The following is a 144,179-nucleotide window of genomic DNA, read 5'->3' as shown; positions in this document are numbered from 1 at the left end:
TGACAACTGGCTGCCATTTATAGATGGGGTTTGTACTTTTCAGACACTGTCCCAACAAGTTTATTTCACTTACTTGGCCCTTGTATAACTGTTTGAGTTTGAGAACCATGTTATACATATTTTCAACTTTTCCTAAACTCTGTAGCTAAAATGTCTTGCTTTCTACATCTCTAATTTTTCCCTTCTCCTACCAGGAAGAATTCACCAACTACCACAGTCTTCACCTCTCCCATCCCTCTATGTATTTCTGTAGCACAGGCAGAGTTAGCATAAGTGTCCTGGAAATTGGGGTATACTAATATTGTACTGTCTCACTTTTCTCATTTTTCAAATAAGGATGGCCCCATAAAAGTAGCTAATGGTATTAATTCCCACAGATAGTAATGGAGAGACTGGATTTCAAATCCAGGTTTTCTGGCTTCAAGTTTTGTTCTTTTCCTTAATAATGAGTTCCTTCTTCACCAATGTATGCTTTTTTTTGTCTTCCTCTGCAATTCAATCCAACTTAATTTAGCAAATGTTTATTGAGTAATGAACAGGTTACAGGAACTCACAACTCTCTGTCCTGGTATCAGTAAATGTTCTCATTCTGATTGTTGAGAAGTCTCACCTTTGGTTGGATACCCTGTGCATTGACAGAGGATAGACACCAGTGATAAAGCTTCTCTTTCACTAAATATTTAATGAACATATACTTTATTTAAGCACGATGCTAGATCCTAATCGTACAGTGGTAGATCAAACCAACATTTCCTTGCACTTGTGGGGGCTTAGAATATATTTGTCTTTAAATGTACCTTTTGCTTTTCTAGAAAATTACAAATTCCTGTAAAGCAAGATCTGAGTCTTACTCTCTTTGAATGGTACAATGGGCTAAATTCAGTAAGTGCTTAATTTTTGTTATTGATGTCAGATGCCCTAGATTGTCCCCAGGTGGTAGCAATGGTTTTCCTTGCCTTCTCCACTGATCTTTAAAGTTCCTCTCTGACTGCTAGCAGCTGATGGTTATAGAACCTGAGTTTCTAATCATAAAGGAAAAGTAACAGATAGGGCCAGCTTCACGGGTGCGTGACCTGAGAAGTCACACAGGGCCCTGTGCTCAGAAGAACCCTCGGTTTGATTTAATGCATAGCTGTCACTACCTTGAAGTTTGGGGGACACCACAAATTAGGTAGCTTGTCATGAGAACGGCGTTGGGGGTGGCAGTCCAAGTGTTATAATTTTAATGTCAACTTCACGAGTTTGCCAATAGACTCCTCTTCAGCATGTCTTTAGTCCCGCTCAAACACAGAAAAACAATAGGAACATAGTTTTAAAGCTACCTCCATATCTGAAATTACTTATATTCCATGGTACATAACACAGTGCTATGTCCACATGACACAATAGGTATAACCGTGGTGCTAAGGTAACAATGTCATGTTTGTTCACCTAGACTACTGGTATTCTCAGGTTCAGTTATGGCAGGGGTTCTTAATATATGGTCCATGGACCAGCAGCATCAGCATCACCTTGGAACTTGTTAGAAATGTATATCCTTGGCCCCCACCCTAACATACCGAGTCAAAAATTCTAAGGGCGAAGGCCAATCATCTGTGTTTTAACAGGCCCTCCAGGCAATTCTGGTGTATGTTAAAAATTGGGAACTGATGAGTTATGGCATTGTAAGCCCCTTGAGAGCAGAATCTATGTCTCATGCTACTCTCTGCCTCCGACAGTTTCTCAAACAGGTATAGGTTATTTAATACAGATCCATTGAAGGACAACTGAGAGATATTCGGGCTTAGAGAACTTTGCTTTAGTGATTTGTCTGAATAGTGGAGAAAACAGCAATAGTGATTCGTCCTTGGTCAACAGATTTGTTTGTCCTGCTCCTTTGAAATCAGAGCCAATAAAGTAGAAAGCTTTGGAGGCTAAAGCTTGTAACAGAAGCTTCTTTTACTTGCTCTCTCACACATACACATTTCGGAGATACTACCAGAGTCCTATTGTGGAGAGTGACCTTAGCTCATAAGGCCCCACCCTCATAATTTATAAATGGAAAAATCAAGGTCCAGGGAGTTGAACCAACTTGCCAGAGGTCACCCAAAGAATGGTTTAGTATGGTAAAAGAAAAAGAGAAAAAGGTAAAAGCCAGAATCACTTTGATGACAGTTTGGTGCCCTTCACGAGTAGGCAGTTAGTTGTGAAGGTGTGAGTAGCAGCCACCCTCTTTGCAAGTTCTATTAAGTGCACTGCCATTGAGCGTTCATTTATTCCCTGTCTCCTGTGAGGTGGTTTGATTTCAGAACACGAACATATCTCTAAAGAGACCTTCTTTACATTCTTAACCACTTTCAAATGTCCAATTTTGCCTGTGCAACCAGATGGCTCATCTCAGAAAAAGAAGGCTGTAGCTGGGCTGCATGGTTGATAACCGACTCCCATTCCCTGGGGAGAAGGTGACCCTTGCTGGTAGGTGGCCGTGCTCGGCTCTGAGCTGATGATCTCCACCCAACACCTGGTTTTCATTTGTACAGCCAAAAGCATTCCATGCTCATTAAGCATCATCTGGCCTCAATTTTTAAACTACAGGTTTAGTTTGGTTTGTTTTTGGTAAGTGGTTACAATACAGTTCACCTTTTCTATGGATGATGCCTTCTAAACCAAGCTATGGACAGCTTGTAGATTTAGATTAATATGGCTGTTATAAGAAGTTAAAAACATCAAGGATATAAATCTTGAAATTTCTTTCCCCTGCCTAAGTATGACTGCAGATGAATTTTCAACACATGTATTTAAAAGTGTTGATCATGTTTAAAGGAAATTGTGTAACAGTCTTTACCTTCACATGGTGGTCCATTTACTCCTTTTTTCTTCCCCAGTTTTGGATTTCAAGAATTCTTGGATTTTATTCAAAATTAGCTTTGAGGGATAAAGTCAATAGAGCACTTCCTTATCACTCACTTTCTCTCTCTCTCAATATTTTGCAATTGGTATTGTTTAGTTTTTTGATATCCAATAGTTCTTTATGTGGTATTTTGTCACTGCACATGGTCAATGTAGCATGCAGAGTTAAGACATTCATCTTCTTTTAAGAAGAGTCAGGAGTCTGTTGGTTCCAAGTTAAATATAATTGTAAAGTCATAAGGTATAAAAAAAGATACATAACATAAAGTTGAACAAGACTTTCCAGGGTTCTTTATGATGCATTTTTAAATGCCCATTCTCTGGCATTACACACTCATAACCATTCATATATTTGGCAGGGATATTCTAGTCCTGGTACTACACAGGAAAATTTTAATTCTAGCACATTCAATTTGTTAACATTGGGTTAGTGTCACAGGTTTGGGCCAGCACAGTGCAGCTCTCCAGCCATCTCATTACTCATTCTTTAAATTAAAGGTCAATTTGAATTGGTGGAAATGTTTACTTTTTCTTCTGAAATTAAGTGCAAACTGAATGTTCCCAGGTCCTCCTTTCTTCAGGAGAAACAGCCCTCCTATGAAAGACCAATTACATGGACTAAACCTGCTTCCCATATGACTTCAAAAGTTTGGCTCTCTCCCCATGTATTTCCAAGAAGCCTCAAGACATGCTTATATGTTTCATGGACCCATCCTACCATGGCCCTATCCCACCCTGTGGTTATGATTTAACTGTCCAATGTCATCAGCTCTAAGTTACATTCAACCAGAGTTCTTTTCTACCTCTTCACCATTGTATCCTCAACACCTAGTAACAATGCCTGGCTCATGATATATATTAGATAAATCTCTTGGATAATGGGTTGAATGAGTTAACTAGTGAATAAATGAATGAATGATACCTTGTAAACATATCTGTCATGTTGATCAACCCTTAAATTTCAAAATTTAGATTTCATATGGGAATGGGAGAAAGACAGGAAATCACCCAAATACTAACCTAAATTTCCGTTATTATTTCTAAGAAAATTCTCTAAATCAGTATTACCATTCAGTAATGATATGTTAAGCAAATTTTTTAATCAGAGTATACTCTCCAATTATCATTTTGATAATTCCTACAGTTGGCAAATAGTTTTCTTTCATTTTTATGAATTCTATGTGATATTTTGCTCACAGCTGATCTTTTAATATAGTTTCTCATGGGCAAAAGAGAAATTGTATTTTTATTTCTCAATAGGTTTATGGAAAATAATGGATAGTTGTAAGAGCTTCACAAATTGTCAATAGCGTATTTATGCTTTTGTTCCCTTTGGAAGACTGAGTTAGTGGCTAAAAGAAATAAAAGTCTCTTTTTTTTTTTTGTATCTGTCCATCTTTCCAGATCAGAAAATTTCAAACTTCCAGGTCAAAAAATAAGAAAAGACCAAGTTTTAGAAGAAGTGTTGCTATTAACAATCATCCTTTCTGCAGATGCCTCTGTCAATGGCATCAATATATTCCTCTACAGTATGAGTCAAACTCTTGAATCATTGCATATGTTTCTACTACTCTCCCCTTCTACCTTTGGCTACTGGCATTTGAAGCATTTCTTGTCTCTAGCGTATATACATATTTTCAATATTGCTTTTACTTTCAGTATTCTCCCTACCTCTCTTGGGGTGACTTTAATCCCAACAAGAAATGGAATTGCCTTCCTTTGGGAAGGATTCTGATCCTGAATGCTAGCTCTCATAAGCTCTGTTCTCTTCTACATCTACTTGTATCTTTCAGGAAAAATCCTACCTTTCTGTAGCTCACCTATCAATGACCAAAATAAAACATGCTGAGTCAGCTCACAATGCCCAAATATCTATAACCTAGAAAGAATCAGATTTTCAACAAGGCTCTGAGAAACATATTAAAACACTTGCTCAACACAGTACCATGCCCTCCGGCATCCCCACTCACACACTCAAACTCTTTTTTCTTTTTACTAAACCTTCTTGGTTTCCTACATTTGTATTATCACATAGTGCTTTCCTGTACATATTGTCACTTTTGACCACAATACAGTTCTTAAAATTGTAAAGACAGCATGCCATAGTAGTTTGGGGCACAAGCTTTGGGGTTAAACTAAGGTTTTATCTCTAGTTCCTTTGTGACTTTAAATTATTTAACCTCTCTGAGCTCAGTTTCCACATTCTAAATAAGTAAGAATAATAATGTTTACTTCATACAACTAAAAACAGGAGCTGCCTCTGCTGACCTGAGGTTCAGTTATACCTACATGTGAATTTGGTCAATAGGTACATTGAATCAAAGAGTGTGGCTTTTTCTTTCAAAAAATATATCCATTTCAGTACAAAAAGAATAGCCTGCTGCCTTTTAATGGCCATGTAATATTTCATGGTATAAATACTCCAGTTTGGTTTTGTTTGCATTTTTTGCTTTTGATGTATAACATTTCTGCTATTACAACAGTGATGCAGTGAACACTGTTATACATATTCCCTTGCATATAAGGTTTACTCATTTTAGCTTCAGTAGATACTACCAAACTTCGTTCAAGAAGGCCCTCCAAGAATGCTTTTTACCTCACCATGGACAATATGTTACATTATCAAAAGTTTTCAGGTTGTTACCAATCTTATGGGTGGAAAATTGTATCTTGTTTTAATTCTCTGACCAAGAGAGCTTAAACATCTTTTCATATGTTTATTAGCTATTTGTAGCTTCTCTTCTTTGTATTTCCTCTCCATAGCTTTCGCCCATTTTTCTTTTGGTTGTGTAGTCTTCCTTGCTTACATATAAATTTTGTTATGTAGTCTGGATACTGATCCGTTAAAAATGTTACCAATATTTTCTCCCATTCTCTTGCCTTTGATTTTGCTATGGTGAATTCTTGATATATGAAAGTTTTGTTTTGATTTAGCCAAAGGTATTATTTCCTTTATGACCTGTTCATTTTATGTCTTAAGAGAGTATTTCCCACACTTAGGTCAATATATCTTGTCCTGTATTTTCTGCTTATGGTTTTAGTTGGGATTTTTTTCATATTTGGACCTTTAATGGCTCTAGAATTTATTTTTGTGAATGTTAGAGTTAGGGATTTAACCTTTTTTTCCCAAGTGGATAGTCAGGTCTCCCAAAATCATCTAGTGACTGGCTTCTCCTTTCTTCAGAGATCTGAAATGCCATATTGATTTTGTTGTAAATTCCTTTTGATGTTTTTAAATTGTTTCTGGATTCGCTAAATGTTCTATTGATCTGTGTGTCTGTTTTTGCACCAATATCACACAGTTGAATTGTCTTTATAATATGTTTGAAAAGCAGTAGGGAAAATTAGCTTGTCCCTTTTTGTTTTTCAAAATTTTCTTTGTTTTCTTGCGCAGTCTCTCAAGATTTTTAGAATGACTTTGCCAAGTAGTATGAAATTCTTTGGGGTATTTTCATTGGGATCCTACCAATTTTATTGATTAATTTGAAGAAAATTGGCAGCTTTACAATGTTGAATCATTTCATTCATGGGCATGGTATAATAGCTCTTTTTATCAGATCTTCATTCATGTCCTTCAATAAAGTTTTATAGTTTCTTCCATAAACTCTTACAAACTTGCATGTCAAACTTCATTTGAAACTGTTTTTGAATTATATTTCAAACTGTAGTATTTGTTATTAGGAACTTTAGAGTTGTTTCTATTGTGAATGGGATCTTTTATTCTACTATATTTTCTAATTGATTATTGCTGATACATATTGCTTTTCATAGACTTAACTTGATTTTTGGCTAAAGCATTATATTCTCTTATTAGTTCTAATAGTCTGTCTATTGATTATATTGGGTTTTCTAGATAGATAATTACATTAAAGGTCCCACAAGACTGAATCAAGGAGTCAGTGGGACTGCATTCTTATCTGGAGACTTTCCTGGGAAAGAATCTGCTTCCACACTCATCAGGATGTTGGCAGAATTCATCCCTCTCAGCAGGACTGAGAGCCCTCATTTCTTGCTGACTGTCAAGTAGAGGTCACTCTCAGCTCCTAGAAGCTTCTCAGTTCCTAGAGTCTGTCCACAGTTCCTTGCCACATGGGCTTTTCCAACATGGTCACTTAGCTCCATCAAGCCTGCAGGGAGAGTCTCCAGAGTGAGTCCCCTAGCAAGACAGACTCTTGTATAATAGAAGAATCATGGGGTTGCAGCCATCCATTCGCTTTTTCCATATTCTACAGTTGCAAGTTGGCCCCAGTTCCTACCCACCCTCAGGGGAGAGATTACACAAAAGCGTGAACACCAAGAGTGAGCCACAAAAGCAAGAACCACGTAGACTCTGTCCGCCATTACAGTCTGTATATTGTATTAAATTTTTAGAATATGTTAAGATTCCCTATTTAGGCTAATACTTTAGTATTTTATAAATATATTATGTGCACTTAGAGATAATGTGTGGTTAAGCTCAAAACTCCACACACAACTGTTAGATCAAGTTGACTCAAACATTCTCTATCTTTACTTTTCTTGTTTGCTTGATGTGTGGGTTTCTTTTTTTCTTTTTCTAATTTTCTTTATTAGAGAAGTTTACAACACAATCATGCATAAGATACAAGATTCCTATACACCACCCCACCAACTACAATTTGCATTGGCGCGGAACATTTGTTACAATTGATGATAGCATTTTTTTTCTTTTTTTAATAGCAAAAATGTTACACATTGCTCAGTTAACACAAGATAATAACTACGATAACAATAAGGCTGCTGTAGTCAGTGGTTACAATGTCCCCTTATTTTTGTTCATTCTTCAATTTCGAGGGATTTGGAATGATGAACACTCTTGCTGCTTCAAGCTGAGGAGGGATGTAGATATCATGTGGGCAGAGGAATGGAATTATTTTGCTTGCCGTTGAAGACACTCTTTGCTTTTCGGGTGGGGCTGACCCATCCTTACCTTTCTGTTGGCTGTCCAGGGCAGGCCAGAGAGCTGGAGAGTGGGAGTTGGCCACCTACCTGCTGGGTTTCAGGGTTCAACCAGCAAAGGCCCAATCTGGAGGCTTTAAGCCTCTGAACAATAAACTTAAAAAGTAAATTGGAAATTATAGTTTCAAGTAAAGGGAGTAGAAGACTCATGATTAGGGCATTTAAAAGTGAATGTGACTATGTAATATTGGAGAAATAGCTTTTCATTGATTCCCAAATAGAGCCCACTGAGGGGGTGTTGATTTCATTTAACCATATGGCTTGCCAATGGTGTCTGTATGTCCCTAGGGCCCTCAGGAGCACTTTTGTTTGAAGTTTTGTTTACTGTGGTAGTTTATGAAATCTGGCTAAGACCTACAGAAGAATAACTTCCAGAATGACCTCCCAACTCTATTTGAAAACTCTTAGCCATAGAAACTCTGTTTTATGTCATTTTCCCCCCTTTTATCCAGGTCTTTCTCTGAATGCATTGCTGATTAATGCTTGGTAATAATCCCTCATCCCTGGGAGTCGTGTCCCACATAGGGGTTAAGGTAGTAAGTTTATTTGCAGAATTTGACTTATAGAGAGACCATGAGTATGGATTTTTGAGAAGTTTTATAAAAGTGTCATTATTATTGTGGGTTTACATATTTATTATTATTGCCCTTTTTTCTTGATAAATATTTTGAAGTTATGTGGTTATGTGCATACAATGGAATAGTTTATATTCATGGTGGATTACTCCTTTTATCTGAAATATCTGTCTCTCTTGACACTCTTAGTCCTTATATTCTCTTTTGTCTGATGTTAATATTACTATACTAGGTTTCTTTATTTCTTTTTCTTACAAGAAAATATGGCTATATTAATTTATTTATAATTAAATTTTGATTGCATTTATCAAAGATATTTGCATATAATTTTAGAGCAAAATAGTTCCACAAGACTTATACAAAAACTTGTAGGCCCCTTACCTTCCCCACTATACACACACAATTTTACACTTCCCAGAGACAACCTCTTTCAATTACTTATCATTAAATGGCATGCTTATAATGCTACTTCTTGATTTTTCAACTTTAGTCATAAAGATGAAAATACTTCCCTTTTCCACACACACACACATACACACACACACACACACACACCCCACTCCTGCCACTTGCATAAATCCTTATTTCCTATCCTTTCAGTATAGTTAAATCATAAGATTAGTCAGATCAATATTCAGGGTTTCCATTATTCTAACAGAGTAAATGCTACTCTGAGCTATCTATTATGCTATAAGACCTTTCCTTATTTGTATTGCTTTTGATTTTTCCTCGAGTTAATAACTGTGTTGTATTTTCATTTCTCTGCTTTCCATCTACTTACCCTAGAGTGCTTGGAAAAGTTGGAAAGGCACTGAACAAGGCTTTGTGGTAGTGAGAATGCTGGACTTAAGTCAGAAGCTGTGTACTCTGATACTATAATCACCATCTCTGTGATCTTGGGAAGACCAGATAAGTCTCTGGGCCTCCTTTTTGAAATGAGATCACAATCCAGACTGTGCCTGCTCAGAACCATCGCTAGGAGGCTGCACAGGAAGGGGCTTTCTATAGGAAAAATTTTGTGCCAACAGTGTGCCGACTCATACTGGCTCACCAAAGCCAATTATTAAACCATTGGTAGCTTGAAATCGGCCATGGTGGGAGTGTTTACACCACGGAAATTGGCAAATGCTACAAAGGTGTTTTAGTTTTTGTTGTTGTTGTTGACTTTTCAAAAATCTAGTTTATCAGCATATCACTTACTTACAAATGGAAGTGATTATTGTGATTATTTCATTGCTGTAGTCACCTTGGTGTTCCTGTGTCCTAATGTAGCATTAATCCCATTATTAAATAATAGGCCATGAGCTCCTTAAGAGCTGTGTCTTCCCACAGTGTCTAACACATTGACAGGCCTTAATTGATATTTAATTCCATATTTTTTGAATGAGTGGCACAAATATGTTTTATTAGTTGGAGACAAGTACAGCGAGAGGAGAGTTGAAGGAAGGAGCTAGGAAAGGCATACCACATGGAACACTGTTTGAGAGGTGCCCTGTGAGGTGTACTGGAAGTAGCTTTCCTTAATTGGGAGTTCTTTATGAGTCAGGCACCATTCTAGGTGCTGTGCAGATGCTATCTCATATAATCCTCATAACAACCTAGAAGGTAGGTGTCTTAGCCCCATTTCACAGATAAGAAAAAGAAGGCATCCAAAGTTAAATAATGTGCCCTTCACTGTACAGGCTGAGGCTCAAATCTGACGAATGCCAGTGTGCTTAACCATCCTTATACTGGCGGGTAGCAAACTGCAGAATCTATAGGCCTGCTGCTAAAATAAAGAGTGAAACAAGCCCATTGAAAACAAGAGTGAGGAGCAAGATGTGTAGCAAACTCAAGAGCCCAGACTCTGTCTGAAGGGGATGATAGCTTTATGTCACAGGAAACATGACCTGCTGGACATTTCGAAGAAAAGATGTGAATTGGAGTTTTAGCTCCTGAATTTCAAAAGTAGGTAACTGGTTCTAAGTAAACCTTAAAACACACACACACACACACACACACACACACACACACACACACACACGCACAAAACCTCGAGATAAAGTAAAACATCAGTAAATGGGCTGTTTGCAAACTTTGATATACTGCCTATCCCCAACATACATTTCAAGCAGCCAGGGGGCAGCATGAGGGTGTAGAGTGTGAAATGGAAGGAAGAAGGAGGAGGAAATGGGAAAAATGAAGGACAAGCCTGGTTCACTTCACAGCTTTGCCCAGAGGGCAGACTCGGCGACCTGGATGGTCAAGCTCTGGCGTTGCACAGCAAGGGGCTAACTGAGAACTGGAGGAGGCTGAGGGAAGGCCCCACGGTTGGTGCACATTCCATCTTCTCCAGGCTTCCCTGGGGAGGGCACATTCCTCATGGTCAAGTGGCAGAGATGTTGATTTAAAAGATTCTTAGAATATTCCATCCAGTACCCCAGTGGTTTTTCTTCCCTTTGAAACCCTATCCCTAGGCCACGCCTTGGATCCTGGAACCTCCATAGAAGTGAGCTGGAAGATCATCATGAATTTAGGCCCCATATAAAATTTCCTGGGGCCCAGCAAGTCCCTTCAGATCCCTCATCCATTGATTTCTTGCACAGGGAAAAGTGCTGACCACACCACCAAGTCACAAGCTAATTCCCCATTCTTCCCCATAAATTTTGGCTTCTGCAGAAAATTGGAAGATTAAATCCTGTCATATAGTGAATCTGAAGTTTTCTTTTCAATGAAGCTTTAAAACAGTTGCAAAGTTACTTACAATTAACTCTTGAAAAATATAAGTAGCTAAACAATAAGCCCATTCTTTCATAAATGTTAACTAACACCCTGAGAATAATTAAGAATAAAGGAGAGGATGAGAGACAATGAGAACTGCAAAGAGAAAGTTTCCACAGGTCCAGGTGTGAAACAACAGACACCTGATTTAGAGATTTGACTGCAAGTTGTGAAAGGAAAGACTGGACCTGGCTGTGAGCAACTGTTCTCTCTGTGGGGACCAGGTTACTCAAGCCCTTCTGGACCGGCTGCTGGAATGTATATTTTGAAAAAGCTGCTCTGCTATTTCTGATATCCTTCCCCACCAAGCCCAACTAAGGATCCCTGGGGTAGAAGAGAAGATGTCAAAAGCCATCCTGGATATACCTGAAACTGTTGAACTGCATCCCAGTAGCCTTGTTTCTGGAAGACCAGTGGATAACTGTAGCTTATATTGTGTGACTGTGTGATTGTAGAAAACCTTGTGGCTCATACTCCCTTTATCCAGTGTATGAACAGATGAGTAGAAAAATGGGTACAAAAATTAAACAAATAATAGGGGGGATGGGTTGGATGGGTGTTCATTTTTACTTTTATTTTTATTCTTATTTTTATTTTTTGGAGTAATGAAAATGTTCATAAATTTACTGTGGTGATGAATGTACAACTATCTGATTATTCTATGAACAATTGATTGTACACTTTGGATGATTTTATGGTATGTTACTATATCTCAATAAAATTACAAGGAACAAAAAAAGAAAAAAGAAAAAAAAAAAGCCATCCTGGGATAAAAGGGCTGTGGATTGGCCAAGCTAGTCACAAAGCGAAGAGTGAGCTCACTCCTGGGGAAATGGGAAAAGGTCCCTCACTGTGACTTGGTTGGGTTCTCTAATAGCCCCCGGGGGAGATGAGAAATACAGCACTTTACCAAGCAATGCTCCTATTGTTACCCTATAACACAGGGGCTCTCAGAGATGGTGCCCAGGGGCTGTAACCCCTAATTTCTTTTTAACATTCATGACTCAATAGTGCTTGCAGATAAATATCCCAGAGATATTGTGCTACTTTCTCAATGAAAAAGAATAAAGCTCTGCCCCAGAACAATATAATGCATTCCATTATGCATTTATTCTCTCCACTGTGGGCATTAAGATAAGAATGGTCCATACACTCATTTTCCTCCCAGGCCTTCTCCCATCCCACCTCCCTGCTTCAGTGCAGCCCAGACAAGAGCCAGCCCAGGCCCTGTCCCCGCTGCTGTGCTCTTCACACTCCTGTCCTAGATCCCTCAGCAACCGCACAGCTCCCCTACTCTCTGCCTTAGCTACCTGATCTTATTTACGTCTCACAACCACCTTGTGAGGCAAGGACTGTCCTCATTGTACAGATGAGGAAATTAAGGCTTCTAAAAAGTTAAAGGGTAATTTTCTAAGGTGCCAGAGCCAGAAATGCAAATCCTTGTCAAGTGGGACTTCAAAGCATTGCTCTTTCCATCACATTTCACTGGATTAGCTATACACCTAACCTTCTTCCCTTGACACATCTTTAAGTCATTCATCAAGCACACTCTTTGCTCTTTTTAACACACAATCGCACTGTCTCTCACCCCTTTCTCTTTGCTTCCACTTGCCCAGTTAGTTACCTGATAAACATTCCTCTCCTTTCTTTGCTCATTCTCCCTCAACTTGTTCTGTTTGTGAATTCTGAATGTGAAAAACTGATAATAGATGGTACCTAGCAAAAAAAAAAAAAAAAAGAACAGCACTATTCAAAGCTTCAGATGTGCCCAAATTCCTACTCCAGAATTTCCAAAGAAATATGCATCTACTTTCTCCTCCTTCTTTAATGAAATATTTTTCCCTCAGTCATCACCAGTAAAGACAGGTTTTTTAAAAATCTGTTTTTCATTAAATTGCATTGTTCTTCCATTCAGTTTGACTGTTAACAATGCTCTATTATTTTCTTATTCCAAAATTAGAATATTTCTGATATATACTACAGGCTAAGGAGAACTTCTTAGGCTGATCTGGGAACCCAACCACCAAACACAATATGGTAACTCAGGAAAATGAATTTTCAAAAACCCCATTTGTAGTTGATGATAATCTGTATAGTTTGTAGAAATGTATAGTTGAAAATATATATATATAATATTTCTAGTCTAGTCAAAGTCTGTGCAATCTCCTGTTAAAATCAGACAGCAGCCTCCTCTTTCCTGTAACATTATGTACTAAAGGGTCACTGTTTATTTTTCTTCCATGAGAGCAATTATCTAAAAGTGTTTTTTTTTAGCTCTTACCCTCTCAATTGCCTGACTGTTTAATTCATGCTCCTTCCCTTAGTTTCCTGTTCTTCCTCATTATTTCAGTGCCACTCTGTCACTGACTGGCTTGTCCACACAGCATGAAGGGAGGTACATGACATATATAATTGAGAGATGAGGTAAGATTCACAATTTCATTTCTGGTGTCCCAACTCTTATTCCTTAGTTTGGTGTCAAGGGGACTTGCTTTGGTGTACTCTAGAAACTACATTTTGTCATAAATACATTTTTATAAATGTCTTGTTTATTTATAATTTCAACATCTATTTTTTTCAGCATCTTCTGTGGTAAGGCCTGGTAGCTGCTCAAAAGTGGAGTCCTGGACAAGGGTTTAAGAAAACTGCATCTTATTCTGTTTCAACACCATTTGTGTGTTCTCAGGCAAATAATTTAATGTATCTGTTCTCAGTTTTCTCACCTGCAAAACAATTCTATAATACTCTTTAGGAATAAGACACGGTTGCTTTCCTCAAGAAGCACCTAGTGCCATGCATTTGTGTTTGTTTCAACCCATACAGCAGCTTCCCTTTATGGGAGGCTAAATGCACATAAACAAAACAGAGAACAATTCAATGCAAACTATAATAAAATACTCAAAATTGTCATATTTCTAAAAACACTGTTGAAATTCAGAAAACAAATGTCCCTATAAACTAATGTAATTGGCAATGACTTCATGGAGGAAGTGAGATTTAAGGTGAGTCCAAGGAGTATGTATAAGCTCTGACTAAAGTATGAGGAAAAGTGTTTCAGACCCAGAATGGCATGACAGAAAATGAGAAGGTAGGAAAGTAAATAGATAAATATAGATAGATAGATAGATAGATAGATGATATAGAAATATATAAACATAGATATGGACATAGATTATGTGTGTGTAGTATATCTACAGTATGTGTGCATAAGCACATAGACAAAGGGGTATTAATTACCTCTGAACAAATACCTACTGAGCACCTACTCTGATCCAGGCACTGTTCCCAGCACATGGAATACATCAGTGAACAAAACAAAGTCCTTGTCCTCGTGGGATGTTCTAGCAGGGAAGACACGTAAACAATAAACATAATACATAAATTACTTGGTAAGCCTTATTAAAGGTTTAAAAGTGGTCAGTACTGTGGAAATAAAAAGTAGAGCAGGATATGGAGGTCAGGATTAGGAATGGTGGAAGTAGAGGGGTTGAGAAGTCTTTTCAGGGTAGCCAGCATAAGCCTCATTAAGAAGGAGAGAACTGAGCAAAGACTTGAGGGAGATAGTGACGGATAAATTTGAGGAAAGTGTTCCAGGCAGAGGGAAGATAAAGCAAAGGCCTCAGTCAAGAAAATGGTTGACATTCAAGAAGAATGAAGAAGCCAGCGTGGCTGGAAGGGAGGGAGGGAGGGAGACCGTGGCCTTGAAGGCCACTGTGAGGACTTTGGAGTTTATTCTGCATGAACTGGGAATCACTGGAGGATTTGAAAAAGGAATGACTAATCTGGCAATTTTTAAAGGATCACTGTAGATGATGTGAGTAGGGTTAGAAGCCAAGAGCCCATTAGAGGTTTATTGCAACAATCCAGACAAGACATGATGGTGGTTCAGACCAAGGTGGTAGCAGTGGAAGTGGGAGAAGTGGTTTGATCCCAAATATATTTTGACAGTAGAGTCATGAAAGATAGTGAGAAACCAGAAGTCAAGCATGGTTTGGAGTATGAGGTTTGCACGTTCATTACAATCTAGACCATTTCACAGTTTGAGTACTTCTGCCTTCTCTGCTTCCACCCCATCTCTATTAGTTTCTAGGTAAGAAATGTAGGACTGAGAGGTTCTCACTGAGTTACCCAAAGTCTCTATGCTGTTAAAGGATTTAGAACCAAAACTGTTTCCATTTATAATTCATAATATAATTTTATTTTTCATTGGTTCAGTGCTAGCTACACTGTTAAATATGGACATTCCTTTATTACCCTTTTAAAAATTGTAACCCAATTCTCCCTATTTCTCTTCCTTACTTTACTTTTCTCCAAAGCCAACATCTAGCATGCTGTGTTTTACTTATATATCTTGTTCCATTAGAATGTAAGTAGTGATTTGGTCGGTTTAGTCACTGCTGTAACTCCAAGAAGAGTTCCTCGCATATAGTAGGTATTCAATAAATATGTGTTGAATGAATGCATGCATGAAGGCTAAAGGTGTGAAAGAAAGAAGGAAAGAATAAAGGAAAGGAAAGGAGGAAACTGTTTTAGAAACACATGTACATAGTGCCATTTCGAAGGGACATAGGAAATTCAAACCCTCCAACCTTGTAGTTCTCATAATCCACACACAAAACAGGTGAAATGATAGAATGAAAATGAAAAGTAATAAAACTAAATTAGATGAAAGAACTAAAAACTAAATTCAACTTTTCTAAATTCATTTTCACAAATGATATTGAATCTGAGGACTTTTTCGTTACTCCAGAAGAGTTGAAATCCTTCCAATCTCCCCTGGGTGGCAGATAAAAGCTATGGTAGTAGTTGGAAAATCTATGATATAGATTGTTTTTATGAATATTGAGCAAATAGATCCAGTGACACTGTTCTCCCTAAAAAATTGCTGAACTCTATCAACAGCAATTAGGGGCACATAATTCTGAAGATGTGCTACGTGCTTCTGTATGAATTGAAGAAGATCTGCAATTTCAGGGCACAAGGTCCTGACTCAGAAATCTGGCCTTTCCCACCCTCATTCCCCAGTAAACAAATACACTCTAGACAGGAGGCCTGGGAGTGATTTCCCGCTGCTGAATCGGTGACTCTGCTGCAACTATTCCTAGGTTTGTAACGAGGTTGAATTGTTTGAAGACCTGCCCTTGGAAACAATAAGTGAATATTTTCATTTAAATCGTATGTAATACATATATTTCAGTTTTCTGTTTACAAAACATATTTTATGTATTTTGCACATCCGGTGGGCTACGTGGAGCTCCCTTGCCCAGATAAGAAGCAAATCACTTAGTCTTGAGTCTTTTCATGGTTCCTATGCTGGGTATCTGCCATTTGCCACTCCAAATCCATTCTCCTCCCTGCTCCACCCTATCCCCCATCTCCACTCTGTGCCTGGGAGTCTGACCCCATTGCCTTCACTGAGGATTCCCAGGGCTTTTGGCTTCTCACTGGTCTCAGTCAGCGGGAGGCACTGGCAGGAGAGTAGAGGGAAGTGGAATGCAAGCCTTAGGCATTTTAGCTCCCTGCTCCCTTCTACCAGGTTGCAGGGCCTGGGCAGCATCCCTTCAGGCAAGCTACAGTTCCCTCTGGAAGCAGTGCCAGGCACCTTGTCCCACGTGGTCAGGAGGTGGTAATACTGTCAGTCGCCCTAAATACTGCTGTTGGTTTCTTTAACTCCGTCTTTTTTTTTTTTTTAGCTCTGCTCAAATCACCTGGCTTGAGTGTGCCATTTGGTTCCTGCTAGCTTACATCAATACACAGTTAATAAGGGGAAGAGCAGGACTTGAACCCAGATCTGTTAATTCTAAGTCCAGGGCTCTTTCCCTGTTTAATAGTAGAGGCTATCAGATGACAAAGCCATAAGCGTTCTAGGGGAAATCTGATTGCCCCCTTCATTTTTCACTTTAGCAAAACCCTCTCTCACTTTGAATCCCATTGATTCAACCTGTCCACCAACATTTGCTGAGAGATCATTCTGTGTCAGGCATTTTGCTGGGTGCATCCTCAAGTTGCTCAGATCAGCTGAAGTAGGTGTTGCACATCAGGGCCCTGGGAAGCCAAATCTGAGATGGAGAGCAACTTTCAGGAAGTTTATTATGGAGTTCCTGTGTTCAATACCCGTGGAAAGGCAAGAAGACAGCAGAACTTGGCACAGGAAGAAGTTAAATTGCAATGCAGTCTCAATGGAAGCCTCAGCCAACCCTGAAGAGGGTTCTGAAGCTCGGGTGAGCATTCAGATTTGAACCCACCTAGGTTTAAGGGCTGAGCCTTTACACCCTGTGTATATTAGTCATTAGATGCTGATCACCCCCGAAAGGGAACATGACCTTAAGCCAGGCAACTGTTTTCAACAAAGGCAATTCCCAAAGGGGGCTGGCAGCTAAGGGCCATCTCCAATGGCACTTCCAGAAGCCGAGGGAGTACATTCCTCATTCCTGAAGGGGGTTCAGTGCCCCTCACAGTAGGGGAAGGAGGCAATATAGATATTGTACAAAAATCTCCTCAGATCAGCCATAGAGATATTCACAAGGTATTATGGGCACTGAGAAAGGGAAGCTAATCCTGTCTTGGGATGAGATGATGCTTAACTTGAATTCTAAAGGCTAAAGAAGACATTAGCCAAACAAAGGAGGTATGGCGCGCAAGGGCACTTTGGGCAGAGAGCGTAACTTGGACAAAGGCAGAGATTGAATATGGTTTGGTGCATGATGGAATCTAAAAGAAGAAGGGTTACTGGTGCATAAAATTTGAGACTGGAAAGATAAGAAATTAAGCTGGAAAAGCAAGCAAGACCATGTCAGGGAGGCTTTGAATGTGTGTCAAACAACCCGGGCTTTAGACTATAGGCAACAGGGAGACACTGTGGAGTGAGAAGCCATCGCCGGAGGTCAGTGATGGTTCTGTCTCCTGGGAAGATGCAGCTCTGCTGAGAGAGGCCAACCTGCCTGCCCCCATCCTTGCCCCGGAGACCCTGGACAGCTCTGAGCCCTCTGTGGACCCTCTGCTGTAGTTCCTGAAGAGAAGACTCTGGGCAGGCTCCTTACACTCCAGCACTTATGTCACTTCACCCCTCTCCCGTTTTCCCCCAATAAGCTATTGTCATGCCCAAAAAAAAAAAAAAAAAGTCTTCTCCCAGAACATTGCCTTCCATTGGAGGGCTTGCAATGTCAAGGAAAGCCCTGGTCCGAGTGGATTTCAAGTCTCCCTCAGCCTGGGCCATGTCTATGCAATGAGCCCACAGCTTTTTCATCCCTTTGAGCTCCCTTTCGCTACTTTGAAGGAATGTCCTCATTGAGAAGGTATCTGCAGCCTGGAAGACTGTCACTAAATATCCCAACTCCAGAGTCAGATCTGGCTTCAGCCCTAGGGTCTGGATACGTGAAGTAGCTGAAGCTCAGAGAAACTGATCGTGCTGGAGGAAACTTCATTCAGTTCCGTGTAATTTTGTAGGCGTAAATTAGTCCACCTAAGAGGCCCAGAAGGAAGGGTTCCTGATTCTAATTCTTTTGCTCCTCTACCTCACCAACCAAGCTCAGCATATCTTTCTCTACATGATGCACAAACTGAAGCAAGATAATTTACTCTGCCTCTGAGGAATCAGAAAGCATGTTAGGACGTTACAGCAGCAACTGTCAAACACAAAAAGATCTCTCCATAAACCAGGTGTGAGAGCACAGTCCTCTGCTTGGACCAATTTAATCACAGCATCGACAGAGACGATGGAACATGTTCACACCTGACATGAATTTTGTTTCTTGATAAACAGTCCTGTCTCGTCAGGATGGCCGTGGGGGGCCTGACTCCAGACAACCAAGTCTTCTCATAAAGTCTGTTTAGACTACAGTTTGGAAATACGAAGAACATTTGATTGTGTCCTTCAATTATGGTTAACAGGCTCAATTTTAGCTATGCTGTTTGGAATTTGTTTTTCAAAACATGATTCTCGTTCCAAGTTTGACAAAGCCTCCAAGTTTGGTTTCTGGATTTAGACTATTGGAGTGTTAAGTATACGATGCTGTGAAACGAGCCTGCACACCTGGATCCTTCAGCTTTCCTGAGATATGCCCTTGGGCTCTCCTCATTGGCCACAGAAATTTAAAGATAAAATTCCATGCAGAACATTTTGCTTTCTTCCAGGGAGTAAAATGAGAACACCAAGGGGAAGGGAAAGCAGCTCTGGCAAAGAGGAGCCCTGTGAGGGTCAGTGTTGAGAACAACCTCAATTTGTCTGAGCTGTTGCTATAGACTTGAAACATACATATGGCCGTGCAGCATTTTTGGCTGATTTCCCAAAGGTATGTAGGCTCCAAATTCCTAGCTCATCTATCAAGAGCTGCAAGTTGTTTAATGTTGCTTAAGACACTTTGGGTGTTGCCAATATATTCTTCCCTTCAGGGAGTGTTTTCCCCTTGAATATTTTCATCTTGGCTTGTATGAGGCACAGACCTTGAAAAACACATCAAGTGCTTTGCTCTGTGTATCACCACTCCCTGCCTGCCCCTCTTTATTCTATACCTCACAGCACATAGAAATAAATCTTTCATTCATTCTTTCATTCACTCATCCTTTAAGGACTGTATCTATTCTAGATACTAAGCTTAGGGGGCTTAGGCAACTGGGAGAGATCAACAAGTGAATACAAAACTATAATATAAGACAATTATTGCTAAGAGATTTGGAACAAAGTACATGGGGATATTTTTCAACAATCTTGTCCTCAACTAAATTTGGATTCATGTCACTGATTTTGACTTCTTAAGACTCTTCACTGTGCCCCAAATATAAATATCTCTTTTTCAGTTCAGCCTCTTTGAAAGAAGAGCATTATTCTCTATTCTTTCTAACAGACCTGGTCTAGAAAGTGGAGGCATTCTTTACATAAAGCTCTTAATTCTTTATTCTATTATCATTCTGTTATAATTCCCATCTCATATTGGTCACTGGGAGATTTTTTACTGTCTTCTCCAAGGTGCCATGCTATTCCAGTTAGTAACTAGGAAGCACATGGGCTTTTGTGCCATGGGATTGTCATTCAAGAGGAAGAGCTAGTCCTCTCGAAGGGTCTTATGTAGAATTTTGAAGATATGAACTCAGTCACTGGCCTCCTAAGCATAGTGTTCTTTGAAAACAGGAAGGAGTGGCAGCTAAATGTTCTTTCACTTCAAATTAAATCATCTAAAAGCATCAACACAGGAATTCCGCTTCCTTATCAATTCATTTATCTCCAATACCTCTTTTGGATAAAAGAAGAAACCTCACATGTTGATTTGGATGGGTAACTATTTTACTTGCTCTCTCTTGAAGCAAAACATTATTTAGAATATGTTAGAGGAAAGAAATAGTAATGCCAACGCTTTAGAACAATTATGGAGAAACTGCCAAAAGATCTGGCATTTCTTTGTAAATGGTTGACTTCAGATAGTCTGGAGATTAATTGGTTGGAAGCCGGAATGGCCTCATCAGCTTTCAACTTGACGTCATGAAACTACTTTTCCATGCTCTTCCCTTGGTCAAACAAAGGGATCAAACAAAGGGACGCAAAGCCCTTGGTGAGCTCATATCTCTGTTCCTGTCATCGAAAGCCCTCAAGCATTTAAATGTCAGTGCCTCCCTAAAGGAACTCCAGCCAGCTGGATCAGGAAGAAGGAGAGCAAACAGTCTTATCTGCAGGACCCGAGGAACAAGCTGCTCCTTGGTCTGAACGTGAGCCCACAAATGAGCAGGCACCACGGTGCTGTCTGGCAGGAGGCCATCATTCGATCCTCTGTGGAGGACAAGAGCTCTGAAAAACTTCATTCACTCATCGTGGGTGAGCAGTTTCCTTCCAAGTGGCTGCTCACCAATGGCAGACCCAAGTACAGACAAGACTGATATCTGCCTGGCATGCTGGATCTACCTTAGGTTTTGTTGTTTTTCTTTGGAAAAAAAAAAAAAATACTCACACACAAGAGCTAAAACTCTGGGACAAATCTCAAGTAGTGGGATGAATTCTCTAAATGGAGGGGAAAAAAAAAACAAAGAAAGCAAGCCACAAGAAATATTGTAGAAAGTGACCCAGGAAGCCCTGACTTCCACATCTCCCTTTTACACACACACACACACACACACACGCGCGCGCGCGCGCGCGCACATCCCAGAAGGGCAATAATTCTCAGAGCCAGGAATTGAAGATGCTATCTCTCCAGTGTGGGAAACGCTGTAAACTCTGCCCACCAGAAGGCCATGGCTCTGTGTGCTTTCTCTCCCTTCCTGGCTGGATTCCTGGAGCCTGTCTGAAGCTAAGAGGGGGAATTTGCTTTGGTGCCATTTTATCTAGAACATTCTTGGTAAAGTGGGACCTGTATTGAGACCCCAAGGCCCCTGATTTTCACCTACTAGCATTTTTCTTCCAGGACCAGCATCATAATTTGCAGGGCCCAATACAATATGCAAATATGGGCCCCTTCCTCAAAAAAGCAGGGGGGGGATGGTTTTCTTTTCTTGCAAGGCCTGTCAAGGTGTTTTTTATTTGCTGTTTACTGTGGCCCTCCCTCAGGCGCAGGAAACTTGCTGAGTGCAGATCCTCACAGGAACCCTCCCTGTGCCCTTGCTCAGGTCCCCACTGCAGGCAGAAGACGCAGTGAAGGCGCAGGGAGTGGGTGACAGAGAATCCATCCAAGGAGGCGGCAGGAAGCAGGAGCACAAGTGAACCCAGACTCCAAACCCCTGAGCATGTTGTCTCAGTAAACGTCCCTTACAAAGCACAAATTCAAAGATAAAATTATGAAGAATTTCAAGATGGTAACCACAGCAAATTAAGCCCCAAGCAGGGGGCCCCTTCTGAGTGAGAGATCCTGTGCCACTGCACACTGGTCACCCACCCATGGAGCCAACCCTGTTTTCGTCTATTAAAGGGCATGTGGATGTAAGGGTAAATATTACAAGAGTGCCTGCAAATATGTACATTTATATAATGACACACACATATGCATGTGTGTACCTGGCTCTTCTCTGTACTGATTTCTCAGATTAGATGCTCAGATGCAAGATTACTGAGACAAAGGTATAAACATTCTGGGGGCACTTGAGGCATATTGACAGTTTACTTTGCTGATGAGTCTGGTGATTTCCAGTCCTACCAGCAAAGCCCAGCAGAACACATTGACTACATCCCCTTTGGCAATTTTGCTGACTTAATATGAAAGAAGGAAGTTATCTAATTTCATTTTCACTATATAAGTATGTCCCAATATTGCATATTAAAAATTATTCAATTTTTTGAAATTCAAGTTTTACTGGGAGTCTTGTATTTTATTTGGCAACCATCTGGCTTGCCACCTCTCTGAGTTACTATCACAGTTTCTGAAATGACAGCAGTGTGGCTTTTGAGAATGATAGAAGAGCAATTCTAGGGTGAAGCTGGCAGCAAAGACAAGGACAGACCCTGTTTCATACACAAAATGTTCACTTAATAGCAGCCAAAATGAACATCCCTCTTAAGCTTGTAGGTTGGGCCAAACGGCCCCATTGAACCCCTCCTCTCCTATGCCCTGTAAACTTTAATCAATATTTGCTGAATGAGGGCCTTCTGATCATCAGACTTTCACCATGCAAATAATGGCAATATTTCACTAGGTTGTTCTGAAAGTCAAGTGAGGCTATGTATGTAAACATTTACCATAAATGCTGTTTTGGAACTCATGTTTTTGGACATAGGAAATTATGAATGTCATTTTTCCCCAAGAACCAAAAATAAATGCTGTTAATCCAAGCCACTTTCAGTGAACATGTAAACCAGAGAGTCTAATATTTAAACAGATTAAGAAAAGAACTAATGTACTTGAAAGTGTATAAAAAAAGAATGATTTAAATTTTGAAATCAACTATAAAAATCACTGAGCATCTTCTCTTTTCAGGCAGTTATGTACAAATAAGAACAGCCCTTTACATGTTACATGTATTATTTATTTCCATTAATTATTCAGTGTCAACTTTTTAAAACTGGTACGGATATCAAAAGCAAAGACTGTTATTGAATACCATTCTTTTTTGTTCTTTTTTCCTTTTTTTTCTTACTGAAAAGCTACCAAAAACAATTACCTAGAACAAGATTATATTAAACCTCCTAGTAGCTAAGAGTAATACAGACAGTGAAAAGTTAATATGCTATATATACATGCACACACACACACATATACAGAAAGATGATAATAAAAAAATGATTCTTGCATAGACATAATTTACCAACATTTTTCAGATATTTGCTCAAGTTCTTTGCAAAAAGAGTCTTGTTTTTGAAATGTTCTCCCATCTCACAAATGGGAATTTCAGATCCTTTTCTGTTCAAAAAGAACCTGTTTCCTTTTAAAAAAGAAAATGCTTCTTAGGAAAAGTTAATTGGACAGAAGTCTCAAATATTCAAGTTGAGTTGATTGGTCAAAGCAATTTGCTCCCTGAAATTCCGTAGACGGGCAGCCCTCATTCTGATCAAGGTCAGAATACTTGAAATAAAACTCTACTGCTAGAAAGTTGGAGTTTGGAGGAAAATGATGGAGACATGAAACTGAGAGAAATATTTGAAGCTCATGGAATTGAATGTAATCTTGTGACTTCGGATAGCAGGAAGCTGAGGAGATGGGGTTTGTAAAGAAAATAATGTAAACCTCACAGATCAGAAAAATCTGAATTCTTGTCCTGTCTCCACTACCAACTTGGGTGTGGCCCTCAGCCCCTCTGAGTCTCTGTTCCTCCATCTTTAAAATAGAGACAATAATAATTGGAGATAACGTTGTGAAGATGCATGTATTTAAAGTTGATAAATGGTTATTATAAGCAATGTTCTTACAATATTTGTAAGGAAGTAGAACCTAGGTGCTCAGGAGAAAAAGGGGGATTCTGTGTGGGAAGATGTCATAGGCAGAATTCAGGAACATTATACAGTGAGATTCAGCTTGGGTGCAGAGAGAAGAAACTCAGGATGCAACAGTAGACATAGAATCCTGAAAAAGATTTGTAGTTTCAGTAAGTTCTGATGTGAACTGAGCCAGAGACCTGAAATTACTGTAAAGGCTTCCACTGTCTGTGCAGTTGTAACAGAAGTCATTGCTCATATAGCTCACCATACAAAATCTCTTTATACAATATGACAATCACATTTGTGCTCTGAGTCTGCTGTGTGGGAGAACAAAGGATGGGAGCAGTGACTTAAGAAAAGTGTAAAAGAAAAGTTATGGATTTGGAGGAAAAATCCATGATTGGATGTGGTAGGAAGATCTCCCAACAGTCAGCCAAACCAGATAGATGCATTCTGCCTGAATGATTTCATGTTTTGTGATGATTCCAAATTGGAAACTTAGCTGGCAACCAGAGGGGAAATCAAGTCAAATCCAGTCAAGTTCCAAGGTCAGCCCCACCCCTTCCCTCTGCTGTCCTGCAGGTGGTATCAGCCAGCTCTGGGGATGAATGTGGCACTAATCCCCCAAATTCCAGGAGATGCCTGTGAGGTCCTCTGAGCGGCTTTCTGGAAGTCTTTTCCTCAAACTGGTTTAAGGTGAAGCATTCCCTGCCCCTACCCCAGGTTAGGGGTTATCCCCACCATGCTAAAAATTTCCTTCAAAGATTTGCTCCTACTAGCCTCATCAACCTCCTCAGAATTCCTAGCCTTTTCTTACATAAACTTTTATTTGAGCTAATAATGGCAAACCCAGTTTTCAATTACTCACATTGCAAATCCTGCAAAAATGGTCCTATAACCTCACTCTAGATTGCAGGTGTTGGCACCTATTGCTTTTTTCTTGACTTAGGGAGCCCTAACAAAATCGAGACATCAGGAAAAATCTCAGTTAACATCCTATTTCATTAGTATTTTGAGAGAAAAACCTGAAGGAATACATACAAAATTATGCACAATCATTTTCAGTAAAGAGGGGGTGATCGCAAGGGACTTTTAGCTTCTACATGATGTATTTCTACTCAGTTCACATTTGTGTGTTTCTTATTTTTACAATAAGGGAAAAAATCATTACTATGAATGCCTCCAGGATCCTGGGAATGTTGAATTGAATATGAAGTCCTAGGGGAGGTCTGACTCTGGCTTCAAGGCCATGGTGAATCTACAGGTTCAAAAGATGACATCATCTCCTGTCCTTCTCTTCCTCCAACACTTGGTTTTGCTCATCTGAGTGGCTTCGTTCCCAGGCAGACCGTCTTCACGTGGCATCAAATGTGCCTCCCAGAAGTTCAATTTCACCTAATTTTTTGCAGCTCACAATGCCAGGAATAGGGAGAGTCTTTCATAGAATTCACATCAATCTCCCCCACCCCAAAGACTCAGTTTTCCTGCTGGGACAGGAACCAATCACTGTGTCCAGGAAGTGGGGCACTTTGATTGGCCAGCCTGGGTTATGTGGCTGCCCAACTGGCAGGTGAGAGAAGAGAAAAGATCCACTTGAGATCATCAGCCCCATCTTTACCTTTACACCTGTAAAGGGGAAGACAATGCTCCCTAAGGTGATGGGGGCAAATTTTTTTAAAAGGAAGGAAAGAAGGGAAGAATGATGGAAAGGAAAGAGGGAAAGGAGAGAGACAGAGAGAGAGGAGGGAGGGATAGAGGGAGGGAGGGAGGGGGAGGAAGGAAGGAGGGATGGAGGGAGTATACCACACCAGAGGCTGAGCATTTGCAGGGAACATTTACTGACTGCCCACTTCATGCATGATACTGAAGACTCTTGGAAATCTAGAATTTAACATTGAAAGTTTAGCTATAAGGGGCCTCAAAGATCCATGCTATGATGACATATAATAAATTCTAATGACAATAGTGTTTCCTATATCGGTGGTTCCCAAACTTTAGTGTGCATCAGAATCAACGTGGAGGGCTTGCTAAAACACAGATTACTGGACCCCACTCCTAAATCTGAGGTGAGGCCCATGTATTTACAGCTCTAGCAAATTCCCAGGGGATGCTGATGCTATAAGGAACATACTTGGAGAATCACTGCCCTACAGCCAAGGATTTCATGAAGATAAATTTTAATATATAACTAAAGTGGCTACTACTAATTTGAGTCCCTGGCTCAGCAAGAGTGGTAATTTTATTAGAGTAAGTCAATTCAACTTCTGCATCTCAATTAGTGATTCTTGAATTTAGGGCTAACCCAAGGTCTCTGGATATATTCTTCACAATTCATAAGAGTTCAGAAAACAAGTTTAACCAAGTGTCCATGGATGATAGTGAAAGTTCATGTGTGTGGCTAAAGCTAAAGCTTGAAACAAATGGGCCATGTTGCCCCATCCTTTGCAAAACAATGCAAGACTGGGCCAAGTGAAGGACACCATCAGCAAGAAGCCAGCAAAACCAGCAGGAAAGACACCAAGAGCTTTAAACTCAAGATGCTTTCATCTCCAAAATAACATGTTCGTTCTCTTTGGTTCAGCCAGTGTTTCTGGTGGAAGTGAAATTCTTCTCTGGAGTCCAAGAAAGATTTATGACTGTAAGAGAACAGATTTTACCTGGCAGTGGGTGCACGCAAGGTTGTTCTCTTTCATACAAGGCCCAATTGCTCTTTATTTTGCAGATGCTAATATGAGACACAGTTAATCACAGCACATTCCTTTTATTAGGTGAGGAGCTACATTCTTGAAACTGCGCTCAGGAAAACAATCCTTCATTTCCAGACCACCCTGAGCCGTAGGCTTAGGTTTCCGGCAGCAGTCGTACTGCCGGGCCATGTGGCAGACGTCTGCACAGCCCTTAGACATCTGCTCTTCAGCCTCAACCCCTTGGAAGTGGTTCGGAACTTCCTCTTTTCTCTTTCACTTGGCCCAGGGTTGCTCCTTCTACAAACACCATGAAGGTGTTAGTAGCACCAGAGAATTAAGACTTTATTGCCTCTTTCCCTATGGGCAAGTCTGCTGGAATAGGATGTATTCAATATACTTTATTTGAAGGCCCTAATTCAGACAAGTTAGTGAGTTTGTGAAAAACCTGAAATACAGAATTGTTAGGCTATATTCCGTTCTGTTACTTTTAAGTGAATATGTCTTGATTCTAACACTCATTTCTAAGTTGATTATTGGCAAATTAGTAGCCAATTTGCCATAGAAACATTGTGGTTAGACTCTGAGCCAACCCCCAGATGTCTCCTTAACTCATTTTGTGCCTGAAGTATAGCACTAGGCAAATAGTACCAAGAAATATCATCAACAGCTACAACTTGGCTTTTGAAATAAAAACATCCCAAGTTCCCACTCAGAACTTCAGAAGGCGGTTGCCGAGACTCCCCTTCGTTACTTTCTGTTGCAGCCGCAGCAGTCAGCTCCCAGGCGGTGAGATGGGGGTCCCAGAAAACAAACAGGGGATTCTAAGAGGAGATTTCTGAGGGACGAGAGCAGCAGAAGTCTAGGTCCATATTTCACATGATGGACCCAGTCCTTGCTGAGTGACGATGGTAATGAAAATGGGGAGTGGGAAAACAGGAGGAAAAGAAGGCCCCTTGCAGAAAAAGACAGCAAGCAGGGAAATGAGCCTCTGGCTTGGCCTCCAATTCACAAAAATAAAGTAAGTGGTCCACATGGTGACCATAGCTGGACAAAAGCACGTTGCTACCAAGATTCTTAGAGGACCTGCTTCACCAAACAAATAAAATTATTTATAATTGGCCCATTAATGTGAAGCATGAATGCTTCCATTAGGCTGGAAAATCATTCATTCCCTTAAGTCTTTTAGCACCTACTTATCTACCCACCCCCAGACCCCATTACCAGAACTCACCCAGCTATTATTTACTGAGTACTGACTCTGTGCCAAGACCAACCTTATTAACATGCTTTTTTTTTTTTTTTTTTTTTTTTTTTTTTGCATAACCTGCAAACCATTTACTGTGTATCATAAACAAACTTATTCAAGGTACTCTTTCCCACGTAGTGCCTTCTGGGACCCTCTTTCTCTCCTCATTTGCTCTTTCTCTTACATCTCTGAGATTAGATTTCCTCCACTTGACCGGTCCCTTTAAAGGCCCCTATGGGCACTGCTCATTCTAGAATCTCTCTTTTAGTCCTGACCCCAGGGCCTAGCTAGATGCAATCTCCATTCTCCCGGGACGAAGAAGCAGGCATTAGTCAGCCTGGCTGTGAAACGGCATAAATGAAACCGGCTGCCTTTTCTGTCTGAGTTCTATTTTCCAGACTCTTGTGGAAATTGTTTCTTTTTCCTTTCTTTCTTTTCCTTCCTTCCATTTTTCTCCTTACACTCTTTCCTTTTCTTTCTCTTTCATTCTTTCTTCTTTCCTTTTGGCATCTAACTGTGAAACTCTTGCTTTCTGCTAAGCAGTTTGGAAGACCAGGGGCAGGGGCAGGGAGGAGCATAGCATATGCAGTGCTCAACCCACACAGAGTAGCGATGCACATATTAGGCTGCACATGATGAAAACTGGAATCCAAAGTAGCATTCCCAAAAGAACTCTACTCAGGAGAGACTTGTACAGGCATTCCGGTAAGGCTCCAGCCTCTTAGGCTTTGTTTACATTTCATAGCTTTTACTAAATTTTCTTCGACTGTGTCTCCAAACAGTCTTCTCTGGTCCGTAAACCATTTGCAGTGGAATTTGGATTATATTTTGCTCTGATTCCTGTAGCTTTACGAGAAGCTGAGAAGGGCCAATCATTTCTAAGCAAAGCTCTCGGTTTAAAAAAATCATGTTTGCCATTACCCTGACAGCGTTGTCAGCCTCCCTCCTTCTGATAATCGGGGTGGTCTGTATCTTCCTGAAATAACGGTTACTGGGACTCTGCTTACTACTTTAAGTTTCATTGCTTCTTTATAGGCATTTATTAAATGATGAGCAAGTCAGTTCTAACAGCCTGGGGCCAAATGGGAGAGAAATGCTGACATTTGTTATTCCCAGCCTTCTCTACCTCTGAAAGTAAAAATCTGTCATCCTAAAATGTGAGATAACAGATAAGGCGTTATCAACATTTCACTAGAAGGTGACTTCTTCCAGTATATTGTGTTTAGTTTGGGCCAAAGTAATGGGGAATTTCAGGGAGAGACCATCGTGGATATCTTCTGATGCTCTTAAACTGTATCACTGAGGCAGCCACTTGTTTCCACGGGTCTGAGCAATCTGAGAGGTCAGCAGAATTGCTCACTGGCCCACTGCTTCCTGGAGTTTCCCTTTTAAAATATGAGGATGTAATCAGGAGGCAGCCTGACCCATATAGACCACCTGGAACAGTCAACTTTGCATTTAGGAGAGGCACTGGCTCTGCCTTCACCTTTCCTGGAATCTGAACACACAAAGGCAGGCTCCACTTTAAAGCCACCTTGGAGAAACAGTCTTTCTCCCCGGGAGACTAGCCAAGTAAAAGAACATTTTGTTAATCATTACTCATTATCAGTGTAGCCAAGGAATTGTGGGCTTATTTTTTGCATCTGGGTGGGCACAGACTCAGGGCAAATTTCATCACATAAACAACCAGTTTACAATTCTGGGTGGGGTTCCTGGGTCAGAAACTCTCAAGTCTGGCATTCTGAACTTCCAGTGGGGGATGTTTCACCTTGAGTCATCTGGACTGAAATTTTACAGGGTAAAATGGAGTTCTCCATGCATCTTCTCAGAGCTCAGGAGGCTTTGTGGCAAACGCTTGTTTCTACAGGTCTGTCATTTTAATGCACATTTACTCTAAAATGAAATAATCATTTAAAACACTTCTGTGCATTCTTCTGTCAACTAGTGGCCTTGATTCAAGGGTTCAGCTTGCCTTGGGACCGGGTAATGCTTTGCAATACCAGCAGTGGCTCTGGCTTTTCTTCTTCAAGACTGCTTATTCAAACAGTGATCTTATTTAATTTAAACAAGCCATATTGGTACTTCTGTCTTCTGCAAATGGAAAAGTCCAGAGGGAAATAACCTTCTCTCCCGTGGATGGCAGAGATGCATTATTGTGGACTCTAATCCTCAAAGGTGCTTGGAAACCCTGAGTCAGGCTGGTCCCTTGGGAAATCTCAGGCAAAAATCATTTGCTTAGCTAGGCAGGAAGAAATTGTTAGTATTTCATTTTGTTTCATTTCCTGAGAGGATTTGAAAAAACTGAGATGTTTCAGTTCCTCTACTGTGAGACATTGAAAAAATCAAAATATTCTGCTTAGAACCCACCACAGTGCAAGCTGAACTAGCCAAGACTATACTTCCTCCATTTCTAAGAAAAAGCAAATACATTCAGGTCAAAATCAAATTGTACTTTTCTAGAGGATCAAAGACAGTATTTTTCAAATTTCTGTTTTTAATAAAACCCACAGCAAGAAGTATATTTTACATCATAACACACACACACACACACACACACATACATACATATAAATATTTTTCCAAAATATGTTTTGAGAAACATTACTTGCTCTTACTAAATGCCATGAACTCTGTTAATTTTATCTGTACTATTCCATTCTCTGCCATCCCATTCTATTTTATTCTGTTCTATTTCATTCTTTTCAAAATGCTAGTTGTGACCCATAATATTGATTTTCCAATCTACCACCCACACTGTGAAAAACACTCTCAGAGGGGAGAGAGTTCAGAAGTTAATCCTCCTCAAGAATCCTCTAGATCCTCCCACCCTTGTTGGAGATGCCCCAAATTTCCCACTGAGGATGTCATTGCTTTGGCTAAAAATGTTATCTCTAATTAAAATGTAAATGAACCCTGAATGGGTAACAGGTTAGACCTGGTCCACCATTCATGCCTTTAAATTGAATATGCTACATCGCATCACATACATCACAGTGGAGAAAGGAGGTGAGGTTGGAGAAGGGAAGGGGTGCGAGTGAGAACAGTACAGTTCTGAGGAAGGAGTGGGTAAAGTCGTTCTTCTTAGGAGGATAGGGCACCTCTGTGATCCTAGACCTTTGCCCTCCTGCCAAGTGTGGTTAGAGGGAAGACAGGATGAAGGCTTCCTCACCATGCCCTGGGCTCCCTGGCCAGCCCCTGGCCGATACCTTCACTCTCGCACATAGTGTGGGGTAGGAATAGAAAGCGCAGTGTAGAAATGAAAGAGTCAGAGCCAGAGCACCTCGAGGCCTACAGGAGGCCTCCATAAGGCAGGGGAGCAACCAGGGAGCTGGTTCCCACCTCCTTCCATGTGCCACACTGTTTCTCCCTCTAGGAATGCTCTTCCCAAACCTCTCTGCCTTGCTCACCTTTTCCATAAGAAGTTCCCAACTATACCAGCCCTTCTCTGACCTCCAGGAGCACTTTCTGCCAATGCCACCCCTTTGTCCTTTCAAAGCAACCTGTACAAACATCCAAAGGAACACCCCCACATGCAAAACATCATCACCCCTTGATCATCATCAGTTCCTGGGAGGTCATAGGGTCATCTCTAGTGTCCAGCACAGAGACCATATCCCCTTGCTCATTCATAAATTCTTTCACTCATTTAACAAATATGAATGTAGTGCTAGCACCAGTTAGGCCCTCTGCCAGGTGTAGGAAATACAGTGATGAACAATACAGACATGGCCCTTGTTCTTTGGGAACTTATTGTCTATTTACTAATGAAGAGTTATTTTCTGAATGGATGATGTGATGAAGGAGTGAGTAAATGAATCCCATACTGCCATATATTGTTATCGCACAGCTTCATAATACAGGCAGCTTTCATTAGGAGAAAGCCCTTATGTTAAATCAAAGTCTATTTCCCTGAAGCCTCTATACATTAATCCAGAAAGAATAGAAGCAGCTGAAGATAGCTTCTATGTCTGCAGACATTCTCCTCTCCAGTCTAAATGCCCCCAATTCCTTCAGGGGCTCCTCAAAATAGCAACATCAGCAATAATACGGATTGGTTGCTTTTCTCATATCTTCCGTTTGGATCTATAATCTCCTCCAAGAGTGACATACAAAAGGAAAATCCGGCCTCCAGATATGGTAACTGCTACACTCTAAACTTTATATGTCCACAGATGCAGCCTCCTGTCATATTAACTTCTCTGAAAACTGGATCCTACCACTGACTTAATAGTAACAATGTTGACCACAGACTTATACTTGGACTTTATGGAGTTATTTACCCAAAAACTCCTTTTAGTACTTGAAATTTTGAACTGGTCTCTTCGTCTCCTGCACTAAGCATATTTAAATGGATATTTTGAGAACTGCGATTTTTTACGTGATTCTGTCTCCTTGAATACAGGAGAGCCCTTACCGGGTTTCCTATTCTACCAAAGATTTTTTCTGGTTGTATCTTAAACAGGCAACCTCTCTTAAGTCTTAGAAGCAAAAGTCATAATAGGTGAGACTAGAAGGGTTGCAGTCGTACCTTGTGCAGAAGGATGTTCTAGGATGAGAGACACCAAAACTGCCACTCAAAGAGAAGCTAAGCCCAGAAAGGAGAGAGTCCCAGGCCTTATGTGTCCCTTGCCCCATTTATCCCTGAAACCCAGCATCCTCCCTTCCCTTCCTACAGTCTGGTTTTTCTTGGATTCTATGAACCAATAAATTCCTTTTTTGCCCTTTGCCTAATTCCAGTTAGGTTCCTATAAATTGCAACCAAAAAAATTCCTGACTAATCCAACCCCTAATTTTTTCTTCCTGAGTGCTACTGTGCTGTTCCTGAACCAAATATTTGCATCCTATACTTACATGTTGTTCAACTCAAAGGCTATTTAATAGCATTTTGTTTTATTTGATTCATCATTCTAGTGTAGCTGGTCACAAAGTTGCACATACTGCTGTCAGTTGTGCTAAGAAAATGTGGCTTTTGTAAATTTTTGGTAACAGAGGTAGTCATCTTCATAAGGTCCTGCTGGGTAGGAAGAAAAAAAATTTTTCCAATAATGGTGTTTCATCCAAAAAAGACTTCTAAGCTGGATGAAATGGACTCAGTTTCTTTTGAGTAAATTTTCAGTCCTTTGGAGCAATCCAGCTCCTGTTCTCCAGGATGTCAATTAGGTAAAGGTAGCAATCATGAAACTTCAGGATGATGGAAAGGGGGCTCCAAATCTAAGTGACATCCTCTGGTCCTCACTGGTCTGTACCATGGGGTGACTTGATGGGCCCATCCCTGGCCTGGCATCCTTGAGAAGTGGCTGTCCCTATGTGAGCCCTAGGAGAATCATACGGGCATCCACAGTTGAAATCAGTGGCCCCAGCTCTGCCTCTGTTCACAAAGCCAACATATGCTGTGAATCTTTCCAAGCCCTCTCAGCATCTCCATGTGCCCTTCCTGAGGCATGTGAGCATTTCACAAACAGATGAGGGGAGGCCGGGAATGGTGCCTAGGATCAATCTCTCAAGCCACCTACATGTTAGTGATGCAACATGTTGGAAATTATGGGTGCCCAGCTAATTGTGGGGCCAATCCCAGAAGTCTACAGCTTTCCTCAAATTAAACATAAGGAAACTAGCCCATAGTCCCAATATAACTGGGCTTCCATATACTTATCTGGATGTCTCTGTAGTCCTTGAACTTTGGGCCTTAAACAAGGCCCCAAAAGACCCTTGCATCTGACCTCCAGACCTTTCTCCTTCCCATAGTCCACTGGGACTGCAAGGCATTAGCTTCTCTTCCTTCCTTGGTAAGAGAGGCTTCTCTGCCACCATGCTAGAGTTCCCTCTGACCTGTCACTTATTAAAATGCAATAACCAGAAGTGTCATTGGGAGCTAAAGAAGTTTAGAAAATCTATTCTCGCTCACCAAGCCCCTCCCTCCCTTTTTTTTCTTCCAAAATATTGTCAGTCTGTGAACTTAAAATTGCTTTTGTCTTTGCATTCCTGCTGCAATAATGCTAATTTTTCCCAGGGTAAATGGATGCCTCTGGCCAAATAGAAGGAGGTCACTTAAAAGAAATTTCAAATGTGAAATGCATTTCAATGGATATAAAAATATTGTCCCCATTACATTAGTATAGAGATAAAATTGGAAACTTTTTACTAACACTCTGAATTCATTTACCCATAAATTCTAAAAACTTGTCTTTTGTATCTTCATGGGATCATTGATATTAACGATAAAAATGTTGGACAAGATAGAAGATAGAGCTCTGAGGCACACCACTAGAAACTTGTTTGCAAGCTGACAATGATCCACAGTGAAAGTATTGCTTGCCTGAAATTTACTTCTATATTAGCCCAAGAAAATCACTTGTTTAGGGTTGTGGTGAGCAGATCCTAAGGCAACCCTTGGTGATCTGTGCGTTCTGGCATTCATGCCGTTCAACAATCCTCTCCTCTTTAGTGTAGACAGGTCTTGAGATGTGCTTCTAACCAACAGAATATAGCAAAGGCAATGGGATGTCTCTCCCATGATTATGCTGTTATCTAAAACTCTGTCTTGCCAGAGACTTCCTCCTTTGCTGACTTTGAAGAAGTAAGCAGTCATGTCAGGAGGCCCACCTAGCAAGGAGGTGAGAGTGGTCCCTAGAAGCAGAGGACAGGCTCCAGACAACATCCAGAAAGAAGCTGGGGCCCTCAGTCTAACAGCCACAAGGGAATGAATTCTGCCAACAACCTGAGTCAGGTCGGAAGGAAATTCTCCTCCAGTTGTGCCTTCAGAAGAGAACACAGTCTGGCTGGTACCTTGATTTTTGCAACATGGTGAAATCCTAGGGCAGAGAACCCAGATAAGCCTTGCCCAGACTCTTGACCCACAGAAATTGCAAGAAAGTAAATGCATGCTGTTTTAAGCCACTAAATTTGTGGCATTTTGTTACATAGCAGAGAAAACTAACATGGGGTGACACAGTAGAGGAACAAATTGTACGGACATGTGCCTTGGTTCTGACCCCCGCTTCAGATTATATTGCCTCCTTGGGCAGCTGGCTGAATCAGTGCTCAAAAGACCTGGGATCTATGGCAAGTCCCATTAAGTATTTTCATGGCCAGCAATTCCTTTCCCTTCTCTGTGCCTCAGTTTTCTCGTCTGTGAAATGAAGAATTTTTACTGTGTGAACTCTAAGGTACCTCTCAGGTAAAAGATTTTATGTTGTATGGTCCAAAAAGAGGGAGATACTCTTAAAATGTATTTTAACTGAGGTGAAGCAGAAAGGAATGAAGTTTGGAAGTAATGGAAGAGAAATGAGTAAGTGTTGAAGGCTAAAAGGAAATTCAGCCGTGACTAGAAAGTAAAAACGACAAAAAGACCCCATATACTGAGCATCCCATAGCAGTCAGTGAAATGAAATGACCCAAAGCCACTAAAGACAGATGATGCTAGCACATCCAGCCACATGGGCAAGAGGACCTTTAGCAATTTCCAGCTTGGTTTTATGAGCATCATTCTGAAGACCTCTTATGTTTTCTTGTTGTTGTTGATGTTGTTGTTGTTGTTTTTAAACCTAGCTCAAGTCTTTTCCAATAACTTACACTCAGCCCAGCTCTGAGAAACTTAGCATGGAAATCCTCTTCATATTCTCCATCCCTAATAACAGACATTGCTCAATATTAGACCACTGTCTTGACTTCTGGTTAGATGGAAGAGCAGAGCCAATGTTCTTAGAAGTAAACCAAAGCATCAAATTCATGTGAAATAGTTATATGGGTCTCCATTTTCTAATGCTACATAAAGAAAGGCTTTGAATAGTGCTGGATTCTGGGAAGAACCACGGAGAGTGTTTTCTAAGATTTCAAAGTTGATGGGGACTATAACTGAGAACATAAAGACCATCATAAGCTCAATGTTGGAAAAAGAGAAGTGTTCTTTTCAGTGTGAAAAAAAAATAAATCTGCTCATTTGAGCCTTAGAATGAATCTACTCTTACAAGTCTAATCCATGAATAAACTAAGAAACAGAACTTTGCTGAAAAAATTCCTCATGGATTTACAAGTTGCTATAAGTCCCTAAGGAGTAGGGTTTGAGCTATAAAGTTGCCTGAAGTACACAGGTCTTTACAGTGTAGTGAGAATTTGGGAACTGACATCTTTCCACAACAAAGACACTACTGATACCAAAAACCAGACCTATCAGGCTTTCTGTCCCCTGTGTTTTAAATGGTACTTAGTATGGGTTTAAGAGTAACTTAATGGTTGCTGGCTTAAGAAAGAAGGTATTTTGAGGGACTGTTAAAATATGTGAAAACAGACGAGTCCAACTGAAATTCTTAAATTCAGAACCTGAAATCATTGAATTTAAAATATGTTTTGTGTTAAATTTACAATTTAAAAATTCTTAATTATTCAGAAACATATAGGCAAAACCAGAAAACGTGCACATAATGCATTTATTCCTCTTGGCAAATGAAATACCAGTGTCAAAGTGTCTAGCAAATAGAAGGTGTCAATAAATGTAGCTTTCATTTCATTTTCCATTCTGTGCTTTATTCAATCACTCCCTAGGAATAATGGACCAATTCTTTGCCAGCTCTTTGATTTTGTAATTAACTCAGCTGAATGTTAGATGTGTTGATCAGATCAATTAGAAACACTGTCTAAAAACTGAACTATAGGGGCAGGGCAAGATGGCAGACTGGTGAGCTGTATGTTTTAGTTACTCCTCCAGGAAAGTAGGTAAAAAGCCAGGAACTGCGTGGACTGGACACCACAGAGCAATCTGTCTTTGGGCATACTTCATACAACACTCATGAAAACGTGGAACTGCTGAGATCAGCGAAATCTGTAAGTTTTTGCGGCCAGGGGACCCGCGCCCCTCCCTGCCAGGCTCAGTCCCGGGGGAGGAGGGGCTGTCAGCTCCAGGAAGGAGAAGGGAGAATTGCAGTGGCTGCTCTTATCGGAAACTCATTCTACTGATTCAAACTCCAACCATAGATAGACTGAGGCCAGACACCAGAGACTCTGAGAGCAGCCAGCCCAGCAAAGAGGAGACGGGCATAGAAGGAAAACAACACGAGAAGCTCCAAAGTAAAAGCAGAGGATTTTTGGAGTTCTGGTGAACACAGAAAGGGGAAGGGCAGAGATCAGGCCTTGAGGCGCATATGCAAATCCCGAAGCAAGGCTGATCTCTCTGCCCTGTGCACGTTTCCTTAATGGCCCTGGTTGCTTTGTCTATTAGCATTTCAATAACCCATTAGATCTCTGAGGAGGGCCGTTTTTTTTTTTTTTTTTTTTTTTTTTTTAATCCTTTTTGCTTTTTCTAAAACAATTACTCTAAGAAGCTCAATACAGAAAGCTTCAAAGAATTGAAATTTGGGCACGTCAAGTCAAGAGCAGAACTAAGAGAGCTCTGAGACAAAAGGCAATAATCCAGTGGCTGAGAAAATTCACTAAACAACACAACTTCCCAAGAAAAGGGGGGTGTCCGCTCACAGCCACCATCCTGGTGGACAGGAAACACTCCTGCCCATCGCCAGCCCCATAGCCCAGAGCTGCCCCAGACAACCCAGTGTGACGGAAGTGCTTCAAATAACAGGCACACACCACAAAACTGGGCGTGGACATTAGCCTTCCCTGCAACCTCAGCTGAATGTCCCAGAGCTGGGAAGGGGGAGCAGTGTGAATTAACAGAGCCCCATTCAGCCATCATTTGAGCAGACTGGGAGCCTCCCAACACAGCCCAGCAGCCCAGAACTGCCCTGGGGGGACGGCACTCACCTGTGACATAGCACAGTCATCCCTCAACAGAGGACCCGGGGTGCACAGCCTGGAAGAGGGGCCCACTTGCAAGTCTCAGGAGCCATACGCCAATACCAAAGACTTGTGGGTCAGTGGCAGAGACAAACTGTGGCAGGACTGAACTGAAGGATTAGACTATTGCAGTAGCTTTAAAACTCTAGGATCATCAGGGAGATTTGATTGTTAGGGCCACACCCCCTCCCCGACTGCCCAGAAACACGCCCCACATACAGGGCAGGCAACACCAACTACACACGCAAGCTTGGGACACCAATTGGGCCCCACAAGACTCACTCCCCCACTCACCAAAAAGGCTAAGCAGGGGAGATCTGGCTTGTGGAGAACAGGTGGCTCGTGGACGCCACCTGCTGGTTAGTTAGAGAAAGTGTACTCCACGAAGCTGTAGATCTGATAAATTAGAGATAAAGACTTCAACTGGTCTACAAACCCTAAAAGAACCCTATCAAGGTCAGCAAATGCCACGAGGCCAAAAACAACAGAAAATTATAAAGCATATGAAAAAACCAGACGATATGGATAACCCAAGCCCAAGCACCCAAATCAAAAGACCAGAAGAGACACACCTAGAGCAGCTACTCAAAGAACTAAAGATGAACAATGAGACCATAGTACGGGATATGAAGGAAATCAAGAAGACCCTAGAAGAGCATAAAGAAGACATTGCAAGACTAAATAAAAAAATGGATGATCTTATGGAAATTAAAGAAACTGTTGACCAAATTAAAAACATTCTGGACACTCATAGTACAAGACTAGAGGAAGTTGAACAACGAATCAGTGACCTGGAAGATGACAGAATGGAAAATGAAAGCATAAAAGAAAGAATGGGGAAAAAAATTGAAAAACTCGAAATGGACCTCAGGGATATGATAGATAATATGAAACGTCCGAATATAAGACTCATTGGTGTCCCAGAAGGGGAAGAAAAGGGTAAAGGTCTACGAAGAGTATTCAAAGAAATTGTTGGGGAAAACTTCCCAAATCTTCTAAACAACATAAATACACAAATCATAAATGCTCAGCGAACTCCAAATAGAATAAATCCAAAAAAACCCACTCCGAGACATATACTGATCACACTGTCAAACATAGAAGAGAAGGAGCAAGTTCTGAAAGCAGCAAGAGAAAAGCAATTCACCACATACAAAGGAAACAGCATAAGACTAAGTAGTGACTACTCAGCAGCCACCATGGAGGCGAGAAGGCAGTGGCACGATATATTTAAAATTCTGAGAGAGAGGAATTTCCAGCCAAGAATACTTTATCCAGCAAAGCTCTCCTTCAAATTTGAGGGAGAGCTTAAATTTTTCACAGACAAAGAAATGCTGAGAGAATTTGCTAACAAGAGACCTGCCCTACTGGAGATACTAAAGGGAGCCCTACAGACAGAGAAACAAAGACAGGACAGAGAGACTTGGAGAAAGGTTCAGTACTAAAGAGATTCGGTATGGGTACAATAAAGGATATTAATAGAGAGAGGGAAAAATATGGCAAACATAAACCAAAGGATAAGATGGCCGATTCAAGAAATGCCTTCACGGTTTTAACGTTGAATGTAAATGGATTAAACTCCCCAATTAAAAGATATAGATTCGCAGAATGGATCAAAAAAAATGAACCATCAATATGTTGCATACAAGAGACTCATCTTACACACAGGGACACAAAGAAACTGAAAGTGAAAGGATGGAAAAAAATATTTCATGCAAGCTACAGCCAAAAGAAAGCAGGTGTAGCAATATTAATCTCAGATAAAATAGACTTCAAATGCAGGGATGTTTTGAGAGACAAAGAAGGCCACTACATACTAATAAAAGGGGCAATTCAGCAAGAAGAAATAACAATCGTAAATGTCTATGCACCCAATCAAGGTGCCACAAAATACATGAGAGAAACATTGGCAAAACTAAAGGAAGCAATTGATGTTTCCACAATAATTGTGGGAGACTTCAACACATCACTCTCTCCTATAGATAGATCAACCAGACAGAAGACCAATAAGGAAATTGAAAACCTAAACAATCTGATAAATGAATTAGATTTAACAGACATCTACAGGACATTACATCCCAAATCACCAGGATACACATACTTTTCTAGTGCTCACGGAACTTTCTCCAGAATAGATCATATGCTGGGACATAAAACAAGCCTCAATAAATTTAAAAAGATTGAAATTATTCAAAGCACATTCTCTGACCACAATGGAATACAATTAGAAGTCAATAACCATCAGAGACTTAGAAAATTCACAAATACCTGGAGGTTAAACAACACACTCCTAAACAATCAGTGGGTTAAAGAAGAAATAGCAAGAGAAATTGCTAAATATATAGAGACGAATGAAAATGAGAACACAACATACCAAAACCTATGGGATGCAGCAAAAGCAGTGCTAAGGGGGAAATTTATAGCACTAAACGCATATATTAAAAAGGAAGAAAGAGCCAAAATCAAAGAACTAATGGATCAACTGAAGAAGCTAGAAAATGAACAGCAAACCAATCCTAAACCAAGTAGAAGAAAAGAAATAACAAGGATTAAAGCAGAAATAAATGACATAGAGAACAAAAAAACAATAGAAAGGATAAATATCACCAAAAGTTGGTTCTTTGAGAAGATCAACAAGATTGACAAGCCCCTAGCTAGACTGACAAAATCAAAAAGAGAGAAGACCCATATAAACAAAATAATGAATGAAAAAGGTGACATAACTGCAGATCCTGAAGAAATTAAAAAAATTATAAGAGGATATTATGAACAACTGTATGGCAACAAACTGGATAATGTAGAAGAAATGGACAATTTCCTGGAAACATATGAACAACCTAGACTGACCAGAGAAGAAATAGAAGACCTCAACCAACCCATCACAAGCAAAGAGATCCAATCAGTCATCAAAAATCTTCCCACAAATAAATGCCCAGGGCCAGATGGCTTCACAGGGGAATTCTACCAAACTTTCCAGAAAGAACTGACACCAATCTTACTCAAACTCTTTCAAAACATTGAAAAAAATGGAACACTACCTAACTCATTTTATGAAGCTAACATCAATCTAATACCAAAACCAGGCAAAGATGCTACAAAAAAGGAAAACTACCGGCCAATCTCCCTAATGAATATAGATGCAAAAATCCTCAACAAAATACTTGCAAATCGAATCCAAAGACACATTAAAAAAATCATACACCATGACCAAGTGGGGTTCATTCCAGGCATGCAAGGATGGTTCAACATCAGAAAAACAATCAATGTATTACAACACATTAAAAACTCGAAAGGGAAAAATCAATTGATCATCTCAATAGATGCTGAAAAAGCATTTGACAAAATCCAACATCCCTTTTTGATAAAAACACTTCAAAAGGTAGGAATTGAAGGAAACTTCCTCAACATGATAAAGAGCATATATGAAAAACCCACAGCCAGCATAGTACTCAATGGTGAGAGACTGAAAGCCTTCCCTCTAAGATCAGGAACAAGACAAGGATGCCCGCTGTCACCACTGTTATTCAACATTGTGCTGGAAGTGCTAGCCAGGGCAATCCGGCAAGACAAAGAAATAAAAGGCATCCAAATTGGAAAAGAAGAAGTAAAACTGTCATTGTTTGCAGATGATATGATCTTATATCTAGAAAACCCTGAGAAATCAACGATACACCTACTAGAGCTAATAAACAAATTTAGCAAAGTAGCGGGATACAAGATTAATGCACATAAGTCAGTAATGTTCCTATATGCTAGAAATGAACAAAATGAAGAGACACTCAAGAAAAAGATACCATTTTCAATAGCAACTAAAAAAATCAAGTACCTAGGAATAAACTTAACCAAAGATGTAAAAGACCTATACAAAGAAAACTACATAACTCTACTAAAAGAAATAGAAGGGGACCTTAAAAGATGGAAAAATATTCCATGTTCATGGATAGGAAGGCTAAATGTCATTAAGATGTCAATTCTACCCAAACTCATCTACAGATTCAATGCAATCCCAATCAAAATTCCAACAACCTACTTTGCAGACTTGGAAAAGCTAGTTATCAAATTTATTTGGAAAGGGAAGATGCCTCGAATTGCTAAAGACACTCTAAAAAAGAAAAACGAAGTGGGAGGACTTACACTCCCTGACTTTGAAGCTTATTATAAAGCCACAGTTGCCAAAACAGCATGGTACTGGCACAAAGATAGACATATAGATCAATGGAATCGAATTGAGAATTCAGAGATAGACCCTCAGATCTATGGCCGACTGATCTTTGATAAGGCCCCCAAAGTCACCGAACTGAGCCATAATGGTCTTTTCAACAAATGGGGCTGGGAGAGTTGGATATCCATATCCAAAAGAATGAAAGAGGACCCCTACCTCACCCCCTACACAAAAATTAACTCAAAATGGACCAAAGATCTCAATATAAAAGAAAGTACCATAAAACTCCTAGAAGATAATGTAGGAAAACATCTTCAAGACCTTGTATTAGGAGGCCACTTCCTAGACTTTACACCCAAAGCACAAGCAACAAAAGAGAAAATAGATAAATGGGAACTCCTCAAGCTTAGAAGTTTCTGCACCTCAAAGGAATTTCTCAAAAAGGTAAAGAGGCAGCCAACTCAATGGGAAAAAATTTTTGGAAACCATGTATCTGACAAAAGACTGATATCTTGCATATACAAAGAAATCCTACAACTCAATGACAATAGTACAGACAGCCCAATTATAAAATGGGCAAAAGATATGAAAAGACAGTTCTCTGAAGAGGAAATACAAATGGCCAAGAAACACATGAAAAAATGTTCAGCTTCACTAGCTATTAGAGAGATGCAAATTAAGACCACAATGAGATACCATCTAACACCGGTTAGAATGGCTGCCATTAAACAAACAGGAAACTACAAATGCTGGAGGGGATGTGGAGAAATTGGAACTCTTATTCATTGTTGGTGGGACTGTATAATGGTTCAGCCACTCTGGAAGTCAGTCTGGCAGTTCCTTAGAAAACTAGATATAGAGCTACCATTCGATCCAGCGATTGCACTCCTCGGTATATACCCGGAAGATCGGAAAGCAGTGACACGAACAGATATCTGCACGCCAATGTTCATAGCAGCATTATTCACAATTGCCAAGAGATGGAAACAACCCAAATGTCCTTCAACAGATGAGTGGATAAATAAAATGTGGTATATACACACGATGGAATACTACGCGGCAGTAAGAAGGAACGATCTGGTGAAACATATGACAACATGGATGAACCTTGAAGACATAATGCTGAGCGAAATAAGCCAGGCACAAAAGAGAAATATTATATGCTACCACTAATGTGAACTTTGAAAAATGTAAAACAAATGGTTTATAATGTAGAATGTAGGGGAACTAGCAGTAGAGAGCAATTAAGGAAGGGGGAACAATAATCCAAGAAGAACAGATAAGCTATTTAACGTTCTGGGGATGCCCAGAAATGACTATGGTCTGTTAATTTCTGATGGTTGTAGTAGGAACAAGTTCACTGAAATGTTGCTATATTATGTAACTTTCTTGGGGTAAAGTAGGAACATGTTGGAAGTTAAGCAGTTATCTTAGGTTAGTTGTCTTTTTCTTACTCCCTTGCTATGGTCTCTTTGAAATGCTCTTTTATTGTATGTTTGTTTTCTTTTTAACTTTTTTTTTCATACAGGTGATTTGAAAAAAGAAGGGAAAGTTAAAAAAAAAAAAAAAGAAAAAAGACAAACAAGGGAAAAAAAAAAAAAAAAAAAGATGTAGTGCCCCCTTGAGGAGCCTGTGGAGAATGCAGGGGTATTCGCCTACCCCACCTCCACGGTTGCTAACATGACCACAGACATAGGGGACTGGTGGTTTGATGGGTTGAGCCCTCTACCATAAGTTTTACCCTTGGGAAGACGGTTGCTGCAAAGGAGAGGCTAGGCCTCCCTGTTTTTGTGCCTAAGAGTCTCCTCCTGAATGCCTCTTTGTTGCTCAGATGTGGCCCTCTCTCTCTGGCTAAGCCAACTTGAAAGGTGAAATCACTGCCCTCCCCCCTACGTGGGATCAGACACCCAGGGAAGTGAATCTCCCTGGCAACGTGGAATATGACTCCCAGGGAGGAATGTAGACCTGGCACCGTGGGACGGAGAACATCTTCTTGACCAAAAGGGGGATGTGAAAGGAAATGAAATAAGCTTCAGTGGCAGAGAGATTCCAAAAGGAGCCGAGAGGTCACTCTGGTGGGCACTCTTATGCACACTTTAGACAACCCTTTTTAGGTTCTAAAGAATTGGGGTAGCTGGTGGTGGATACCTGAAACTATCAAACTACAACCCAGAACCCATGAATCTCGAAGACAGTTGTATAAAAATGTAGCTTATGAGGGGTGACAATGGGATTGGGAAAGCCATAAGGACCAAACACCACTTTGTCTAGTTTATGGATGGATGTGTAGAAAAGTAGGGGAAGGAAACAAACAGACAAAGGTACCCAGTGTTCTTTTTTACTTCAATTGCTCTTTTTCACTCTAATTATTATTCTTGTTATTTTTGTGTGTGTGCTAATGAAGGTGTCAGGGATTGATTTAGGTGATGAATGTACAACTATGTAATGGTACTGTAAACAATCGAAAGTACAATTTGTTTTGTATGACTGCGTGGTATGTGAATATATCTCAATAAAATGATGATTAAAAAAAAAAAAAAAAAAAAACTGAACTATAGTAGAACTAAGCTGATAATATTTGCTATCTTGAAGATCATATCAATCTTTGATGATAATCAAATTTTTGAAGCCTCCTTTGACCAATTGCAACATTTCTTTCTTCCACAACTGAGAAAAGATCTAATAAACAGGAGATAGGAAATTCATTACCTTTTGGGGCATAAGAATACTTGGTCATAGAGCGAAGTATTTCGCTTTCTGTATTTTTTGACCATTAGAGTAATCAGCAATCTGGAAGTCTGGGGTTGGCAGTGATCTCACAGCTTAGATAGCTAGATGCTCACCAGATAGAGAACTTCAGGGAAATGTTCCATGACCCTTAGCTCTTCAAGGCATGTTTTTATTTACCTTTAAATTCACTCATACTTTCTAGATCATGTTCAAGAATTCAACAAAAGCCAAATTTTAGTAATTTCCCTCAGTATTTTTGATTATTTAACAAGTGCTCATCACCAAAAAAAATTAAAAATAGAAAGGTATTGATTTCCAACTGTATACAAAACACTTTGCCAATTAGAGAGAACAGTTTGAGGAGAGACACAGAAAGACAAATAAGACATAACTCCTGGCCTCCAATCTTAGTCTAGTAGGAAAAATGAGACATATTCCCACACAGCCCCAGTACAAGGTAGAATTGCCATATGAGGAGTACAGATAATATGTCATGTGAGTTGAAAGGCAGATGGGATTATTTGATATCAGGATTTTAAAAAGATTGAACAGTACTTCTCACCACTGTTGTATTATGGAACCAGCAAAATTATCTTGTTATCAAGGAACTCAGAATTAGGAGGATTCTGAGAAATTATCAAGTCCATCCCTCTATGCCAGGGGTTCTTAAGTGGAAATCCATGGACCAGCCTTAGGGTGTCCAGAACCCTCTGACATTGCCTCTCATTCTGTTTGCTTTAGAGACTCACCCTCTCCAAACCATCCATTAAATGTTGCGGTTCCTCAAGGAATCATCCCAGACCCACTCTTCCACATTCATGACTTTAATAACTATTTTTGCAATGACACCTAAATTTTCTCTCCAGCCTATACTCACTTCTAAAGGCCCATATATTTCACCACCTACTTGGCATGTCCACTACGAAAACTTAAAGGCAGCTTACAATCAAAAATCTACCTCATATTCTTCATATTCTCATATTCTTCATACCTGTCAAAAATCTACTGCATATTCTTCCCCCTTCAAACCTTTGCTCCTTTGCTCTTCGCCATCCACCCTTAAATCCCTAAAACACGACACAATCTTCACACACTGAAATTTGAGCATCTCTTTAAAACCCACCTCTGACTGTGTCACATTTTTGCTAAAACCCTTCTGAAGCCTCCCTTTGCTCATAGGGTAAAAACCAAACCCTACACGTGGTCTTGGATGCTTTTGGCTACAAATAACAAAAACAAAACAAAACAAAACAAAAACACTCAACTAGCTTCAATAATGATGCCACTTAAAAAAACAGTTCTTAGAAGTATGGCTCCAGATGAATCATCAACATCATCAAAAAGCCAGTTTCCTTCCATCTGTATTCCTTGCCATGGAATTTTAAAATCTGACTTATATTCACCTTAGTTTTGATCATGAAGAAAACTGTTCTTACCTTGGTGTTTCTTCTAGATACGTTTATATCTATCAGAAAGCCCAGAACATTAATGTCGCTTAACTACAATAAGGATTCCCTCCTAAAATTTAATTCCTTCACTGAGTTGTTATCTAAAGTGCCTACATTCTGTGAGTGTATTTTTGCAGGGTATTTTCACTTGTAAATGGGTATGGTTCACAGGATCTGTTGCCTCACCAGGAGTGCACAATTTTGACAAACACAACCCTGATCTCAAGACCCAAAAATGTCATGGTCCAATACCAACTGATTTGTGAAACATCAGCAGCCAATGAATTTCAAGTTCAGTAAACATTCAGTTGTAGTGGACTGCAAAACAATCAGTTGCAGTGTTTGCTAAAGCGTAAGTCAGCACACATGCTGACTTTGGGGTACCTCCCAATAAAATAAAATATTCATCAAAGTTGTGCCTTACTTCAACTTTGCTCTGTTGAATGAGTGCAAGTTTGTAAGTCAAGCGATAATAAGGAAATAAAGGGAAAATAAGAAGTGTGACTTCTAATTCTAGAGTCACGCATTGGAGGAGAGGCATAACTGGTCGAAAGGCAATATGAGAATACCAATGGTATGTCTCTCTTTCCCTCTTTAGGAACAGCATGCTACTGACAGGAATATAAGTTTGCTAGGCTAAATAAACTGGGTTCTGATTCACTATCAACTGCAAATAAAATTTGATGAATAAACAAGTCGTTTGCAGTGAAAATGATATGTTGTTTATGACTGTTCCTTAAAGGTAGCCAAGGTGACCTTTATAACATCCCTAAGAAGCCAGTCACCCCAGCTTAAGGAGAGACCAAGATGAAGGATCAGGAGGGAGTGGACTCATGTAGTTCTAGTCCAAGTATCTAGAAGGTGCTGCATAATGACCCTGTGATGAGATCACAGAAGAGTAATGGAGGCCAAGATGAAGTGGTCTTTCCATCATTAGGAAAACCACAGAAGGCTTATGAGGATTGCTCTATAGAGTTTTTGTAATTAAACCAGGTAGAATTTGTCGGTGAATATTAGCTGAATGAAAATTTGGGATGGAAACCAAACATTAAAGTTCTGGATGTTTTCTTGATCAGAAAACTCTTAATATGTCACAACTTCTTTTGAACTTTGAAGATCATTTGAATCTCCATCTGTCCTTGAAAGGTGAACTGAGCAAGCAGAGATTGATTGATCCGATATTTTCAAAATGCCCATATTTCCAGGAACTTCTGGACAACCATAAGAAAGACATTGCCGATGACCTTGAGGAGCTGTTAACTTCAAGAGAGTTTGGATGAGAGACTTCTTCACAGATAACAGGAAAATTGGGAAGAAGATTACAGAGGGTTTAAGTGGTTTGCACTTACTGGTCCTTCCCAGTTACTTGAGGCTACAGAGTGAAGCCTCTATGAAGACAGAGCTGAGATGATAACCGAAGAATATAAGAGGGACTGAAGAGGTTCATGCAAGACCTCGTTTGTGCTAACTTCAGGTCCCCTCAATTCTGAATGTCTTCATAGATCTGAATCTTTTGATACCACAGACTCAATCTTTCCCCTCAGAACTTTAAAGGAAGAGTCTTCATGATTTGCCTCTGTCAGTACAGGGGAGAAGACTAGGGGAAAGTACTACATCCTTGGAGCTAAAATACAAGAGTGAGGTGGACCTGGAGAAAAGCAATGGTTTAAAACAATCAGGCAGTGAGAAACCACAGGATAACAAAGAACTAAAAACAAGGTTTAAGTCAGTTGGTCAGAGCCTAAAACACAGAGAGTAGTAGTCTGGGACACAGGTATGAATTGGAGCCCAGGTGGGAAGTATGACCAAAGGTATTGGGACTCCATCAGGTGTTCCAGGCAGTAAACTCAGAAGCCCTGCAGCAATATGTAACCTGATGCCCCTGCCAGAAAGCTTCTCCCAGGAGTAATCCAGACAGCCCTGCAGAAAATCACCTCCCTTAGCAGACCCTGATTCAGGACTCCAGCAACGCCTGACACAGCAGAAGAGGGCTTCTGTTGTTGATCTCTTCCCATCACTTTTTTACCAGATTGAAAAGACTTTCATTTATGGCAGTACGAAGAATACAATTACCTAGAAACTGACTACTACAAAACAACTAGAAATTCTGGATAAAATATAACATTCTTTGAAATGCATAGCTGAGTTAAAGAATTCTCTTAAAGAATTAAGAGAAAATTCCAAGGACCCCAGGTGCAGAAAGAACTATATCAACACCAGAGCATCAAGAGTATAAGCCAATTGTCCCTCCCCTGGGCATTAAGGGGATGGGAAGTTTGCCAGTTTGCAGAAACCAGGATTTACTTGGGTTGTAACAGCCGTGCAAGAACAGAAGAATGACTGTTTCAGAGAAAATGTGCCATGGTAGGCATCTCTCTTGGGTGACCTTGGGTGACTACCAGCCATATAGTCAGAATCATTCCCCAGATCTTCCTTCTATTTGCTGGTCCTGAAGAAGAGTGAACTTCTCTCAGCATTTCTTTTAGATGTGTTCCTCTCTATAGAAAGCAGAAGATATTGAAGCCACTTAACTATGATAACAAACCCTGGAAAACTTCAGAGTTCTCCAAATTTGGTAGCATTTAGTCACCCCCGAATCTTTAGCTCTTCATCTACTCTGTCAGGTTCACACATTTAGTGATGCATCTTCCACTCTCCCTGCCTGCCCATTCCAAGGCTTCTGTAGCCCACAAGATCCTGAGCCCCAAAACCTACCTCGCTTAAAAAAAAAACAAAATACAGTGAAGCCTAGAATGCTCTTCCTGAAAAATTAAATATTCTTCCTTTTAAAAGGAAGGGCCCTGCCTATTTATAAAACCATATATGGTATCTTTTCTTGAACAAATCTCTATATTGACCACTTGAGTCATGGCCTCCTCAAGTCTGGGACCAGCACCTGGGAGAAGAATTGGAGGTCTCAGGAAGTGGCACTAACTGTAGGATCAGGAAATCAATAGGCATCTGGAATGAGAAAGAACATGATGATAATGAAAATGGAGATCATCATCTGTCTGTGATGTTCATTCTCCTCAAACAAGGAATTCCGTGTTTTCCTGAGAAGGTAAATATAATAAGGTTAGTTAGCCCTGAGATGACTCACTGAAATCCACCCAGAGTGACTGTATGTTCATTGGGAGACCCCCACTGGCATTGCAGGCTGTAAATTATGGTCATTCCTAAGAGGTAACAAGAGAGGTTCTGTCAGCTGTGCAATTACTTTGTTTTGGCAGGACACTTTGGAGTCAAGAAAACATTGGCTGGGGTTCAAGGCCAAGATTTTGGATCAGCTGCCACCATAATTTTTCAGAAATGTGATGACTGTTAGTCAAGAAATAGTTTCCTAAGTAGGCTGCAGGAATGTCTCCTGTACATGTTTGAAAGGGATTTAAAGAATGAACCCGTTGGGAGCCTATCAGTACAGCTGAGTTACCATGAGCTTTTCAAGCAGAGGGTGAGAAGTCTGGGTCACATTAGAATCCTCCTCTTCAAATGTAGTGAAAGAATTCAAGAGTATATTTAATTGAGATAGGATATGCCTGAACTCTGTATTTTCTACATAATATATGAACACATCAATATAAAGTCTGTCTAGGCTCCCTAGATAGAATTTCTCCTTTCTTCATTGCAAGTTCTGTGCTACACTAAATGGGTTAACCTTCCTACACTGCCAGCTATCCTGTTTGGATGTAATGACAGTGGAAAAGAAGATTACGTCAACATCTAAATGATCCTCATGCACCAGAGGGTCGCTGAAGTCCTAGATACATTCAGTCTCCCTTTCTTGCATGTTCCCAGTCTTTCATTTATATATCAGAAAGCACCATTTATACTTAAAAGATTCAGGGGATCATTGCAATTTGAATACCAAGCTCATTCTCTGATCCCCCCACCCCACACACACACACACACAAATTTTTTAAGTATAGCATTGGACACTCTATTATTAATGTAATATATTGTGGTTGTCAAGGGCAACATTTACAATGTGTCTGAGATCCTAAGACAGAAAAAAGGAAAAAGTTCGGACATGGGGGAAAGGTTTGGATGGTAAATGGGGAATGTATTGAATGAGAAATACCATTTCAGAAGCATAGCTATGCGGCCGAGGGAGGCACTTCCACCACCGATGTGGAGGAGAAATACCACTACGGGGCTGGACCATGCAGATAACATCCTGAGAAGACGAGAGTGAGTCATTAATTTGTTATCAATTATGAGATTCATACTATCAACTCTATAGGAATAAAATTAAGTACATACAAAACATTTTTGGTTTTGTAAGAGGTTGGAAACATATAGTGACAGGTCTCTGAGATTTATATAGTTAACATAAATAGTTTCTACAATGGACTCTGGTGCTGGGTTCGTCATTCTCCATGGGAAATTATATTCATTACTCTTGGGGAAGTCTGAAAAAGGTCTCTGCTTTAATATGAATGTGCTTATATTGGTTCTACCTTATAAATACAGTATTATAAATGTCACAGGAGCTAATATTACACAAATGGCTGTGGGCTGAAGTCTTGGAAGGCCTACTGTATTTCACTTTTTATCATGTTTCCAATTTTACCATGGGCAAGTGTGTGCACCATGTATGGGTATGTGGTGTGCTGGGGTGGGGGCTGTAGATACAGGAGGAGGTGTGAAACTTAGACGTTTCAACAGCAAAGCTTGCAATTGTCAGATACCTAATGATTTTCATCCTTTTGTGTCACCCTCCTTTTCCTGTCCCCCAACTTGCAATATACACACAGACCTCACCAAAATAGTGAGGGTGTCTGGTGAGACAATAATTTGGAATTGTTAGCTGAGGCCCAAAATGCATTTTCATATTTTAAAGATGTATGTTACATGAATTAAAACCATTGTCCTCTTGGCAGGCCCTCAGAGCAAAACTTTCTCCAGGATAAGCTGGGAAGTTCATCCTAAAATCCAAAGTCTTTATAGGGTCTGAGGTGTCCTTCATGCTTCGGCATAAAAAGAGCACTAGATTGGCTTTGAAGCCTTTGGGCGCTAGTCCTGCCTGAATGTACTGTTTATCAACTGTGAGAATCATTTCTCGGCCTTTGGACTAAGATCAAGCGTAGTATCAACCGTGCGACTTTGAAAAGATCACTTAGCTTCTCAGGACATTAATTTCCTCATCAATGAATGATAAGTGTCATTGTTGGGTTGAATTCTGAGCCTGCCTCATAGGAAGAAGTGAATGGTAGGTAACGGTGTGCTGGAAAGTACTTAGTAAGCAGGTCTCAGAACAGAAGCTACCCTGATTTGCCATTTTTCGATTTCCATGTTATAAATACTCCCACCATGGCCAATTTCAATCTACCAACATGACGTCTCTGAACACAGAGCTGAGAAGAGATGCACCGTAGCACACCATTATACAATATTTCCATGTACAGATACAATAGACAAAAATAACCTCAAGAGCATAGATAATAGTAAAATATAGTACAATAATTAGAAAATGTTGTTTTGAATATTTATTGCCTTTGTTAATAAAATTTATTTAATTGTAAGTTTACATAATTTAGTTTTTAAAAATAGCTTTGTTTACCAACTGGCTCCCAAAATCCCTGAAAATTCAATAATTGGCTCTCATGAACCCTTGTGAGCCGACTCCAACACATCACTGGCTGTTGGGTCTCTTTTGTATGACAGAGATGAACCAGAGAATGTCAGTTAATTCCTAACTGAAGCCTAAGAATAGCTTTGAGCCAAGGTTTACACTGAATGAGAAGATATAGAATCTCAAATGGGTAGAAATGAGAATAAAATGAGAAAAGTATCCACACGAGGTATGCAAGGCTTTGGAATCAGAGGCTTTTCTTTTTCCTCAAGTCAAAGCAGCTAAGTTCAGAAAAGGTTTAAACTCAGAAAAAAATGTTTCAGTGTCATAGTTTGGAAGGATACACAATAAAAATCTCTACTATATTGTCATGTTATTATAACTATCATTGTTATTATAAACTTGATAAGTAGTGATATGCTCACTATACAGACACTGCTTGTAAGTGTAACTAAAAGTTCAACGTTGGGGACTGGTTTTGAGAAACAGCTATGAAAACCTCTGAAGGAAAGAGCAGTGGTCTGAGATGTTTGTTTTGCTAACAGTTGGGGTTTAAGGATGACTCGCTCCTTAACTCCACTGCTATACTCAGAATGTGAGCGATTGCTCAAAGCAGGACAAAGATAAATTATTAGGAATCTGGCAGGACACAGGTTATGTGTGGACCTTAACAGAATCAGCCAGCAGGGGTTTCCTGAACAGAGATCCCTAAGTCTCTGGAGATAAAAATAAAAATAAAAAGGGTCCTGGTGCCCAGAAGACAAGATATGTTCTCATGTTACAACAAATAAACAAGAGAACATTTTGAGATTCCATCAGATAACAGACTAAAGTGATGTTTTCAGACTTACAGATTTCATGAATTTCAGCCATTTCAAAAAAAAAAACTTTAAGGGTTGTCAACTTTGTATTCTACCAAGTAAAGATGTGAAAAATAAACCTATTAACCATTATCACTAAATTTTATAAAAGAAAGGGCATTTTTGCAACTCGTACACATAATCATAAAGCTATAATCTCAGACAAAAAGGCAATCTTTAAGTAGTGAACCAATTTATGATTATGAAAATTTTCCAATATGGTCCTAATTTTTCTATTTTCAGCACAAACTGATAAAACTCTGATTGCCACCAGTCTGGAGATTGGTGGCTGGGAATCCCTGAACTACAATCCTAAATTCTCCCTTTTCTTTACCATCGTGATGGGCATATGATACAGCAGTGGGTGGCAGAGAATTAAAAGAGCTGCATGCACTTCACAGAGAAGGGGAGACCCCAGAGGTCTGCTAGGAATATTTATGGCATGAAGAACAGCCCTGACTGTGCTGAGCCATATGTCAGAGTGGAAAGACCTTGGGCTGTGGAACAGAGTCCCAGCTTTCATGCCCTGATTCCATCATTTCCTGGCTCGATGACTGTGGGCAAGTTGTTTAACTACTCTGTGTCTCAGTTTCCTAATTTTTGAAATAGAGGTGACAACACTACCTGCCCCATTGGGTGTGGTGAGGATCGTGTGAGTTACAGAGCTTAGACCAGTGAGCTCTCAACATTGTTCTGCTGGGAACCTCACACATGCAATCTGGTGTGTGCCTTGGTGTCCTCATCTATGAAATAGGAGGGTAAGGATTGGAAAGGATGTGTACTGCTCCAAGGTCACATATAGAAAAGGCTCCAAAGCTTCAGTTATGGGCCAGTCTTGACGTCAGAGCCCAAGAACTTCAGGCTCCAAGTAAGGCGCCACTTATTAAGCTTCTGCAAATAAGCACTGCTTGAAAACTCTACAAAGTAGTCATTCTCCTGATTCTACAAAGGAGAAAGCCAGGGCTCAGAGAGGTCCTGTGATTGGCAGAGGCCACACAGTTAGTAAATAGATAAGCAGGGATTTAAGGGATTCAAGCCCTAGAGAGCTTCTAGTAGGTACGATTCAAGAATATCCCAGTTTTAAGAAAATCTGATTTCAGAAAGCAAAAACATTGTGCTGTATTTACATTACAAAAATTCTACAGAGTTTCTTTGAATAATAACTCCCCTAGCGCAGGACATATTTTGTTTTGGCATCTCAAAGTACTTGAACCGAAAGGGGAAAAGGCTTAAATATACTATGTCAGGGAATTCTTCAAAGACCTGCGGCTCTGAAGTTGTGATGTTAAAATGATAAATAAAGTGGCAATAGAAGAGATGGTACAAAGCTCTGCGTGATTGTCCAACTAATTGTTCAAGCTGGGCTTGCCAGCCTCCAAGTCCTAATATATATTAGTAAACAGAGTTAGATGTAAGAACATCAAGAGTGGTCAGGAATGAGGCACTGGGGCATACATGCCTCATTCAAAGGTGTCTGAATTCCAGTTTTTTCCTAAACACTAGATGGCCAAACCAAATGCATGTGCAGACCTCCCACTCATAACCCCTGAGTCAGTAAATAATGTGAAATAAGATAGAACTCCTTTGAGGTTAGGAGGTTAGAAGCCTACAGAGGAACTGGGATTTGAACTGCAGATAATGGATGGACCTGATTAAAAAGAGAAGGGTTTTCCAGGCAGGAGGAACAGGGGGAATAAAAATTCCAGGCAGAAAAATGCAGGGAATGTTTACTGGGTGGCAAGTAAATCAATCTGAGTTAATCAGATTCAGCGCAATCTGACAGAATCAAAGGAATAGTGAATAATAAATCAATCAAGCAAGACTGAGAGTGATTTCTTAGGGCTGTGAACACCGGTCACGGAATATGGAATCTGACCTGTGGGAAATGGGAGTTGTTAAAGGTCATTGAGCAGGAGAGTAACATTATCAAAAGCAGTATTGTAGAAAGACTGATATGCAGTTGTGTGAAAAAATGAGTGAATGGGAGAGCTTAGCAATAAGGAGAAGTAGGAGGCTGCTCTCTGCTAATTTATGATCGAGATGATAAAGAGCTTGATTTAGCGGCAGTGAGAATGGAGAGGAAGAGATGGATGGGATTCTGATTGCATATGGAAGGTGAAGAAAGGAAGTGAGAGCCACCTACAGTAGAAGAATGACAATAACCACCACCTACTGGACTAAGCAGTCTGGCGTAGCCATTGTCTAGAGCTAGCACCCGGACTTCAAATCCCAGTTCTGCCTTGAGCTAGCCATGAGAGCTTGAACAAGTTTCTTTGCTTCTTTGGGTCTCAGTTTACACATCTCCAAAGTGAGGACAACCAGAGCTCCTATCTCACAAGGTATTGTAAGGGTTACGTAAATGAACACCTTTATGATGCTTAGCACAACTTGACATGTAGAAAGCTCTTAGTAAATAGCTACAGTTGTTGAGAAGGCACACATTCTGCCCATTCTTTGTTTTCCTTTTGAATAAAATGCTGAGAATAGTCATAAAGATACCAGGTGGCAAGCTTTATTTCGATATGGTCTTTGGCTGGATTTTTGCCTTCAAGCATAAAATATCTCTGACATCACCCAAGACATTCCTTCTGGGGACCTCTAATACATAGCTGGTTCTTCTCAGGTTTTCTGTGAAGTCGATTGAGGCACCGCCATGGGTATCAGCACTGGCTACTGGGCTTGGTGACGAAGAAGGGATGGCGTGGGCTGGACTGCAGCCTCCCAGCTCTGCCTTGACTGACCCTCATTCTGAACTGTCTGAGACCCTCTCAGAAGAGCTGGCATTGTCCTTGTTTTGGTCTCTGGGGCTAGTAGGCCCGGGAGGAAGCCTCCCAACTAACCTGAGAACCCCATGGCCTCTGACTGAGTGAGATCACACTGATGCAGGCATTCTCCACAAGCCTGCATGACTCCTGGTCTCTCGTGGCCCAGTGGAGTAAAAGTGGAATAAGATCTACTCTTGATCTACACTGGGAAATGCCCCCACCCACTGACAGACACCCTTAATGAGATGCTGGTAATGCATTTGGGACAAAAGGCCAACGAACTCAGGAGTACCTGAAACTGAGAACAGCCACTGGTGGTAAAGATGCTCTTTAGGATATGTGAGGGTCCTCCACAATGGTGTTGTGGGGAGGAGATTCTGCTCTAACTGATCACAGCTGCCAGCTTCATTGTTCCGTGGAGGGTGAATTCCAGGGTGCCATCCTTAGGGCCATCTTAGCCAGAGGGAGACAGCAGGAGGTGTGTGGCAGGTATACAACAGCTGGCTCAGCATGTGGTACCCCACATGAGTCTGAGGGAAAGCAAATTTCAATGAAATTGCTCTGGCCCTCTGAGAACTTTGGAAGCAATGTGGACATCACTACTCCCTCCTGGCCTTGTCTGGACCCTTTTGGAAGGGGGTGGTGTGCAAAAAAAGGACATCTTCTTCCTCATTGTCTCTTGTCCTCCCAGACAGTGAGGCTACTTGTTAAGTCAAGTTGGAAAGAAATTTTGGGTGCCTGATTTTCAACAGAAAATACTCTTCTTATCTGGAAAGACCTCAAAAATGGCCAACTTTGGCTTTTATCCCCTTATCCAAGGAGATGGGAGCATATAATAAAAATTCTACTGAATGCTTTCTGTGAGCCAGGTAAGATTCTAACATGAAGTCCTCACAGCAGTCCAGGAAGTTGAGACTATTATTATCCTCATTTTTGCACAGGTCACACAGCAAGGATATAAACCCAAGGGGTCTGGCTCCAGGGTTTCCTCATCTATGAGATGAGAGTGATAGTGGAATAAATGATGTAATTAATACAAAGCAACTAGCACATTTTTCCCTACTCATCCAAATGCTCATCTTCTACCTCCTCCTCTCCATTCCTCAAGAGGCTTGCCAGCTAATGATCGTCAAGGGATACACAAGGCTTGAAAAAAGCTATTGTGTTTCTTGGCTCTAGATGGTGTTAACAGATATTTTATTAAATTACTATAGTTTAAAGACATAAAACCATTTGTACTTCCCCCAGTGGCAGTTGCTATTTAGGTCCACCCTAGAAGCCCTTAGCGTTAGGGTAGAGCCTTAAATCAAGGCTCCTCCAAGGGTCGCGGGCCCCACCAGCCACAGTTATGAACCATTTCTGACCCATCACGGGATGTTGGGTATGTAGGAAGCAGCTTTCAGAGGGCCTGGAGTAGAAAGATCCAAGGAGATTGTGATGGGTAAGTTCATGTGTCACCCTGACTAGGTTATGGTGTCCAGTGATTTGGTCAAGCAAGCACTGGCCTGATTGTTACTGGAGGGTATTTCATGGATTTAAATCATCAGTCAGTTGATTGCATCTGAGAAGTCTCATCAATCAATTGAAGGCCTTTAGGGGAGAACTGATGATTTCAGCCATTTGAAAGAATTTCTATCTTTATTTTGGCCAGCCAGCTTCTCCTGGGGAATTCACAGAAAACTTCATCAGAGTTCCCAACTTGTGGCCTGCCCTATGGAGTTTGGACTTGCCAATCCCTGCAATCTCATGAGCCAATTCCTATAATAAATCTGATAATATTTACAGTTCTGTTTCTCTGCTCAGTTCTGTTTCTCTAGAGAACACTGACTAATACAGAGGCCATGGTCCCAAAAGTGATTTGGAGAAACGGTGGGAATACCGTGTTTCCTGGAGGTTTCCTGGCTGCACCTTTCATTCCTGCCCTGCCCCTCCCCGAGTTGGCACCCTGCTAAGAATCTTCTAAAACACAGGCACCCAGTGTGGGCGGCATCTGTAGTGATGTCAGGGGACCTCACTGGCAGTGGTAGCAGCACGAGGGGAACATAGCTCCAACCGTGAGAATCACCACGTGTGTCTCGGGCTTAAAATAAATCATGAGTAACTTCCCAGATAGTGAAGCAGTTTGCAGAGGCAACTGGGAATTCTTGAGGCAGGTTAATCTGCTTAGTACGCTGGAACCTGGGGGGCTCTTTAGAGTTAAAAAATTAACTTAGGATCTCCTTCCAGTGGGCAGAGGGGATAATAATCTGAGTCAATGTGGTCTCAAGCCATGGGAATTCAAGGTAATATTTATTATTCACAAAGATTTGTTCCCTTACCTGCCAATTCAAGGTTTATCCCTCATTTTGTTAATTTTTAATTTTCTCATTTCTGCAAGCTTCTCTTTGCCAGGCAGAAATCCGTAAGTCATTTCGTGAGTATCACCCAAACATTACAATTTATCACATCCATTAATTGATCTTTTACTTAAACTAGTCCAAGGAGAACAGAAAGTCCTCAAAGAATACGATATGTGTAGTGAATTATAAACAGGAAAGGGTTTCTGTGGGATGTAATTTTTAATGAGAACACATTGTTATACTCAGAGTATGTGGCACTCTTGCTTAATAGAAACATTTACAAGAACACACACACACTTAGATCCAAATGCCAAATGAAGTAGATATCTTAAATGGCCAGTTTGCACCAGAAATAAAATATATTATACAAAACAGGGTTATATCCACAGTCATTAATTCTCATTTTCTACACAAAACAATAATAAATTAAATCACATTATATGCAGATAGTTCTACTTACATTAGAATAATAAACTATGTAACTTGTGCAGCTTTTACTTTTATTTTTCTACCAGACTCATGTTAGGCTTGTATTGTTTGATAATTCTGTATTTAAATTAGCAGTGAATAGTATGAACCAGAACACAAGGGCCCCAGAGTTACACCCCTACAGTGTCTGTCCCATGCTCTCTTGGTTTCAGTTATTCACCATGCACAAGGAACAAAGCTCAGATTCCCTGGATCCGAAACAAGGGTCTGCAAAACCACTGCAACTCAAGATTGTCCCCTCATTACTGTCTTGTAAGACAAATCACAGTGAAGATTTTCAAATCATGGCATTGAATAATGAAAAAAAGACATCATGTTTTCAAGATCCAAACTGTCCTCTTTCTCAACCTTCTCTGCCAAATCGTTATGTGCTATGATAGCTTTCTTTTCCTAGACAAAATAATTTGGTAGCCTATGTTGTGATTTACAGCTGGTAAGTGCTCCCTTTATTCTTGTGCACAGAAATTTAGGTCTTTAAAAATAAGAATCAAAGCAATCCAGCATTTCTGCTCTTAGTTCTGCTTGTTCCAATCTCTCCCCTAGGAATCATGCCACACCTGATACATCAAAGAGCAATTATAACATACAGATTCTCACTTTTGAGTCTCAGCTCCCATCAAAACCCTTTCATTGGATCTGAAATAGCTTACAACATGGACATTAAACAACATCAGCTGGTTTAGAATGTTTTGCCTTTGGTATGAATTAACATTAGTGGTTAAGGAGAAATTTGAACTAACTCCAATCTAGCCTCCTCTTTTGAAAGTCATTTTTAATCCTGCAGTCTCGCTGTGGGTTACACCTGCAAGAGACATCTGTGAAATCTACATGCTGAAAACCAAAGCCAAACTTACTGGAGTATATGTACATCACAGGCTTGAACGGCCTGAGAGCTTGTGTGGTCACACGAGCACAAGGTCAAGATCAAAAGCCAGCTACATTCTTACAGGCAACACGGTGTGCCTTTTTGCCTCTGGGGAAGTATGGAGGTCCCACACACAGGTTTCAACCTGCATAGACAAGATGCTAACATACCACTAAAGCTGTGACACGGGAGGACAGCCAGGAGGGGGGCACATGGGGTAAAGGCAGTGGCAGTCTGCAATGCTACCCTCTTCTGTTTCTTTTGAAGGATAATAAACTCCTGATTCTTCTCACCTGGCATGTCCCAAACTTCTGGTTGAGTCTGGCTTATAAAAAAGCTGTTGAAGAGGGACTAAGTTATTAGTTATCTTTTAGTTCTAAAGAGCAAATACAAAAGAAACAGGTCCCTTTGAACAGCACCATCTCATTCTCTTTGCTTCCACACTGCCCCTAAAACTTATTCTGCATTTCTAGACAGTTTCAGCTTTTCCCACTGATCAAGACATTCAACATTATTAGCTTCCTCATGAAGCACTGAGTTCCAGGGATAAACTAAACAAAACTCATGAAACAGAGATCAGGGGGCCTAATTTTGGTTGACATCTGGCTTTATGGCTGCATTCACTCAGGATCCCAGTTCTGTGTGTCCCAAGAAACATAGGTACACCTTCCTCCAGTCTGTAAATACTCCCTTAATATGTGGCATGATACGCTATTTGGTCTCCTAAAGAGACTTCCACAAATAGCCAGTGTATACTCATTTACAAGAAGGTCCTGATGCCACTGGAACCTACTTGTGAATCCCTGTCACTGCACGAGGTCTATACAATGACCTTTATTTCCCTGCTGACGGCATTATCTTACCACTCCCCCAAACCAGCAGCAGCCAGAAGGAAAGTGGGAAGTTAGGGGCAAAGAAGACACATGTGCCATTGGAATATTAATGATGCTATTAGTATGAACAAGGAGAAGGGGTTCCACATTCTAAAGCAAGAGACTCTGAATTAAGGAAGAGAAGAAAAGGAGCCACCTCTTCCCATATGCTTCTCCTCTCCCCCCACTAGAAATAGTTTCTGAACTACTTTTAGGCATGTGGAACCATGTCTATAGTATAGTTCAGGAAAAGACAAGCTGAAGGATTTTCAGTGAAATTTAATGTACACAGAGGCTTCCTCGTGGACCTGTGGTCAGTCTGGGCGTAGATATGGCCTCTGTAAAAAAGTTCTTTCCAGATGGACGCGATCATCTGGGGAAAGCTTTTATTTCTGAGTCCCCCCCCCCACCTCCGCCAAACACACACACACACACAAGCTAACAGGATGACAATGATTTTCATAAAAGCTATACCTATTTCCAATACCAAAAAAGTATTTACTCATTTTGACCTGTATCAATGTCAGCTTATGATATACTGATTAAGTACCCCTTTTGAAATTGGAATACCCTGCAAGTACAGTAAAAATGTATAGAATGCATTCAAGAACCAAAGCCTTGCTTATTTCACTATATGCTGTGTGGCTACTGGAAGGATAGGAATAGGATATAAGGTCATCAAAGAGGTTGCTTAGCAGTAGGAACTTAAATCCCAAACTACACTCTGGAGAGTTCTTAACCCAGGGAGACCTTGGCCAAAACACCTAAGCTTTAGCAAAGGTTTCCCAGCTTAATGGAGTTTTGGTAACTCATATGAAAATTCCAAGGATGAGAGACTAGACAATAGACATGTAAACAAGCAATCAATCTTAAGAACATTAAAACTGCTTTAAGTTTGGAAGAGAATGGCATCTGCATACCAGAAACTTCATGCTTTGTTCTGCCACCTTTTTGTGACTCATGTTTTTATTTCATAAAGTATTATAAGTCTAAATGAACAGGTTGTTTTTATATTCCTTGTAGCATTTTACAAGTGCAACAGAAAACTGGAAGAACCAAATTAAGACAGCATAGTTCATTAGATAAATGTTGCTGTTCTACCATTTTTGAAAGATAAATTCTCACTCATTTTTAAGATTTTATCTAGGGATTAAAATATTAAGACTATTCCTCTATCTGAAGTAGAAATAAAAGATATTCATTTTTTAGTGTTAGAGTTAATGGGTCCCTATAAATTCTAGAAAGGTTAGAAATGTTTATACCCAAACACTGTAACTAGGTAGAGTATTTGTTCCTATGTAAGTACATGGGCTCAAAATTTAAATGCTTTCTTTAAAAACACAAGATAATAGAAAATGAGTATTTTAAAAATATATGGAAAAACATCTGTGAAACATAAGCATGAGAAAGGAATAAGCTCTCCAATTTATTAAATAAGAAGGATGCAATCTTTCCATCCTGATTTCACTTTCCGGAGCCCTGAGCTATCAAATGCTTTGCTTTCTTGGATTTTACTTCCCCAAGTCTCTTCCCCCATGAGAAACTCTGGGGTTTGCCTTTCTTGCTTTCTCCCCCCATCCTTTTTTGAATTCGGCACTTGTTCCTTTGCATCCAGCATGGAGAACTACAACATCGTTGTTTCAGTTGATCCTAGTTCATTCTTTCATCATGCCCTCCAGCTGCCTGCATTCCACTTGTTAAATGAAAGAGAAGGGAACTGTGCCTCACACAGAAATAATCTGATTGAAATGCTGCTGCCAGCAGGGGCCAAATCCAAGCACAGCCCCCCACCCCCCCACTCAGGCACACAGCCTTCACCGCAGCCTTCCTTCGTGAACTACGACCTCCACTGCTACCAAGGAATTGCTCCAACTTGGCTGTTTTCCTCCCTAGAAATGGCCTTGTATAGATATTAATATAATTTTTAAACTTTTTTCAGTTGCTCAAAATGTCACTGAGGAAAGACCCTAGTGCCCCAGTACAAGGTGGGAACCTCATCTTGCAACTTCCCATTCTTCCCTCACTGTCTGTTTTCTCCACAATTACTAAGTGAAAATGGCCAGCTGGGTTTCAACCCATGTGCAGAGTTCTGGGCACAAAGGAGATAGTCAATAAATACTTACTCAACGTACTCCAAACTCCTTACATCCACACTCAACCCAGTGTGACAGGCTATTGGTGGATGATTATAAAGGGACTAAAAGAGAATAGAACAGATATTATTTAGATTCCCTTTTTTAACCAAAACCACCGCTATGAACTTTGGTAAAAGGTCGTGTATGCATTTTTTTAACTTATCATTTCTGTGCTTACTATCATGTTCTAACTCTTTATAAAATTGTCCTTGAGGAAATAGGGACTGCCTCCCGTTATAAACCCTGCTTAGTCCTAATAACTTTTCATCCCTGATCCTGAAATACCATTTGACCAGAATTAGAAGGGGGTTTCTGACTGTAAAGTAACTTCCATTTAAAACAGGTAAACTGATGTACTCCTTTAGACTTTGTAATCTAAAGACATTTCTAAATCTCTGAAATTAAAGCAGCAAATTGTATTTGGCTGTGACCAAGGGCAAGAGGGAAATGGGAAGAAAATGAGAAGCATTATTCATCATTGTTGGTTTGTTGTACACATTACCCATGCATTTAAAACATAAATGAAATTTAATCTTCAAAATGAAAAAATAGACACATTTTCTAACAGCAAAATACAAGATTAAGTAACATACTTAAAAATAAAGTGTTAGTGTAAAATAGGGCTTTTTTTTTTTTACATGAAAAAGAAACATTTTAGGTGTGCTTTTCTTGTATAAATTCTCTTATTTTGCTAATATTTACAACCTTCCAGAGTTGCTTTTATGAGACATTGAAGGCGGGAGACAGGGAGGAAATCCTTTTTCCAAGATATAAAGTCAGAACCTGAAAGTACACTTTGGACAGAGCAGTCCTCACCACTTCTAGAGAGAGGAATGCTGTATTTCTGACTTTGCAGTTTTTCATTACATTGTCCTCTTCCCGGCTGTTAAATTTTTTCCAAGAATATTCTACTTGTAAAAAATGATTTTATTCTCGCTATAAAACATTTCATTTAAGAAAACCACGTTTTCTATCCTTGCATGAAATGCCCCCTCAGGCCATCAAAATATGGAGACATCAGATTTTAAAACCATAAAACTAATCATATACCCTTGAAGCAGTATGAACATTCAACAGAGTGACATTATTTCCTTATATTTGTTTGACACAAGATGAAAGGCCGTGAGGCATATGGTGATTAATAATAGTTCCTGAGCTTCTAAAGAAATTTTAAAACGAAACAACTAACTGCTTTAAAAGAATGAGTTCTTCAAGAGTGCCCCTCTGCTCCATTGATGTCTTTCATCCCATTTTTCTCGTTAAAGAATCTCAAACAGAGAGAAAAGACTTCCTTTAAGCCACCGAAAAATGGGATCTGATGGAATCTTCGCGTAACTCCCGATGTTTTCCACCGTTACTTTCTTCTTGCTGGTTTCGTCTCTCAATGGTTATTCTGTATTTCTTCCTGGGTAAAGGGAAAGTGAACGTAGTAATAAAACCTCACTTGGCTACAAAATACTATGGTTTCTCTTACAAAGAATGCCCCCAAGGGCCATCTGGGTTGGGGTTGATAAATGAGAAGTGACAGAAATGCAATGCTGGTCAGAGATTAAAGTGGTGGGCCCCAAGGCGTTATGCCTTTATTCAAGGAAGAAAATTGGCATGTTTTCCAAAATACCATAGAACAAGCCTTCCCCTTCTTCCCTGGGTGCCTGGTGGGTTAAGTCTTGTCTATTTTGCCACAGACGCTCTTCCCAACTCCCAGGATATGCTCTAGATAAAGATCAGATTAAGTGTCCTGTGACTCAAAGCACAGGAAGACGACTGTTCCCACAAAGAGCCATATACACCCAGAATTACATTTCCATGCAGAAATGAAGAAACCTCGGTCTAATGACTTATAAATAAGCCATAAACTCGACCACCAAAGATTACAAAGGAATGGACTGTCCTTGCGGTGCAGAACAATCAGTAAGTTGAACACAGGAAAAGGATTACAGTTTCACAAGCCTTGGGGCTTAAGCACAGCAGAAACTAAGCTTTTGGGTTCTCCAAATACTGAGCACAGACCAGCCCAAGAGCATGTACTCAGAGCTACCGTGTCCTCTTAAGAAGGTGAACCAAGGCACTTATTTCCTCATTGGAGGAAGCCTGAGAACAGAGAAGTTGGTCTTCCGCTTTGTCGAGATTCCCTCTCCACTTTCACACTTGGTGGGTCATAGGAATTTGGGTCAGAATGTCTGTGGTCAAAGGACAGCAGTGGCTCTTGGGCCCACAGAGGATGTGATAGAAACCTCTGGCCCGGCTACCCAGGATGCTAACCACTGACCACCAACCCGGGGCCACACCGAAAGAACAGCTTAGGTTTTTTTTAACCACCCCACACACAAATGGGATCGTGCAAAGGCAAGTGACAAAGGAAAGGAAGAGGGATTTAAAAACTTTATAAAATGGTCCTAACCTGAAGAAGTAGAAGGCCATTAGCAAACCTGCTCCTAGTAAGGCCCCCACAACAATTCCTGTCACAGCCGACTCTTCTAGGCCACCTGCTTGAGAGAGAAACATAGATAGTCAGAGCTCGTTTTGAGAAACAGTTAAGAATGCCTCAAGCTTCATTCATTGGAAGGTGTTTCTCCCACTTGAGGCTAATTTTCCTTTCTTTTTAAAAAAAGTTTTCTTGATGATCCCACACTACTTTTCATTTTTTGCCAACTGAAAAGCTTAAGAAGCACTTGAGAAAGTACTAGGTAAATGAACACACTGTTAGAAGAGAATGAACACAACGGGAATATAAGTAGATTCAAGACAGATTTGAGGAAGACAGGAAACGGAAGTTCTCAGCCCTACCCACACTCCTTTGAGTTTATTGTCAGAGAAGACAACCAGATGGACCATGGGATTGACCCAGCACTTATTTTCACAGATGGATGGTGATACTTCAAAGTGCTGGAAGATTTGGTGAAAAACTTGTTGGTATAATGTTCCATTTTTAGATGTTCTCTCACCACAGCCAGAGTTCCATGTCAAAATGTGCTATATAGCTTTGTGAAAATGTGAATAACAATTTGAAACAATCACATTCAGTAGTGTCCCAGTTATTACATAAAAGTGATAAACAGCAAGCTTTTCTATAGCTTAGTATATGGCCTTCAGTGTATTACCTCATTTAATCCTCAAAACAACCTAAGAGTTGGGTACATTTTTCTAATTTTATATATGACAAAACTGAGGCTTAAAGATGTCAAAGGTCAAGGCACTGTCCTCGGGTCACAAGACCAGCAAGCGATGAGGGTGGGTTTCAAATGGAGCCCCCAAATTCTAGAGACTGTGTTCTTAACACCCCTCCTATAATTATTACACAGACATAAATAACCCACTGTGTGAAAGATATTCCAAAACATAATGATTACACAAATATTAGCCTAAAATGATCAATTGGCCTGAAAGATTGATATTCATTTTTTTCTCCCTAAGTTTATAAAAGGGTTTTATAAAAATTATGGTTTCTGACAAGTTTGCTATTTGTAAACTCCTTATAGGAACATCACTTGCATCTATATTAATGCACAAGTCTGCTCAGAATAATAGGTTTTACACTTTTTTGCCCATTTGTAAATTTTCAGGGATATTATACATTTGGTTCTGAGGGACAGGAGCATAATGACAAACTGAAAATCAGAATAAGACTTGCTACAAAGGATGAATAAGTGAGTGACATTAAGTAATCGATATTTTGATTTCTCCTAATAGTGAAAACCTCAAATACTAAGAGATGTAAAAATAGAGAGAAGCCATCTACCGTTCTGAAATAGAAGGATAGAAAGGAAGAAAGACCTGTAAGCCTCTGATAAAGGCAGGATGCCAGTTTGTGAATTTTTCCCATGTGTTTTATTACCCATCAGAAAAAGAAATTTCAACTTTCAGAACATGAGCTCCTGGAGAACACTTAATCTTTTAAACTTGCATTACACTGATACTATAGATAATGAAACACACAGCAAATTAAGTCTCTAAACTTACATGATTTGCAAGGAGAGGTGTTCGAGTGCTCCACAATTCTGGTTTCATCTATTCTCAGTTTTAAAGGACCCCAAGGATATTTGACATTTGGCCGCATTTCAAAACGACCTTCTTTTCCAAAGTAATCACCAATAACCTATATAAGAGAGAACACAAATACACAAACTGAGAGGCCAAAGCTATCTGTTTCCAAAGGAGGCACAAAGCTCACAGCCTTGAACCGTCACCGCAAACCTGATCTCCACAGCCTGTCTCTGCGTGTCTATCTGCAGCCCTATTTCCTGAGAGAGAAAGACTGCCTGCCCGCCATCAGGTCACCTCTCCCAGTGGCAGGAAGCAGCCAGCACTTCAGAAGAACACAGGGGTGGGCCCCCCAGTTGTCCACACCGACTACGTGATGCATTTCTGAAGATTCTGGAAGTCAAGATTTGGGGTCAAAAGTAGTGCTATTAATTAGAGGAACTGTAGCTCCCCACGGCAGGGGAAGTGGTGACACGGAAAGAGAAAGATGCAGGAGAGAGAGAAGCACCACCTGGGATGGGTCCCTACCAAGGCTGAGTCCCGCCAGCACACACTTGGGTGAACTTCAGGCACTACTACCCAGCAGCAAGGGGGGATTTTCCCTAGAGAAACAGTAACCCTGAAATCCATGCTTTTCCCCTTGCTCGGATATGGCATTTATGCCTCCCTCCTCCATCCACCTACCTGCCACAGAGCAGCACACAGTGGGCCATGTGTAAGTGACCACGTGACTCAGTGAGGTGAGGCACAGTCAGGTCATTTCATATCCAGGTACTTGGACTCATGCCGCTCAGTTAGCCTGACAAATAATTAAAGCAGCAAGGAGCAGCTTTAGGAACTTCCTGTTGCACCCTCTTCAGGCTGCTGGACTATTCCTCTCCTCCTGACTGCTGGGTGATACTCTCCTCTCTGACCAGTTTACCCTATTTGCACCCCCATTTCCAGGCTAAGCTCTCTCTTGCAACTGGCTCCTCTGCCCCTGGGAGGTATCCTTTCATGACTCTAGTTCAAGAGTTACCCCTCAGTTTTTGAGTCCTAACCTAGAAATATCTTCCCACCCAAGTTCTCAGGACTTGTTTCTCTCTTTTCTGGGCACAAGCACACTGCTTCTGAGTGGCCAATGTCATCTCCTCACCTTTCTTTCCACCAGACTCAAATGGACTATTTCATGTCATAGTAAAAAGAATTCTAGATAATCCCTACAATAGCTGTCATGTCCTGGGCACTTACAACGTGCTTTCCTCACGGCCACGCCATAAGCCTCCTGCCAACCCGATGATGAACTGTTATTACCCACCTTTCATAGGCGGGGAAACTGGAAGGTGGATGAGACCCAGCCTACTCAAGGAGTAAAAGATCATTCAACACACGGAGTGCGTGCCTGTCCTGCTGACCCGGCCCCTCCCACCCAGCCTGGTGTGGAATCAGCCAGCTGTCCGTCCATCCCTCAACAACAAAGACAACAGCAAGTCCCCCAGGCCAGGGCAGATAAGGGGCCCTGGGGCAGGGACACTGAGCCAGAGTGATCAGGGAAGCACTCAGAGGAGATGGCATTAGTTACCTGAAACACTGCGTATTTGTATAACATTTATATATATATATAATTTAAAGTTTATAGACTACTTTCCTAGGTTTCATTTTCATCTAGTTCTCACAATACCCACAGAAGCCTGGCAAGGAAGATATGACGAATTCCATTTTACAGCTGAGCAAACTGAGGTAGAGAGCACACAACTCCTGTAAGTGTCAGAGACTCATCACTGCGTCCAGGACACAATTTCCTCTTCTTGATGCTATCCTGAAACTACATCATCTTTTGAAATATTGACGTGTCCAGTTTGTATACCTCACCAAAAAAAAAAAAAAAAAAAAAATTCCCCAATGTAAGAGGGGAAATAAGGTTTCACTCTTTCATCGGATGACCCTGCCCCACCTCTCAGGACTGACGTGTGATTCTCGGCCATTTGAAAGGTGGATTTCCCCACCGAGGATAAACTTGGCGCCCTTTCCTGCAGTCTTCCCTGGTACCCTCACCCAAAGGTGAGTTCTCCCTCCTTAGAACCTCCAGTGTTTTCAACTCATTTATTTGCCGGAGACTGACTGCATCAGGGATGGCTATTCTAACAGCAGGTCAGACACATTCCTTGGACTCTCAACAAGCAGAATGAGCAGTGGGTGCAGAAGTTCCTTTGCTCACCTCCTGGGTGCCCGCTTCTATGTCCGTCATGGCAATCACGGAGAAATCTCCATACCGGTCTCCATTGGCATCTATGGACACCTGCCCAGCGATACCTAGAAGACGATACATGAAGGACTAGGAATTAGTTGCTTAAACTACCTCTCTCTGCCAACAAAAACAAGAAAATGAATTGACAGGATTTTTTAAACAAACTAATGCCACAGGAAATCTCATCAGACACCGAGCATTTTTGTTGGCATTTGGAAAGACATTGTAATTTCATCTGTGTCTCCATTCCTAAATTCTTAGCATTTCTCCATTTAAAAAAAGAAGAGAAAGAGAAATAAGTGACTTCTTTGGGAATAAGCTTTTTTTTTTTCTTTTTTTTTTTTTCCAATTTAGGCTAATCCTGGAAGCAGCAGCTAATCCCAGAATTTTGTACTCATAAAAAGAGAGAGCAAGAGATGGCAAAGAATGAGAAGTGGAAGGACTTTCATAGACTTGTCATGGGGTTGCATTATCATCAGACAAATACGATGGAAGAAAAAAAAAAAATCAGTCCAGGATCCAGGACTGAGTTGATGTGCTTAATGACAAACTCCAACACACAGGGGAGCAGAGGAGGGTCTGGCTTTATGGGCCCTGGGTGGCAAGAGCTGAAGAGCTAATCTTCTTTATACTGATCATTTTCTTCATTCATTATTTCTCTAAATGTTTGCTGGGTGATTTCTAGGTGCTGAAACTGGTGCCGCAGCTGGAGCAGAGCTGAATCAGATAATTCTCTGCTCAAAAGTGGGGCAGCCTGGACTAGGGATTTGCAGGCTCGCACTGGACCCTGACTGCTTGCACTTGAATTCCAGCTTTGACATTTACTAGTTCTGTAGTCGTGGACAAGGCACTTAACTCTCTGAGCTTCAGGCTCCATGACTGTAAAATAGGCATAGAGGTACTTCCTGACCCAAGAGAGGTCCATTTAACCTTCTCAACGAGGACTAAATGAGAATAAACGTTGAAAGAACTTTGAACACATGGTTATTCTTCTATTGTTATTGTTTTTCTTCTATTGTTATTATTACTAACATTTTGCTTGAAAGCTGGTAGAGGACAAGGGGCTGTGCTCCCACCACTCAGGGATCCCAAGTATTCTAGGCAGAAAATCCAGTTTAGTTAGTACTTAGAAAGGCAGAGAGGTCAAAAGGGAGAGAGGGACCTTGAGGTTTCTGGGGAGATGGGCCATGTGTGTGGAGGGGAGCTGTGAAAGGGAAGGTTGCAAGGCGCTGCCCAGTGCGTGCCTTCACGAAGAATCTGAACTTGCTCTGGATAGCAAGGGAGGTTTAGAACACTCAATCAGTCGGAGCAAACATGCATTATTAGCTGATATTAAATGTCTACATCACAATTTTCAGATGCTAAATAAGAGAATGCATGCATCAGCTACATTCTAATAACTAAGGCTACTTGTTTTCTTTCGTTTAAACTGTGGTAACATGCAGTGTAGCTCTTAATTGGTGTTTCTATTGATTTGGTTCTTTCTGGAAGTATTGCCTCCTCTAATAAAATGGATATCTGGGAAAAAGGATCCCAAGGGAAAGTTCCATCCTCTGGTGTGGTTTGGAGAAGGCCCAAATTTGGGTTTACTGTCCTTTGGGTTGTGGTTTGAGGGCTCACTGATTTTTCCAGACTTTGGTCTTCTTTGCTGGAAACAGAGTGGAGCTACTATTCATCTTGATTTTTCTGTATTCTTAATATAGACCAGTTACAAAAGATGCATGCCTCAAACTTGTCTATCTTGAGAGTCCGTAAAACTTTAAGGTTATAAGTATCATTTTAAAAAATTTTATTTATCTCCAAACATATTGGTCCTCAAAAGCCATTTGTCCATTTGTCCATTTGTTCAGAGGTATTTACGATGGTGTGCCCTGCTAAGTATTTTGCAGAATATTTTAGAAAACAAGGTAGCTCTGGTAATCCAAGACCTCATTACACCTTTAAGCTATTACAATTCTGCCAAGAAATGCAGTGAGAACACTCAGTGTAGCTGATTAGCAAAGTGAGACTTCACCTGAGAGTACTATACATAAGGTGAGATCATTAGGCTGACTGGAGAATTTTCCTGTACAAAAGTAATGGGACCTTCCACCCTCATTTCTATGGGCCTGTAGCGGAGTTCCAGGTTTGAGCCACAGTCCTATTTACCTTGTCACTCTGACCTCTCACGCAGAAAGGAAATTCAACTTCCCAGGCCATTTATTGAAAGCCTTGTGGGTTGGTCACAGGTTTCACGGCAATCAAATCCAAATTTGTCAAACAACATCCAGAGTGTTTTTCACCCGGACAACTTAATGGTCACTTACCAGTTACTTTGTTTTTAATTTCAGGAAGGTTAGAGTTTCTCTTCATACAGATACTTCAGCGGTCTTTCTGGGCCTACTCTGGGATGGGTCACTGTTTAGCAAATAAAATTGGCTCTCCAGGCAATTGAAACCCAAACTCACCTAGAAACTGTCTGTACATTTGGGCAAATGAGATTTGGACTGAACTATACAGCTGACTATTTCAGGACTCGTTTCATATTGCCAAGTGTAGACCTGTCCCAAGAATGAAAGGGTCAAGGTGGCTCCAAGCAGAACCACACTCCAGCCACCGTGGGGGCCTGCCCTTCCCTTAAAGACCTCCTTCAGTGCTGTCCTCCAACGTCCCCCAACCCCGGCTCCCGCTCTTCTGTCAGAAGACCAAGAACAAATGGCCACACCAGGTAGTGAGTAATAACTAGAATGGGCTGTGGCCTACCAGTGTCTCGGTGTATTGTGTGCAACTTCTGGGAAAGTTGACTCTGTCCTCATATGCTCCCTGAATTAAGTCTTTTTGTTTCCAGCTCCCCAGCTGAATCAGACAAAGGTGAAACAAGATGGTCCTGGGGGATTAGTGGCCCATGTCCTAAAATCTGTCTAAAGTTAAAAGAGAAATCACTCTGATTTTGAATGAAGCCACCAGGGAGAAATGAAATCAACCAACTGTGACCAGAGCTACAGCCCAGTCAATCCTAGCTGGGGCTTGACCCCTCCCTAACCCTACCCTTTCTAATAACAAGCTGGGGGCCTGGAGTGGATAGGGGTCCCCAAAGAAAAATATATATTTGTCCCAAATATAGACTTGCAGTACTTATACCATTCACTGAAAAATTTCATTAGTTGGGTTACAGGTAAGTATAAGCACATCTCAATGCATTAAAGGGCTCCAAGGAAGAGTGAGCACTAAGGGAAGAGACCTCGTGAGTCATCAACCAGGCCAACCTCCTTATTGCACAGATGGAGAGAGAAGGTTTCCCACCCCTGCTCCAGTGACTGGCACGCCCTGTCTGTAGTTCTCAAACGCTGCCCTTCAGCATACTAAGTTTATTTTCCACATAGCAGCCAGAAGGAAACCTTTTTAAGATGCAAGACAGATCGTGTCACTCAAAACCTGCTAGAGGCTTTCTACCTCACTCAGGGTAAAATCCAGAGTCCTAATCATGGCTTCCAAGGTCCGTGATTCCTGCCACGCTGCCTCCCACCCACCCACCACACACTCTGCTTCACCGCACAGGCCTCCTTGCTCTTCCGGGGACAAGCAGCACTCTCTCACCATCTGCACTCGGGGTCTCTGCCCTTGCTGCTCCCTGAGGAATGCTCTACCGTAAACATCTACATAACTTGCCCCTCACTTTCCTCGGGTCCCCCCCAACTTACTTCTCAGGCCTTCCCTGACCACCCTATCACTTTCTACCTCCCTACTCTGCTTTAATTTTCTTCATAGCACTGGTAGTTCCTGATACGGCATATTAATTCATTCATTGCCAGTTCCCCCCCACTAGCATTTAAGCTCAGTTTATTGTAGGGAACATCCTTAGTTCACTGCTGAATCCCCAGCACTTCAAATAGGGCCTAGCACACAGTAGGTTCTCAATGAATACTAGCTGAACGAATGAATGAATGAATATAAAGTTGGTATCTTTAGGACCCCAGCAACTGGATCATTCCCATATTGAATCTTATATTAGCTTTCTTTGAGTGTTGGTAAGGTGAGAGGAAACCAGACCTCTTATGCACTATTGGCAGGAATATAAATTAGTGGACCTTTCTGGAAGATATTTGGCAATATCTAAGGCATTTAAAAGGCACCAACAGGCTTTGGGATCCAGAAATCCCACACTAGGAATCTTCACTGTTGGATGTCTTCACAGCACTTCATCAAGATGTGCAGCTTCTTGCATAATACGGCAGCATTTTGCATAATAGCAAAAACTGTAAATGACTGAAGTGTCCATCAGCAGGAAATCGGTTAAAGACATGATTGCACAGCCATATGGTAGAAAAATATGTAGCTATTATTTTAAAATGTGTTGGATCTGTAAGTACTGATATGGAAAATTCTTTTACTTGACATAACAACTAAAACCTAAGATGAAGAATGGCATTCATAGTATGATCCCTTTTGTGTACATTCTTTAGGTAAGATATACAAATGCATATGTGCTGGCAGAAGTATAAAATATTTTTAGACAGAATCATAGGAAACTGTTAATACTGATTACATTGGGGATTGAGACAGGGGTGGGAAGAAAAGCTTTCACTTTTCATTTTGTACATTTTTGTACTGCTTAAATTTTCTAGCCAAGTATAGTCTCACTCTTACAAAATTTTTAAATGTCAACAGAGGTTGCCTGAGTGATGAGATTATGGGCTGTTTTTGTCGTTGTTCTTACATTTCTCTGTACTTAAGAAAATAACAACTAATGGATATCATTTTTTTAATTAAACAAAATTGGACCTGCTCATCCTTCTAACCACCCAGGTTTAACCATGACACCTAACATTTCCTAAGTTTCACAAAGAGCAACACTGTCTGAACGGAGCAATGTGAATCTGGTAAGTTTTAAAACTTACCACAGAACTCTGCCATAAACTGGTTATTCTGTTGAGAATGAGACTTGTCATTTTAATGACAACTGAATCATTTAATGGGGCTTTTGTCTTAAGAAACAGCACTGTCACTTAAATACCAAAAGAATAAGGCATTTTCTATTTCAGCTGTATTTTTTCAAAACACTTTCACACGCAACATCTCATTTAATTTACACAACAAGCTTGTGAGGTGGGTTGATCTTGAATTCTTATCCTTACTTTATAGCTGAGAAAAGTAAAACACTGGCAAGATTCCAGTTATAACAGAAAAACAGAACAGGGAAAGAAGCAGCGCAACTGGCAGCAGAGAGTTGTCGCCTTATAGGGTGAATTCTCACCTTCAAATGTTCTATTCCAAGTCTGCTGGATGATTTTCCCTCCGTCCTTCTTGCTGTAGCCAGCTCTAAGCACTTCACGTAAAGCCAGGACATAGAGGAGGATGGCATCATGGAACCCTTCCACAAACATATTAACCTAGAAGGGAAACATCAGCTGAGTAAGGCCAAACACCAAGTGACCCTCGTTCAGGTGTCACATAAGCGATCCAAAGGGTTAACAATTTAGACTCACAGTCTGTAAGCAACGGCAGAGGCATATAGCAAATCCTGCCATGTTCTTCTGGCACCAGCTTAGAGAGGAAAACTCTCCCCCAGTTTGGGAATTTGGAGAGCAGACAAGCCATTACAGAAGTCGAGAAAATTGTACCTGTCGCCTAAGGTTAAGTACTACAGGTGCACATGGTTCCCTCTGCACGGATTCTCTCCTAACCCCTACGCTGCTCTGTACCTCAAGACTGCTCGAGTCTGACACTCCCCTTGAGGCCTTCTCCACCTTCCACAGCCCCCATGATCTCTCCTTGCTCTGGAAGGGGAACTGAAGAAAAGAACGGTCAGAATCCATGCGGTCACATGCAATACTTATTGACTGTCTCCTACAAGCCAAGCAGGATGCTGGTGCTAAGGATGTATGTGAAGAGGAGTGGACTCAGCGATTTCTGCCTTCCTGCCCACCATTCGTGTCCTCTTTTCCCTTCACAATCACGTCTCAGGTTCCCTTTCCAACTTGTGGTTTAGTGGTGGGAATGCATCTGACCGCTCACAACCCCCCACCCCCTGCCAAGAATGGGAAACAGATCTGACCATTAGTATATCCCAGTTGAGTCCCGACGCAGGTAAGATAGCTGTGGTCCTCAAGAAACTAGCAGACCCATTCAGGTAAACCCTGGCCATGTGAACTTGTAGAAAGCACGTAATTTTTTTGAGCCTTGTTTGCTTTATCTGTGTATTGACAATCAGACTAGCACCCACTTCAAGAGATAGTTGCAAGAGTTGTTTGGCATAAGCAGCCTAAAGGGCTTTGCATTACAGTGCCTGGCACCTATCAGGTATTCAACACTATACTTTTATTATTATTTTGTGCATGCTAGAGTGTTATTGATGCTATATTCAAGGTCTGCTTAGGATACAGTAAGATTATAAAAAAGGGAGAGGTCAATAGTGTGGATTGGGAGGGGCAGTCAGGGGGCTTAACAGCAGGAGCCAAGGTGAACTGAGTTCTGAAAGAATGTAGAGCTGCTCCACAGGGTGGGAGGCGAGGGAAGTGCTGCAGGTGGGGGGGTGTGGGGAGAGGCCTAGTCAGGCCTGGCCCAGCAGGTGGGAGGGGAGAGCAGAGGATGGGAGGGGTTGGAAGGGGTAAGGGCCTCCCCAGAGGTGGGGTTGGAAAGGTCAGGAGAGTCAGATCATGGAGAATCCAGAGGCCATACTGAGGATCTTGGACCTTCTGCAAACATGTAATCACTTTAACTTAATTTCACCTCTTAGCTAGGTTATAAGCAGCCTTTGGCAAGTTCTAATTCCTCATTTGAGCCCTTTATAACATTCACTGCTCATCATGCACATGGGATGAGCAAATACAATTTTGAACCGCTAGGGCAGCAACATAAATTGGATGTACCACAGACGACACCATGAGGCTTTTGAGTCGGGAATTCCCTCTCCCATCCCGACGAAGCAGCCTCATCAGAATAAAGCCATGCTGCCCTTCTGCAACCCTGGTTAAATGCACAAAGGTTCATGGAAGGTTCGGCTCAACGTGTGGTTCTACTTGGCTTCATCCAACCCCTAAAGACAGTGAATCCTGTCTGCATCACAGAAGCCAGTGCTTCTGTATTTGCCAAAACCTAGTGCTGAAAGGCAGTTTATCATGATGGCTAAAGAGCCTAGGCTTGCTTCCCAGCTCTGTCGCTTACTTGCTGCATTTCTGTACCACTCTGACCCTCAGTTTCTTCATCTGGAAAATGAGGATAATAAGAATACCTACCTAATGAGGATAATAAGAGCTCTCAGAGGGCTGTTGTTAGGTTTTAATGAGTTAATGGATGTAAAAGATTTTGACCAGTGCCTGGCACAGAGTCAGCACTCACTGTTGGCTTTTGTTGTAGCTATCATCTAGAGATGGAGAATTACAAATCTAAGGGTCACACTCAGTTTTTAATTCCCAATTTGGAAAATGAGTGATGTACTTACTCGTAAAGCATATCTCATTAACCATTTTCACTTAGTAGAAACTAAGGCTCATCATTCCATGCTTCGGTGCCTCAGGCAGTTCTCTTACTTGCACAGTTCCATGCCCTCAATTCCACCAAAGTATGATGGGTGCAACCCAAGGTAGTCAGTGCTGCAGAACCTCTGGGAGAGCTGGAGGGCAGAGAGACTGCTCTGTCACAGGAAAGCTCTGTGTTAGCTGGCTGGACCTCTAATCCAGCCTAACCCTGGCACGTGACAATCTCTATAACCCTCAGTTTCCTTATCTGTTAAATGGGGGTTTATTCCCTCCTTACCTCACAGGGCTCTTCTGGAGAGTAAAGGAATTAGTGCATCTAAAACACTGAAAACATTTCCTGAGACCGTGAAAGCAACTGGGAGGTGTTTGCTCTTACTCTTAGCTGTCAAGTTTAAGTCTCAGTCATTATTTCCTTAGGCAAAGAAGAATGGTGTAGAAAAAACATCTACTAGTCAAAGATAATTTTCTGCTGATTTGGCCATGCTAATTCAATTTTCCAAAGGACTATAAAATTTTCACCTAGACCATGAGGTAATCAAGGCTTGAGAAAGCGTCTGTGCTGATGAGCTGACCAATTTTAGTAAGTGGACTTGAGCTGTGGAAATGAATTCTCAGGCCACTAAATAAATAAATAAATAAATAAATAAATAAACAAACAACTTTTTCAAAAAGTCTGTCTTCTCTTTGAGAATTACATTAAAAAAAAAAAAATAAAAACCCTTGCTATGGAGGGTTAGAATGTGGGTGATAGTAGAAAGCTGAAGTCTAAGCCCCTCCTTACTTTGAGAACCACGAGAGCCTCACTCTCCTTCCGTCTTCCCACACTCTGTGCTCCTTGTTTCTGGGGAGTTTGGGGGTGGTCCCCACTTAAACAGCGAAGGACAAGCTGCTGGGCCTCAGCGGTCTACCTCTCTCCCTCCTCCTCCTTCTCAAAATCCTAATGCACGGCCGCCATGCTAACCTTGGCTGCCCAAAGTGCTAGACATGCGCTCCAGCCCCCCTCTCCCTACCTGGCCTCCCCCTTCCTTCCCTCTTGATGTGCCCTCTCTACAATCCAAGATGGAAAGAATGATTATCTGGCCCAGAAGGATGACCATGGATTATTTCTGTCCTATCAGCTTCAATGACAGAAGAGAAAAAACAGGCTCTGAACACATGCCCAGGTCCAAAAACTCATTTGGTCTTCTTGATCTGCAAGTGGATCATAAAACTCACCTTCTTTTCTCTGAGAGTGGCTGAGCATCTCCTTCTCATGCCAAAATTAGCAGGGGCGCTGCTATCCCTGCAGAGGTTCACTGGCACCCCAGAGCCTGCTGCGGGGGAGGTTTCATAACACCTCCCTCATAGCACCTCAAGCCATAAGCAAAACCCTAGAGAACATTCTCACATCTGCAGGTGTTTTTTAATGGGAGGAAAGCCCGTTAGCACATTACAGACACTGAAAATTGGAAGTGCAAATTTAAAAAAAAAAAAAAATGAGGAAGGAAAAAGCCCACAAAAACACCCGAGTATTAAGTTTGCCTTTGGAACACACTGCACTAGACCTTGGGGCTGAAGGAGCCTTGGGTCATTTCATCTGTCCCCCTGCCTCCGGTCAGAACAACACTTGGAATGCCAAGGTCCCGACAAACACAGATCATGCTATTGTTATTGGTCAACAAAAACAGGATTCCCCAGCCTGAGTGACCTGTTCTAGAATTTCACATCCTTCCAAACCTGAAAGCTCTTCCTCACTGCCATTGGCCATAGCTCTTACTAAATAGCGAACCGCTTCCATTCCCAGGCTACGTGCTAAACGAGCTGAGTCAGAACATCAGGGGGCAGGAGCTCATCCAACGCTGCCCGTACAAGGAAGCTGTGAGATAGGCAAGCCTGAGGGACAAGCTCCAGGGAGATAATTATTTGTACTGTGTATCAAATAAAGTGTCTGTCATTCCAACAAGATGAAAATCATTCACCATCTGCCACTCACTCTGGGAAGATAACATGAACAAGGTAGCATATCGCCACTCTGACCCATCACCGAATCTCCACTCCCTTGCGCTGGTGCTCTGCAGACACCAAGAGCAGCCTCTGGCCAGCAGCAGGCATTCCAAAGGAAAGAGCACCCTCTCCACAGCACCTGTCGGCACTTGTTAGTGTTTCTTAAAATCCCGTTTATTATGGGGAAAGCCGAACAGAAGTATTTGTTAACCAAGCACAAAGAGCTGCCGTTCACTTCACGACGTGGCTGCTAACCCTGAGAGTGAGTGGCATCTTTCTCACTTCTCTCTGGGGAGGCAAATTCTTATTTAGATGAACTCCTCAATGCTTGTGTTACAAACAAGTAAGCAAAGAATGCCGCATGCCTCAGCTGTTCCGTGAAGGGAGAGAGAACAGCACGCCCATGATCTTCTCTGTGGATATCTGAGAAAGCCTCTAAAGCTCTCGGAGGGGGTCTGCTGGAAGAACGCCTCCACGTGAAATGCAAGGTTAGGCTGTCCCGGGGCTTTGCTTTCACATGAACTCAAGCATGGCAATGGAGGTTCTCGCTTCCTCACCACAAACCAGGGGTGCCCAATGCATAGGAGGGAAGCTGAGGGTGTTGGGCAGGACTGCTCAAGAGTCCCTTGAAAAAGACATGCCCCGCAGCCTCCCATTAGGTTGAAGGGGAGATGAGGGCGGGGGAGTTTTGAAGGAGAGCAGGTAAGAGGAGGGGGCAGGTCCAGGACCAAGCCCTCCCCTACCACGGCACTAACAGTGGCAATGTCACCTTGTCCGGTGAGCAATAAGAGCCTGACAACGAACCTTGTCCAGCCTTCCTGCACCACTGGAGATGGCGGACAGCAGACGGAGGTGGCCTGGACGCACCACACAGACAGCCCAAAGGTTGAACAGTATTTCGCATTTGCCGAACAGTTTCAATTTTCTCCATATTTTAAAAATATAGATACTATGGCCTTTTCAATCTTAACATTAAAAGTCTACAATTTAGGGAGACAGCAGGAGCTGCCACAAACCAAGTGACGTCCCAACCTCTGCTGAGCAGACACACCAACATCTGCTCCCCTATACTGGGCCTGCCTTCTTGGAATTCACACTTGGTCAGCTGCTGAAAATCTGCATTGTTTTCCTAGTTTAACCTGAGGCAAGTGGCTTAGGGGCAGGCAGCACCTGGGGGAGAGAGCCAGGGTCTCCATCCACAGCACTGCGCTTGGCTGATGTGTCGCCACACTGTCCCAGCAGAACTTCTCCTCATCCTCAAGCTAGAGCTTACTTGGGGTCAGCGGCTTGCCATACATTGTCCAAAGGACTGTCTCTATCCCGGGCTCAGCTCTGCCCTTGTCAGCAATGCCAAGAATGGCCAATTAATTTAGATCTTAGAGCCTGAATTGCGGCTGCCTGTAAAGAAGCAGCTTTTTTTTTTTTTTTTTAACTGTCTTTCATCCCTGGAACAAAATCAATGGTTGAATGAAAGCCGTCCTGGGAAGCTGGTTAAGTTACCAGCCCTCATTCATCTCCCACACTCCCAGACTACCCTCGGAATGCCTGGAAGAGCAGCAGAGGCTGAGCATGGATGCCCCGGTGCTGGCAAACGAAATCCATTTATAGGAGGAACCGGCAAGGAGAGCTGCCCTCAGGCCTGCTCATGGGGAGCAAGGAGGAGGACGCCACCGGCTTTGTTTTGGAACTGATGGGTGTGGATTTTTAAACTCCTCCCCACACTCATGCAGGTAATTCAGTTGTTTGATATATCTGCCCTTCGAATGTGTTACACACACACGATCTACAGATGGTTCTTGTCACCCATCAACCTTGAAGGGTTAGGTGAGAAATGCAAACACACAATGGCACAGGTCATCCCTGGCTTTCGGATGAACAGGAGAGTGACATCTGTCCATGGCCCTGACCCCCCCACCTGGCACCAGTGCCTGACCAGACATGCTTCTGGAAAACCTGGTGACCTGACCCCGCAGACTGCCATCCTCCTGCCACTCTCTCTTCCCAGGCTCCTGGGTTCCTGTCAAAGGCTCAGTGGTCGAGGTGACCAGAGGCACAAAACAAAACCCAATAGGAGAAGGGCAGGAGCAGGCCAGCAGGTGCCCTACACACAGCAGGCTCAGCAAAGCTGCAGGCACAGACGCCAACCCAAGGTAGGAAGGAAAGGGAGGGCCAGGCCAAAGGGAGACAGAGACAGAGGAGAGGGGGCAACTTCTGGTCTCATTGTTTCTGAAAGGCCAAAATTGGAAGGAGCATGTAAATTCCACTTCATCAAACTTAATTTTTTATTCTGGTCCAGAGAACTTGAGACAATTCCTGAATTTCTTGAGTCACTTGGAGATGTGATTGCAAAGAAGAGATTAGAAAAAACTCTAGGTTTTGTATAAGAGAGATATTTTTTCTTTTTTTTTTTAATCTTAAAATGAAATCTTCCCTTTTTTGTTTAAGCTATTGCAAGTTGTGCTGGGGACGGAACTAAGATCTAGAACCCCAAATCCTAGTTTAAGCATTATCAACTTAACAACCCACCGTGAATAGCCAACAGCTTAATTCTGTTCAGTTCTTAATCCAGAGTTTCCCAAGTTCTATTCTATAGAGCAGCAGTATTCCTTGAAGTGTTAACAGACGATGCTAGAAATATCAGTATTGTGTTTAAACAGGTTTTCAAAATGCTAAAGTCAAACAGGCCTCTTTACTGCTGGGTACCAATTATAATAGCTAACTTTTACTGACCATCTACTATGTGCTAGGAGCTGTGCACACTTAACAAGGTCTGCTGCACTTAGTACTTAACAAAACCATAGATGAGTACTGATATTATCCTATGAGAGAGACTAACATCCTAAACGGAAGAAGAGATCTTGGTCAGTGGATGGGGCCAAAACTCCAGAAAACACTAGGTGGGGAAATTCTTATTTAGGGGTCTAAACCAGGCTTGCTTCATTAAAACATTTAGCCCATGAGGTAATGTTCCACAAGGTCATACAGGAAACTAACTTTATGCTCTAGTTTATGTTTTAATTGGCTTCGGTAGCTCTACAAGTTGAATATGTAGGCTGGAGAGACGACTGATAGTTCACCAAAGGAAAAAAAAAAAAAGCTAAGTATAAAAAAAAAATCTTAGTACCACAAAGAAAAGCCTGAGAAAGGGCAAGGAGGAAAGAAACAGCTCCAGGAGGCACAGCACAAAATCACTGGAGAGAAGGGAGTTACTTTTCCCTCAGTCTCTATGACAGCAGCTAACCCACATCAGCTTGTCAAGGAAAGGGAGGGAAAGAACCCCCACCTAGAGAGGGATCAGGAGGGCAGAGATGGAAGGAGGAGGCAGTCATGATGCAACAAGCTAATTTTCCCTCTTCTCTTAACCAAATTTTTACCTGTACCAGCAGCCAATACAGGATGACTCAGTCAGATCCAAATAAATCAGGATTTCTGGTAAGTCCTAGATTCAGCTAGCGTTGACCTTGCCCCGGCTATGGGTGAAAATTAAAAATGCCTATTATGCCAAAGGAGCATCTAAACAAGCTGGACGTGAAGGTGGTGTTTTACTTCAGAGACCAGTCTGCTTCATGCACATCAGAAGCCAAACCAGGTAATGAAAGATCTACTAATTACATGTTTTCTAACTAGCACTCAATATGAAGTACAATGGCTTTCGTTTTGGAGGATCTTGAATCTGTACTGATTCTTGATGACCATAATAATAATAATAATAATAATATCAATAACAATAATAACAATATAGCAAAGCATCATTTACCCAGCCTTGTCAGGGCAAAAGGAGGTTTCACATAAGCAAATTTTCCAGATTCTTAAATGCTTTTTCTCTAAGTATCCAAACATTTCAATAATATAAACACCTTGAATGGAAATGTTTCTGAAATGAACCCTGTACATTCCTGCCAAGGGACTAGAAAGTGCTGAGTGATATTAACTTATTGGGATTCTCTCTATTGGAAAGCTACAACAATGAACAGTCCAGCTGCCTCCATCGTTACTGAAGCGTGAACTGTGCTCTTTACACAAGGTCAACTCCAGGACTGCATTTTCTTATAGATGTTCTCTCTTCTAACACGGTGACAGAACATGAGCTGGGACCCGCACCCCTTCCTGAACTGCTTCCCTCCTTTGGCTGTGTGTCTTCTGTGTGTCTTCATCAACCTCCAGGGATCTCAACAGTTAAAGAATTATGTCCCAATGCTTCAGGATGGCAAACAGTGCTCTCTGTTCAGCCATTCCCCCAAATGAACTCTGTCTCCTGCTCCTCACAAACCCCCTTGGATTCTCTGAGCATGCCATGAGGTAACTTTACACATTAGCTGCCGGGCTTAGAATGCCCTCCCCACGGGCCTGGTCTCATCCAAAGCAAACTCCCACTCAACTCTGCTGGTTATTCTCAGGTTACTCCCTCCTGATCCACCTTCCACTCTTCTCCAGCTGGCTCTGCTCCCTGGGAGGCTGACATATGTGGACAGCGTCAACTGCGTCCCCTCGCCCTCTGGGTGGGTTCTGCCAACGGGAAACACCAGCAGGAGAGGAGAGGGCAGAAGGAGAAAAGCCAGGTTGGCGGGGACTGCACCCACCAGATGCCACAGATGTGTCTCCCCAACTGCCACCGGGCTTGCAGGCTCTGGAAACCTCCCCCTCCTCTTGCTCCTTCTGGTCTACGAGGTGTAACAGCTTCCCAATTCTGCAGGCCCCGGGTTCTGCATCATCCCTTGTTGGTTTCCTTGAACCCCCACGCATGCCTTTGTAAATAGCTCCTTTATTAAATTCTCTCTCATTTCCTTTTGGTGTGTCATCTATTTCCTCCCAAAACCCTGGTTGATATATCAACCCTCTGTGAGCAGCTCAAAATTGTTCTAGCTGAAGTCATGCATTAACCACCCACTTTCCTCTTTCTTGCACCAACACCCCTAGTACAAATGTCCATTTTTACATCTGCCAGTCCATTTTGCACTTTCTACCTGTCCGCACAAGCTTCTTAGTGGCACAAGCCGTATCTTAGGTATCTTTGTTTTCCTGGGACCCAGCCTTGCACCTAGCACAGAATGCTCTCACTTGATTTGACATCCCTCTCACCTGTCACTCCCACGCCTCCCACTGTGCCAACTCCAGCAGGCCGTGCCTCTTTCTCACTTCCCACCACTAATGCTCCATAAGCTGGGGCAAGAAATCACAAGGCTTGTTAGAGCCGTACCTAAATTAGAGGTAACAGGTTCAGAGGGAGGATAAAAGGGATTCTCCCATGACGAAATTAAGAGGCTATACACCTATTTGAGTTGCTGAAAGGGCTTTTCCCCTTATTTCTTTGAGATTGCCATAAAATGGGTCCAACAGCTACTGCTAAAGAAAAGCCCTCTTGGTTTTAACAATCCAGGGATGCTCATACTGAAACTATAATTTTTAACAATGAATGAAAACAAAAAATGATTTTTAAATCAACTTTTTTTTTTAAGAAATGTTTTCCAAGTTTGCTACCCCCCTACCCCCCCAAAAAAGAAACAAAACTCAGTATTATCTCCCTTACAAGAAACTTAATTCCTGACATTTTGAACACTGGCTGTTTTACTGATGAAATTAAGAAATTATCGGCATCTTTCAGGTACAATAATGGTATTATGGTTATGTTTTTTCAAAAAGGGAGTTCCAGTAGTGGCAGAGTAGTTCATATCAGATTAACTCTCCCAGAGACAACAATTATATACTCAGGAAAAAAATTAAAAGGATTATTTGAAGGCTTGAGAAAGTGACCAAATTCAGGCAGAAGCTGGAAGAGATTTGACCCTTGAAAGAAGGGACCACACAAAATGAGAACTAAATGTATATAGCTTTATCCCGAGGGTATCCCCTTGTCCAGAAGTCATGGGGCAGCTAGAACCCAAGCAGAAGGTCATGGGTTTCTTGGGTTTAGGGATCGAATGATGGAGTTCAGAGTTGCCAGAGTGGCCAGAAATTGAAGAAGTAAATCCTGGAAAGGACAAAGTCACAGAGAAAGGAGCACCCAAATTTGTATTTAAACTTCTGCTATCCTTGGTTGAGCCCTAAACGCTACATGCACAGGGGAAGACAACAAATTGCCCAGTAGAAAGCAATAGCTGCAAGGCTGAAAAAGCTGCGAAACATTTGAATTTCTGCCCTCTGCAGGGAACAGAGTTTGGAGTTTGAATTTAGAGTTAAAGAAAAGTGGTAAATACCTCAGGTTTTCCCTATACTGGCCACACTGAGTAAAGATTATGTCCCAAAACTAAAGATTAACCCTAAAAGCAAAAACAAAACAGAACCACCCTTAAGAAATTGTAAAGGTAAGCTTCCAGAAGTTCAAAGTGGTCAGTCAGTAATTTAGCTACCTACTAGGACAAAAACTAACAGTCCTCAGAGGAACATAAGTGAATACAGTGTATCTGTAAAATACCATCTACAACATCCCATATAAAATAAAAACATCACCAGACATGCAGAGGTGAGGAGAAGGAAAATGTGATCTATAGTCAGAATATAAAAAATAGTGAATAGAGAGGCCCTGAAAGGATCCAAATGTTGAAATTAACAAATAAGGACTTCAAAGGGACTATTTCAAATATGTTCATATCTTAGAGAAAAAGATAGTCCAAACAAAAAGGGGCCGTATGGGGAATCTCAGCAGAGAAATGGAAACTATAAAAAAAGACAAATGGAACTACTAGAACTGAAAAGTACAATACTGGGAAAAAAATTCACTGCATAGGCTTAAAAACAGACTGGAGACAGCCAAAGAGTCAGTGATCTTGTAGTTGTATCAGTAGTGAATATTCAGTCTAAAGAATAGAAATGATACAAGGTCAATATGCAAAAATCAATTGTATTTCTATATACTGTCAACAAGTAATTGAAAAATGAATTATTTGAATTCCATTTAAAATTGCATCAAATAATATAATATTAGAAAAAAATTTAATCAAAGATGTACAAGACCATTACAAATAAAACCACACAACATTGTTGAGGGAAATTAAAGAAGACCCAAAGAAATGGAGAGATGTAGGGGATTGAATTATGCCCCCCATAAAGACATGTTCAAGCCTTAATCCGCATTCCTGTGGGGTGAAACCCATTTGTAAACAGGACCTTTGAAGTTGTTAAGACATTATTAGTTAAGATGTGGACTCATTTGTGAATAGGACCTTCAAAGGCCCTATTTAGATGAGGCCAAACTGAATCAGGATGGGCCTTAAACCATAAGGCCAGAGTCCACACAGGCAGAGGAAATTCAGATACAGACAGTCGGTAGAGCCAGAGGTCAGAGAAAGCCATAGGAAGAGACCAAGGGGACAGACCACCATGTATCAGAGGCAGAGATGCAAACCAAGAAACACCAAGGATTACCAGCAAGTCACCACCAGAATGCCTCCCAGAGAAAGCAAAGTCTGTCAGGATCGTGATTTTGGATTTCTATGCTACAAAACCATCAGACAATAATTTTCTATTGTTTAAGCCAAACCATTACATGGTAGTTGTTATAACAGCCCTGGCAAACTAAGACAAAAGATACACTGTGTTTATGGATTGGAAGACTCGATATTTTTAAGATATCAATTTCCCCCAAAATATGTCTACAGATTCAATACAATACCAATCAAAAATTCCAGGAAGCTTTTTTGTAGAAATTTAGATGATTCTAAATTTATATTGGAAAAGGAAAGAATTTAGAATGGGCAAACTCTCTTGAAACAGAAGAACAAATTATGGGACTCACATTACCAGATTTTAAGACTCACTATAAAGCTACAGCATTCAAGACAACATAGAATTTGTATAAGAAAACCATACTTACACAGTCATTTAAATTTTGACCACAGTGCTTGAGCAATTCAATGAGAAAAAACAAAGTCTTTTCAACACATGATGCTAGAACAAATGGAAAAACATATGGGGAAAAATTAAAACTTGACCCTACCCCACATCATATACTAAAATTAATTTGAGATGGGTTATTGATGTAAACATAAAAGCTAAAACTATAAAGCTCTAGAAAAAAGCAGGAGAATATCTTTGACACTTGGGAGTTGGCAAATTTTTCTTAAAGAAAACACAAAAAAAGTATTAGACATAGAAAAAAATTGACTTCATTAAAAAAAAAACACTCCTCATCAAAAAGCACCATTAAAAATCTAAAAGACCAACTGAAAGATTGGGAGAAAATATTCACTATACACATCTGCTTATATCCAAAATATTACTAAAAAAATAGCTCTTTAAAATCAATAACATAAAGACAAATAACCCAATTTAAAAATCGACAAAATACTTCAGCAGATAGGTAACAAAAGTGAAGTGGCCAATAAGCACATGAAAAGATTCCTACTGGACAATTTCAATGTCCCTGTGCATTATCCATTCATTCACCACCCTAGTCCCTTGACCACCATGATTACGATAAAATTCATCTTTATTCAATTTCAGCAACTCAGTCTCACGCACATGACCTCAACAAATGCTTCTCAGACTTAATGTGCATACAGTTCACCTGGGGACCTTGTTCAAATCCAGATTCTGATTCAGAGGTCTGTCGGGGGAAGGGGCAGAAACTCCTCATTTCTGAAATCTCCCAGGTGATGCTGATGCAGCCAGTTCATAGACCACTCTTTGAATAGCAAGACCCTAGACTTTGTCACCACTTGGAACCGCTCTACTGTCAAAATCCTTGGAAAATCTCTATCTTTTTTTTTTTACTGCAACCTCGTATCCTTCCCACTCCCTTATATGCGCAGAGCAAGCTCTCTGAGCTCAGACTTCCATCCTGCCTGACTCCTCTAGGCTTGATCCAGCATAGCTCTGAATGGAGCGGCCCCAGTAAGGGGCTGAAGGCCTGGAGACACCCGTCCACCAGGAAGAGGAGCCCAGCAGGAAACTGCAAGTGTGGTCTGCCATTCAGGAGGGAGTTTGAGGTTGGAGACACAAATTTAGGTGTTATCCACATAGAGATGAACATCCTGCCCAGGGAGTGGATGTGCTGCCCAGAATGAGTGTTTAATTAGGGAAAAAAGCCAAGAGAAGAACTTTGGGAAAAACCAGTATTTGTTCAGCAAGTAGAATAGAAAAGTCCTCAAAGGAGACTAAGAAGGACACAGCCATGTGGGTAGAGAATTTGGATACAGTGGTATTTGAGCAGGCATGGGAAGAGCAAACTTCAAAAATGAAAGAGACTTTTCCAAACGACTCCTCTACAAAATCTCACCCTTCAAGCATGTTTCTCGCTATTCCCTAAACGTGTCTAACTTTTGGATTCCCTGTATTTGCCTCACTTAGGAGGCCCATCTCTACCTATCTATTTTTGTCTATCCTTCAAGAGCCACCTAGCACAGGCGCTGGCTTGTCCCCATAGCACCTAGTAGCACATGTCCTGCCCAAAGGACGGGCTCAGTAAGTGCATGATGGTGTATATACTGGCTCAATCAATAACCAACTTCAGGTTTAACCACATGCATGATGACACACAGGGTCCAAATGGTCAACAAAAATATATGAGTGTTGGAGGGAAAATGAGCCATACGTGAAATCAGTCCAATCAAAGGAATCCTTGACATACAGTTACCATTAATACACGTCATCACTGACCAGAGAAAAAGAGAAAAAGGCCTAACACTGAGATGAAAATAATTTGGGTGGCACAGTAAATTGGAATGCCAATCTGATGTAGGACTGTTTACTAATAAAGAAATCTCTTTGAAATCATTAATGACTACATAGAAACCCAGCAATTTGACTTCAGTAATATAGCAATTATACCACACAGAGATAACTGAATAGAAGAAATAATTAATAAAGGTCCCCAAATTTGGGTCAATCATCAAACTGTTTATTATACAAATACACACACACACACACACACACACACACACACACTCTGCTCACCTCCTCCCTATCTTCACAGCCTTTGGGGCAAGATTTTTAGATCTTTACAAAATGAAGCAAGTTCACTCCAGGAAAAAAAAAATCACAAGATTAAAGACTAATCCAAAATAATCTCCTACAGCATGAGCTACTTTCAAATTTCGTAATGGGGAAGGGGGTTGACTCCCCAGCAATATATTATTCCAGCTCCTCTCTTTTAACAATTGGCTGGACCTCAGAAAGGATGTCATTTAAAATGACACACTGCTTGTAGGCCACAAGGATGTTCTGCTCTTGGCTGCTGTTTTCTTTGGACACCATCACCCAAGACACTTAAGCTTATAAAACCTCTTTACAATCATTTTGCATAACTTCCAAGAGCAACTCAGTGTGGTTTTCTCCATTTAACAGATTAAAGTTGCTGGCACACAAGGCAGCATGTCCTGGGGTCATCGATTGTTTCAATGCCCATTAATTAATATTTACTGAGCTTTTCTGCCACGTCCATCCACATGGATAGCAGCATCAACAGCCAGGGCCTAATGAACCAGAACTGCTCTCAGAGACTTTAAAAACCTGGGGCTGCTGTCAGCATCGAGGACCAGAGCTCTCTGTTAGAGGAGTGGCCCAGGAAGCCCGACTGTGGCCTGTCCACCTCCCTTCTTCCAAGCTGGGAGCCGACTATATGGCTATTCCCGTCTGGATTCTGTCAAACCATGTAAAATGCAGAGCACTTCTGCTGTTACGCCATCAGTAAAATGCAAACTCCAAGAAAGGGTGTTTACATTCTGAAGGCAACGCATTGCTCTAGCTATTGGGTAGCCCAATTAAAGGCACATTTCATGATCCCAGTTCACCGTAGAAAGAATAAATCCACTCTTGTATCGCCACCTGATGGAAATATGCCACCTTATGCCTTCCTTTTCCAGGTTTCTCCTTTAAATGCAATATCCCGGTACTACTGTTCTACTGAACCCTTAATATTTCTGTGTAAATGAATTCCTCGTCAAGTGGAAACAGACGGGTATTGGCAGGCCCTGGGAGCACAGAGGTATTGGAAGGGATGAGAAAGACAGAGAAAAAGAGAAAAACGCTTTCATCCTCTATAGGTTTGCCCGGGGCCCCTTCACTTATACTAATGGATATAATTCTAAGAGATGAGGCAGATTCCTTCTGCAAGCTGACCTGGTAATGGTTGTATCTAAAGCCCATATTTTAAGTGATCTGACTATTCAAAAAGAATTTAAGTAGTGTTTCAATTGTGAAGAATTTGCATAAAGGAGCTAAAGTACCCTTCTATTCTATAGAGTGACAATACAAGGAAGGAAAAAAAAGAAACAAAATAAAAGTAAACCAATTTAGCCTTTCAATTGCGAAACATAGTTCCACACTGCATTGCTATTTTAGTCATGCATATTTGGGTATATTGCCACCATTATTACAATATTTCTTTCTAACTGAAATTACATCACCACACATAATGGAAGAAAAAAATACAGTGATTGTTCTTCCCAAAGTCAAAATGAAACCTATTGCTTAGAAAAGTCCTTTTCTTAGGTACTGTGGTTCTTTGCCAAATATTGTCAGATTACACCAGTTCAATAACATTTTTGCAATTAATAAATACACACCTGCCAATATATGGAAATCATGAGCAAATGGATACTTAATCTTCTATGATCAAACCAAAAACAGTTTAATCAAGAGATGCCCACATATTAGAATATTTCTATTTTAATTTAGCACAACTAAAGTTAATTCAAAGTTAAAAGAATAAACAATTGTAGAGCAATTTTCCCTTTTACTTCAGGAAAATGAAAGTGATGTATTCTTTAGATTTTGGTACATTTTTATTCAAATATATTTTGAATCAATTGATGCTTCTTCAACTAGAGAAAACAAATAACTTTTCATAAGCCATTCCTCTCGCAGTGCCTTGGCCTCCTGATTATATTTTACTAATAAAACTAATCTTATTAATATGTTGGCATGTGAACTCATTATTTTTCTGTTATTAAAAGCCAACTTGTGGTTAGCTTTTATTCTTTCAAATACAATTAGCAAAGCCCTTCAGTGCCTGAAAGGGCCTTTTCATTTGGACAAATTACTCCCTGGCTGACTTTAAAGAAAGGCGGGGTGGGTAGTGGAGGGGGCCTGGAGGGGGCAGGGGGGAAGCCTCCTTCCATTCTCATGCAGCTCTAACAGACACAAAAGCCTGCCTGTGCATAATCCCACCAGAAGTGGAGTAAATACAGCTTGCATCCATCGGCTGCATTTTTTTTTCTTTTTCTTTCACTAACTTTAATGAATAGCTAACATCTAAAAATTTCAGTGAGAGTATACAGTTCAAATTGAATCATATTATGTAAGACAAGAAGGGGTGAAAGGTCTGGCCAAGATTTTATTGGTGATCTGATAACTTTTCCATTGTCACCTCCCACACAGCTTCTGTGCAAAACTAGTGTCAAAATACAAGCTGGTGTAGACAGTTTTACTGCTGGCCCTTCCCTCACGTAAGGAAATCAGAGTGCCTGTTTTTCCAATATTTTGGACTTTCCAAAATGTAATGGCTGGCCTATCTAAACAATTATTTATTAAGCCCTGTCTCTGTTTAAATACCTTGGCAAGACAAATCGCCAGCTCCCCGGCCTGGGAGAAACTTGTGAGAGAGGGAGGGCCCCAAACTCTGTATCCCAACTCTGTAACAATACTGCTATGCCTCAGACACTGCTGGGCTATTTGCTTAATTAGTTAAATTTTCAACTTTTAAACAGGGAGAAAAAAACAAGCTATGGGTGGCCTGCTAACCTCAAACGAGCAAATATCAAGGTTATAAAATCAACCCCTGCTCAAAATATCTGGTTAGAAATAAAAACAGTATTTACCAAATTCTAACCCAAGTCCAGGACAGAGGTTGCATTAAGAAGTATGAAACTTAATTTGAAAGCTAAAATACTAAGGATGCAGCACTATTTCATTAAAAAAAAAAAAAAAAACGAACTCTACACATTCTTTATAACCAAAACACTTTTCTTTAGCCAAAAAAAAAAAGCCATCTCTGAAATTAATTGGAGAAATACTACAACATTTCTGATCCACTCTTAAAAACTAGGTTTTAATTTTGTGTTTGCAAAACTACACTTGCGGCTGTATCTTTGCAAATGCAAATTGGACACAGAACATTGCAATTACTTAATTTGTGTACACAAAGGTGGGTTTTGCATGCACCAACAGTTACATGTCATGGAATGGTGGCAGCTAGTTTGGAGCTGAAGAAAAGCTGGTCCTTTGTATTTTCCAAAAGACTTTTCTCACACAAGAGAATATTTTATTGTAATACTATTCTCCTAAAATGGAAGCGGGGTGGGGGAGTGGAGGTGAGGGTGGGCTGTGATGATTGTTACACAGTGATTTTTTAATAAAGGACAAGTAAATTCTATAATCAGATAATAACAAAGAAACACAGCCTCTATATTGAGATTGAGACCAAAATCAGAAAAACACTTTTAACAGGTAATAACAGAAACCTGGAAATGGAAAAGCCCCTTGAGGTGCTGGCCCATTCTCTGCTTTTCCAACCGTAGAGGCCCTAAGAAATAAAGAGAACTGGCCAAGGGCTCTCCCAGCAGCAGTCCACTATTCTAGTCCTACAGCTGCTTGCTCAGCTGGTTTGCCCTGAAGTAAAATGATGCTGTCTGCACCACCAGTGGCAGCCTATTAGAGGATGGAACCAATTCAGAGGAGATGGTCTTGCTCTCTGCTACCTCGGAAGGTAACTGGGCCACACATTGCGGGCCTACTGACAAGTTTACATCCTCTTAACAAGTTTATGTCCTCAAAATTTTTTCACCTTTTTTCTAAAGTATATTATTTTACAATTTTAGAGTCCTAACAGATTCTAGAAAGGGTGTAAATTGCTACCACTGCATAGTAATTAATTACAAATAATCTGCCCAAACACACACACAAAAAACTACTCCAATTCTTTTATGTAAATGCCCCATTTTTTAACCTTAAAACTGAGTCAAAACTTGACTTTTTAAAAAATCTATTTTAAAACCTAAAATCCTTTTTATGCTGGTAGCAGGTTTCCTAGATGATTTGCCTATATATGTACAAAAGAATCATTTTTAAAACGAAGATGGCATAAGAGTCATATTAGAGGAAACAGTTTACCCCTGGAATAAATAAAAGAAATGGTCTTCATATGCCAGTATGACAAGCCTGTACAATAAAGGTAAATATGTATTACTGTTACTGTACATTGCTTGTGTCAATTGTTTCTAACCAGTCACAGAAAATGGGCTTGATTCTGAGGGTAAGAAAGTAAGCATTGGGCTGGTAGAAAGTCAAGGTAAAGTAGTAAACACAAGGAAAACTGGAACCAAATGGGAATTTTTAAAGAAGCTAGAGCATTTAGCACACCCAAAAAAATATGCTTGCACTCTCTCTCTCACACACACTCTCTCTCACGTGCTCTTGCTCTTACTCTCTCCCTTTTTCCCTCTTTCTCCCTCCTTTCCTTACTTTGAATATAAGAAGATAATCCCTCCAAAGAAAAGATGGCACTGCCATCTTTGGACAGATGCCTAGTACTAAGATTCAACAATCCAGAAGAGATTTCCAGCAAATCACAGTCATTTATATACCCTCCAAAATCCCCACTAAAACAACAATAAGGGTATTTCTTGAGGTGTAAACTCAGAAGACGAAAGAGCAGAGGAAGGAAATGATGAGAAATATCAACAAAATTTTGGAAGCTGGAAAGGGGTAACAGACTCAGGGTTCACAGGCGAGTGACAGGGAAATCCAGTGGGAAGCAAAGCTATTCACAGTTTCACAGTGAGAGGCTGTAGAATTGGAGACACTATTACTTCAGGAGGTGGGGATATTGTAAGGTTGAAAATGGGATTATTTGAAAGCTTGTATGAGGAGCACTTAAAAGGCAGGTTCCCTTCCCCAACCTCACACAAAGATGAAAATGCCTCTTCCCAGCCAGGAGGCAGACTGAAGATTTATTTTCTAAAGATCTTGAGGCACAGAGATCTGAACAGGAGGATACCAGGCACAGCTGGAGATTGGATGACACACAAAATGGAAAATGAAGTTTAAGTGAGACATCCGAAATCCTAATGGTGAGACCCCCCTTGTTGGGCTACCAGAATGTCGGTCAGCCTCAAGACCCTCAAAAAAGCCATTGAAGCATAACTCTTCAGTGGAATTTGAAGAGAAACATCCTAGAGATGATTATGTTTGGAGTCCGCCTTTGAAAAAACTACCTAAACACCTTATTACCCTACAGCCATTTAAAGTCCTCCACTAGGTAAGTCCCATCCTTACTCACAGAGCTTCTGGAGAGCTCTTTAAAATTCACCCTTAAATATAAACAGACAGCTAAGGATTGCCAAAATTTTAAGGAAAGCTTCTAATATGAAAGAGAAAGAGTGTAAAGTTAACAAGGGGAAAAACGGGGACTTGGAAGAAATAGGTAATGCAAAAGGTAGACGAATAATTAAAAATAAAAAAAAAAAAACTTGTTTCACAAATGTGTGATACCTGCATACACAGCTCTAAAGAAAGTAACAGATTTTTACTTTTGCTAATTTCTGGCTTGCCTCACTGTTCCATTTCACATTTCAACTCTTCCAATGCCTTAAAATTAGTTCCTCCTTTTAAATTCCTTCTGTGGAATTACTGATACAATCAGGAGTAAGAAGAAAATATTAAAAGCTTCTAGAGATAGAAGAAAAGAAAGTGACAGTGAAAAGATAGTGTATCAGAATGGCAACACTAAAAACTACAAAACAATAGAGCAATGACATCAAAATTTTGAGGGAAATAATCTTCAAACCAAAATTTTATACCCAGCTACATTATCAATTAAATATAAGAAGGGGAAAAAAAACAAGATGTTTCCTGATGTGCAATGTCTCAAAAGATTTTCCACTCATGCCCTTTGTCTCCTCCGAAATTAAGGTGATATTCAAGACAGAAGAAGAAAAATCTGTTATCCTAGAAAAAAGGGATCCAAAAAGAAGAGAATTGAGGGAAATTCCCAGGTTGATGTTGAAGGCAACAACTACTCTAAATTTAAGCAGGAAGACAAAGAGCTTCCCCCCAAAATTAATATGATTAGCTGCTTGACTGAAGGAATGAGAATGAAATAGTGAGAACTACATGAAAGCAAATAAAAAGCCAACGCAATTAATTATTCACTCCAGAGAAAACAAAAAGCTACAATGGAAAGAAAATGTAATCAGACATGGTTCAGTTGTAAATAATATTTACATGGTCATCATAATAAAATCTCTGAAAATGAATTTTTTTTTTTTTTTTGCTTTTCTTCAAATGTTATTTTTTGCATGTATCTTTAACCAAAACTGTATTATAAAAATTCATTTCTCTGGCATAGAAAGAGTGTATGTAAAAGAGTTAAAACTTTGTTCACTGTAAAAAATCAAAACATAATACCAAATTTTTAATAACAAAAGTAGCTATATAAATAAGTTATTTTAAAAATAAAGAGGGAAGCAGAAGAAGCAGCAGACAAAAAATGTTAATGACTATTGTCTCTAAGGAATGGGAGTCAGAAGGGGGGAAGAGCAAATCATGGGACTCAGGTTTGTCTATTAGACTTATAGTACTAAGAATTTACTTTAATTCAATGTGATCTTTTTTCATTCATTGCATCATGTCCTTCCAATCTAGAAAGCCATTTATTTTAATTTAAATACCATCAGGGAAACAAGGTGAGCTTCACTCAAGAGCAGAGCCAGGGTTAAAGGGCCAGTGAGTGGACCTCAGAAATGCCACATACAATAGGGAGAAGGGGTCAAGCCCAAGAATGGGATTTACTGAAAGGTCTAGAAGACAGAAAGGCCAGAAGGGAAGAGATGTCTCCAAGGTTGGTTCAGTCTAACTTGAGAAATAGTAGCAGGGACAAATTTAAATCTACCTCTTAAAGACACAATGTGAAAACACTGCGCTGACTCCCTAAACCAGGAAGACTGAAGGAATAAATGAATCAATATCTCTTTCATCTCAGATATAAATCTAATGTTTTTAGAATCTAAGATAAGGTAATATTAGAGCATTTAAGCATTTCTTCAGTTTCTTCCAGGGGAGTAAATTTTCAATGCAACCCTAAATGCTCAATGTTATATCCTATCCATGTGAATAAACAGGGCTCAGGACAATTCCTGAGCAAATGGTATGCTGATTCAGTTCGATAGTTCAATGGTTCTTAAGTTTTTGCTATGAGGGGCTATGGCACCTCTAGCCAGAAACAGACACATAAACAAAATTTTGTAAATAACTATAAAGAGTTAATGCGTCTTTGGTCAAGAAACCCTTACCCACTTAAAAGGACAAAGAACTCATAGAAAGAAGTCTCCTACTAAAGAAGAAATACGTGAGCCGACTCCACTCGATTTCATTTCTCTCGGAACATGAGTTTCACATGTGTGCCACATTTGGTCCCCTACAAAATAGATTGTCCAGGCTTCTGTTAGTAGCATCAGTGTGTCCGAGCACTTCACACTAAGGTGCATGGGGCCTTACGTCCCTGCTGGTACAGGAATGCAGCTGTTGCAAGCTCCCCAGAGCTCACAGCCATGGACATCTGTATACCTGCCTAAGTATTTTCAGGTGCTGAGGATCCCACCCCAGATGGGATCACTGAATTGTCCAGGACCGAGATCACGGCCAGGCTCCCTGGGGCACTCAATAAACAGCATCTGATGATCAAGGAAATGACGGTTTACTCTTCAGAAAAAAAGGGGAAAAAAAAACAAAAACAAAAAGACAAAAAAAAAAAAACAAAACAGAACAGGTCACTGCCGATGAAGAAGAGACAGGGCCCTGGACAAAGGCTGTCAAGTCTGTGAAAGCATAAGAGAAACTGACACCTAATAAAGTGTGTATTTGGGCAGGCAGGATGTAGGGAAAGAAAGGAAATCCTTCAGCCTGTGTTGCCTGCCAGCCTCACTAGCAGAGAGTGAGACACTTAATCTTAGGGTCCTGGGTGCACCCCCATGTTGGGCACATTGTTATTCAAAGGGTTGGACTGATGTAGTGGAAAAAGAAAGTCCCTGAACCGGGAGTCAGGGGATGCGTCTAATCTCAGCTTAGCCACCACACAGAGCATCCAAAACCAAATGGTCTTCAGAACTCCATTGGGACATGCTCAACACCATCTCCCACAGGACAGGTGAAGCCAAACATCGGGTTCTGTGTTCCTGAAGAGGTCTAGATACAGGAATTGGTTGAACTGACTATAATATACTAGTTACCTCACCTCCTTGAGCCTCAGTTTCCACTACTGTTCAGGGAGGGGGCTGGATCAGATGTCCTTCCCATTCAATATTAACAACAATAATTCACATAACAATAATAACTCACTTTTATTGATTGCTTCCTATGTGCCAAGCATATAATAAGGGGATTCAATAGGGAGTAGAAAAAAACAGAGTTCACACTCTTACAGAATTTAGAGCCTGGTGGAGGAGACAGACGTTAGTTAGAAAATCCCACACAAAGGTATGTGATTACAGCCCAAGAGAAATGCTGTGATGGAAAAGAGCAGAGCACCAGGAGATGGTCTGGGGGTTCTGGGAAGTCTGTGCTGAGAAAGTGGTATTTGAGTTAAGCTCTGAAGGACAAATAGGAGTATTAGAGGCATTAGGCACACAGAAGTGTTGTATACATCAGCCTGGGGGTAAGAAATAATAGTGAGAGAACCAGCTCCCAGCCATTGAATACTTAACTGCTTGGGTTAAATACACAATTCTTGAATTACTTCAAAACCTTGTCAGTTATAATTATTATCCCCATTTTATAGTTAGTTGACTAAGGCACCAAATTTCAGAAACATGCCCAAGAACGTCAGAGCAGAGCCAGGTCTGTGAAATCTCCAGCCTGCATACTTAGCCACTAGGCTATACTGCTCCAATTGCAGCCATTGGCCCCTTTAAAACATGATGTATCCAAATGGAATGGGCTTCTACCAGTGTTACAAGTAAGAGGACAAATGTACTTTATAAAATAGTATTATACTATCTGTAGAATGGTGGAGACACTATCATAAGACACGTGTACTAATAATCACTAGACAACTATGACGTACGCAACACCCAAAGCCCCAGTGATAGGGTGCCCCAGTCAACTCAATCATCTATCACACCACACACATGTACCCACTCAACCCCCCAGCAGAGTCGAGTGAAACAAGAGTGGGCACTTGACCCAAGGGAAGCTAATCCATTGGCTGACAGCAGCCTTTGTGAAGACTCAACCTGAAAAGCTTAACTTATGCAAAGCATGATAAGAGTTATGTAGTCTCCAAATATGAATTGGGAAATAGAGACACTCAAGTCTTGAGGCAGAAAGAGGTCAGAGATATTCTAGGAGTTCACAGATGGTTAAAGTTAGAAAACTCTAGCAATACCAATCACCACATTATAACACATTAAAGGGAAACCACCTTATTATCTCAATAAATATAGAAAAAACACTTTGGTGAAATTCAACATCTGAACCAACACATGAGATAAAATTGTATAGATCTTAACACACACGTGAGTATAAGTAAAACTAAGGATATCTGAGTCAGATCAGTGGATTGCATCAATTTCAATATCCTGGTTTTGATATTATACCGTCATTTTCCAAAATGGTACCAATGGGATAAACTATGCAAAGTATACAAGCGATTTCTCCAAATTATATCTTAAAACTGCATGTAAATCTGCAATTATCTCTAAAATTTTCAATTAACAAAAAAGAGAGCGGGCAAAAGAAGGAGACGGAGATGGGAGAAGATCAATTTCATGAAAACAAAATTTCATGAATCCATCAAAATGTGATAAGTTAAAAATATAGAATAATAATTTTACTAAAAACATCACTGCCACTGCATCCTTCCAATGCTTCAGTATAGCCTTGTAAAAATTTAAAAGTTTCACTTTTGCATTTTGAGAAATAAGCTTTCCAAGGCTGCTGACAATGTGTGCTGTCTGATGAATGTGGTTCCAGATACTACCTATGAAGTACAATTGGGGATACACAATCTGTTTTGCCTCCAATAAAAATCTGTGTCCAAAGCCTGCCCTTAACCTACATTATAGAGACCTTGATGCTTGTAAGGCTGTTTTTGTTTCAGTTGGCCTACTAAAAGGTGTTACTTTGCCAAAAAGGGGTGGGGGGGCCTCTGCACACAAGAAATAAAAGGGAAATTCCATAATCTAATAAAGACTCACTCCCAAAAAACCCACAGCAAACATCATATTTAAATGGTGAAATGTTAGATTCTTTCCATGTTAAAGTTAAGAACAAGGCAAGATTGCCCATTACCATTGCTTATATTCAATATTGTACTGGAATCCTGCCCAGTGCAAAATTACTCAATTAATTAATGAATGAAAAGTACAAGAACTGAAAAGAAACAAAGCTGTCATTATTCACAGGTCAGGTGATTGTTTAGAAAATGCATGACAAATCTTAGGCAATAATTAAATTTTAGAACTAATAAGTGAGTTTCACCAAAGTTGCTGTATTGAGATCGACAGCAGAGGCTGAAGAGACCATGATGGTCCACATGGACTCAAGTTCTTAGTAAGCAGATGAGACAACCCATCAGCAGAAATAAGAAAATCAGACAGACCTAGAAAAGAGCTGAGCCTTGGAGTGAAGCCCACAAACACTTGCAGCTCTTGAAGCATCCTGCTGTATCGGATCTGGATCTAGCATCTGTGAGGCTCTGGACCAGGGTCCTTGTCCTGTGATTCTCATATCTCTCTAAACTCACCTGATAAAGTCTGTACCTGGCACTCAAAATTGCCTAACTGAAACACACATAACCATGAAAGATGGATACATCCTCAGAAGGGGATTAAGTTGTTACAGCAAGCTCTAATTTCTACATAAAATTATAATTTGTATTTATTTACATTTATTTATATTTATCTACAAAGTCCATTTCAATGATCTCACCATCAGAGAGAAGCGATATTATAAGCCATGGCTGCAAATAATCTCCAAAGCACTATTTGGTTTGAAATGTATTATGTATCTTTGTGGTATAATTTCCCAGTGAGATTTTGCTTAGACTACTATTAAAGTAAGATTTAGTATTCTTAAGAGAGAATAACTGATGACCAAGAAAATTGATCCAGTCATGTGTTGGGAAGCCAGCTTATGCCCAACCTGTGCTGAAATAGTTGGACTTCAACAACCCCAGGGAGAAGGCCAGACAAAATGACACCACTGTAGAGTTTTTAAACCATAAAATTAATCTTAAACTAATAAAGTAAAATAATACATGTAAAAGACTTCAGTGTTTCCAACATTGGTATAGGCCCCTCAGGAGCACTACTGGACCTCAGTGCCTTGTATGTTCTTTCAGACTCCTGAGGCAAAGGATTGGGCTAGTGACAACATTATCATAAGTTTCCTTCAACTTGGGATCTGTTGCAGAAACCCTACTTCTTCCAAAATTCAGAACAACACTGTCCAATACGGTAGTCACTAGTTAGTTACCTGTGGTCATTGAGAACTTGAAGTGTGGTTACTCTGAATTGAGACATGCTGTAAGAGTAGAATACACACTAGATTTCAAAGACTTGGTACCAAAAAAAAATACAAAATCTCATTAATAATTTTTACATTGATTAAATGTTGAAATGATAGTATTAATAAATAGCACTAATAAAATATATTCTTAAAATTAATTTTACCTGTGTTTCTTCTTTTACCTTTTTAATGTGGCTACTAGAAACATTTATGGCTCACATTATAGGAACAGCACTGATTCAAAATGACAGAGTATTCTAAACAATGGGTATTTTATATATAAAACATCAAAAATGTTAATTAATATGTTTATGATACCCTTGGGATGTTATTTGACAGCAAATTCCTAAAAAGACAGGTATAATCATATAACAATAGTACAAAAGCGGTACCATTTACTGGATTCCAAATTTATGACAGGGATACCACCAAATGCTTCCAACAGATTATCTGTAATCCCCCCCAACAGTGCCCCCCTGCATCAGGGAGACTGAGTAATGGCTGACGATCACTTAGCTGGGAAGTGCTGGATCCAGGCCCTGCAGGCAAGTCTGCCTGTGGCCAGCGCCACTCATCTGTGGTACTTCGAGTAAAGAACCTGGGCGAGGCCCTGTTTGGAAGTGACCATCTCTTATGAAGTTGGTCATTATTCAACTTGGGCAAAGACTACCCAAGCCACATCCCTGTCATTGAGGGATGCCCTTCTCTGTTTTGGACGCTGTGGAGGGAACAGCTTGGAAAACCAGCACACCTACCCAATCAGCCCAAGGGGCCCCCTGCTCGTGCTCTCCCGGGAAAGGATCTGCAGGAGTGAGAAGTGACTCAGGGTGGAAAAACAGGCTAGGTGAGGCGTGGTCAGCTGCTTCCACTACAGGAAACATCCTTGGCCTGCTAAGCTTCTGACTCCAGTGCACTCTTAGAAACGTGCTGGCAACCACAGCACCAATGGATTGGAAAAGCCTGGAACATTTGAGCAGGAAGCAGCTCGCAGCTGAAGGGGGCAACAACAGTGCCCACAAGAGAGAGGAGGAGACTAGCCATGGAGCACAGACCGACTGCCAAAAAAAGAGCCTTCTACAACCCAAAATATCATCTGCCACCACGCTTTGGGAAAATTAGGCATGCAAAACATTGGCACTCTTTCATCCATCTTCCCCCCACCACCCTCCAAGCTGAATAGGTGGGTAGAAGTATACAGATGTTGGCTCAGCATTAACACATGGACCTATAAAAAGCAATTTTCCTTCCTGCAACAGTTGGAAAAGTGTAACTGTGGGGGGGGGGGGGGGGGCGGGGAACCAGCCAGAAAAAAAACAAACAGAAGGCAACAGTGACATTCAGATGCAAACCTAGGAATTTCTGAATGGCTCAGAATGGGACACTTTGTCACCTCTGATTTAATGAGAAGACTGTTTCCAGGATGCTGAAGGTCTAGGCTCATAATCAAGCACTTACGTAATCCTCCTCATTGAGCCCTTGTTTCTCAACAGAACTTTTCACCTCCATGGAAAACTTCTCAAACTCGGGTTTCACTGTCCTCAGTAGAGTGACTGTTTGGAGGGATGAGTAGGCCTGCTTCGCTTCAAAGTCATGTTTGTCTCCTCTCTTCCACGAGCCATCTCCTACGGGAGAAATGAAAATATTTATAATTCCAAGCCAGTCAACATAAAGGGGCCATTCTCCCTTTTCGACTGTGGTGCGTCCCTAACATGCTACTTCTGCAGCCACAGCAACAGGTATTGTCATAACTTTGCCCCTGGTATGGTCAAATACACATAGAGCTCATTAGAGGAGAAGGCGGCCCTTTGGACACATGCTACTTTGACGTGTAACAGGGAAAGAAAAGCTCCATTGAGGTAACTGCCTTTTAATAACCGTGTAATTGCAAGGTTCAGCCCCCCAGAACTGCAGCACTAGGAGTAAAAAGTAAGTTTTTCCTCCTTGCCATTCACACGTTCTAACACCTACAATCCACCAGCTATAGATGTGAACCAAGTTGTTACTGTGGTATAATAAACCTGATATTCCGGAGCTGTGGAATCACAGGTTACAGCTATGCATTACAATGGATACACGCAAGTGTTATAAAGTTGGTGCTGTTAGAAAAAAATGTCTTGGACTATTGACATTTCTTAAATCTCTTCAAGGGGAAAAGCAGCTTAAGTGAACTTTGAGGATTCACATCTCTCTAGGACAGGCAACCTCCTAAAAATTATTCACTGGACAATGTACAGAAGCACATCAATAGTAATGAAATAAAAATCGCAGACATTTATTGAGCACATATATTATAATAGCAATAAAAGCTAGTATTTCTCAAGCACAAGACCCCATGATGTGGGTACTATTATCCTCTCAGTTTACAGATGGGGAAACCAAGGCATTGAAAATCTGAGTACCCCACGGCTTCATAATTCTCCCTTTCACAGAAGCAAATGTAAACTATACAGATAAGAATGATCACTCTTCCCTCTATTACCATTATATAATTTTTGAGAAAACATGTGGCCTGCAGGACCCAAAAAGGAAATGCGGACCTCTAACTTTTAACCAAAAAAGCCTGTTTTTTCTATAAGTTATCATTATGATTCCCAAATATCTCTGGAAATACAACCAGAAATTCAATCTGCCAGAGTCCAACACCAAACTCATTTGTTCTCCCCAAGCCTCAGTCCAGGACAGGACCTTCGACCCCAAAGGCTGAGCCTGGGGATGTCTCCAGAGCGTGCAGCCTGAGCCATGAAGTGCCCACGCTACACTTGCAGAAAAAGTTAAATAGGCGTCTGGGGACTTGGGAGTTTCTATCATAGACTGAATCAGACAGACATGGATTGACCATGTATTACGTGCGAGGTTCTGTGATAGCCACAGTGGACGTCATGAATGTCTTGAACAGTCTTAACCACTTTGAGAGAGAGGGTTTAAAGACTGATACGTAAACAACTGAAGTTATTACAGGGTAGAATTAACAAGTTACTACGAGAGTACAAAGAAACAACACCAACTCAGAGAAAGAAGCAATGCACTCCAACCTGGGGAAGGGCTTCATGTGAGCCTAAACGTGTAAAAAGGATTCTAATGGGATGAGAAGGGGTGGAGCCCACAGCACAGGCAAAGAGGCAAATGTGTGTGACCCCCAGGAGGCAGCTGGGAACCTCAGTCGGGAGCACAAGAAAAGGCAGAGACAAAGAATTTGTTTGTGGAGGCATCTATAGGGTCATAATCCTAATAACAGCAACCATCTGGTAATTGCTTACCATGTGCCAGGGTACCATTAAAAGATAAAATAAGACAGAGCTGAGGACAGAATTCATTAAGGACTAGATCTGTTCTTCAATAAGTACAAGATTAAATTTCAGTGAACAAACAAAACTTGACAACGAAAGCCTCCTCCTCCCAGATGAAGCCTCCCAAGCACGGAGGAGGCCCCAGCGTGAGTGACAACTGTGCCTAAGTTCAGAGAGTGAGTGGGTGGACAGCAGGAGATCAGCCAGGTGAACTCAGCAGGGTATTCCACGGCCAAGACACAGAGACACCTTTGTAAGGAGCCAAATCCATTTGTCAGGAAGACTCTACATTCTAAGAACGTCCAGACCACCTTCATCCCATGGAGGAACCCATTTATTACAGACATGAAATAAATATTTATTGATCCATTTGTATTGATTTGACATGTCAAGGCTTAATGGAGGGCATGTTTCTTAGGCAAAGAGGGGCAGAGTTTCTCAGCTCTGGGAAAGAGTGCTCTGCAGGAGCATACGAGAAGAAATACTTAACCCTATAGGTTTTTATGCCATGTAATCAGAAAGCACACCTAGACTGGAAACAGCAACTATCTCAGTTACCAAAATGGAAAAAACAAAAATTTTTTAAAGAAGTGAAATCCAGTATAACAAATCTGTCTACCACAGTCTGAAAGATAACTCTGGAATTCTAGTTTCTAGAAGAACTCCACTGGAAAAAGAATGGAAATGACAGTGCTTAATAAATTAAAGCCAAGCGAAATAAGTATCCGCTCACAACCATAACTGATATTATGACTTCCTGCTTTTGTGGGCATTTCTTCTTTGTGATGTGTCAGTAATATCTCCCATCTCAAGGCTTATAGGACACTAGGAAAGCAGAGACGGGCTTGGCAAGATGCCCCATCAGTGGGGACATATTTAATTCAGTAGACATCTGGGTGCCTCAAAGATTTACGAGCAGAACAGAGGAGTGACCTGATCGGAATCATGCCTTGGGAAATATTAGTGGATTAGAGTGGGGAGACACTAAAGGTTCACAGCCCACAGTAATCCAGGAGAGCGGTTACATGCGGGAAGCTACACACCAAAAAATAGAAATGGTTGTCTGAGTGGTTCGAAGTATGAATGAGTTTTCTTTCTTTTTAAAAAAAAATTTTTTTTCTGAAACTAACAAATTTTCAGTAACAGCTGTTTACCATTCTTACAACCAGGAAAAGAGGTAAAGCCTCTGGGAATGAAAGTTGAGGACTGTGCAAGTGGAATCCCAAGACTCTGCAGGCGTTGGGGAGTGAGGGACAGCAGAGCGGGAGGTGCGTCACAGATGACGCCAAAGAGAAAAGGAAAACCGCTTGCCACTAAAAGAAATAGTGGAGCCCCGTGGAGGAGGAGGGCGTTGCTGGCCATGAGAAACGATAATGACTTCAGTTGGGGTAATGGTAAATCCAAGGTGACTACAGGATGCCCAAGTGACAACCTCCTCCTGGCAGCTGGAAAGAGGACTGAGGGCTGGAGAAAGTGTCCAGGGTCTTTCCCATACCGCCTAGAATGAGAACCCAGGGGTCGGCAGCTCTGGATAACAGAGTACAGAAGGAGAAGGGAGAAGGGCTGAGCACGGAACACTTTGGCAATGTAATTTTTAGTGAACAGAAGGAGTAAGGAAAGACAGGAAGGAGCTAACAGAGAACCAGAAGAATGCTCTGCTACCAGAGCTAAGCACAGGGTTTCCAGAAAGAGGTGGATGCTAACAATATGGAATGCTCTAGAGCTGCGGTTGTCTAATCCAGTCACCCTGCCCATGTGTGACTAACTTCGATTTAAAGTCATCAGAATTAAATAAAATTTAAGTCAGTTCCTCAGTCACACTTGGCACATTGCAAGTGCCTGGCAGCCACATGTGGCTAATAGCCCCACATTGGGGACGCAGAAGGGAACACAGCCATCACTGTGGAGAGTCTCAATGGATGGCGCTGCTTTAGAGGAACGGAGCATAAGGCTCATGGATTTAGTAATGGTCACTGGTGACCTTCAGGAAAGCACTTTCAGAGGAGTGATGGGTACGAATGTCGCATTCTTACAATCATCCTGAACAAGGAATAAAGAAGCAGAGAGAGAGTCTGCTAAGGTAGAGAAGGTAATTCTCTGCAGTTGTTTCAGGAACAAAAGAAAGTACATTTGCTTTGCTTTGCTTAGTTTTGTTTTAAGCATCGTGGAGACCCAAGCTTGCATTTAGAGTGAGGAGGATGCAAAATATTTGTGAAAGAGGAAATAACCTGCTCAGCACCGAGGCCTGTGCTCAGCAATCCCGTGGCTGGGGAGCTGGCACCGACAAAGGGTACCCACCTTGAAATAACTGTGTTATCCAGTAGCCCCCAGAACCTACTGAGGAACCGAGGACCCAGCACAGAGCAGGCCTCCAATAGATGTGGCCTGAATGAGTAACTGAGTCATCACAGATCAGCCCGACAGACAAATGCCTGACGTTCACCTGGACTGGCTGCAAGGCACTGTGGCTCTTGACCCCTGGTGGCCATTTAAGTGAGAGAAAAGCATTGGCCTCCTTGCTTCAGCCACCCCCTCCAAATGATGGGTGTTGGCTGCTTCTCTTGGGCATGGCTCTCTGCAGTGGCTTTGCCTATAGCATTTCATTCTTTAATCTTCATATCAACTCTATGAGGAAGATTTTAAGTGCAATTCCATCTTACAGATGGGAAAACTGAGGTTCAAGGAGATTAATATGCTCAAAGTTACTGGGCTAATACAAGATAGAAGCAGGATTCAAACACAGGCCCAACTCCTAACGCTGGTGCCTGCCTTCCTTAGGTCCTTTTCATCAGAGTTGCGAGCCTTCCAAGATTTAAAACTGAATGCACAGTGAGATGAAAAAGATGGAAAAAACAAAAGATGAAAAAAGATGAGAAGGGAAAGGGCTTCAACACAGTTTAACAACCATTACAGCTGAGGAATTATGTGAGAACTCTTTTTCTTTTTTCTTTGTTCCAAACTGACTTTAATATATCACTACATATATCACTACATATATATCATTTATCATTAGCGTCACATAATAAAATCCCAATCCCTCCCCCAGTTTTTCTGTTACTTTTCCATTTTTAGCCAGCCAAATAATTTAATTTGTGTGTATCACCAATCTCTATTATACTTCTATCCTCATCTAAGTTAGTGCCCTTTGAGTTTTCAGAAGGCAAGAAAGCTCTATAATAATCTTAACAGTCCTGGAATGGGATCACCCAAATAACGTTCCACCTAATTTACCTGCTAAGAAGATAATTCCAATGGACAATAATGGCAATGGGTGCTATTACAAAAGCAACAAGGAAATATATACCATCTTCTCTCTAGATGTTTCTTTTAACTTATCCTTTCTCTCTTAAACTCCTCCATAATATATTACCCACAGAACCCCTGCAACAACATAATTTGGGAAAAGCTGAGAATTGTTTTGAGTGTTCACCAAGCCCAAGCAATCTAGAGATCAGTAAAACTGGACACACTATCAATATGTTTTTAAAAATCCAACACCAGTAAGGGTTGATCAAAATAGAGACCTTTTTTAGAACAGGTTTAGGGGTTCAATGTGAGGAGGCCCAGGGAGAAGATCTTAAAGGACTTTTCATACACATATATTTGATATAAACTCTCTTACCAAGGATGTGTCCCAGAACCTTATTCTGGGTCGCTCTGCCCCACCATCCGATTCTGCTAACTCCAAGGGGAAGGGACTTCAGGTTCTGGGGAAGAGGAGCTGCCTCCCGACATCCCTACAGCTTGGTAACAGATCCCTGAATTGATTTGGGTTAGCCATGAGTCCAGCTAGAAGTACACATTTTCCTGGCCTCCAGTGCAACTAGGGGTAGCCCATGATGTGTAAGAAAAATCTAACGAGTGGGCTTCCAGGAGAGCCCTTCAGAGAGAACCTAGTCAGATGGAAGGGTTTCCATTTGACTCTTGTCTTTCCACTTCGTCTTGCCTAGATTTATGATGTGGTCTCTGGAGCCCTGGCCACCATCTTGTGATCTCAATGAAAGAAGCCAGGTACTAAGTTTGGGGGAGCAGAAAAACAGAAGAAGCCTGGACCTGGATGACATTATGGACCACCATCATTGCTCTGGACTCCCCACCTCAGACTTCTTTCTTGTGAGAAATTAAATCCCTACATTTGTTTAAGTCACTATAGTGGGGGGTTGGGCTATCTATATGTAGATGTAATTCCTAATGGATACAGGTTTTTAGAAAGTATTTGGTAACAGAACGTATGGTCCTAAAACTATCTATAAAACTACCACACAAAAAAGAAAATGTACAATTTTAACTTATACTTAATTTTGAACTACAATGTGCAAAGACCAAAGTAAAATAAGAGTAATAATAAATACAGCTAACATTTAAACATTTACTGTGTTCCAAGAAGTTTGCTATGTATTTTACATACATGATCTCATTTATTACTGATGCCATAATGTAAGCACTATTACCATCATTAGAAAAAACTAAGGCTCGCAGGGAAGGGCAGGGTTAAGTCACTTTCCCAAGGGAACACAGCTAGCACATGACACACAACCTCTTGGGCAGACTGAGCCCTAACCCTGAGCAACCAGGCTATAAAAAGGTAAAAGGAAAACAGATATAATCGCAACCATCATGGATACTTTGTAAACTGTAGAACACTCTGTGTAACTCTACGCAATCAAATTTTCAAGAAGCAGAAAAACCAATACTATCATAGGACAATATTTTTCAAAAAGTTGTCCAAACATTACCTCTAAAAAGAAGTTAGGTCCAGATACAGAGTTGAATTGTTTCCATCTTTCAAGGAATATCTGTATGGTGTATAAACTGTTCTGGAGCACAGAAAACAATGGAACTTGTCCTGCTTATTTTACAAACTAGTATAAACCTCAAGGCAGGAGAACTACTGTTCAACCTAAATCATAAATATAGTTTCAAAACTCTTAATAAAATACTAGAAATAAAAATTTAGCAATACATCTAAAAAATCATCATGACAATGGATGCTTAATTCAAGAATGCTTGGATGGCTCGATATTAGGAAATTTATTAAAAGAACAGGAAAAATGTATTTGATAACATTGAACTTCCATTTCTGAATTTTAAAACCAAGTTTAATAAGGTAAGAATAAAAGGATACATTAACATCTACCTCAAGACAATAAATCAGAAATTAAGGTATCACCACTGTTATATAATATTATTGTGGAGCTCCTGCCAATGCACTAAGAAAAAGAATTGAGATGTTCAACTATCAAAAAGGAGGATAACAGTTATTGTTATTTGAAAATGATATAAAAACTATTAGAACAGAGGACTTAATATGTGGAATGCTTCCAAAATAAATAAAAACTCAGCTTTTCTGTATAAAACTATATTTATAAGATGCCATGGGAAAAGATAATGATCATAATAAAACCAAAAAATATAAAATACCTAAGAGTGAACTCAACAAGAGTGGTACAGGATATAAATGAAGAAAACTAGAAAACTTTGCTTAACGACATTAAAAGAAATTGAAATAAATAAAATAATTAGAAAGTTAGACGATGCACTGGCTACCAAGGATGTAAGAAAACAGATGAGATCTCACACATTGTTGCAGAAATATAAACTGGTACAACCACTTGTAGAGGGTAACTTGGCAATATTTATCAAAACTTTAAACTCACATAACCTTTGACCCAGAAATTCTACTTCTAGAAATTTTTCATGTAGATTTTATATATATATTTGTATAAATATGTGTGTGCATACACACACACAGGACTACTCAATATAGCACTGTTCTTAATGGCAAAAGGCTAAGAACAACATAAATATCAAAAAACAGGGGACTAATCTAGGTGGTACATCAGCATTATAAAATACCATGCAGCCACTGTACAAAAGTTGTAGAAGACTACATAAAGGCATAAGAAAATATTCACAGTATAACTGGTAAGGATCAGGCTATACAGCTAAATAATATGATCATTTTATTGAAAAAATATTTTTGTAAAATATATATATATCTTTATAAAACAGGCAGAAGGTACAGACTTCAAAAAAATTATCAACGTACTCTTATTTGAGTGGCACAACTGTAATTTATTTTCAGTTTTTTCCATGTTTTCCAAATCTCCCGCAATACTCATGAATTACACTTTGTGCAGAGCATAAGATTTATCTGTTGTAGTTGAAAGGAAGTCCAGGGCCTAACATTTGTATCACACTTGCCAATTTATAATGTGCATTCAATATGCATTGCCTCCAAATTCTGTATTTGCAGTTGCCAGCTTGCAAAACTTGGAAAAAATGTTTTTCATCTTTCATCAGGGTCTACCATTATCTCAATGAACTCAATACTGCAGCCAATAATGTAATTACATTCTGATCTTGGGTCAAGAAGTGAAACCACTATTCTGTATAAATAAACAAGGAAAAGATGGAGATTGTGGCAGCAAGAAGGGCAAAACAAGGTGTTGATCCTACAAGCCTCACGTCTCTTATTTTTACTCCAGGAAGCAGTGGCTACTTCCATTTCATCAGTTTATCTTTATCCCCATGAGAAGTGGATTTTATTATCTGCATATGCACAATTATCTGTCACTTAAATGAGCCAGGATGTCAGTGCAGGAAACCAGGGTGAATGCTTTAAAGTTTAGATCCTGTCTAACTATATCCTGTCAGCAAGAACTGGGAAGTGGCGCTCACTATAAACATGTCATTTATGATATGCACTTACAGTCCCCGGTTATACTTTCTGCTCAGCTTTAACAGTCAACATAGAGTTTTTGAAGAAATGATCCATAGCTCTGTAGTGTCTACTTCCAGAGGGAGCCGTAACCACATTCGGGGAGAAGAATGTTCTGAACTTTTGACCTCGAAGCCCTTCTTAAATACCCTCCCTTCACAGGGATCCCAGGTACTTCCTCACATCATTTTAAAGAATTAAATGCTTTAAATCCTATACATTTGTGGTCCCCAAACTTGCATATAGGAGAGGCTTAAGGACAGAAATCTGGATGGGGGGGGAGGTGGCTTTCAATTTTTTTTTTAACTTCAAACTACAGTAAGAAATTTATTTTACACTGCAATCCACTAAACACATGTGTATGCATGCATAAATGTATATTCTCAAACATGATTATATTACTAAAATAAAAGTTTCATGAAAAATTACATTATCTTAAGCATGGCACACTTTAACAAGTTCTGTTGTATTCCATTGATATGTTCTAGTCTATTAAAAGAAAAAAAATGCTGCCCAAATCTCACTAAAATTATTCCAACAGTCGATATGGTGACAATCTGTAGCTGGAAAAGCAAAGGGCAAAGGCTCTTTTTGGCCTAGACTTGTGATTATTTGGAGAGCTGGAGTGAGATGTGCCGACCCCCAGACAAGTCCCTTGACATCACTAGCACGTGCTACCTTTTAATACTCCTTGAATTCTCAGAGGAGGAAAGCTTGAGAAAGCACGAGAAACCGTGGGAGTGCCCAGTCTCAAATGTCGGAAATCGTATCAGGGCAATCAAGTCTATCAACGAAAGGCAAATCAAGGGCTCTTGCCTCACAGCCCCTCTCTGACCCCTCAGCCCTGCGAGGGGAGCCGGAACGGGAGTTACCGTAGGAAGAGCTGTTGAAGAGCTCGATGTTGAAGAAGGCGTAGTCCCCGCTGGTCATGCCGTGCCGGTGCGCCGCCAGCATGATGCTCCGGATGGTGTCGCTACTCGCACACAGGATCACGACTGGCGGGGGAAGGACAAACAACACGCGTGAAACACCACTCACCCAGGGCAGGGGGGTGGGGACGCTCAAGCCCGCGGCGGTGGGGGTCCGACAAGGAGCAGGGTATTCATACAGCCCCAAGGTGTCTCCTCATAAATTACTCATTAATTACAAAAGGGAAAAGAGTCACTGTACAGTGGAAACACTTAGCAGACACCTGCACACCGAGTGATGGCAGCCGCATCACCATGATGGGGAAGACTGACTCAGGAGCGTGAGAACCAAAAACGACCACCCTGGTGACTGGGTCTCCTCATGACCAAGCAGAGAAAACCCAAACTGGAGAACAATCTGTAAAATAATTGGCCTATACGCCTTAAAAATGTCAATTTCATGAAAAACCAAAATAAGCTGAAGAAATGTTCCAGAAGAAAAGAGAATAAAGGGATAGAAAGTTAAACACAGTAGGGATCCCAGATTGGATCCCAGACTCTAATAAAGAGTTTTGTTGTAAAGGCATTATTGAGACAGCAAGAGAAATTTGAACAAAGTCTGTAAATCAGTTAACAGGTCTTTGTGTTAAAGTTCTGGTTTTTCATAATTACACTGAGGTTATTTTCTCAGGAAACACACACTTAAATATTTAGGGGTAAAGAAGCATGGTGGCTGCAACTTACTCTCAAATGGTCTATAAAGAGATAGCAATATCTGTGTGTATGTATGTTTGTGTATAAGTATATACACAGATATGCATGTACACAGAGAAGGAAGAGGAAGAGGCAAGAGAAATGACAGAGCTTGAGAATGACAAAGGAAATGCGGCAAAATGTTAACAACTGGTGGAAACTGGGGTGAAGGCTCTATGGGATTCTTTGTACTTTCTTGCATCTTTTCCAGGAGCTTAAAATTATTTCCAAATAAAGTTTGTTTAAAAAAATACTTCAAATAAACACCAAATCATATATGTCCTTTATGCTGTATGAATTTTGAAATATTCTCAGGCTGTCTCAACATAGGAAATAGTTAAGATTCGAGGTCCCGACCCCACGTTCTGTCCGTTTTTGTTCACACTGTTGGATGTGATAGGCTTTAAGCAGATCCAGAATATGATTACCTACAAAGAGCTACACCCGCGGGAGTGAAGCGCGTTATTGGCCAAACCAATAACGCGCACGTCTCTCTCCGGCTCGCCTGGGCTGGATCCTGATTTGCCTCATACATTCTGTGAAGGAGAGACGCGGAGATGCCTCGGTGCTGTAACCGCGTTATCGCGATCCGTGCCAGCCCTCCGAGATGTGTATGTTCTTTGTAAAAGCATGGGTGCTGAAAGACGTAAAACAAACTTCAGGCTGTGCCAAGGCTGCCTTGGCAACCTGTGTGGAGGGCTAGGCTCGTGTTGATGTTTAGTTTACTGCACACGTTAATTCAGTGTTAGATCAGGGCTTTGACATTTCTTACTACAAAAGGGCTTGGTGTGCAGAGTAAAAGCTCTGGGGAATAAGAGGTATAGTTACATATTTGGGATAAACAGTCAAATGCCAAGAGGCCTCCTTCAAGAAGCTTTGGAAGGAATGCCTAACTGCTGATGATTACCTAGACCCTTGTTTTAGCTCTGATTCTATTCTAGCCACTTCAAGAAAAAGAGCAAAGGTGTCCCACAAAGCAGTCAACATAGAGAAGCCAAAGGGCTGCGGCTGGGGAAATTCAGTGTGGATTCCAAGAGGGGGCCTCCAGGAGCTTCTAGCTGACTCCGCCAAGCAGCCCTTAACACTTTTTGATCAATTGATCACAATCCAGGTTCTGGCTTTCAACTCACAGACACAGAACCTGATTCTGTCAGCACATACAGAGTAGAGCCATTGCTCGGGGGCAGATTCCCAGTCACCTAACTCAGGTATTTGTAGATAATCTGAAATTCAGTTTTTATTTAATAGGACCAGTATAGTCGTGACCACATTTGTGTCAACATGACCTGTGCCTGGGCATGCCAAATGGGCAGCCAAATTATAAGCAGCAGGATGTTACTGAGGATGAAATCAGAATCAGGGAGGCCAGTGGAGGATGCAGGCATCCAAAGGCCTCAGGCCTCGTAACCCTCCATCTAAAAGATACACCTGATTCAGGATCCCACAGGCTGCTTCCCTATGTCCGCTGGTCTCGATGGTACTTTTTTCCTATTACTAAATTCCTGGTCAAACTCCTCCTCTCTATCGCCATCACCACCACCACCACCAACCCCTTCTGGCACATTTTTTTTTTTTAGATGTCAGTATCTGTTAAGAGATCCAGAGTGACATTTGTCTTTCCGAGCAGACTTGGCTTATTTCAGATCTCATCCATCTGTGTTGACCGTGTGGTTTAACTCTCGAAAGGAAAACCTAATGTCCAAGTTCATGAGTGGGAAGTCAGAGCAAGCACTTAAAGATATTAGCAAAGCAGTCAGTGGTACAGCGTCCTTCTGGGATTTTAGGTTGCTCAGCTTCTTATGGTTGCCTCTTTCAGGCCTAATTCAACAGTGAGTATTTTTAGCTGCTTGTCATTATAAATCCATCAAAGGGTTTAAAATAGTTTTCATCAAAATAGCTTTCCCTTCTTCCTCTTGTTTCAACAGTTTACATAAGAACTAATTAAATTACATGCTAAGATAATATGCACAACTGGCACAAACAGATGCAGGAACAACTCTTGCAAAATACACAGAGAGGTGTAAGAAGTACATGGGCAGGTCAGAAGCACACTGGCAGCCAGTACCCACCACCAGTCCATGAGGTTTATAGAGGAAAAGAGAGCAACAGCTTATGCCGGATGCTGCTTTGGTGGAGGTCAATTAACACTGTTTCTGTTGTACTTAAGAATATTTAAATAAATAAATATTAATTTTTTAATCAAATGGTTAAACTTCTAACAGAAGAGATGACATGATTCTAAATTTCTGGATAGACTTTTCTTCATTCTACTCTAGTTTCTCTGCCTTGCCAAAGAACCTGTGATGTTCCATGCCATCCTCCACCATCTGATACCCACAACTTTCTCACTATCACAGCACATTTTCACAATCACTCTGAGAACTGCAGAGAGAAGTGCAAAAGGGGTGGCTATAGATATCGACTCAGGGAAGCAACAATATTCCAAGTAGCGTATCTGAGTTAGAGGGGATATCTTCTTCCCAGGCTCTGGTTTCCATGTGGAACAACTTATAATAGGATAACATTCTTCATCTCTCAAGGTGCCCTAATTTATTCCTTCTCAGAGGAAAAGGAGTGAATTATCTTATTGGCAAGTCTAGAAGAAAAAAACTGAGCATGCTGGGCTCAGCTCTTTATACCTTTTTCTTTGGGATGTGTCTGCAGAGAGCCCCCTTTTTGGACTACTTTCATCATGGGGTCAGGGGCCTGCCCCAGGAGGGGAGTTCTGTGGTTGAGTCATTCACCAATTTGGGGGTGCAGCAATAGAAGCAGGCCTTTTGGAAACAGATCTAAATCCACGTTCTCCAATAGGTTTTATCAGTAATGAAAAAGGTATTTTCATATTCTTCATCTGACTCCTATTTCCATCTTCCATTTAATTCTAAACTTAGAAGGGAAAGAGGAGTGTCATTGCATAGGAGCAAAGCTTGAAATTGTGTCCAGGAAATTGAAAATATGATAGCAGAAATGAAAAACAAAAACTCAATAGCAGTTTTGGAAATAAAGTCAAAGAATATCCAAACAAGAGGAATTATAAAAAAAAAAAGGGGGGGCAGGTGGTAAAATAGGGGAAAAAAAGATAAGAAAGGTAGAGAATTGATCCAGGAAGTCTTACATCCAAATAAAGCAAATTCCAGAAAGAGAGAACAGAGAAAATGACAAGGATAAAATTATCAAAGAAGTAATTTAAGAAATTTTCCCAGAACTGAAAAACATAAGTGACCAGCGTGAAGGACCCACTGAGTGCATAAGGCAAAATACTAGCACCAAAACATATCATAATGAAATGTTAAAACATTAGGCACAAAGAAAAGATTCTAAAAGTTTCCAGGGGGAAGAAATGGTTTCAAACAATGAGTCAAGAATCTGAATTGATTTAATCTTCCAAATAGCATGCTGGAAGTTAGTAGACTTTGGAGCAATGACTTCCAATTTTGAGGGAAAATTATTTCCAACCTAGAACTCTATAATTATGTATAAAGGTAGGATGGAAAAAATTTTCAGTCATGAAGGATTTCAAAATTTAGCTCTCATCTATCCTTTCTCAGAAACTTCCTGGACGATATGCTCCACCAAAACAAGGGTATAAACCAAGAAAGAGGAAGATGCAGGGATCTCACACAAGAAAGAATCCCCAGGAGGATGTTGAAGAAAGAACCCAGGATTACAGCAGTGTAGACGGTCAAAAAAATATCCAAACTGGACCAGCTCAGGAGGGTCACAGTAGAAAAATGGAAGATGATTTAGTTATACATACATAGGAAATTAAGCAAACAAACTAAAGCAGACCTTTTTTTTTAACCCCAAAGAAACAAGTAGGGCAAGAAATGAAATGTCATTATAGTAGCCTATAACGACTCAGCTATGAATGACATTTAGAAGTTAATAACATTGATAATGAATCATACTGAATTATGATTATTATTTGGCAAACTGAATTAACCAAAAATTTTGACACAACCATATTGGAAGGATGATGGAAGGAAAGATAGTGTGTGTAGTTAGCAAGTAATAGAAGAGAACTAAATCATCTTCCACCGGGATGGTTATAGATAAGAACTAAAACTGAAAAAAATCAAAAGTAGCATGTTTTTCAGAGATATGAAGGTAAATTACAAAAGAAACAGTTATAAGAGTGGAAAATGACTGCTTCTGGGAAATGAGAAATGGGGGGCAGTAGAAGGCAGGGAACTTTTTACATTTCAGTCTACAACACTTCTTTGTTTCCCCTGCTCTAAAGAAGTTATTTTGCATTTATCATGAATTCTTTGCTTATAACTACTGATCAACCACTTGGTCTTTTACCCCAGACTAATTCTAAAAATAAATGACTCTTGCCCTTATTAAATACTGTTATCTCTATGGTTGTTAGGCATGCCCAGATTAATGACATATTAATAACTAAAGGGATAAAACTACTGCTCTTCAAACAAAAATGTTTTGGGGTAGAGAACCTCTAGTTTTGCATTTTGTAAGGAGTATAGACAAAACAACTGCAGCACTTTATACTAGCTTTTATTGCTTAAAAAAAAAACTACTTATTTTTAACTTGCATTTTAAAAAATACCTTTTAAAATAACTTAAGTGTGGCATATTGAGGGTGGTACTTCACTGTACAAGTGAATCTGTTTTAAATAAAGATTATTTTTTAAAAAATAATATATGCTCAGGTGTGTGTATTTAGGTGAGAGAATTTTTTTACACTCTTGACTCATTATTGCCCTAAGATGAAAGGATAATTAATATCAATTCATTTTTTTCTACAGTCCAGCACACAGCCAAGTGAAACTTCAGTCATTAATATCTGACGTAATGGCATTGTTGGTTTTTACCCTTTAAGAGATCCAAACATTTATGATATTTTTTTAAAGATGAACTTAAGTCAAATAAAGTGCTAAAAATGTGATCTCTGGGAAAGGAGGAAAGAAAAATCTCTCCACTTTAGTTCCATGATGTTTAATATGGAATTTTCAAAGGCAAAAATACAAGAAAGCACATTTCAAGGACACCACACAACGGCCATACAAAAGGGACTACGAAACGGAATAATCCTATTTATCGTATCAGAAGTCTTCTTTTTTCTAGGATTCTTCTGACCCCTGAATATCAACTTGAAGAGGCCTGATTCCAACCCAGTCTCACTGTTTTTCCAAGGAAGACTCTCAGACCCAGAGAAATTAAGCACCTTGTGACTTGTACGGGCCACAGATCTGCTAATGGAAAGGCCAAACCAGACACATCTGTCTCTCTGCCCAGAGTTCTTTCCCCAAGGCATGGCCTCACCTTCTGGGTAAAGCTGATTAGCATCATATATATAATAATAATAGCTGCAATAAAACCTCACAATTATTGAATGCTTAGTATGCATCTGGCTCTTTTCTATGAATTCCATTTAATCCTCCCAGCATCCCAAAGATATGGGTGCTCCTACTACTCCCACTTTACGGTGAGGAGACTGAGGTTCAGGGGTTTTTATAGGAGACCAAGATCCTCCAGCCAGTGAGTGGCTGGACCAGGACAGGCCCTTGGGAAGTGAAACTCCACAACCTATGTTCCAGCCCCTATTTAACACATTAATTGCTTAGAAGGAAGTAATGGTGACTCAATGTGTTTGCAAAAGATACCCTGAGAGCTTTGTTATCAGACAATTTTCTCTCCTGAGAATAAGGAATTTCAGTGGTTAAAAAAAATAATTAACTTAAAAACCAGCTTAGTAGAGAAACTATGTTTCAGATTTCTGAACATCTGCCAAGCCACTGTTGGAAATATATCTTAGAGGTAAAATACACAAGTCAGCTGAGCAAACTTTCACCACTAAATCCAAACTTGGAAGGAAAAAAAAGTGACTTGGGAACATCTACCAGGCTTTGGAATTAAAAAATCAGTAGCAGCAGCAGCAGCCTGCAACCTCTGAAGCCCGAGGCTTCTGACCAGCCCCCGCCCCATCAGGGAACTGTCATCTTCCCTGCTCTTTGGCCTCAGCCACCGTTGTGGGTCTGAGGGGCCCGGTGACTGCTCTGTCCCCATCTGGACTGACATATCCCGAATCACGGGCCACGTGCACGGGGTCACCGCCTGCAGTGGGACAAGTCAGGGCAGTGCTAGCACCAACCGGTTGGTGGACCGCGGATCTCGCCAGAACCCGGCGAGTCCGCAGCCGCTGGACACAACCGCCCTTTTTCATAATCAGCAAAGCCGGCGCCCCGCCTGCTTGGCTGGCAGGGATTCGCGCAGACAGCCTGGATTTCGGACGCTCAAAACTTGCCATGCATCTCCAGTATCAACACCTCCTGCCTCTTCGCCCCAAGGGGGACGTTCACTCCGAGTCCAAGATGACCACGTTGGGGAGCGGGGTGGCCACGGGACCACCCCTGATGGCGCCTCTCCCAGTTTCACCTGTTGCTGCGGCCCCTGCCTCAAGTTACGCTGACCCTCAAGGCCAGTGCCCAGGAGTCCCGCCTGCCAAGCCGTGGACGCGCCCCGCGGCTGGCTAAGCCCTGTTCCCCTTCCGTCTCACCCGCGTGGTACCGGAGTCGCCGGGAGCCTTGCCCGGATTGTACCACTGACGTTCACGACGCATTGCGCGCCGAGGGGGAGCAGAGGCGGGATTCCCCCGCGCTGTGTTCCCCATGCCCGACGCGGCAGAGGAGGAAACTGCGCAATGCTGGGGATCTCTGCCCGCCTTCCCTCAGTCTACTCTGCAGTAAAATGGGCCGCACGAGGGAATTCCGCGTTAATGTATCCTCAACCGCCCCCTTCTCCTGCTTGTAGCCACAGCCTCCAACCTCAGCCTTAAGCTCTTTGATCAGCTTGGGTATCATTACAAACTCCCTAAGACCCACGGCGAAAACTTGGAGGGCACATGGAAAGGCGGTTCAGCGCGCGCTACCCAAAAAACCTCGCTCCGGGCGCTTTAGACACCGCGAGGTGAGCGCGCGGGGGGGAGTGACTGTCGCTAAGTCCAGACACAGCGAGGCATTTTTGTTGGAAACCACATAAGTTCGTTTATAAGGGGCCTGAGAAGCCATGAAGAGGAATGAAACCTGGGGTCTTTGGAAGGAGCAGCAGGGAAAACCCGGGGACCCGGGCTAGCCATCGGCGGCGCGCGGGCTGCACTATGTTTCTGCACTATGAAAGGGCGCACGCCAAGCCAGGGCTGGATAACGAGCTCTCCGCGCGCTTTCACACTCTGGTTGGAGCACGGCATCGGGAGTGTGCCCCTAATCGCCAGCCCGACGCCCGCAAAGGGGGAACAAGAAGAAAAAACCCACGCGATTTGACAGCACCTGTCAGACCTGGCCGACGAGAGTGGCGAGCTCAGATGCCCCTCCTCCAGGACCCTCCACTTCCCCGGGACCCTTTGCGTACTCCCCTGGACTGCGGTGGGAGATCGTTTAAAGTCCTTCGCAGTCAAGACAGCGCACACCCAGATATGTTCCCACGCGCGCGCCCTCCCCGGGTCCTCAGCACAGCAGGGGACATTGGGGTCCGCAGAGGAAGGAGCAGGTTTGTAGAAAGAACTGCGGAGAGCGCATAGGTTAAGACCGGGCCTGCGGTGCGTTCTTGCTCACCTCGTTCACTGGCCTGGATGTAGCGCACAATGTCGTCCAGGTCTAAATCTTTGTTCTCATCGAAATTGTACGCGGTAGTGTGCAAGCCCTCCTCTAGAAAGACCTCGTGGACACCCTCGAGGGTGAAGTAGCAGTTCCTCTCCAGACTGTCGTCGCTGTAGACCAGCGCAGCGCGGCTCCACTGGTGGTGGCGGAACAAGGCGAGCATCATTTCGCCCATCTTGGAGTAGGCGGGCGCCACGCGCGTGAGGTGCGAGTACTCGGTGTCCTTGTGCTGGAAGCCATTGGCCAGTGCCCCGGCCGACAGCATGGGCAGGTCCCAATGAGACGCAAGCCGGGCTACGGGCGCTGCCGCGTACTCGCACACGGGCCCCAGGATGAGGTCGGGTTTGGCGCCCCGCGCCGCCGCCACGCGGTCCACCAGGCTGAAGAGGGCGCGGTTGCCGCAGTCCGAGTCCTCGTAGGCCACCTGGAAGCGGGTGCCGGGCGGCAGTAGGCGCCTCCCGGTCCCATTGCCCTCCACGCTGCGCAGCGCATACTCGATGGCTGGCCGCACCCGAGCCAAGGAGAACAGGTACGAGTCGTCCTGGGGCAGCAACACCAGCACCTCGATCTTCTGCGGCGGCAACGTCTCTCCCTCTCGGCGCCCGCCGCCTGGGCCCGCGACCCCGCCGCCACCACCACCCGTGCAGCCCGCCAGCAACGCCCAGCAGAGCAGGACGCACGCGGAGAAAGTGAGCACCAGCAGGGACGGCATCGTGCCGCGAGCGAGCGCCTGCCCTCGCCGCCGACTCGCCCTCTGCCCCCCACCCACCCCTCTGCTCCCCTCTCCACTCTTCTCCTCCGAGGTCCCTGCGCCCCCTTGGGCGCCCTAAGAAAACAGAATTCCCCCCTTCACTAACTCGTTAAAAGAAAGGAAGAGTCTTTCTCTGCAATGTCACAAGTTAAAAAAGAAAAAAAAAAAAGTTCACCGGGTGTAAACCTGTGCGCCTGTAATATTTATATATATACTTATATATATTCGCTCTCCCTTTATATATGCTATTTTGCTTAGAGGTGGCTTCTTATTTGGGCGTTGCTGAGGTTGCTTTTGAAAGCGTATTTGTAAAAGAAAAAAAGTTAGACTTGTCCAAGTGCTTGTATTTGACGGTGCATCTCCCTCGCGTTTGATCTCATTGATTCGCGCCGGTTCCTGGAGCCATAGCCTGCGTTTAAATAGCGTGGCAGCGGCGGAGCGTGTTACCACACATGGAGCGCCGAGACCGGTCTTGTAATTCCAGCAGGTCGAGTAGGGAGGGGTGGGGAGACGAGGGGGCTGGACCGGGGGAGCCTCTCATTAACATTCTTACATCAGGGCTCCTCCCCGCACCCTTTCCCTTCCCACCCCACCCCTGCCCCTACCCGATTCCTCGCCAGCCCTCCTCCTTTTCCTTAAAGCCGCAGCCGCCCCTGTCTGCGCCGGCTGGGTTCCCCACCACGCCGCGCGCCTCCGCGATCACCAGCTTTTCCCTGCTCGACACGCGGCAGCGCTCTCTCCAGCTTCCAGCCTTCGAATAGGAAATGTGTTTGAAAGTAAAGAATGCGCGCGCGCGCGCACACACACACACACACACACACAAACACACACACACAATCTCGAGCAAAAAATAATAAAATAACCCACAGGATTGGGGAAGAGGGTGGTTCTAGAAATCGGTTGTTTGGGTGCAAAATTCGTAGGTCCCGCTCGCTCTCACCTCTTACTCGGTCTGGCCACATTCCTTCCTGACGCGCGGGCTCCTGACGGGCACCCTACCGTCTCCGTCCGGGCGAACAGAGTCCAAGGTCCCGGCGCAGGCAGCCAGATTGCGGACCCGGGACAACCCGGCGCCCAGCTGGCCCAGGTGTGCCCCGCACCCTCCCTCCCCGGTCCTCCGCCAGCGCCGGTCCCCTCCCTCCCAGCTGCGAGGTTTCGCGCTGGAGTCGCAGCGGTGCGGGGCTCCCAGTGTCTCCGCGCACAGATCCTCCGCCTGCGTTCAGCGAGCAGGGAAGCCAAACTTGTTGCTCTCAAAGGCGCGGCCGCGAGCGTGCGACTTGGCTTCTGAAGGCGGCCGAAAGCTTGAAACACATCCCCTAGGCGTTCAGGTAACTAAATAAAGTGCCAGTCTCCCCAAAATGTTCCTCCGAGCGTCGCCTGGGGAAGGGGGTGAGATCCGCTCCAACGCGCACGCTCGGAAATCCAGTCTCTTCTCACTCCTAGCGGACGTGCGAGACCCTGGGCTGCTGGATCTGTGGTGCCGAGAAGGGTCCTGCCTCGGAGACCCGGTCCTGACACTGGTCACAGCCGCAGCAGCAGTAGAGACGAGGGTGGAAACGGCCGCGAAGAAGTTGGTGGCCAGAGATGCCTCTCCGAAATTCTCTGCGCGGCGGGGCAGATCCGAAAGGAACTGGACCTTCTGAACTTGATAACACACTGAGGTCATTTGTAAAGTGAACGTGCTACATTGGAAGGAAGAATTCAGACACTTAAGTCCCGAAAATTAAAATAAATTGAAAATGTTTTAAAATGTTCTTTCATTTGACTGGGCGTCCCTGTCCACCAAGTCCATTAGTCTTAGACTTACGCCCTCTTTCGGCAGAAACCGGCAACCGACTCGTAACCCCGGTGCCACCGCCCCAGGCGCGGCATTGTTTAACTCTGAGGCGCTGAAGAGCTCTGGCTCTCATTTGTGACGGGGAGCAAGCAAATAGGGGTTTCTGGGGACGCGGAAGCTTCAGACATCAGTGCTCGCCGCGGTTGCTAGCACCCTCCTTATGGTTCTTTCTGGCACCGTGATTGTAATTACAGGTAATGCTTCATCTTCTGGGCCGTTTAGATTTCAGATCAAGCACTGTGATCCCTGAATCTTCATTGTAAGTAGGAGCTTCTAACACCTAGAAGGACTTTTATTTATTTAATAAGAGCTGCTAAACAGTAGCAAAACAGGCGTCTGCAAAAAGTTTAATTCCACAAACAGGGCTATCCATATACGCTGGAAATTGAGATTTAGAGCCTCGCATCAATTAACTCCTTCTTGGTGGAGGCCAGCCGGTTAATGGAATAATAGGTTTAATTTAAAAAAAAAAAAAAAACAGCTAAATCCCCAATTCTAAGGAGCTTAAAGGATCTCAGAACTGGTTGCCAGGAGACGTGAAAGAGCACGGGTTTCCTATTACTCCCCTGTATGCCCTGTGTCTGGGGAACCGCGGCCAAAGGCGATATGATGCTGCATGATGTGTGGTATGGGTTTTTTCTTTCGAAGAGGCTGGGGTTTCAGTGGCACGGGGCGTGAACGCCTCTCGACTCCCAGGCGCTCGCCCGAGGGTCACGAACAGGGCAGTGAGTTGCCGCTGAGTATCTCCACTACTCCGTGGCCTTTAGACCGGAGCTCTCAACTTCCAGCTTGTCACTAAGAGCAGCGACAAGATGAAACTGTGGAGGGGAAAAGCCCCCAAACCAGAGAGCAGAACGAGAAAAGCCAGTGTTACTGCTCTTGCTGCTACCCAAAATACCCCTTAAAAATCTCCAATAAGCGGAAATTAGGATACATAGAGGAAGTTTTCAAGACCCACCAAGTAATATAAGTATATGGATTTTAATGCTACGGATTTGTTTACTTTCCATCCACTTACTTTTTTCGCATGCTCTAAAAGATTACGTAAATATTGTGGAGTCCTACAGCCTTGGGGCTGGAAAAGACCTTAGAAGTCACCCAGCCTCACATTCCCCACTCTCCAAATGAAGAACGGAGGCCCAAAGAATACAAATGACACACCTAAATAACCTATTCATCACCGAAAATATTTTTTCATAGGACTGAATTAGAAACAATGCATGCGCGATCTATTATGCCACATAAAAGAGGGTTGGAGACAAAGCTAACTCCCATTTTAAGGAATAACATTCTTGTATCAAAGTTTTAACTGGGTTTTGAGGACATAGAGTACAGCAAAACTGCAAGTTAGTAACAAGTCATTTTATAATCAAATTTTTGCAGCACTTAATCATTAAAATGAACCAAAACAAGAAAGAAGGAAAAAGGGGGGGGGGGGAGGTAAGAACTCATCCCTTGGTCTCAATTTTTAAATATTGTTCCTTTTTTATTTTGTGAAACACTGAAATGAATTTTAAAATCAGCACTTTTTTTTAACATTCAAAAGAATGCTAAGCTTTTCTCAAAGTGCATCCTTTCTAGCTATGGTGGTTGAATGAAGCTAGGAAAAGTTACAGGGACACTGTAAAATAAAATAAAATTAGCCAATAGAAACTAATAAACATTTTATAGAATCTAAAAATGTTTTCATCCACATCCATAAACCATGATGTTTAAAAAAAAAAAATTTCTATAAAGAATTTAACTGTTTGTTTTCCTGTTCTATGAAAATGAAACCAGCATCTATATTTTATTCCTCTATCATCGGGAAAGATGGCATTCTATAGGGAAGCTCGATATGTGTATTAGCAACGCTGTCAGAAGAAAGTTTTCTCTGCCAATTGTAGCAGTCTGTATAACCCCTTCTTTCCCCCAGAATCCTGACCACAACCTCTATCATAAGAACCCATTCAGATTTTCAAAGAGAACCTCTTCTTCCAGGTAGAGCCAGAACTGAACTCACGTTAAAGAACATTCCCCACAAAGTCTGTAGTCCACAAAGAAAATACCTTCTGGGGACAGAATTGTTGAAAACACACTTCCCCCTAGAGGCAGAAAAGATGAAAATATTATACGTAATTCAAGAACATTTTTGGAATGTAAGAGTGTTGAACTTTTATTTTTTAATGTGTAGTTAGTGTTTTAGAGGGAACCATTGGAGAAGGAGAAAATCAGTGAATGCCAAAAAATTAAATTAAAACTGCCTCCAGGTTTTAGTTTTCCTTTGCAGGGGATCTATTAATTGATCCCTTTTCTTCTATAATTCAACCCTACAATTTCTTTGCCAGTACAATAAAAGATAGTAGTCACATATTTTTTCAATTTATATTTATAATTAAATTTCAGCAGAAATTGCAATTAAATGTTGTCTTGAAGGGATTCTTTTGAAAACAGGTCCAGCAAATTCATCTCCTTATAGTCAGAATTATTTCCGTAATGCTGTTCTCTTGAGTTTCCATTAACCATGATCTTTTTAAAAATTTCTTTGAAGATATTCTTTCTGAGACAAAGTGACATTTAGAAAGACTTCTGGAAAACATATAGCTGGTCTGTGATTTAACCCAAGGACTGGTAACAGATTTTGTATGATTTGCAAGCTACATGAAGATTTCTCCTATCATTGATTTATAGACATATTATTTAATGTAGAATATTACAGTCACAAAAACAAGTATATGCACTTCAACTTCATGCATACCAGTACTAATGACTGTATTTAATTGGTTTATTTAGTTGTACACTGTGTTATTCCAAAAGGGATTTGAGAAGGCACACAAATATATGAAATGGAATTTTAGAAGACTTCCCTCAGGGCAACATTTGCAGACATTGGGTTCTACTTCCTTGGTCTGACTTTCTTCCTTAAGTCTTTACTAATGGTCCCAAGCCTCAGTGATATTTTCCTCTCCTGTCTGAATTTCCACAGCATTCTCAGGTTCTTGGTCACACTAATTTTTTAATTTCCATTCACAGAGAGGGTTGGGATCCAGTGAACAGGGTGCTTATGGTAGAAAGAGGATGCGTTTAGAAGCCTCACAGACATGTCTGTAGGCTATCACCCAACCTATCTGACTTTCAGTTTCCACGCTTTTCTCAATTTCCTCACTTCTAAAATGGAGATAACAATATTGTCTTCATGTTGTAGAAGAATTAGGGGAGAAAAAAAAGAGATGCAAAGTGCTAGTATACAGTAGGAAATTAATAAATGCTTACATTCCCTTCAGTGCTTCATAAAGAGTACTATACCAAGTGCCCAATAATTGCTATGGAATGAATGGATGACTTCAAAACTCTAAATCATATGGCATACGTATAACTTGTTTGGAATTACTTATTGCCTGATCACAACAGACCTTATCTGATAATGTTTCTTTGGTAGCAGTGGCTTCCCTAGGGGAACTCTTTTAGAACTCACTTTGATATTGGCCCTAGATTCTGAACCCCAGATATTTCCTGATAATCCTGAGACATGAGCATGTCCACCATTCTTTCCCCTACATGGGAAGGGCAAAGGGAGCAGGAGCTCACCCTACAGCTGCCCGTCAGCTGGCTCCTCCAGAAACTAGGGCTGCCCCCAGCCTGAGAGAACTAAAGGAGAAGGGGAGACAGGGGGTACGTCGGAGGGTGATAAAAAGAAGGGGGAAAATAGAAGTGACTGTGCAGAGGGGAAGGACTCTGAGGATGAGAGGGAGCAGGAAGCAGATTGCATGAAAGCACAAAGAGGATTGTACTGGCAAGAATGTATTTCATTTCTAGACCTGGATGCTATCATAAATGTTGAGAGAAGAGTAAGATTTACCTTACTGGGCTATAAAATGTTAAACCCCAGGCTTAATGTTCTTGTTCAATTCAGCAAACCCTTTTAAACATCTAAAGTGTGTCAAGGAATGTGGTGTTCTATAGCTTGAACATATTGTATCCGACATTCATTTGTTTTGTTTGGGATACGATTTTACCCATTATATTTAAATCTGTGTGATAGCCAATAATGTTTTAACAGTCAAATATGCTATGCTCACAAATTTCAAAATATCTTATAAAAAGCATTTTCCTCATCATATTCTGTCACAACATTGAGCAGTTTGTATTCTAAATTAATCAGCATTTAGAATATAAACTGTTAGAATATAAACTCCATGATGGCTGACATTTTTTTTCTTCAATGCTGCTTTCTCTCCCTGCAGAATGATATACTAAGCACTTAAAATTCTGTCACCAGTGATTAATCCAAAGAATGCAAAGATTACTATAAAAAAGGATTTAAAAGAGAAACGATGCAATAAGAGGAAAAAAGATAATTCAAAGGGAAATTAAATCATAATCCAAATACAAACTTTTAAAATCACAATTATCAGAATATTCTGATATGACCATGTTAGATTTCTCATTATGCAAATAATATAAGAAGCCAAAGATTCTTAATACCAACTCTAAAAGGTCCTAGCATATTAATTTATCAGCACTTCATCATTCATAATTAATTCTTGATCATTGCCTTCATAATGAGAACAATACAGTTTCCTTAAAAGTCTGTGCATTATGTTTTCTGAAATGCTATATAGGAATTAAAGGTGCTGAGGAAAATATTTGTTACTATCATGTGCAATGTTGTGAGACACAGTATTTTATTTCTTTCCAGCAAGAACATTCCTCTTGGTATTAAATCCTGGATAGCTGATGCATGGGACTAAAATAGAAAAGCATGCCATGAGGAAAACTTCAGGAAAATTCTTGATCTTTGCCCTTTCATATTCTTCGTAATCATGTTATTACATCAAATTTCACCCTGACATTAATGGAGAAAATGTTCCATCAAGCTACATTGTTACTTTTCAATTGTTGGTAACCCCTTTGACATTAAATGTTCTTCCTCATTCTTCCCCCATCCTAAAAACATATTCTCTTTTCAGCCTTTGTATTCTTGTTCCCATTACTAGCTGGAAGAAATAGTAAGAAATAGTAAGGATTATTTTAGCCTGAATCCCATTGCTTTGCAGGCTCTTGGTAGTCATGGGATAAGACATGGAAGTGACTTTCTACTTGTGCAATTTCTCAAACACACATGTTTGTAAGTGTACAAATTATCTCAAATTACAAATCATTTTTGTTCTAGTGAATGACTTTGGGTTCTTTTTTAACCTCAGGTACAAATTTTTGAGTTAGCCACTTCTTTAATTCCGGGCACACTCTCATTATTAGTCTGTGCAAGTCTCTTCTTTTATTTATTCCTCCTCTCCATTCCTCTCCTCACATTCCTCTCACACCATAGCATCCTGGCAATGTGTTTAATATATGCTGTGGATATTTCTGTATCATTGAAAAAGGGCATTTCTTTTGCATGTATGTGTTATTCACACATTTCTTATTTTCACATAGACTAACATGGATAGATCTTAACACTACAAAGTGAGAAAATCACATTAGTTTTGAATGATGCATACTATTCTACCATATTTTACTTATTCCTTCTCCCAGCTTTTGACACCTTTGTTAACTGCCAGCTGCCAGGAAGATCTTCATCTGTGACCCCTTAGAGACTTAAGTGAGGATTTCTCTGGAGTATAATATACCCAGGAGTGGGGTTGCTGGGTTCAAAGCATATGTGTCCTTTTCTTTACTTATTAATACTAAATTGTTCTGCAGAATGGCAGTGTCAGTTTATACTCCCATCAGCTCTATATTGAGGGTTTCCCTACGGAAAACTTCTTTATAGTAAGAATTCATTGTGTCTCTAATGTCTGTCGAGTGTGTGTCCATTACCAAAGAAAAGGGCCAAACCAGTTTCCTAAGATCCTTCTGACAGCTCCAGGCTTTTTTCTTTATAACTTCAGAGGCTGACCTCTAGATGAAAAGAGAGTTTGAACTGAAGTCTTGAACCTTACCGTTTGATTGGTCTGATTTAGCTCACCTACCTCTTCCTGTCAAATACTGTGGCCAGGGCAATCACAGGGGATAACTGAATATTTTATTGCCCTAAGTGAAATCCTAGTGTTATTACTCAAAGAGGGAGAAATGGATGCTGAATTACCCAAAACAACAAATGCTTATTAGAGAGGATACGCTTAAAACCACAGCCTTGTAGTTAGGAGGTATGGCCAACCCATAACCCTAACCCTGATCCCGCAAATAATTTCAGATGGGAGGTTCTCCTGGAATCTCACCCAGGATTGTTCATGTGGCTACAATAATCCAGAGCTTATCTGGGGTTGGATGATCCAAGAGGGCCTAACACATGCCTGGAGAATAGCTGGGGCTGTCAGTTGGAAAGTCTTAGTTCTCATCCACGTGGCTTCTCCAGCAAGACAGCCTTCCTCCATCCCAAGAAAACAAGCCTCCACTGGAAAGTGCCTATCAAGCCCCTCACAAAACATTTGCTGATGTCCCAGGCAGGTCACATGGCCAAACCCAGAGTCAATGTGGGAGGATGCTACATAAGAGAGTGAGTACCAGGAGCCATGAGTAACTGGGGTGTCATGAAAGGAACATTCCACAGCATACTGCACTGAAATGGATAGCTTCACTGAGAGTCATCTAGGGAAAGAGTATGACTCCCAGGCTAAACACTGAAACCAAATAGGACAAGCCCAAAGAAACATCTGGTTCTTCTGACTTGTGTCAGCCCAGAGTATAAGGAGGGAGCACCAATATAATAGGTCCTAAGAAGTCAGCTCTACATGGAATCTAGAGAGAAACTCAAAAGTACAGACAAAAATATAGGCAATGTGGCTTTGAGCATTTGCCAACTTCTTGGAGATGGATAGCATCTACCAAACAGGACTTCTGAGTCATGGAAATGATGCATGGCAGAGACAGCTAGTTGCCCATCTAATATCCCTCTCCCCTTTGTCCTTATTAACAGGAAAAATAGAACTGTATTTTATTCATGGCAACAATCTACTCATCTATAAAACTATATTGATTAGCCTCCCTTGAAATTAGGTATGGCCATGTGACTAAGTTCTGGCTAATCAAACATAATTGGAAATTGATGGGTAGAACTTCCAGGAATGCTCTTTTAAAGGTCCTTGGCTCTTTCTCTTCTTCCTTTCCAGAACAGGCAAATGATGCCTAGAGTTCCGGCAGTCACTTTAGACCATGAAATGACCTTGAGGATGGAAACGCCATGCTAAGGATGGTTTAGCAGAAAAAGAGGAATCTGAGTTCCTGATGACAGACCTTCAAACTTTTACAAAGGTGAATAAACTCATATTTTAAAAGTCTTCCTGTGTTCAGATTTTGGCCAATACATCTGATCCTAATCCTAACTAATACACTCAGGTAAGTTGAGTAAATAGTATTATGTAAGTTGAGCAGTTTGTGGCTTCTTGAAATTTGATATTTATTTTCCTTTTGTTCTTTCCCATTATGTGGAAAAAGTCTCTTAAAGTTCTATCCTTGTTTCAATTGTACCCAGGAGGTGTAAGGGGAGAGTCTGTATACGGACCAAATGTAATTCACCAAGAGTTAACATGGTGGTGATGGTAATAACAAAATGAGAGGACACATGGGGGACATAATTAGGACCACAAATTGGCCTCCCCACTTCACTTGGACTCTTCATCAGACTTAAACATTAGAGGTTCTAAATTACTAAAAGGAGCAAATTTTCTTTATAGACTCAGAGAGCCATCAGATAAGCCTTGAAACATTCTTTAAAAGATGAAGACAGTAGGACAGAGAAAAGAGAAGACAAAAACATCCAAAATGGGTAAGAGCATAACCATGAGCTTTGAGTCAGAGTGAGTATGTTGTTCCAGTTTGTTAATGCTGCCCTTTCACAAAACACCAGAAATGAATTGGCTTTTATAAAAGGGGGTTTATTTGGTTACACAGTTACAGTCTTAAGGCCATAAAGTGTCCAAGGTAATGCACAAACAATCAGGTACCTTCACTGGAGGATGGCCAATGGTGTCCGGAAAACCTCTGTTAGCTGGGAAGGCACGTGGCTGGTGTCTGCTCTGGAATTCTGGTTTCAAAAGGGCTTTCTCCCAGGATGTTCCTCTCTAGGCTGCAGTTCCTCAAAAATGTCACTCTTAGTTGCTCTTGGGGTGTTTGCCCTCTCTTAGCTTCTCCAGAGCAAAAGTCTGCTTTCAAAGGCTGTCTCCAAAATGTCTCTGTAAGTTGCAACTCCTCTCTCAGCTCCTGTGCATTCTTCAAAGTGTCCCTCTTGACTGTAGCAAGCTCATTCCTTCTGTCTGAGCTTATCTAGTGCTCTAGTAAACTAATCAAGGCCCAAGCTGAATGGGCAGGGCCACACCTCCATGGAAACTATCCAATCAGAGTTATCACCTACGGTTGGGTGGGTCACATCTCCATGGAGACACACAATCAAAGAATTACAATCTAATCAACACTAATAAGTCTGCCCACACAAGATTGCATCAAACATAATGGTGTTTGGGGGGGACATAATACATTCAAACTGGCACATATGGTGTGTGGGGTAGACTCTGAGGATTGGGACTTACTGGGAGGAAGGGCTCCTCTTGAGAAGTCATAGGAAGCTGGTTTGGACAGATGGAATAGAAGAATATGGAGAGTATTTAATAAAATTCTGGTGGTTGGGTTATCTCCCAAAGTCATTGAGCAGAGCCTAAGGATTTTTTGAGTGGGGGAAATAATGTGATGAAACTAATGATCTTTAAAGGTCAGTCTGGTGTTGATATGAATGATGGGTTATTTGCTGAGGGAGTCTGGAGGCAAGGAGAGCTTTTAGGGAGTTCTTATAAAAGTCCAGATATAAAATAATATTTTACTGGAAGGACTAAGGTGGTAGCAATAGGAGATGGTAGGAAGAGAGGGACACTAGGATATAGTGAAGGAAGAGTGATTAGGACATGATGACTAAAGAATGGAGTGCAGGCATCAGTGACTTTAAAGTTCTAAAAATATAACACTAATATCTGGTTTCTTAAGAACTTTTTTCTTGAAAGCTAAACAATTATAAAGTATTACTGAAAGCTATTACAAAAAGCTTTAAGGAAAAATTTCCAAATATTTAGGTTAGGCATCACAATTAAAGTGCATCTGAAAACAGAGGCAGTTAGTGTACTCTAAAAAAAAAAAAAAAAAAATAGAGATGTTCAACCTGAACAATCTCTCTAATATCCTGTCATGGGACCGTATAACTTTTTGCAAATTTACAATCCTCTCTATGGAGCAAACCAAGTGAAATAGTTAAAATCATAAGCTTTGCTAAATGCAGTTTGGTATCCTGACTTGAGTAGAAAATGGACATTAATAGAAAAATTAATGGAATCCAAATAAAGTCCAGAACTTTGTTAATAATAATGTGCCAATGTTAATTTCTTAGTTTTGGCAAATGTACCATAATTATTTAAGATGTTAACATTATGGGAGACTGGCTATACAGAAACTCTCTGTACTATCTTTGTGACTTTTCTGTCACAAAACTTTTCTGTGTAGAACTATTCTAAAATTTAAAGTTTATTTTTTAAAAACCATAGATTTTAAAGGCAATCAGACCTATTTTGAACTCTAGCTCTGCTTTCTTAGCTGAATGAATTTGGGCATATTCTCTCAGCCTCACATTCCTCAAAAATGAAAGAGGGGTGATAGTACTGACCTCATGGTGTTTAATGAGATAATGATGGAAAGACCTTAAAAATTTCATGCTCAAAAATAATACATAAGTAGCAAATTGAATATATTTATCAGGAAGAAACAATTATTTTGGAATGTGATTTATATGTCAGCTACCCAAATGAACAAATTCCATTTTTTAAAATAAACTTTTTAATTTGAGGATAGCTTTAGATTTACAGAAAAGTTACAAAGATATTACAGAAAATTTCTGTGGAACCCACACCCAGTTTCCCCTAGTATTCAAATGGTACATTTGTCACAGTTAATGAGCCAATGGTGACACATTGTTTCTAACTAAAGTCTATGTTGTATTCAGACTTTCTTAGTTTTCACCTAACATCATTTTTCATTTCCAGGATCCCCTCCTGGATATCACATTACATTTAGTCATGAGGTCTCCCTAGGCCTCCACTTAGCAGTGAAATCGTCTCAGACTTGCCTTGTTTTTGATGGCCTTAGTTTTGAGGAGTACTGCTAAGGGATTTGTAGAATATCCCTCAAGTCATTCAATGGGGAAAGAACAGCCTCTTCAATAAACGATGCTGGGAAACTGGATATCCTCATACAAAACAATGACAGTGCATCCCTACCTCATACATTTTCAAAAATTAACTCAAAGTTGATGAACAACCTAAATATAAATTTGAAGAAAATAGAGGACCTCGCATCACACAATGGATTCTTAGACTATATACCAAAAGCAGGAGAAACAAAAGAAAAAATAGATAAATTAAACTTCATCAAGTTTAAAACTTTGTGCATCAAAAAATTTATCATGAAAGTAAAATGACAGCCTACACAATGGAAGAAAATATTTGGAAGCCATGTATCTGATATTAATCCAGAATATATAAAATCCTACAACTCAACAACAAAAAGACAACCCAATTTAAAAATGGGCAAAAGACTTGAGTAGATATTTCTCCAAAGAAGATATACAAATGGTCAAAAGGCACATGAACGGATGCTCAACATCATTAGACTTTAAGGAAATGTAAAATCTAAACCACGATGAGCCACCACCTCACACCCACTAGAATGGCTATTATTTTTTAAATGGAAAATAACATGTGCTGGCAAGGATACTGAGAAATAGGAATCCTCATACTTTGTTGGTGGGAATATGAAATAGTGCAGCTGCTGAGGAAAAGTTTGGCAGTTCCTCAAAAAATTCATCATATGACATAGCAATCCTACTTCTAGGTATATACTCAAAAGAATTGAAAGCAGGGACTCAGACAGATATCTGTACACCAATGTTTGTAGCAGCACTGTTCACAATAGCCAAAATGTACAAAAAACCAAATGTCTATCAGCAGATTAATGGATAAACAAAATACACACATTAAATGGAACATCATTCAGCCATAAACAGGAATGACATTCTGATACATGCTATTATATGAATGAACCATGAAGACATCACATTGAGTGAAGTAAGTCAGATACAATGGGACAGATAATTTTATGATTCCATTTACGTGAAATAGCTAGAATATGTAAATTCGTAGAAACCAAAAGTAGACTACAAGTTACTGGGTGAGGCAGTAGGGAGAAGGGACTTAATGCCTAATGGGTGTAGGGTTTCTGTTTGGGGTTATCGGGAAAGTTCTGGTAATGGATGGTGGTAAGAGTGGTGCAACATTGTGAATGTGATTAGTCTCACTGAATGGTATGCCTGGGAGTGGTTATATGGAAAAGTTTATATTGTATACATGTTTCCACAATTTAAAGAACAATAGCAGCTAAAGAGATAGTGACAATAAAATGCAATACATGATCCTGGACTGTATCTAATAATGGAGGAAAAAATTCCCAAAAGAACACTATTGGGACATATGAAAACTTGGAATATAAATTGTAAGCTTTATATTAATGTCAGATTTCTTGAACTCGCTAACTGTACTGAAGGTGATTACATAAGTGACTATCCTTGTTCTTAGGAAATGTATCTGGAAGTATTAAGTGTTCAAGGAGCAGGATGTATATACAACTTATCCTCAAATGTTTAGTAAATGTATATGGAGAAACAGCAAATGTGACAAAATATTAAAAGTTGTTGGATCTGAATATCTGGTGGGGGGTATGTTAAAGTTCCCTGTATGGGTTTTGTATCATTTTTACAGCTGCCCTGTAAGTTTGAAATTATTCCAGAATCAAAAAATGTCAAGAATTTAAAAAATATTTACATGCAGCTGCATTCCACTCAGCAAGAGCTACTGAATCAGAATCTCCAGCTGTGGGGCCCTAGACAAGTGAATTTTGGAAAATCTCCCCAGATGATTATGACAAGTGGCCCCAGTTAAGAATCACTGGTACTAAAACCACTGAGAGAAAGAATCACTTAGACAAAAAAATATATATATAATAGGGGGGATAAAGAGTATAGGATGTTTTGGCTGTTCTTTTTTATTTTTATTTTTTTTTCTTTATTTTGGAGTAATGAAAATGTTCTAAAATTGATCGTGGCGATGAATGCACAACTATATGATGATACTGTGAGCCATTGATTGTATACTTTGGCTGGAATTTATGGTATATGAATATATCTCAATGAAATTGCATTAAAAATAATAACATCATAATAAGTATTTAAGTCCTAAAAGGCATAAAATAGGTTAAAATTATGGAACTGTGCTTCTGAAGAAAACTTCATCATGTATCATTTGACAAAAAAAGGCATTTACCCCAAATTCTAAAAAAATAAATATGTTACTGTGTCACATATTAAAGCAATTGAGATTATAAAGGACCTGGAGACCATATCATATCTGGAGTGTGTGACGGCTTTTGATGTGTCAACTTGGCTTAGCTGGACTACATTTCCCAGAATTCTTTTTTCTCTTGTGTTTTCAGTTAGAGAGGACTGAGCACCAGGGATATTCTCTCCTGCGTATTGGAGGAAGAAGAAAGACAGTGGCCATTTATAGAATATGCAAGCTTTCTCCCAGTTCTTCAATCCAACATGAATCTAGATACTGCTATGAAAGAATTTTACAGATATGATTAAAGCCCCTGATCAGTTGACTTTAAGCTCATCAAAAAGGAGATTATCCCAGGTGAGTTGGAAACTGGAGTCTAAGGCCAAGAAAGAGGGCTTAGACCCTTCCCTGGAGAGTGGTCCAGCTTGCTTATGCTTTTCACTCCTCCTGACTACCTGCCCTACATACTTTGGACCTGCTTAACCAGCCCCTACAATTGCATAAGCCAATTCCTTGTAATTAATCCCTATATATTAATCTATCTATTTCTGCCTCCCTGGTTGCACCCCAATTGATACAGGCTGGCTGAGAGAACTGGGAATGTTTAGCCCGGAGAGTTAAAATTGAAGCTTTGCCTGGTAGCTATCAAATATTTGAAAGGCCCTCACGTGAAGGAAGAAAGAATTGTAGAGACGAGAGGCTAATGGTTAGAGTTGAAGTGAAACAGATATTGGGCCCAATGAAAGCAAGAACTTTCCAACAACTAGAGTGGAACCATGTGTGTGTTGAATGGAGACACTTGTGAGCGCTACTGGAGGGGAGATATCTACCTTGGTAAAGGTTGCATTGGATGACCTTGGAATTTCCTTCCAAGTCAGAAAAGCTTTAATCCTAAAATTTCTTGCAAAACACAAACAATAAATCAAGCGAACTTCACTAAATAAACAACTGACTATGATAATGGTAGAAACAATATGACTGAGGACACCTTAGTTGCCCCTGGTCTAGGTAGGGTTTGAGGTGGGAAGATTCCATATTCAAATAAGTCTTCTATGTCATCAGAATTCCCCCAAAAGAAAACTCTTTAACTTCTCTTTTAAGATGAAACTCTCCCTGGTAAGAGTTACATATTACTCCTTTGTTAACCTTGTTGCAAATTATCTCATGAGTTGGCTTTCTTCCATGACATAAGAAGCTGAGAAAATGTTGCTGAGGAAATGGAAAACTTCCTGAGAGTTTAAGTGATAGACTTAAAGCTGGTGGGGGAGGCAAGGCGCCTTGAAAAGTCAGAGAAGCCTGGCTTTTTTCAGCATAAACTGATGGGGACAGGCTTTCCCCTTTGGAGTGCCTATCTTTGCAATTGGGTAGCACAATATCTTCTGAATCCAATGGAATTGGCTTCAACTACATACCCTCTGCCTCAAGCCAGACAATTCTTTTCTCAGGGTTTCATGGTGCTGGGGGCCTGGAATGCTGGTCTGGAATGATTAAGAGTCCACTTTGCTCTAAAAACAGGTTGAGATGTTAGAAGCATCTCCATAGCAGTTCCTCTGGCTGGAATCTATGTTTATGAAAAGAAAGTGGAAGATGATGGCTAAATGCCAATACTAACTCCTTTGGATCAAGGCATCTCAAGTACAAGCCGTTTTCTTTTCTTTTCTCCTTTGATGGAAGAGAAAGCCCAGTAGGAGGGAGCCATGACTAATTCTCGGTCCTCAATATGAAATCATAATAAAACTAGCATCTCTCTTAAGCTAGCTCTCCAAGTATTTTTCCCACCCCTTCCAAATAATTTTAGAAACAAGATCATTTTCCTTTAGAAAAAAAAAAATGCTTCAGCTCTTCGTTTTGGATGCTGGTTAGAAGATGGGGGTGGTGGGTGGGGCAAACTTTTAAGGAAATGGCAAAGTCCTTTACCCTCTCAGTAGACTGCACCTGCCTACAATTCAATTTTGTAGTGATAGAGGTTTTTCCAGGCAGCATTAATTTTCTTACCACCAATACCAGAGTGTTTGATAATTTTGACTTAAGGCACACCTCTCTTTATAGATTCAGTGGCTTGGTATACTTTCCAGAAAGAATACCTGAAGTAGAAAAGAGAAGCCTACAAAGGCAAGGATGCAAAGACATTGTCATGCTGAGAATAGAAAACTTGGAAAAGTTTTGACAGGAACCTTATGACAGAAAGATCGGTGAGCTTTCTTGGAAATGATGTCTTAGGTTTGAAATGAGACCAAAAGCTTAATGATGGTGAGTCCTGCAGGAATGCATGGAGTTCTTCAGATTTGGGGTCTGAGAAGATTGTTTTTTCCTAAGAGCATTGACCAGAACACTGGGGAAAAAAAAAAAAAAAAACTGGTTCCCCATGGGCACTGAGTAACTTAATGTGAGCATCTCTCAACCAATATATTTCCTATGATAGCATGGGAGTTGCTATCAGGACACATTACTCTTCTGTTTATAGGGACATGTTTTTTGGTTGCACTAAGTCTGATTCTGGCATAGCTTAACCAAAATGATAATTTCTTCATTAAAAATTTAGTTCTTCACTTGTTCAAAATCATATTCAACCACCAAATTTGTTTTTGAACACCTTTTCTATATTTTGAGAATTTTCCATCTTTTAAGTCTGTATATACCAAAGTAGAAGCCAAAAATTGACTTCCTCAGCCTCTCTTGCAGCTAGGGTGTGAGTATGTGACCAAACTGCAATCAATTGGTCACACATACGTGAGACTTTCTTTTGGAAGCGACTGCTGGGAAGAAGCAGATGTCATGTGAAATCCATTCTGGTGATGGGGATATCCAGCTTCTAGAAGGAACAGTGACAGAGGTTCTGGCTTCTAGTGCCTACTCGCCTAAGTGCAGGCTGTGGTATCACTACCTAGTGGCCATAACACTAGGGATGGCATGAAGGGACTGGTCCTCTATAATTCATTCGGTCAATGATCCTGGCTGCATCCAAACCTAATTCTCTCCCTTTCTAGAGATACCATGAGTTGCTGGTATTCATTAACAAATTCCATTTTGGCTTAATCTAACTAAAGTGGTTTTGACTTTTGTAATCAAGAAACACTGATTTATATACCATGAAAATACTTATACCAGTACTGGTAAAGAGTAAACACAGAATTAATATCCAGTTATTATTATTATCCACCTCTTTGCATCTTAGTGCAGAAAAAGATAGTCACATCCTCCAAAACTCATTTCAAACATGGAAATGGAGGACTTAGGAAGGAAGTGACTTTTCTGAAGTTGCACGTGGTTAGTAGCAGAATTGAGACTAGAATCCTGATCTTCAGATTGTTCATTGCTCTTTCCAAACTACCAGAAGTTGCCAGCCTTTTGGATTTCAAGGACCAGTAAAATTAGGAGGGGAAGAAGGAAGAGAGGGAAGGAAGGAGGCCAAAAGGGAGAAATAAAGAGGGAGAAAGGATGACAAATTGTTGCCTGCTTTTGTTCCAAAAGAGACACAACAAGAACTCCAACAGTTATTTTCTATTGCCACCATTTTCTAAAAGAGAGAACACCAATAGCCAAAAGTAAGAAGGGTCCTCTTATTTAGCAGAAGAATATTTTTACATTAAACTCTGTTTTGCTCTTTAAAATGGTCGGAATGATCTCCTACCATTCAGCCAGCAATGATTGTCTGCTCTAAATAAAACTGATACCAAGAGAACAAATCCATTGTCTTGACTGTTGAGCATCTGCATAGCTATTTGTAGATCTATAGCAAAGTCAAAAGTCTGAAAATCAAAATGCTTCTGATTTACAAATACCAGAATCCTGACAGAAAAAATATATTTTTATCCTAAAATATTGCCTTTATATATCAAGGAAACAAGACTGATGAAAGTTTATTCTTAAACAAATTGGGAAAAGAAATGACAAAAATGTAAGAGTTCATTTCCCTCCAAAGGGAATAGAAGTTTTACCAAAGAGATCTGCAGGGGACAAAACTAGTGCACTAGTGCTTCCTGGGCCTCTGAACTGAGTCCTGGGGGAAGAGAGTAGCTCGTACCAAAGCCAGGTATAGGTTTGGAGCAACCCAAAGATCAGGAGGGCTATTGCTTGGCTTCTGGGTTATATTCGGGGAGACTTCAAGCTTGAAGCCCCACATCCAAACTGGTGTCTGAGGAGCAGAGCAACAATGGTGGTGGGAGAAGCCCAGGCAGATGGACATGCGGGGGCCTCACAGAGGTCTGCCTGCCGCTGGAGAGGTGGGGAAAAGCTGAATGGGTGCCCTGCCCCAAAGGGACATGCGGAAGCAGCTAGAAGGGCTGGGAGACACCCAGAAGCCTCACAGAATGACAGGCAGGTGCTGCCAATGGCTGGGCATGGACTCCATAAGTCCAATACAATATCGGACCTTCAGAGGCTGCAGTGGATCCAGTGAGGTCAGGCAGGAGGGACTCCACGCAGCTTAGGCCAGGGGGCTGGGTGAGGCTGACTCGCTTCCTGGTGCCAGGCCACATAGACAGTCCATCCCCCACCCCAAAGAAGGCTCATCCTCCAAAGAAGGGAAGTTGCTAAAGGAGAGGGCATGACTGTGAACTGGCTGAGTTTAAATCCTGAAATAACAGTTTCACAGAATTTGGAAATGACACTGTTAATTTGATTTAGCTAGATTAAGTTTTCAACTTCCACCTGAGCTAAATTCATCAATTTTTTCCATGTCTTATGTTGTATCCGTTACACTGAAAATAAAGGTAGGTTGGTTGACAATCTGTTAGCTGAATGCTGAGGTAATATCTACTTATACTGACATTAATCATCAGGCAAACTGAAGGTAAACACTGGCAAAGATCCATAGGTAGGAAAGCTTATAGCTTATTAATATTCATATGGGGATGCCTCGCAGCTAATCCTTAACCAAATTAAAAAACATTCTGAAAAATTAAATGTTAGAAGTTACCTTAGGGAATGGGACTAAGAGTGGAAATAGATGGGACTGAGGAGAGTTATTTTTAAAAGTAAAATTATGTACACTGAAAATAGTAATCCCCTTTTAGTGGAGCTTAAATCTGACCATTGCTTCTTTCTATGGATTCTTTAGGCTTCAAGTCTGTAACACACCTTCAATTAGTACCAGCAAACTGTCAAGAAACAACAACTCAAAGGATGAAAACAAAAAAATTCTTCTGGAATCTCCTCTTCACATCAATAAGGACATCAAAATGAACTCAACACTAACTTTGCTCCCAGCCTGGTCCCTACAGCAACCTGAGATGATTATTTTGTTACAAAGGCAGGCTTAATTTTCCTCATCAAGGAATTTGCAAATTGATCTCCTGATTCTTTTCTAAGATTTTTCCCCTATGTGAAAGTCAAAACTAGAGGTGCCTATATTCTGAGGTCAAATTTCTCCTCAACTCCATCCTTAATGGAACACAATATTTATGGATTTCATATTTCACCCATGCAGGTGCCAGAAAGTTCTCAAAATGTTAGCTAACAGTATTGTAACATCCTAGCTCAGTTCTCTCATGGGATAATCACACCTCACAAATTGGAAGGCTCAAAACCTATTACAGTTGTCTTCCTTCCTATCTTTCAGATTAATTTTCCTCTATATCAGTCAGTTGATGGCAGGAAATGGAAACCACTCAAGGTATTTCAAACAGTAAGGACTTTAATACAGAAATATAAATGTTTTAAAAATTATTGGAAGTTGCTTTGTATTAATGTTAAACTCCCTTTATATCCCTACCAGTCTCTTTTCACACAATTCTCATCTTTCTTATAGTTCACTTTTATGCAATCTTTTCAGGTGAAACATCTGTCTGTAAATTCCACCAGTATTTACTTGTTCAGTAGACACTTACTGAGCCCCAGCTCTGTGCCAAGCATGGTGCCAGAAATTGGAAAGTGTTTCCACTGCAGAAAATTCTAACAGGTGGAGCTAGGAAGCCAAACTAGCACTGTAACAGTTCTGGAGAACACACTTAACTTTAGTTATAATTCCCAGTCTTCACAAATTTACCTTATTATAATTATAGGTGATCCTCATTTTAAGAAAACAGATATGTAAGGTCCAGAGTGATTGTACTATTTAAAATATACTATTTACACTACAATTTAAAAATTAGTGGAGTGACTGGAGGAGTAGCAATGGAGACTGCAACTAGGCTTTTGGCCTTAAGCTCATACCCCCACAATTGCAACTTTGAGGTCAGGGAACTGCTGACAACTTTTACTTCCACTGCCAATGTCATGGCTGCCCCTTGCGTGCATATCTGGTGACTGAACAGTGAAACATGAGTCTGGCTCCTGCAAAAACTCATGCCTGCCAAAGCCCACCATCATGTAACAGCTGCCACAGGGACAATGGCCTCTCCTTCCCTTCCACTTTCCAAATTTCTCCAGAGTGCATCTTACTGACAGAATGTAAAATGTATCCAGTACTCTAGTAGCAAGGGAATCTGGGAAATTTAATTTTTGTCCTTCCCAGCCACTGCCATGTATGAGGAACACAGAAGGGGGTGAAATGGATACAAATTCCAACATATTATATCTAGGCCACCCTCCATTTCAGAATAGTTCATAGTTTGATAAAGCTATTAAGATGCTGTGAATATTTTAACAAGCAATATGAAAGGATGCCATTGATATTTAAGTAATATTCCTCCCCCATGGCCTTCACCCCATTCCTGACCCTTACACAATTTCTAATCCTTACCTCATTCCTAATCCCTTCCCCATTCCTGACCCTCACTGCATTTCTGACCTTCATCTCATCCCTGATCACATCGTCACACCACCCCAAAGATTCATTTGTTATCTGAACTTCACCCCATCCCTGTCCCTCCATCTTTGCCTGAGTCTCATTCTATTCCCATCGCTCCATCCACTTTCATTCTTTTTTTTTCTTTCTTTACTAATGCATACTACAATATGTCATGGCATACCATCTCCATATTTCTTTTCATTGTTCACATTTTGACAAATCACTGTTAATTAGAACATAATATCATTAAAAAGGAGAAAATTCTATCTGTTCTATCTCAGTAAAGATAAAGCTGCCAGATGAGTTTTATTCCTAACCTCATTGTTAATGATGTGGGAAGCAGAGTAAAGACTAAACTTTCTTTTGAAAGTTACAACATTTCATATGAAGATCATCAATTGGGACCCAGATGTCATTTTTAAAGAATCACTTTTCTAACCATAACCATACATCAAGATAGTCAATAAATTATAAACTGATAAATGTAAAAGATACTCAAATCAATGTCCTTGAAGGTCAGGTGAAGGTAATGAGCTCTTCCCATCTAGCAATAGATAGAATATTTATCCGCTTAGGATTTAAAGCCAAATGAAAGTTCTTGGCAGATATAACTTTAGGAACTAATTCTATAGAATACATCTCAGCCATATAGATAATAGATGAAAACACTGCAGACTTCTGGGATTTGCTTATGCTTGGGCATCTTCCCCAAATGGCATTCTGCAGCAAGGTAAAATATAGATACTGATTTAGTATTTCTGATGTGCTTTTAGCTATACCATTAAACAAAATGAACTGTAAGGTCTGCCCTAAGTTTTTCATTCACTGTAACCTTTTCTCTCTGTTTGCATTTATTTTTTTAATATTCATTTTATTGAGATATATTCACATACCACGCAGTCATACAAAACAAATCGTACATTCAATTGTTCACAGTACCATTACATAGTTGTACATTCATCACCAAAATCAATCCCTGACACCTTCATTACCACACACACAAAAATAACAAGAATAATAATTAAAGTGAAAAAGAGCAATTAAAGTAAAAAAGAACACTGGGTGCCTTTGTCTGTTTGTTTGTTTGTTTGTTTCCTTCCCCTATTTTTCTACTCATCCATCCATAAACTAGACAAAGGGGAATGTGGTCCTTATGGCTTTCCCAATCCTATTGTCACCCCTCATAAGCTAAATTTTTATACAATTGTCTTCGTGATTCATGGGTTCTGGGTTGTAGTTTGATAGTTTCAGGCATCTACCACCAGCTACCCCAATTCATTAGAACCTGAAAAGTGTTGTCTATATTGTGCGTTAAGAGTGCCCACCAGAGTGACCTCTCAGATCCTTTTGGAATCTCTCTGCCACTGAAGTTTATTTCATTTCCATTCACATCCCCCTTTCGATCAAGATGTTCTCCATCCCACAATGCCCAGTCTACATTCCTCCCCAGGAGTCATATTCCACGTTGCCAGGGAGATTCACTCCCCTGGGTGTCTGATCCCATGTAGGGGGGGAGGGCAGTGATTTCACCTGCCAAGTTGGCTTAGCTAGAGAGAGAGGGCCACATCTGAGCAACAAAGAGGCATTCGGGAGGAGGCTCTTAGGCACAATTATAGGGAGGCCTAGCCTCTCCTTTGCAGCAACAGTCTTCCCAAGGGCAAATCCTGTGGTAGAAGGCTCAACATCCACTTTTATTCTATCCTTCACTCTTTGACCACCACCCCACCCCTCACTCTTTAGGGCATTGGTCTTTTATATATATACATATTGGTCTTTTATATACGAGATTCTGCCCTACAGATTTTGGACTTGCCTTTCCAGCCCCCACAATGGCATGAAGCCAATTCCTAAATATATATATATATGTATATAATATAAATATAAATATAAATATAAATACAAATATAATACATACATATAATATAAATATATATATATATGTATATATTCTACTGGTTCTGTTTCTCTGAACACTAACTGATACAGATATCCTCACCAAGGATTCTAGATTCAATGTGCCAGCTCAAGGAGCTTTGCGTGGTTCTAGTGGTTTGCTCCACTATTAAACTATGGTGACCCCCATTAAACAAAGTCGTGGTGGCACAAATTACCTATGATCTTATGGGGTATGGCCCCTTATAGCCAGCTGATGGAGGAGCACAAAACTGAAAATGACTAATGCTGTGCTGCAGCCTATTCAGGGGTGACCCTGAAACACAACAATGAGGGAAGTACTCACAATGGCTAGAGCTTTGGGCCCTGAATCTGGCCATCTACTTTGCATACAAAGAGCAGTGACTTAAGGTAAGAACATATATGGACTGCTGTCCATCCCTGATAAATTTGAACTGTTTCTGATCCTTCTTCCTGACAGGAATGGAAAAGAAGACTTTCACCAGGCCAGTGACTACAAACCATGTACCTAATAAGGCCTTGTTCATTTGCTTTAGCAAAGAAAACATCTGGCAAAGTAGTTGCATTTAAAGATGCTACTTTGTTGAATTTTGATTATCTTCTGTAATCTTCCAGGATCCATCTAGTTTTTGTAGGAGCCAACTTTGTTAATTAAATGGGAATAGGATGAGGACCACCATACCTACATCCTTTAGGATGTGCTATTTCCAATGAGGCTGTGACATTATTTTGGCTTTGGCAGTAGGCAGGGTTCCGCAATAAACCAATTTAAGAGCTAGGGAAATGTAACTGGGTAGATCTATAGAACCAGCAGGCCTACTGTGGAATGGACCTGGATCAGGACTTCATTTATTGCATGACCTTCTATTTACCCCCACTCTAACACTGGGCCACAAAAATGCTTTGAGTCCCCAGGTATCAACGTCAACTTGTACTCTGTATCCAAGAGTCCTTAAAATGTTTGGGTATTCCTCTTTCCCCAGTAACTGGGGAATGACTGTAGGAATCATTACCATATACACTTGCCATGGTGTTGCATAGTTCCTCCTCCTGAAGACATGACCTTTCCTTATGTGGTTCTGCATCTTAAAACCAGCTCCGGTCTGGAAACTGGGCAAGGAATCATGACTTTTTATTGGGCTGGCTGCATTCAGACCTTTTTATCATCTATCCTTGATATTTCTTGATTACATAAATCATGAAATATCTTATTGCCTGCCCATCTTTCTTGCCCCTAGAGAAAACATTTGTTCTATTAAACAATACTCTGGCCTTCTTTTACATCAGACCCACACCCACCCCAGACCACTCTGATTTTGTAGCCTTAGTGCTTCTAATGGCTTTATATTGACTTTATATTTGATTTGAGGATTCTATTATCCTTATTGTTATCAGGAATCCCAGGTTCATATCAGTACCTCCTAACATCAGCCCTGACCTACAAGGACAGCTACCAATGAGTGTCTCAGCAAATCTGGTATTTAAATCCACTCTAGCATGCCCCCTTCTCCAAGCCTTTAGATCCATTTTTCCACTGTCTGCCACAGCATACTGGAATTTCTACTTCTCTCGGTGTGGGCCTTCCCTTTTTTCATACTTCCAAGGGTCATCCTAGCAACACTTAGCACCATCTTCCAGGATCATTGCCAAGGTGTGAAATCACATATCATGGAGAAATGCTCCCATATTGATAAACTGTCCTTTATTATGATCTAACCTCCTAAAATTCAGCACCTTCGGGATCCAATTTCAAATACATTCTCCCAGCTGCTGCTGGTACATGTTGGCAAGATCCTGTAGTGCTTGGGTGCTATTCGTATCCTGCCTTAGCAGGCCCGGCAGTTCCATAGCTGAGTTACATGGGGATTTAACCTCAAATATTGGCCTGGTGGCTGGGATATGTGATAGGTGTAGAGCCAGAGGGATCTGTTCATATTGCCTTACATGGCAGATGCTTCTGCATTGTCTTCAAGCAAGGCTGGGAACACTGTCCTTTAAAGGGAGTAGTGAGCCCTCTCTGCAGGCTCAGGAGGTTCCAAGGGATCTGGAGATTCAAGATTTTCTAATGCATTGACCCAGGTGTCCCCATCCCATGTCTTAGGGTTCTACTCTTTCCCAGTCAGGCTCCTGACCTGGGTATCACAAACATTCTAATATTGAAAATTCAGCCTCCTCTGGAGTTTTACTGTTCCTATAAATACTCCCTTTGCTTCATCCTCAGTTTTTTCTGCCCTCCAACAACA

At 41.0% G+C, this 144,179-nt stretch overlaps 1 protein-coding gene and 1 long non-coding RNA gene across 5 annotated transcripts; one reads left to right on the top strand and one right to left on the bottom strand.

Moving 5' to 3' along the window:
• Positions 1 to 57,825: 57,825 nt before the first annotated feature.
• On the bottom strand, positions 57,826 to 120,209 carry NPR3 (natriuretic peptide receptor 3). 3 transcript variants are annotated; one of them, XM_037798996.1, is made up of 8 exons: positions 120,049 to 120,209; positions 109,953 to 110,075; positions 100,528 to 100,694; positions 73,428 to 73,563; positions 68,165 to 68,259; positions 65,947 to 66,082; positions 64,388 to 64,475; positions 57,826 to 63,391 (listed from the first exon to the last, which is right to left on the bottom strand). In XM_037798996.1, the coding sequence occupies exons 1-8, from the start codon at positions 120,068 to 120,070 to the stop codon at positions 63,280 to 63,282; spliced, it is 879 nt and encodes a 292-aa protein (XP_037654924.1). In that variant the 5' UTR covers positions 120,071 to 120,209; the 3' UTR covers positions 57,826 to 63,279. The 3 variants fall into 3 exon arrangements, with proteins under 3 accessions (XP_037654924.1, XP_037654922.1, XP_037654923.1); XM_037798994.1 differs by lacking the exon at positions 120,049 to 120,209 and adding an exon at positions 118,313 to 119,125; XM_037798995.1 differs by lacking the exon at positions 120,049 to 120,209 and adding an exon at positions 118,313 to 119,125 and having other exon boundaries at positions 64,388 to 64,472.
• LOC119506106 lies at positions 119,547 to 139,125 on the top strand. 2 transcript variants are annotated; one of them, XR_005210922.1, is made up of 5 exons: positions 119,547 to 120,436; positions 128,037 to 128,178; positions 128,601 to 128,692; positions 133,447 to 133,649; positions 138,352 to 139,125. It is a non-coding gene; the product is annotated as an uncharacterized LOC119506106 (long non-coding RNA). The 2 variants fall into 2 exon arrangements; XR_005210921.1 differs by lacking the exon at positions 119,547 to 120,436 and adding an exon at positions 121,035 to 121,139.
• Positions 139,126 to 144,179: the final 5,054 nt, after the last annotated feature.

Source organism: Choloepus didactylus, chromosome 11 (genome assembly GCF_015220235.1).
Source record: "Choloepus didactylus isolate mChoDid1 chromosome 11, mChoDid1.pri, whole genome shotgun sequence".
Taxonomy (NCBI): domain Eukaryota; kingdom Metazoa; phylum Chordata; class Mammalia; order Pilosa; family Megalonychidae; genus Choloepus; species Choloepus didactylus.
Note: the sequence above shows the minus strand (reverse complement) of the source record. Positions and strands in the feature narration are given on the sequence as shown.

Excerpts from the sequence above, each read along its gene's own strand:
- NPR3 (XM_037798994.1), bottom strand. The coding sequence starts at position 119,069 with ATGCCGTCCCTGCTGGTGCTCACTTTCTCCGCGTGCGTCCTGCTCTGC. Across the intron at positions 73,564-100,527 it reads GGCTCAATGAGGAGGATTAC|GTTAATATGTTTGTGGAAGG; the intron begins GTAAGTGCTTGA and ends TTTCCCTTCTAG. Across the intron at positions 64,476-65,946 it reads CACCTCTCCTTGCAAATCAT|CAGGTGGCCTAGAAGAGTCG; the intron begins GTAAGTTTAGAG and ends TTCTCTCTCAAG.